This window comes from Silurus meridionalis, chromosome 17 (assembly GCF_014805685.1).
Source record: "Silurus meridionalis isolate SWU-2019-XX chromosome 17, ASM1480568v1, whole genome shotgun sequence".
Lineage (NCBI taxonomy): Eukaryota > Metazoa > Chordata > Actinopteri > Siluriformes > Siluridae > Silurus > Silurus meridionalis.
In genome coordinates this window covers 14,596,929-14,741,107 of record NC_060900.1, presented here as the reverse complement: position 1 = coordinate 14,741,107, position 144,179 = coordinate 14,596,929, and the positions used below count along the sequence as shown (strand labels likewise).

The 144,179-nt window shown below is 38.5% G+C and overlaps 3 protein-coding genes across 10 annotated transcripts in view; all 3 read right to left on the bottom strand.

Annotated features, from left to right (window-relative positions):
- grid2 (glutamate receptor, ionotropic, delta 2) overlaps nt 1-12,290 on the bottom strand; it is a 464,217-nt gene extending 451,927 nt beyond the window's left edge. For 2 of the 4 annotated variants that reach the window (XR_006928288.1, XR_006928287.1), the window contains exon 1: nt 11,542-12,289. Coding sequence is in view for 2 of the 4 variants with exons in the window: in XM_046871162.1 (XP_046727118.1) it covers nt 11,542-11,629 (88 nt within the window). In the remaining 2 variants the exon portion in view is untranslated. Of the gene's footprint in view, nt 1-11,541 lie in introns of all 4 variants that reach the window. The other 2 variants (XM_046871162.1, XM_046871161.1) reach the window with 2 other exon arrangements.
- A 20,682-nt stretch (nt 12,291-32,972) lies between these two features.
- On the bottom strand, nt 32,973-118,622 carry ccser1 (coiled-coil serine-rich protein 1). Its single transcript, XM_046872376.1, is given in 11 exon segments — nt 32,973-33,696; nt 65,858-65,935; nt 67,350-67,433; nt 73,935-74,012; nt 79,633-79,774; nt 89,886-89,997; nt 90,523-90,613; nt 110,158-110,342; nt 116,483-117,121; nt 117,124-117,636; nt 118,443-118,622. Coding segments are annotated over 10 exon segments (2,325 nt in total). The 5' UTR covers nt 117,611-117,636; nt 118,443-118,622; the 3' UTR covers nt 32,973-33,267.
- Nucleotides 118,623-121,861: 3,239 nt separating this feature from the next.
- Nucleotides 121,862-141,589, bottom strand: trim36 (tripartite motif containing 36). Of its 5 annotated transcripts, none has more exons than XM_046870765.1 (11): nt 141,254-141,589; nt 138,330-138,570; nt 137,110-137,139; nt 134,373-134,722; nt 132,006-132,152; nt 131,466-131,561; nt 130,503-130,756; nt 130,015-130,136; nt 127,437-127,736; nt 125,349-125,646; nt 121,862-124,325 (listed from the first exon to the last, which is right to left on the bottom strand). In XM_046870765.1, the coding sequence occupies exons 1-11, from the start codon at nt 141,314-141,316 to the stop codon at nt 123,974-123,976; spliced, it is 2,253 nt and encodes a 750-aa protein (XP_046726721.1). In that variant the 5' UTR covers nt 141,317-141,589; the 3' UTR covers nt 121,862-123,973. The 5 variants fall into 5 exon arrangements, with proteins under 5 accessions (XP_046726721.1, XP_046726723.1, XP_046726722.1 ...); XM_046870767.1 differs by lacking the exon at nt 141,254-141,589 and adding an exon at nt 139,034-139,255; XM_046870766.1 differs by lacking the exon at nt 137,110-137,139 and having other exon boundaries at nt 141,254-141,588.
- Between the last annotated feature and the right edge of the window lie 2,590 nt (nt 141,590-144,179).

Here is a 144,179-nt window from a genome sequence, read left to right as displayed (position 1 = left end):
ATAATTCAGTCTTGGACTTCTAAACTATGCTTTATAATTTAATATTAAATGAGTAGTGATATAGTGAGTGTTGGAACACTGGAAAGCACCCTTTTTTTTTTATTCGTACCTTTTTAATTTTGTCCTTCCTAGAGGGTTTAACTTTTTTTTTTATAAGGAAACCTTTGCCTGAAATGTTCTACATAAAACCTTTATGCATTCCCCAGGAAAATCTTTATCTATTTTTAATCTTAAATGTGCATTCAAAACATATCACTTGATGATATGATATATGATATGATATGATATGATATGATATGATATGATATGATATGATATGATATGATATGATATGATTATGATATGATATGATATGATATGATATGATATGATATGATATGATATGATATGGCAAAATAATGGGATAAAATAACACATAAAAAATCCAACCTATAATAGCTACATTTCTGGTTTCTGAACTTATCTGTTTTCTAATTTAGAATACCTTACAAAGTTTTCTGCAGATTTTTTGCTTAAGAACCTGATATTGCATTTATCATTTGAGCATAGCTGTGCAGAATAAATGTTAAAGTGCTAAGCACATATTACTATAAAAGTTTAGCTGTGACCAAATTTATGCAAAATCATTTATTATATACATTGCAGATAACCATGCACAGACTTTGAATGTAACCACTTCACACAAAAATCTTACTAATATAAAAAAAAAAAAAAAGGATTAGGCTATATTTGGTTCATCTGGTATACATATTATGCCAATCTACCCACCTTGTGGGGTTCATATTATATAGATACAGTGGTGTGAAAAGGTTTTGAAAAGTCCTGATTTCTTTCTTTTTTTGCATGTTTGTTCAAATATTAGTAAAAGATAACACAAGTGAACATAACATGCAGTTTTTAAATGAAGGTTTTTATTATTGAGGGAAACAAAATCCAAAACTCATGGCCTTGTGTGAAAAGTGTTTGCCCCCTAAACTTAATAACTGCTTGGGCCACCCTTAGCAGCAACAACTGCACTCAAGCGTTTGTGATATCTTGCATTGAGTCTGTTACAGCGCTGTGGAGGAATTTTGGTCCACTTTTCTATACAGAATTTTTGTAATTCAGCCACATTGGAGGGTTTTTCAAGCATAAACCACCTTTTTAAGGTCATGCCACAGCATCTCAATAGGATTCAGGTCAGGACTTTGACTAGGCCACTCCAAAGTCTTCATTTTGTTTTTCTTCAGCCTTTCAGAGGTGGACTTGCTGGTGTGTTTTGGATCATTGTCCTGCTGCAGAACCCAAGTTCACTTCAGGTTAAGGTCAAGAACAGATGGCCGGATATTCTCCTTCAGGATTTTTTGTAAACAGCAAAAATCATGGTTCCATTTATCAAGGCAAGTCTTCCAGGTCCTGAAGCAGCAAAACAGCCCCAGACCATCACACTACCACCACCATATTTTACTGTTGGTATGATGTTCATTTTCTGAAATGCGGTGTTACTTTTACGCCAGACATAATGGGACACACACCTTCCAAAAAGTTTTGTCTCGTCAGTCCACAGAGTATTTTCCCAAAAGTCTTGGGGATCATCAAGATGTTTTCTGGCAAAACTGAGAAGAGCCAACCGTTGCGCAGTCAGCTCGCCTTGTGACATAGTGATGGATTCAATTAAACCGGTGCGAACAAACACTAAATCTAAAAGCAGCAAATAACAGCAGCAGTAAACCATCAGATCTTTAGTCACTGTTGTGGTTTTCAGTGAATGCTTATTCATTTGTACACCAATGCATATTTTTTATTCTTTTTTAAGCTTGTTAGCTTGCTGAGTTTCTCCATTTTATTCTCTTTTAATAGCATTTTTACTACAACAGTTAACTTCTGTTTTCCAACACGATTTATAAGCTTTAAAATGTCTAAATTAAAAATAGTTAAACTCAGTATCTGGATTTTGCATTGCATTGCATTAAGTACACGTTTATTCATAAATACCCTCAATTTAGGGTTTTATATAGTTTTAATAAGCAAAAAAGCTTAGTTGAAAAATAATAATAATAGTAATGATTTAATTAGATTAATCGAATAATAAAAAAAAACGTCTGATAAATTGATTATGAAAAGAATAACTTTTAGGCTATATTACCCTTTTTTTTTAATAACTTTGATAACTTATTGCACAAAAACTAAGAAACAGAACATAATTTTACATTATGACTATAAATATTAGGTGCCATACTGAGATTTTAATTATACTGGAACACTTTGTAGAGTGGGTTTTTCGATGCCAAAATATTAATGAAGACATATGTGCTGTCACAAGCTGGGCTTACAATTAGTGTATAAACCCTACATATAAATAATTACCAGACTGCAATTATTTCCAGTGCCTTATATAAGTATTTCACCCCCTTGAACTTTTACATACTAAGTGGGGACCATTGGATCTTTTTACTATTTTATTTACACTATGTTTACTAGGTGCAAGATTTTTGCTTCTTTGTTTTTTATTTAATTCAACTAAATTAAAAAGCAAAACCGTTTGTTTGCAGTAATACTCATCCACCTGGGTCAATACTTGGAAGAGCCACCTTTGGCTGCAATTAGAGCTGCTGAGATACGTCTCTATCAGCTGTGAGAATCTCAATCCTATTTTTTGTTGGCAAAATTGCTCAAGCTCAGCCAGATTGCATGGAGACAACTGGTGAACAGCAATGTTCAAGATTAACCTTAGATTCACGATAGGTCTGGGCTTTGACTCACAATCAGGTTTAGTATTATGTACACCTTTGGCTGCATATGCTAGCTATAAGCACAACAAAGCATTTTTTCGACAGTTACTTAAATAATAATAGTAATGAGTGTTAATGTTAAACATATTATGCTTTAGGTGGTAGTAGTGTTATCATTTTTGGCGTTTTAGCGTTCTGAATCCTGTATTTTCTCAGTCCTTATTTTTTTTTAATCATGCATGCATGATAGACCACCTCAGACCATTGCCCCATTGTCTGTAAAGCAAGACGGTCTGCAGAGGTGCACACTTGGTCTGGATTCACCTGGATTTTACAAATCTGCCAATAGTGTTAATGCTCAAACAAACTGCTTCTTTGCCTGTTGTACAATGCCACATTCTCAGACAGTACTTAAATCAAAAAATTGTGTTGCCATGGCAATGCTGTCAGTACTGTTGCCTGTGGCTTTGAATATGCGAAAATCAAATTTCGACCTTCAAGATTGTTAACCAGAAGGGTGTACAAACAATATCAGACACCCATTGACCAATTTGAGGATGAGACTGCACGACAACCTACACTTGTAGCAAGAGTAGCATTGAACACCAATTTGAATATGAAGTGCCACTGCTTAAGAAATGTGGTGTTACTTCACAACTATAGCTGGGTTCTCTAAAGCTCATGTATTCATGTCTTCTGAAACAAAGCCCTATCATTCAGTCTCAGCCTTTTAGTCTTCTGCAGACAGTATTCTACAGCCACTGTGTTCAGTGGTAAGCACAGCATACAGATCTACGATAGTGTAAACAAACGACAGAAAGAGTTTAGCAGTCCTTCTACACCCAATTAACCCAAAGCTATTCCATCTGCTGAATCCACCATTCTCCCTATAAAACATATCTTTCTTTGTCCAATTAAACCATAAAGCTAACAGCCTGCTAGCAGGGTCAGGGTTTTTTTTTTAGTTTTAAACAAATTGTCCTTAATGTATTATATATTATTGGTTGAGGGCGCAAGGATGATGAGACAAGGATTTACGCAGACACAAATCAGGATGTGACCTCCCATGATATTAACAGGGTCAGAGACAATCAAAGGAATTTGTGAGGATGGGACAATATCCACACGATTAAAGCAGGCTTCTTCCAAAGAGGATTTACAGCTTAACTTTTAAGATTTACCAGACTTATATTTATGCCAGAAAGTAACTGAATACAGCATTTGCAGAAGGATTACACCATAAATAATTCACTTTTATTTCTTAAGTCAACTATCCAGTGAGGCATGTACAGATTCAATCAGTGCTACTCATATAAGGGCAGGTAGATAAGCAGAACTTTTTGAAATAAGAGTATTTTCTCTTATTTCAAGTTCTAAAAGATATCATATATTTTTAAAACACCATGATCTCAGCACCTGTTTCTCTATTTTGAGTTAATTAGCACAGGTATATAAATCATCCTGTACCTTACTTATTGTCTATCATTTGTCTTTCAATGGTTGTCGCTATTTACACTCAGGTTAATATTTTCTAACGATTTCTTTGGTTTTGTTCATGTCTTTTTTTTGTACATCGGTGCTACTAAATATAATATTGGCTTTATTATTTGACACTTTCTTTTTTTTTTTTGCTTAGTAAATAAAGGCAGATGACCACGTTGTTCTGTGTAATGACTTGCAAACTAAGCCAAACCAAGAATATTGCACATATCACACTCTAAGGAGTGTGAAATAACTTTTTAATGCAAAAAAAGAGGCACTGAACAGAGCAAAACTTTTGAAGCTCATACTGTAGCACTTGTGCAGTAAAGCACACAGAAGTTCATCAGAGCTGCTAGACAGAACAGAGAGAGCAGGTAGGAGGAATGAGAGAGGGGGAGTGAGGAAGGCAGGAGTCAAAGAACGGGGCCCAAGGCTCCATGTGCAAAAGACAGAGCTGATCAGAGCCACCACTTCTCAAAGGGAACCTGCTTCCTTCAGAGGATTATGCTGTGTTGCAAGAGCTTGTTTGTAAGGAGCTTGAAGTGTGACTCTGTTTGCAAGTTCTCAGTGAGATTTGCTATGCAGAGTTAAATCCTGAGCGCCAAGCCACGAAGATGCATGCTCGCTGGCTTGACCTCTGGGCGTTTCATCTATCCACCTGACACGATTAACATACAGTCCTAACATTCCACAGCTATAGTGGATCACAGAACAGTCGTCACTACAGCAAAATGTTTTCTTTCCAGCTCAGCGTATTGTAATTACGACACCGCATTGCTCCCCTTAACCCCCGTAGTGAGGCTTGACTGATGTGCTCAGTGTAGCGCTGCGTTACAGTTCACCGGGAGCATGTTTACTCAATACATAGGAAAAAACTCAAGTTCTCTGCATCAGCAACCCAAAAATAAAACGCAAGGAAACAAAGTCAAGCAGAGTCAAGTGTAAAATGTCAAATGTACATTGATCTTTGTAAGAGCGAGAGAGCAGGCATTCAAGCAGACTGATAATGGTTGAAAGCTTTTTTAAGGACCAGACAACATAAAGCAGTTTAATGCAAAAAACGATTACGTCATTTTATTTGTAATGGAAAAAAAAAACTTTTAATCGTTTACTCTCTTGCATAATAAAACCTGTTTAAAACCTTATGTAAAATAAAACTATTTTTAAAAAGCAGCTATATTTTGATATCTTTTAGTTATATCTCTGTAAAGCTTTTTACACAATTTCCACTAATTTTATTGTTAGTCTTACAAGGATTTATCCAAATGGCTCAGACAAAAGCTTTTATTTGTATAATACCCTATTGTAGTAGGACATGTAGAGGAATTTTAGGGAAAATGGCTTAACTGTACGACAGAGATCATCCCGACACATGCTCACATCCCAAATTTGCAGCCCCTGACTCCACTACCCTAGAGATTAGTCTAAAGTGCAGAAGTGAACACTCAAAAGGCCTCAGGTGAGCCTGCTACAAAATCCCTTTGTAAGAAATAAAAATGGAGAAAGAGTAAACCCAAGAGAAATGTCTGAGCTGTCACACCATTGTTGGAAAGGATCTTTCAACACGTGAACATTGTACGTGCTCGTTCTTTTAATCAAATGAGGAAGGCAACCGAAAAAGATCAGACGGTGACACATGTAAGACTTAATTATTCCTATGCGCTTTTATTTTTATGCCCTTGACTCTGAGATCCTTGCATATTGCATTCTTAATACAGGGATATATTGGTATGCACTATGCCAAACACTAAAAAAAAACACAGTCATGTCTGACTCACTTCACTCTATAGTCATCCAGATAAGCATATAATGCAAGAGACAGCTTTTATGGAAATAGCAAAACTCTAAATGCCACATGAAGTGACAGAGACAGTGGAAAGCTTTGTTTTTCAAGTGCCATAATGTGTGGCGAAGTGCGCTTTAACAAATGCCAGCATAAACCCTAAAAGGGAGGATGTAAAAATCATAGGATGTTCAAAACCTGGCATAACACGTAAGTGCAAAGCAAATAACACAGCAATATCATTTGTTGACCTTAAACTTCCAATTTAAATGTTTGCGTTTGTCGCACCTAATTCAGCACTTTAAGATCGCACGGTTTAATATACTGTCCAGAATCGACATTTCTTTTTTTCTTAAGCACCATAGAAAACAAAACTTAAAACTACTACCACAACACATCTTTATACCTCTATATTCTACACTACATGTCACTACAAGAACAATACTGTAAGGCGTTTCAGCGTTCAACAAGAACGGCTTATTTTTACACTATAAGCAAATATTTGAATGTTTCTGAAGCACATTTCCTCACGACTTGAACTGACTGGTCTGCTTTTAAGTTAGTCCATTACGGTGCCATTTCGAAGCAGATGTAAGCAGCAGCTGTGTTGTTATTTGGAATTAAAATTTAAAGGCGTTGTTATTGTCATCTTTTGAGTCTGGTTCATCTTATTTGTTTTTTTTCTTTCTCTATGCCAGCACTTGCTCTTCAGCAATAAGTGCATACTTTTTAACATCCAGAATTTATACAGTGGTTGTCAGAAGTTTTGAAACGCTTCGTCTTTTATTGTTTTTAGAGACACACATTTTTCTTTGTTTATATGCAACAAACTCTGTAATTTAACAGTATGACGATTTACAAACAAATATATAAATGCACAGAAGTTAAACTTATTGTAAAATTCTTCCTTAGCATGAACAACAGCTTTACACCCTATTGGCATCCAGGCACTTCGTTTCTCAACACATTCAGCTGAAATACTTTGAAATACTTTGAAATAAAACATTCAGTTAGATATTTCTTTCTGAACTTGCAATCCAGTTGATCCCTGAGCAGTTCGATAGGATTTAGGTGTGGTGACTAGGCAGGCAGTTGCATAATAGATAACACTCCAGCTCACTATTTGCTCTCTAAATAACACTTACAGGGCTTTGATGCATGCTTTGGTTTATTGTCTTTTTGCATGGTGAAGTTGGTTCCAATTAGCTGCAGCCCAATTCCAGATAGAATCACATGGTGTTGTAGCACTATTGTTTTAGTATTCCTTTCAACCAGAATAAGTCTCCAACACCAAACCATTAAGCTTCCACCTACATGTTTGACTTTGGGTGTGAGGCAGTCTGGTAGCATTATCTCTCATGTTCTGTCTAGATTTATCTGTCAATATAGCTTTCTTCCAGTCATTGTCACTGTCCAACTCTTGTGTTTGTTGTTGTTGTTGTTGTTGTTTAACCTAGATAGCTACATATAAACAAAAGGAACATGCATGTGTCTCACGGTCAAACAATGACTAGGTGTTTCCAAACTTTTGACATGCATTTCAGATTTTTGTAAAGCTGCTTTGACAACCTCCAAAGATAAAACACTACACAAATTATTTAATAAAATTGAATAAAACTGAATTCCTGCCTCATAGGAATCCCAGGATAGCATTCAGATCCATATTGGCAGTTACCAGAATAAAGTGGTTATAGAAGATGAATGAATGGAGAAATGTAACGTTTCTATTTCGTCCCTATAGTAGTACAGGAAGCATTTATCTTTGTCACTTTTTTGCTATCTTCTTGTTAGCCAGTGTTGACCTTGTGTAGCCTAATGTTGGAGGGTCTGGAGAATTACTGTGAAAAAAACATTTGAGTTCCTTTTAGATAAAAAGTGAAAAAATATATGGATGTAAACTATCTTTCAAATGGCATGACATCAAATACACCACTTACTCGACCTCTGCACCACTCACTTAGCCTCTGCTCTCTCACATTAAGACCCTGATGCTACTCATACTTGCCCTGATTCACTTTATCGTATACTGTTGTAGCAAAGTAATGATTTACTGAATAATCTTCCTGGTCGTTGTCACCTTCTCTCAAGGTTTCTTCCGTATGTCAAGTTTTTCCTTGCCTGATGAGCTGGTTTCTCCTTTCCCCCTACACACATTCTAGTTTCCACTTGGATCTCGTCATGTCTGGCAGATATATCATCATGGATGTCATCTTATCAGCTGAAGCCTAATCCCAGCAAAACTGAACTGCTGTTCATTCTAGGTGATTTTTCTCTATGTCAAGTTCCTGTGATCTCTATAGACAACATACTGCTCTCACCTTCGGTCACTGCATGCAACCTCGGGGTAACCATGGACAATCAAATGTCCTTTTTAACTCACGATGCTAATCTAACATGCGAATGTCAAATTCTCCAGATGTTGTAAAGGAGAATTTGTTTCTGTCCACCCAGGCCACTCAGGTGTTGTTCAGTCCCTTGTCATCTCAAATCTGGACTACTGCAACTCACTCCTGGCATTTCTGGCTCTGACCTTCCATCTCAACCTTCCTAGGTTCTCCCACACCACTCTACTGCTTTCTTTAAAACAATAATGCTTGTCAAGAAAGCCAAAAAGGACCAGCATCCATTTACCTCACAGCATTTATCCCACCCCACACTGCATCACGTTCTCACTGATCATCAACCACTGCTCAACTGGTCCCACCATCTCTTAGTGTACAAGGAAGACACGCTTCGGGTTTCGTTCTGTTCTGGCACCTAAGTGATGGAGCAAACTTCCAACTGACATCCAAACATCCGAATCTCTAGCAGTTTTTAAACAATTAAAGCTGTATCTCTTTGAAAGATCCTTAAATTAGAACGTTTAGTTCAGAGTTTTAGACTGATGGTAAAATTAGTCTGTGTCCTAGTTAACCAGCATTAGATTGCATTTATTGATGGAGACTTCAAAGGATATGTTATAAGTAATTGGTGAGACATTGGTACCTCTGGTTTGTTAATCAAGGACTTTGACCTTAATCTGTTTTTAGGGTTTTTTGTTTTGTTTTTTTATAAATCTGAATTTTTATAAAGCTGCCTTGCTATGATGTTTAATGATTAAAAGTTCTATATAAATAAAGCTGAATTTAATTGAACTGAGATGTGTTGTATTATAAGGTTGCCAGATATTTAACAATGGGATAAATGTTATGTTATAATTTCAATACATCTTTCGCTTCAAAGTTGCCCACTTGGATGGCACGCTACCCCGGCTGGCAACAATCAAAGACAGTAGAGATTTTTTGAAAGCTTTGACCTGTGAGATTTCTTCGGTTCCGGGCAAACCATTAAATCGCAAAACAAATAAAGGAGCCTAGGGACAAGTCAGTTTGTTTACTGCTGCTTTTGTCAGGTGTCACGCTTACAAAATGAGGAGAATTAATCTAATTTGGGAAAGAAGGACTTCATATCATAAGTCATTGAAATGAAAGACAGAAAGCTGAAGTGCCCCGAAGATGAAGGGTCTGAGATGAAGTACTGTATATTTAATACTGGCATGAGATGTAGCCTGCAGGCTAACACAACACATTACCACTGTGTTCTTGTGAGAGGCGCCAAGAAAGATGTCCAAAAATAGATTGCTGAAATGGGACTACCCATCTGGCCCACCTGCTAGGCAGTGCCGAAGATTATTATCCACAGTACCCTTTGGCTTTGGACTAAACCATGTAACACACCGTGACAGTGCAAGAGATGGTGATGAGATTATCATACCGTTATATCATTCTATTCTAGTTTGTATGCTTATTTACTCTGTAATGTAGTTTAATTTGCAACTGTGGAACAATGAATAGCAAACAGGATGACACATACAGATACCTGTACATCAGCAGAGATCATCAGAAACCTGTCTAAATTCATACATTTTACTTTGCATTATAACATTAACTTATTTTATTTATTGTACAAAATTTAGTTACATAGGGAAATGTGGTTTAAGCCTGACCCTAAGGAAAATAATAGTATACATTATTTAACCGGCTATTATCTATATGAATGATTTATCGGACAACGGCTATTTTGTACATTGTTTTAATCAGTTATTGTCCTAGACAGCCTACATTTTAAAATTCTCTCAAAAAATATACATTGCAAGAGAAAGACTGCATAATGCAAAATCTTGTGCAAATCATCTAACCTGGTCACGTACAGCCGAAATAAATATAAGAGAGAGCGTAGCGGCCACTAGGGGGAGCGACTTGACTGGTTTTAGCGCACTCTCTGCCAAACCAAACGTTTGCGAATTGCCCTTCAAGAGTCACTCCAAACTGCTTAAGTCTACTTCGAAGGAATGATTGCGCACTTGTCGTTGCTGTAGCTGCAGGACAGCCAGAAGACCCCGGGTTTTGGCCATGGATATTGTGGCTTTTCGGTAACAGAAATAAATGCCTGTGGCTTTGGGACTGAAGCTCATTGAAGCAGTGCGCCACCGAGAGATGGCACAAAGCATCAGGAGAGCTTCAGCTCCTCAGCAGTCCAGCAATGAAACGATGAAACGTGTCATGTCTGAAGTTCTGAAATGCATGTGTCTGCATGTGTTCATTATCTGTTTACTAAAAAACTTTTCCAACAGCAGAGAATTATTTCTAGAAAAATGAGAAACTCTAGAAAACTTGATAAGAGATAAGAGTATGACCAGTGTGAGTGACAGGAGAGTTCACTGTTAAACCACCTGCTGGTTGAAGATCATGGTCTCCATTGTTTGTAAAAGATGATCGAGCTCAAAGTGCACTTCAAAAGCAACGCATTCTTGCTCTTAGTTATGTGATTTGTTGTTTGTTGTTGTTTTTTCCACTTTGTTGTTGAAAACTGACGCATGAATCAGGCCGAAAGTTTGCACGTCATACGGATGTGCATGCACCCACTGCCTAATAGCGCTCAACACCCCTCCCCATCGCTGTCTCTCTCTCTCTCTCACACACACACACACGCACGCGCGCGCGCTCTCGTTCACGGAGCAGGATTTCGGAGGCGTCCGCTCTGATAGAACATCATTCCGAGCGCGTGCACTCGGTGCACAGTTTAATCCAAACGGGCACGCGCGCTTCCACACTCCCGTAAATCTCTTTCACACTTCCGTGCCCCCTCTCCTTATCTCTTTCTCTCTCTCTGTGCATACACAAGTACACGCGCACTCGTTAATCCCTTACTGATATTCGATATGTTGATCTATCCAAGTCGATAATCGATGCACCACCGATAAGCGTGCATTGTCACGACAGAACTATTACTTCCGGTCAAACCGAACCACCTGTTCTCGACCACCATAGCGAATATAATGGGCGCATTGTTGGGAAAATTCCAGCTCCTGTCAAACTGCGTCTTTCTGCAACCAGATCCCTGGTAGTCTAAACGGGTGAACAGCTATTAGATTGAAAAGCCGCAGAGATCTGCATTGAGTTAATTGCATAATAACGGAGCAGCGGCTATAATCTCACCCATGCAGAGATTAAAATGAATGCATCTCGGATTAACACCGGAGGAATCCCGAAACTGACGTGGCTTCAACCCGATGGTTAAACTCACCGATGTGAATAATGGAATCGGAAAGCACGGGCTCGCACTCCAGACCCCAGAATGCAAGCAGGAGCATCACGGTCGTAAAAACTTTCATGTCTCCAGCGGGGAAATCAATTCTCCTACTGCGGGACGACTGCCTTTAAATCCCGAAGCCACCCGAAGATCCAGTCCAGAGATGAAGCAGTATGGACGGATGCGCGTGCTGCCTCCTTCGAAGCCCTCTCCGGCTCGGATTGCAGCAGCTGAGAGCAAAGAAATCCCCAAAAAATAATATAGAGATTAAAAAACGATTTTTCGGGGAATTTTCTCGAGACCAAGTCAAAACATCCAGATGGTCAAGGCTGGAATATCCTCCGTGCGCTCAGTCCGCGTCCGAATCCCGATCGCGAGCAGAGAAAGTCAGAGGGAAATGCGACGCCTGTGATGGTTTTGCACGACGACGCGCGCGCCACAGCATCAAACGGCGCACAAGTTCCACTTAAGCGCACTGTTCAGGCTGGATGATGCAGATTGAGCTTTGAGCCCTTATTCCCAAATGAAGCGCTGCTTGAGTCAAGAGGCTGGACTTCTCCCTTTCCCCTCCTTTCTTTCTTTCCTTCCTACGACGGAGAATGAAGTAGGAGTTCACATACGACCTGTGTTTAGTATGCGATGAGAGGAGACACGAAAAGATACGCAGCATCCGTTACGGATCCCGCGCTGAACAGAACTGGATTACCTCAGAGAGAGAGAGAGAGAGAGAGAGAGAGAGAGGTGGGCGGAGTCATGATCATGCAGAAGTAATCTATGGTTATGGCTCCTCCCCTCTCCATCTATGAAGATATTCATCAACTTCTTTCCAAAAGAAAAAATGTTTTTTCTCAATGGTTCTTCAGACAGTCAAAGGTTCTCAGTTCTCTGAAAGTGAATTCTACTTAAAAAGACCCTCTGAATTGAAGACCTTTTCTTATTGTGACCTTTTAAGGCTTCCCCAGGAGGGACAAACCATTTAAAGTGGTTTTCAATAATGTATGTAATGTTCAAATCAGCTACTGTCATAACTTGAACTCTATTAAGTCAATGTTGAGCAGTTATCAGACCAACCATAAAAAAAGACATTTTGATGGCTTTCTAATGATGTAAGAGGAAAAGTGTTAGTTATGTGGCTCTTCGTTGGATTTGTAAAGGTTTTGGTTTTGTACTGCGATACAGATGTGTTTGAGCATGCATACAACTCATCCAAATATTGTCTTATATACAGTGTATGGACAAAAGTTTAGAGACACCTGACCATGATTTGTATGTGCTTTAAAACATCCCATTCCACATTTAGTCAAGTCAAGTTTCTTCCTATAGCGCTTTTCACAGAACTTAAGTATAAAAGTGAAAATCTCCCTTAGATGTTATGAGGAGGAAACCTTGAACCCATCCTCATTTCTGTGATACTGAGAGTGTGATTATGAATCTTAATACAAAACACCAGAGAGTGAGAACTACCATGAGTACCAGAGTGTGAGATCATGAGTAATGTCCTTTCTATGTTCTTATACAGTCAGTTGACGTTATGGAATTTATGGACGTTATGGAATTTAGTACCCACTTGCTGTTATAATAACCTCCAATCTTCTAGGAAGATGTTCCATTCACATTTGTGCTTGTGGAGTTGGTTTTCAGTAAGGTCAATGTCAGATTTCTATACACGCTTGCTCATTATGGATAAACATATAAGGGTTAAACTTATAGGCACTAAGATATAAATTCATATTTTATTACCTATTTATCTTTTTAAAGTTGCTTTGGGATAATATCCATTGTTTAAAGTGCTATACAAATAAAAATGAATTGAAAATCAAATTGCAGTTTTTCACTAGGGACAAACTGAAAAAGCTTTAGAATGCTAGAGGAGATTATGTTTACTGTCAAACATAAAGCTAAAGTTCTAATAATGGCTCCAGATTTATAAAAAAATGGTTAAAATATTAATTATTGCACACTCTTAGAAAGTGGAATCCTTCCGATAATTAAGAGATCGAAGCTTCTTTAATATGGTTTTATTTATAAGCTCTGATGAAAAGTAAAAGCATTTTGGTAGGGTTATTCAAAGCGTGCAGGTTCTCTGGAAGAAGCCCAAACCTAATACAGTCTCTTCCATAGCCCAAAGAGATAAATTCAGGTGCAAAATTCCTTTTGTGTTTACACTGACAATGTGGATTATAGGGCAGGTAAATCATTTGGCTGTGAGAGATGAGAACACACCACCCTTGTGATGATATTCAGAGGAAAGAAAGCAGGGGCATGACGGCTCATTAACTGCTGTGATTGGATAAGGCACAAGTGAAAATAGTGCTGCAACATATCAGGGTATAGCACGGTAAACACCTTGAGAGCCATCAATAGCAGGGCATGAATACAAAACATATTGGGAAAAAAAATAAGGTATAAACACTTCACCTCGTTATCTGTGTATAGGTTACACTGTTCCACACAAAGCTGTGGAGTCATTACATAATCTTTTCTGTTTATTGATGCACAAATATCTCAGGAGTTATCAAGGATTTTATCACCGTGACCACAAAGTATGTTGATCCTAATAAGATAAATAATATGCAGACCAATGTGCAGTATGTCACCTCAAGGACATGGTGTTATGGCAAGACAGGCAACTGGCAATTCAGAGTGGTTAAGTGTCAGTGTCAAACTTTGATCAGTCAAAGATCAGTTCTTTTATTCTGAAAGTCAAAATGAACACTGTTCTCTCACTTTTGCACTCCCCCTTCAAATAGTGGCACACAAACACGTAGAGCACTGCAAATCAAGGGCCACCTTCACAGTGATTTGGAGGGGGTGAATTATTTATCAGCAAACAAAAAGAATGAAGGAGCTTCAGCTAAGAATGTCGGCGTTTAAGCACCGATGGAGGTGTGTGGGTTGAGAGACAAATAAGCATGACTTTGGAGGACCTGCTTTTGGCAATTGCAGTTGTTCTGAGAAATATTTATAGCCTCTCAACATCTAAGGCTGCATTTTTTAGTTCAGTGGAGGACCTCTGTCATAAATAATCCAACAACTATAAAACTGGGTTATATCGGCTATACACCAATCAGTCATGACATTAAAACCACCAGCCCAACATCGTGTATGTTCCCTGTGCCACCAAAATAGCTCTGATGCATTGAGGCATGGAGTCCACAAAAGCTTGGAAGGTAACCATTGCATAATAAATGTCCATCAGTCAGCAGATGATAACCTCAAAAATGATGGAAATATAATGAATGGACATTCGGTGCCACCCAGATTAGGATGGATCCCATTTTGAGCCTGGTTCTTCTTCAAGTTTTTTCCTCAGAATTTTTTAGGGTATTTTTAATGTCTTTATTGACACTGGCATTCCCACTATGGATAAACTTCTAGGCAAATTTATTGTTAAAATTTATATTAATAATCTTTTTTATTTTATTTCCATTAATCTGCTTTGGGATAATGTCTATTGTTAACAGCATTATACAAATGAGTATGAATTGAATTGAATTGAATTGAATTGAATTGAATTGAATTGAATTGAATTGAATTGAATAAAATTGAATTGAATTGAATTGAATTGAATTATCAGAAACACCCGTCAGATCATGCTGCTTTAGACCCTAATCCAGTGGTCTAGCCATCGCAATATAGCCATCGCCCAGATCTATACTCGTTCCCATTTTTCCTGTTTCCAACAAATCAACTTCGCGAATGAGCTATTCTTTTGCTGCCTCATTTATCCCCCCTGAACTCAGGTGTACGCACTGTAGCGAAATAATGAATGCTGTTCACTTCACCTATCAGTGGTTAAATGTTATCGCTGATCTGTGTATAGATTGCTAAGCAATGTGACCACTCTAGTCAGACATTATATCATGTAGAAACATCGATTGGAAAATGGTCCGTATTAACCGGGTCAGACTATTTCTCATTCTGACTGAAAAGCAGCAAAGAAATAGAGTCAGGAAATGATATAAAACAGGACACTGACATGTTTTACAGCACACACCATGGTGCATTACTCATACGTGCAGTGCGTTAGCATGGCAATTTGCAGCCATTGTGTATAATTTGCTGCCTTAGCACAAGAGTTGTTGGACCATTTATACAGCCCTTTGCTTCCACAGTAAATAGGAATGTGCTCATCATAACCTACAGGTCAGAGCCTCTGCTCTGCTTAAACAAAATGAAAAGCGATTCAAGAGACATGGGAGCTGTCCACTTTCCAGTGCTGAAACACAACTGCCTCATATAACCAGTGTAATGTGAAGTAAAGAACAGCTAAACACACCAAACCCCTCTGTGCTTAAAATGCGTTAGTGTGGATTTAAATGGATTACATAAATTAAAAGAACTTAAATGAAGGAATCTTTAGCATAATTAAAGGAAAACAATACAACATATTTAACAAATAACTCGTAACTCATGAATAAAATTAATATAAATCATTCATTTAAATGTAAGTTTCCTTCATTATCATGTTTGTAATACTGCCGTGGGAGGTTCCTATTAGCCAAATTGACACTATGAAGTACTTTCCAGCAAACAGCAGAGGTCTCCCTTCTATTTGAGCTGCTTAGCAGTGGGCTTTAATGCAGCTCTGCGTTGTTTTTTAATAGAACAACAAAGTGTATTTATTACATTGTTGTTGTTTTTGTAATCTCTTGTTCAAAATAATAATTAATTATCATATAACTAAATACATTTAAGACTTACAGTATACATGTCATTGAATCACTCACTATTTTTCTGTCATCCTGCCTTAGTGACAGTTCTAAAGATTTCTGAGCCATGACTCCATATAGACATGAGATGAAAAAATACATGTATGCTTTTGTGCAGAGAGTTTGGGACAGTACGCTGAGGGTGGTTTTGCATAAAAAATGAGCTGTGGGTTATTTTCAGTTTCACGTTTTGGGAATCAGACACTCAAGGAATCAATCATACTCCATTCTTTGGAGACATGAAAAGAGAAACCTGGGCAGCACAATGAAAAGCCATGCACACAAACACACACACACACACACACACACACACACACACACACACACACACACACACACACACACACACACACACACACACATTGTTGTGCACCCTGGAGTCATGTTTGTCTTCAGCCAACACTCTATAGATCATTTTTAAAGCCTTGGAACATTTCAATCTGGTCTTTTAAATAACTAGCACCATTGCCGCTATTGCTCTTCTCAGTATTAAAACAATAATGTCCTGGGATGAAGTTTTTACTATTTTTCCAAGGGCACTAAGTCACATACCGTAGTTTAATGCTGAGGTAGGGTGGCCTTCTGTGTCAGCCTCATCCCCCACTGGGCAGAAGGCACAACAGATGCCTTGCATTGCCCTTCGCTCCCTTTTTATTATTGTTATTATTTTTTCTTTCTATGAGTAATGGAGCACCTTGTACATGGGAGACACGGTAATTGCTTATTTTGTCTAAAAACATACATTGGCAGATAAGGAGGACTGACTGAACCCTCCTCTTTTGGGCAGCTGAAGTCTGTGGGTCCAGAATATCTCTCTACTCACAACCAGCCAAAGTATGTCACTTTACTGTGCTTTTGTGACTAACATTCGTGTGATCCATTTTCCTTTTTTTATGAGTGTAATGCAATATGTTAGTATTACATTTTTTACAAGACAATAAATCCTTTACTGATCATATTGTGTGCCCTGCCATTCACACTTAACACATTTGCACTTAACAACACTAGTTTCTTGATGAGTTATTGTTTCTTGAGGACGTTATCCTCCTTAAGCGACAAGCAAGTACAGGAAGTGAGCCTGGGCACATTATGTGTTGCACATGAAATTACGGATTGGCAGAGTCAGGATTTGTGTGCCTAGCATGTATCACTGCCACTTTCAACACGCCTCACTTTCATTCAGGTGATAAAAGAACCCTGACTAATTGCTTTTCTGGCTCACTGACCTTGAAAACACAAAGAGAAGAGGCCTGAAATGAAGTGCACCGTCTGGGGGCACACGGCTTGAAAGACGGATGCCACCGCTATGATAAGAGTCTTCTGCATGGACAAAATGCCCATTGAGGTTTGGTGAGGGAGAGATCAAGAGACAGAAGGAAATAGGCATTCCTAGCGCTGAGACCACAGATCCACTCAACCATGCAGTTATGCTAAAGAGTGAATGAATGACTGACAGAGAGAGAGAGAGAGAGAGAGAGAGAGAGAGAGAGAGAGAGAAACAGAAAGAGTGATTTTGTTTGCTCAGCTAATGAAAGAAAACAAGGTTATGGGAGCTACTTGCAGGAAATGAATAGCAGCAGGATCTTAATTGAAGTAGGTAGGAAGCAAGCTGGCATGACTGTTTCTGCAGTGCTATGCTGTCAGAGTGACATGGGCTTTAATGCAGAGTCCAGTGGTTGTCATTATCACTCAAACGCACATGGGTTTTTACTGCAGTGTAACTCAGGTGTTAACACAGCCATTTCTAATAAAACACAAAGAGAATTACTGTATCACTTAAAAAAAAAAAAAAAAAAAAAATACATCTGAAAACATATGTTCGTGACCCTGAATAGGATAAAGCAGCTACTGATAATGAATGAATGTGTTTAATTCATGCTGAAATCTTAAAATTAAAAATAATAATAAAAACTAATATGTTTACAACCCACACTGATTTATCTTTAAGGACAAATAGTAATCTGTGAACAATGTTCTGTAATAGGTAGCAAAATACTGTATGTGTGTTTGATAGAGTCTAAACTAGATGATAAATGTTTGCTTGTAAATAGTTATAAACCAGTGTAAGTGTGATTTATCAACAGATTGGTCCCATTGTGCATAAATCATGTACACGCCTATTTGTACACATAATGTGTAATTTATTTGTCCTTTCATTAATCTTCGTTAAGCATTTTATCCTGGTCAGGGCTGCAGTGGATCCGGAGCATATCCGAGGGTGCAAGAATTCACACGCTCATTCACACCATGGCCACCTACTGGTATGTTTTGTGGAAATGAGATGAGAAAAAAACACATGGGCATTGGAAGAGCATGCAAATCTTCCTACAGCAAGTAAGCAAGATTAAGCTGGGGAGCCTGGGGCAGTCAGGGAGCTACATTACTAATGTACATCATGCTGCCCAGAATATGATTTATCAGGTTATTCTTGTGTGTGCAGATCTGCGTATATTTAGACCTACTCCTGACAATGCATAAGCAGAAACCCCTCATGGTGGAAAATTGTAGGCATGGGTAAACTGATAATAAGGCACTTTTAACATCCCATTAATTGTCAGTCATGTCAGCATAATTGACAGGATTTGTTGGCTGTGGTGCTCAGAACAAAGTGGCAACAAATGACTCTTGATGTGTAATGTAACAGCATATAAAGGGGAAATATAGAAGTTGACCTTGACTTACTTGAATATTTGGCACATGCCGCTTTCCACAGGGAGGGTGCTTTTAAGGAGCGCAGGAATCTCTTTGCTCAGAGTGGCTCATCAGTCAGTTTTGTTTGTCCGTTGCGATTTTAATTGATCTCAAGCAAAGCAAAACACACTTTTTTTAGAGAACAAAAATTGCGAAACTGCATCCTCATGCACACGCAAATGAACAGATAAAAAAATATAAATTGTGAGTCAGATCTGGTATTTTCTAACCAACCCTGAGCAAAAAAACAAGGCACATACGGCTTATGCCATGATGCATCAACATTTGCAAATGCGGCTGCAAAAAAAACCAAAAACGCATCAATAACGAGCAATTGATCGCACACACATAGTGGAAGTTGTTTACCATATATGGTGGAATCAGGGGCATTCCTTTATGTAAATGAGCGTGGCCATGCACAAGCAGAGCAATTTAGAACACGTGGGATTTATCGGCATCTATTGCTTACAGCTGTGCATACATTTGTGTGACAATTACTAATTTTCTAGTGCAGGTGTGGTGGTGAGGTAGTGAAGTTCGTACATACAGAATTAGAACTTGCTCTATGTATGCTTCAATAAATAAGACCCCTGGGTTTTGCAGTCTGCATGAATTAATAAAAAGATCTTTTTTGTCTATTTGCTTATTTGCGATTTAAATGTTTTGCAGTTAGCAGCGAGCTGTTAGAGCATGTCTGCAAGAGCTATGGTAGATACCTGAATAATAAGCAAGTTCCAACACAAAGGCTGCTGATATAAATAATAAATTAGGCTGTGCAAAAAACATAAATCGACGAAATTATTCATACAAAAAGGTAGTTTTCCTTGTCAAAATAGAAGAAGTTGGATTGCAGAAACAACACTGAATGTCACAGAGGACCGAGTGCATGTGAAAGCATTTGGCGGAATTGATATGGGCAGTGAAGTGTTGGCACACAGCACACTGCCTGGCAAAGACTTATCAGAGAACATCTATTACAGGTTCATCAACTTGCCCAAGGGCCTGCAGATTTCCATAACAAGGTAATACAGTTTTGCAGGTGTTACGGATGTTTATACCTCATTGTCCCTGGCTTGCTGCAGGAAACAGTTTTACAAGTACTTGATGTGACTAATATCTATTGCAAAAATTGCACTTCTCTAATAAAAGATGTAAATAAATCCCATTTCTATGGGTAGATGTAGTGCGGCTTTACTATTATGCAAAGCAGGAATCTTTGAGTAAGAATGTGCTTGAGAATGACAGTGTCCTGGAACATTTAAACTGAGAAACAGGAGGATGTGGGAGAGTGAGAGACAGTGTTAGATAGTGTAAATACATACAAAATAAAAGAATGGACAATAACTCTTTCTTATTGTTAATTATCATTAAGTGTAAAGTGTCCTATGTGACAGAACTGGATCTGCTGCTACTGCTGTTAGTCCTGTGGTATTTTAGATTGTTACATTTTAAAGCAAAAAAAGGTATCCGTGCTTGTGAATAATGTACATCAAAACTTCATTAGGCATTTGTGTTAGTGAAAGTCAGTGCACTTTCTCTGCCACCATCGTGAGAAAAATAACAACCAAACATATTTGCCTTCTTGCTTTTGTTTTGTTGGTGCAGAGTGCTGTTGAATGTGAAGCAGAGATATAAGGATATTAGAGCTCTGAAGCCAGCGGAAGCCTTAAGCTCCCTGGGATACAGCATTTGAGGAAACATAGAGACAGATATGCTCAGTTGATGAGCAATGGATATGGATATACATGTCTTTCAATAAAAGCTCCACAAATGTCCACTAATAGGTTTAGTTCTACTGCCCACCGTTGGTGTCATGTCATAAATCATTGTATATTGCAATGAGTCTCAGTAAAAATTAAGATTATATATGAATAATTAGATTGAATATTTATTTACTTATTCAACTTTTCATTAGCAGGATGCTGTGTGGTAAATATACCTGGTAAAAGAAATTTAAAAAATAAGGCAAACCTAAAAAATAGTATATATAATATATAATATAATAATACATCATTACCTTTTTTCCCCACACATTACATAAGTTAGAAATAGCAGAAATGTAAAAACACTTCTACAGAGGTTGAAAATACAGTAGATGTCAATATATTACAAATTCTTTATTGTGTGTAACAGTGGTGTGTGTGTGTGTGTGTGTGTGTGTGTTTAACATTGAGGGACCCTCATGACCCCAAAAACAATGATAGAGAAATGATATATAAGAATTACTGGAAAATAATAATATTTCAATATATAATATAATATATATTTCAGTAGTACAGTATATAAAAATAATGCCATACAAAATAGGGGAGAAAAAGAAATGAGGAAGGAAAAGGAAAAATTTGAATCTAAGAAAAACTCCAAAATACTCTATATTACTTAATTGCCCACAAGTTTTTTTCACTTGTTAAATATCCTGAATGGCATTTTTAAATTCAATTAAATTGTTAATTGACAATTTAAAATTGTTGTTTAAACTAATGATAAAATAAAATGGTCTGAATTTGAATACTAAGACATGATAACTGTGTGTTTCTGTGATGCACTTACACATTTTATACACTGATTCAGACGCTTGAATTATATATTTAGCTTTTCTTACCTTTTCAAACCTGCTGTACTGACCATTTACAAACTTTGACCATTCTTCCCACTCAAATACACTGCCATGAAAGAAGTAAAGGTTCAATAGAGGAGGAATAGGAGTGGTAGTGTGGAGCATGTTCATTGTAAATAAAATATACATTATATCCTTTATTTAAAAAGTACCACCTACTCCTCCCTTTTTGCTTTTGTAAAATAAAATGTACACAAGAGAGCCAAAAAATATGCAAATATGACAATAAATCATTGGTCAGGATATTTGCAGGAATTAAACAATTAGATTGAGGAACATTAAGGTTTAAATCTTTAATGCTTGTGGACAGCTTTTTACAGAAACAAGAGTGAATGTGGTTCTATTCAGTTTAGGAGATTATCATGAGTTCACCTTTGTGTACAATAAGAGAAGTGAATTTTTAGTTTTTCCCCACACAGTTCACAGCAACAAAAAGATTTTTAATTCTTGCTAATTGTCTGACCAATGATTTGTTGTTTGGGCGTAATCAATTTTTGTGCCCAGCTGTCAAACACACCTAGCATCTGACTTTGAACTCCAGTTTTTATGTGTTTCACAGTAAATAGGTTTTACACATAAAATGTTCACACATTTCCTTGACTTACACCATTTCGCATTTTATGTTATGATTCCGTGTTATAAAAATGTCAAATGGTATCTATGAGAGACTTACTGACCTTGACAACTCCTGATGGTCTTCAAGCATCTTCTTTCCAATATATTTCCTGTCACTGTTTCATATATATATATATATATATATATATATATATATATATATATATATATATATATATATATATATATATATATATATATATAAAACAATAAAATGTCTCTTTGCCCCACATTCTCTATAGTTTACAAACTGCCAAGTGCATTCTGGGTTATTCTAAATGTTACATTATTTTAGGTATGAACCTGTTGTGATGAATTGCATGAATGTAATGCAGTTTAAATCATATGGACTCAAAAACTCACTTTTGCCCAGTTATTAAGACTTTAATAATTTACTGAAGTAAAACTGCTTTACAACTCTTATTTACAAAATATTACACTAAACTTTAGAGTATTGAAAAACATTACCTCTGACTGTGACAAAGCTTTGACACTGGAGACTTTAATAAATGGTAAATAAACATCTTATTATAGTAAGATTCAGCATATAGACAAATAAAGCTGTATTTTGTTTATAGTTAGTTTATATAAAGTGTTGTGAGCTTTCAGTAAAGAGTGCAGTACGCTGCGGTTACATTATCAATAGTGAATTGGTAGCAACTATTTTTATTACTGGGACCCCTAAATTTTCAGCCATATTTGGTTCTTCCCCAAACTGATGCCACAAACATGGATCCACACAATTGTATAGAACGTCTTCAAATGTGGTAGCATTAAATTTTTCTATCAATTAATCTACGACACCCAAACCTGTTCCAACATGACAATGCCCCTGTGCACAAAGCCAGCTCCATTAAGATAAGTTCATATAAATTGAAGTAGTAGATATTTAGTGGCCTGCTATAGAGCTCTGACCTCAACCCTATTAAACAGCTTAGGAATAAAATGGAACACTGACTACACCACAGTCCTCCTCTTCCTACATCAGTACCTGACTCTACTAATGTCTTTTGCCTGAATAAGTTTACAAACACACTTCAAAAAGTAGTGGAACATCTCAGAAGTGTTGAGATTATTATAACAGCAAATGAAGATTAAATATGGAATGGGATGTTCAAAAAGCACATCTGCATCAGAATTCTGGATGTTTACAGATTTGGCGTCTTTCAGTTAAATCATTATTTGTATTTTACCCACTAATTTTCAATAATGTGCGATTCTGAACTGACTGAACGTACTGGTTTCTTTAGGGTTTTGTGGTTCTGTATAAACGTTGTGAATGAGATACTGCTGTAAATGTGTATGAAGCTGACTCGGGAAAGCAAAGTACATACCCACGCTTACCCTTCACTTTATACAGAAGGGAAGTATATAGTTTATTAGAGAGAAGTGACATTTTATGATTATTGTTTTTTTTCCCCCCTCAGTAAGAGTATATAAGGGAAGGGTCACCATCTACTGATTTCTTTCATAAACAAAGATTTTATTGAATATAAACTGGTAAAGCGTATAAGAGAATAGAATGTACATCTTTGGTGCATATGCATCACAATCTTAATTAAATATGTGTGATAAATTATGCAAGCATTTAATGAGGCATGATGGAGACGATTTACAAAGAAGAAGCGTTTAAAAGATGCCGCAATATTTAATGCGTGCGTGTGTTCAATTGTTTATGAGAGCAGTGATGAGTTTAAGAGCTCAAAGGAAAACTGAAACACATATCTAAATAATTTCTATTCAAGAATGTAAGAAATAAAACATGACAAGGCCTGTTGTTATTAGAAAATAAATTAACCACATGAAGCAGAGTTACAGACACCATTCAAAAATCGATTACTTTTCTAAAATAGATATGCAAAAAGGATTTATTCTTGCAGTAAATTGGCAAGAATTTTTACTAAAGGAAAAAAAAAACATTTTCATCCCTATATATTTGCATTTGATGATGAAGGGCTGTGAGTTCCTGTTGTGATGTATCTAATGTATCTCATTTCTAAATTTGTTTCCCCTCTACCACATTATTTGGGCTGCAGCCAGTTTGTGGTTTTTCGCCCAAATCCTAAGTGGATAAATGATATTTCCTGCATACACAAATCACCAGCCATTTGTTATGGATGTGTTATCCAACCTTCTTCTCTTTCCATCCTAAAAATTTGTAATACAAAAGTTTTGTTGCGTGTGTAATATTCTATCTGAGTCTAAAAGACAGGAGGTGGAGCTGGAGGTAGCAGAGCTGAAGATGTTGAGGTTTTCGTTGGGAGTGACGAGAATGGACAGGATTAGAAATGAGTTTATTAGAGGGACCGCGCGTGTAGGACATTTTGAAGACAAGGTGAGGGAAGCGAGATTGAGATGGTTTGGACATGTGCAGAAGAGGGACATGGGGTACACTGGTCAGAGAATGCTGAGGATGGAGCCACCAGGAAGGAGAAAAAGAGGAAGACCAAGGAGGCAGTTTATGGATGTGGTGAGGGAAGATATGCAGGTAGTTGGTTTGAAAGAGGCAGATGTAGAGGACAGGGGGGTGTGGAGACAAATGATCCGCTGTGGCGACCTCTAATGGGAGCAGCTGAAAGCAGAAAAAGAAGATATTGTATATGAGTCTTATTTAATTCTTCCCCAAGATGTTATCACAATTATATAGGATGTCTTTGGATGCAGTAGAATTAAATTCCCCTTCACTTAAACTAGGAGACAAAAAACCTGTTGCAGCATCACAACGCTCCTGTACACAAAGAGTACCAACTCTATTACGATATGGTTTACATGGTTGGAGTGGAAGATCTTGTGTGGCCTGCTACAGAGCTCTGACCTCAACCCTGTTGAACACCTTTGGGATAGAATTAGACCTGCGCTTACATCAGTACCTGGTTTTACTAACATTATTATAACAGCAAATGTGAACTAAATGTGGAATGGAATGTACAAAAAGCATAACACAACTTCATACAGTGGATATAAAAAGTCTACACATCCATAGTAAATAAAATAAAAATTTAAACATAAAGACACAAAAATCCTGAAGTAAAAAAATTATATTTAATATTTGGGAACAGATATTTAATATAAACAACCTGATTGTATAAGTCTGCTCACCCTTTCAAAACACGGAGCTGTAACTTTCCTCAGAGTTAAATAAAAAAATTAGGCCTGTAGAACAATGACATACACTTGCCATCAATTAAAAAGACTTTAATTAAAACCAGATAAAAGTCAGCTGTTTGCTGTAGTATTTGCTTGAATGTTTGCGGTTGCATTTTAACAAAGGTCATGGACCATAAAAAGTTGCCAAAGACACTGCAAGACTTAATTGTTGAAAGATACCAATCAGGAGAGGGTTATAAAAGAATATTAAATGTAGCTGTAAACACTGTCAAAACCATTATCAGTAAATGTGGCACCACAGAGACATTGCAATGATTAGGGCAGCCCTGCAAACTTGATGAGAGGTCAAGAAACCAACTTATCAGTCCAACAGCAACACTAAAGGAACTATAGGAATCATCACTCCCTGATGTGATTGCCATCTCCTGTAATATGCACATGTCTGGTCTATTCTTATAAAAATATAAATTCAGTCACCTCAAACCATGTGAAAGAAATGTGTTATAGTCTAATGAGACAAAGGTTGAATTTTTTTACCAGAATTCTGAAAGGTACTTTAGGCACAAACCCAATGCAGAGCGTCATCCAAGGATCACCACACCGACAGTGAAGCATGGTGGGGGTAGCATTATGCTTTGGGGCTGCTTCCCTTTAGATGGGTCTGGGGCACTTGTCAAGATGGATGGGAAAATGAATGTATTTAAATATCAAGATATTTTGGCACAAAACCCTCTGTCCTCTGTCAAAAAGCTGAAAATGAATCAACAAAGACATGGATTCAGAAAAGAATAACCAAAGTCCTGAATGGCTCAGCCAGAGTCCAGACCTTAATCCCATTAAAAACCTATGCAATTAACCTAAAAAGCACTGTACACAGGCGATCTCCTCACAAGTTGAAGGAACTTGAACTTTTTTGCCAAGGAGAGAGGACAGGAGGACAAAAGAGGACAAAATTCCAAAGTCCAGATGTGTGAAATTAATAGAGACTTACTCACTGTAATAAAGGGGAAAAAAGTGCTTCCACAAAGTATTAGTTAGGAGGGTGTTCAAACTTATGCAATCATGGTTATGCAATCAGGTTTTTTTTTTTATATTTGTTTATTTAAAATGTTATTTTAAATTAAAAAAATTATTCAAATTATTCCTTTTTTTATCCCCAGTATTTTTTTAATTACAAAAATGAAAGATTACAAAAAGCATGAAAAATCTGCAATTTTATAGATGGCTGGATGGTTGGATGGCTGGATGGAATGTATATATGATTCTTAGATTCTAGGTGTCTTCTTTAATAATTCACAGCATTGGTCATTGTCCTGATCACTGCTTTTAATCAAGTCAGTATGTTTCAAACTCTTTCCACCACTTTCTACAACCACTATATAATCATCTCACCAGTTTTGCTCACCAATGTTTCTACTCACCAATATTAGCATCAACACTCACCAGCTTCAGGCATTATGTTCCTGTATGGGATGTCTATCACAGAAACCCCCTCACAGGAACATGCTTTCGGAGGATTGCCAGAATGTCTGTCACTCAACCTAAGTGGGTGGTATCAGGATTTAGCATTGGTGGTGTCTGGTTGTTCAGTGTTCCTCCGTAATATATGCGTTCCACGAAGGAACAGTAACAGTAAAAGAGATTACAGTAATAAAACATAAGCTCAATAAGGGACAATGTGAGATATGAACAAAAATACCTGTAATCAATAACAAATTGCTGTAGTATAAAAGGAATTTATATTTCAGGAAGTGCTGTTATAGAAAAAGAACTGTAAGAATAATTTGTTGTGCCTGCTGGCATCATACCACAATGTCCTTTTTTATTTTCCTATAACAGCATGCCCTGAAGAAAGTAGTGTAAAATTATACAACAATATATGGCCAGATATCTGCGCAAGCATGACCTTCAAATTATAAATACTTGTTCAACATTCAATTCCAGATTCTAGTCCCCTGTTTGCTGTTATAATTACCACTCTGATGATGTGATTGTTGTGATTTAGATACAACATTCAGACACAAGAACATTAATAAGGTCTTTATTCTTTCTTTTATATATTTGCATTTCTTTTTCTTTGCTGCTGTAACAGAGATATTTCCCCATTGTGTGGCGAATAAAGTCGTCAAGTTGTCGGGTCTCGTCGTGTCTCGTCTCGTCTTGTGGTCAGGCACTGGAGAACTGAAGCTCAGTCAGCTTTCCAGTTAATTCCAAAAGTGTTCAGTGGGTTTTCGGTAAGGGCTGTGTGCAGGCCAGCAAAGATCTTCCACACAGACCTTGGCAAACCATGTGGTTTTCATTAAACTGGAATTGTGCACAGGGGCATTGTCATGATCGAATGGATTTGGGGGCTTCAAGTTCCAAAGAAGGGAATTGTAATGCTACAAACACAAATACAATGTTGTAGATGACTGTACAAGTGTGAAGAAGACTCCTATGGGTATGATAAAAACTAGTGTATCAGATAAATGCGTCAAACATATTGCTAAATCTGGCTTGAAACTATAGGGTGAAAAAAATAAACAACCTGAATGCGTTCTGTGAAATCAACTTTACACTGCAAGTTTATTTATTCAATAACTTGTCAGGGTCATTTCGGGTCTGGAGCCTCTACCGGGACCACAGAGTGTGAGGATGGTGTACACCCTGGAATGACACCAGTCTATCTAAGTTTGTGTTTTTTACTGATTAGTTAATTAATAAGCAACATGAACACTCTTTCCTACAGTTAGACTTGGCACCGATGATCGATCCACCTAGCATCCAAGACCCGATGCCTTCATTATCGGTTCATATTCGGAAGCGGCTCCATTCCCTGCAGAGCGCTACCACAGTGATTTCCTCTCTACGGCTTGCTCAAAGCTGCCTCTGGCCCCCTTTTAGTCTGCAAACTCGTTAAAAGGATGAATAAGAGAGAACCCGAACTGCTGAAGGGCAGAAGAATGGATACTGAGAGGGAAAAACGTTGCTCTGAGCCATAAAACCGAATGCAATAAATTATCAGCAACGCAATAAGTGAATGCCGGGAGACATTTAAAAGAAAAGGAAAAAAAGCGTACAACCATCTTTTTCAGCAGCAAGAAAAAAAAATGCTAAAGCAAACTGGGAAAAAGGATCCAATTTCGGCAGGTTCAAGCTATCGACCGAAATGTCATGTTTTTTCCGTATGGTCCTTATACAGTTTACTTACAAGGAAGAGGACTCAGAGTAATATTTAGCAAACGGCTGCAGGGAAAGCAGGTGAAACATTACCACTCTGTATTTCTACACTTCTATAAAATAAATTTAGAAGGAAATACAGGGATCACTTTTTTGTGTTATTTGGCATCAACTTTCTCACATTCCGCCAGAGGACAAATAAAAATATCTGCTCAGGGATCAGAAGCTCTGATCTTTGTGCCATCAACGATTCTGTGAAAGAGAAAAGCAAAGTTTGTGGCCCATTACCAGCTAATCAACCAGCACAAGACGCATTTCTATTTGCCTGGCAAATTTTAAGGAAGTTCTTCCTTTTGCTTTCAGAAATCTGGCATTGAGAGTTCCTAGCCTAGACTGCGTGTACCCAAGTGCTTGCGCATAAGGGTGGAACTGAAGGTAAGACATTTGTGTGGATTCTGAATTTAAATATCTGTAGTTTTCTGCAATCGTCTGATAATTCTCAGGGCAGCATGGTGGTAAGATCATTGTTCAATGCTGAGCTCAGGTTACTGTCAATGCAGAGTCATATCTTTACATCTTCTCCTGATGTCCATGTGGGTTTCTTCAAAATCTTTTCAGTTTCCAAAAACACACCAGTACGTGGCTTGGCTACTAGTGAATGCAGCTCATTGATGGACAATTTATTCCAGTTGTATTCCCACCATGTGCCAAGTGTTTTTTGAATGATCGTGACCTTCACCAGAATATACAGAAATTTTACTCTGAATTTGCTGATGGTTGAAGGTTATTAAAATCAAAGGAGTGCCAATTAGCTCAATGCAAATAGCAGGTAGATACAGTATGATCACATATTTCCCTAAAAAAAACTCTCCAAAAACAGCAATGGAAAGCAAATAGGCAATTAAATAACTTGACATTGACAAATTATCCAAAAAATATTATTTACATTTGTAAATATCAGACAGCTCAACAAGAAGAAGGGAAGAAGGGGCTTAGTCAGGGAGGTGACCAAGAACCCAATGGTTACTCTGAAAGCGCTCCAGCTCCTGGCCAAAACCATCACTACAGTGAAGCATGGTGGTGGCAGCATCATGCTGTGGGTATGTTTTTCATTGGGAGACTACTACGTACATGTGATTTTTTTTCTTTTTAATACATTTGCAAAGACTTCAAACAAACTTCTTTTACGTCACCATTAAAGGGTTTTGTTTGTAGAATTAACAAAATGTGGAAAAAGTGAATTGAAAGTGAAATACCTTCCGGATGCATTGCACCAATTCCAGAATGAATAGACTGCACACAGAAAACTATAACATTATTCAATTTCTATGTGAAGTAAACCTGATTGAGATTGAAGCAAATATACCTTGAAACAAACATACGTTTAATAATGTTATATTTGGTTTACTTACTACCACTCTATAATAATTCCTTAGTATCTATCTCTGTGTGTAAGTTTATAACTTTTATATTTAGCATTTTTATAACATGTTTTATATCCTTTGGTCAGTGTAATAAGTCTTAATGTGCTATTCATTTAACTCTACTATCTAACTTAATTGCATAATAGAGAATATTATATAGCTTTGACTAGATGCAAGATATTTTTTGCTATGTTAAGTCAATGTTAAGCTGTTTATTTGATTGATATTAATCTATTAAAAAAAGAACCATTTTTAAATTGTGGTTGCTGTGAGTTTGAATTAAGTTCGCCTACATCCGAGTGAATAAATGCACATTTGTCTTCCCTTTAAGAAATTAACAGATTGTATTATCACTCAGTACCTTTTGCTGCACGTGTGTAATGATTCCTGCAGAAAAATAATTAGTGGTAATAAAACTCCATTTACATCCATGTCCACTGAAGAACATTCAAATAATAATAAGGCAAATTGTAAAGTGTTCACTGAAATGCATTTATTCTTACTGAAATTTATATATATATATATATATATATATATATATATATATATATATATATATATATATATATATATATATATATATATATATATAGTACAGACCAAAAGTTTGGACACACCTTTTCATTCAAAGAGTTTTCTTTATTTTCATGACTATGAAAATTGTAGAGTCACACTGAAGGCATCAAGGGCTATTTGACCAAGAAGGAGAGTGATGGGGTGCTGCGCCAGATGACCTGGCCTCCACAGTCACCGGACCCGAACCCAGTCGAGATGGTTTAGGGGTGAGCTGGACCGCAGAGTGAAGGCAAAAGGGCCAACAAGTGCCAAGCATCTCTCGGGGAACTCCTTCAAGACTGTTGGAAGACCATTTCAGGTGACTACCTCTTGAAGCTCATCAAGAGAATGCCAAGAGTGTGCAAAGCAGTAATCAAAGCAAAAGGTGGCTACTTTGAAGAACCTAGAATATGACATTTTTCAGTTGTTTCACACTTTTTTGTTATGTATATAATACAATATATAATTCCACATGTGTTAATTCATAGTTTTGATGCCTTCAGTGTGAATCTACAATTTTCATAGTCATGAAAATACAGAAAACTCTTTGAATGAGAAGGTGTGTCCAAACTTTTGGTCTGTACTGTATATATATATATATATATATATATATATATATATATATATATATATATATATATATATACACACATACACACAATCAGTATATCATAACATTATTGTGAAAATCAGGAAGTACAGGAAGATATTCTATGAAATTCTCAGCGCTTGATCATGGTTTAAAATCACTTCTTCAGTGTTTTTTTTTTTTTTTTAATGAACCCTGTACATCTTGGAAAATACATAATTTACAGATCATTTCTGATCATGAATCATAATAAATTTGAGAGCATCCTTTATGAGGATACCAGTTCTCAAAGTTCCACATATAAAATAAGACCTTCGAGTGATAGATCACAACAATGCACATAATAAATAAGGCGCAAAATAAATACCTAAGCTAGTTGTCTTAGTGTCCGTTCAGATGTGTTTCGTACGTACAGTCTCATGAACGATTTTCTTTCCATCGACGGTTTATCAAGTGCCATTTATTCTGCTCATCTCCCTCGTACTCGCTGATTAATTACCCGTGCGTTTGACTTCGTGGCATTTACCTTGAAATGTTTTATGCTGATTAACAGCTGAAGGGAAAACCGTTGAGTAACAGGTAGATGAAAGCTGCTTCACTCTTCAAACATGTACTGAGTTCGAGTTCTGTCGTTGCAGCGTCGCTGAAATCGACCGTTCAAAAGCGATGCAGGGCTCATTCTTGCAAGGTCATTCTTAAATCATGTAAAGAGCATGTTTCAGTTTCACAGGGGGACAATATTGAGATCACAGCAAGGTGATGGTGAGAGTATGTTAAACCTCGTTTTCTCTCTCAGAGCTGTACAAGTAGGGCTGAGAGAGAGAGGGAGAGAGGGAGAGAGATAGAGAACGCTGGCGCTCCCAGTAGAATGCTGTAAGTGGAGCAGCAGACCTCCGGGAGCAGACCTGCTGGATAAAGAGAAGTGAGTTTCTTCAGGGTTTCCTTCCCCTCTGAATGCCCTTCGATGCTCATTGGTCTGAAGTGCAAAGTTGTCCCAACATCGGACAAAAAAATTATATTATATATATATATATATATATATATATATATATATATATATATATATATATATATATATATATATAGTTAAAAACCAAGCTCCATGTACCGATATAATTATATATATATATATATATATATATATATATATATATATATATATATATATATATATATATATATATATATTTTTTTTTTTTACATTATCCAAGTCAATAAAAAAAAAATAAAAAATCAAACAGCTCTTATGCACCATTTTCTGAAGTTTAGTGTGCTTCGAATATTATAAATAGGACGATTGCTCGTTTAGGAGTTGACTGTTTTCAAATGCTGGGCAAGACAGTTGTGTCTGAGTGTCATGTGAGTCGAGCGTAAAAAGGAGCTCACCTGGAGTCTATTTATAGAGAGGCAGTGGTGATCACAAGAAGCTGTCACTGCTTCCTATTCAAATACTGCAAGAGCTATTTCTATGTACAAAAAGGCTCGGGTTGGATTTATGTAAATAAAAAAAATAAAAAAATAAAAATAGCAAAGGAGCATGCAATTAGTAAAGGTTAATGAGTGTTAGAATAATTCCCAGCTAGCAGCTTCAAATCCCTCATAGGATGAGTTTGCAACATGTGCATGGGCCACATTCGTTGGTGCAAAACAATGCTGGTGGGGTAAATTACTACTGTGTACATTCCATACACACAACAGACATTAAGCACAGCTGCATGTGATATAAGACACAAGTGCTTGTCTTTCACTTCTACTGAGTCTGCTTTGTTCATTTAAACGCTCACCCTTCATTTCTCTTTCCTGATCAGCCGAGGTAAATGGAGATGCCAAGCTAAAATACACAGAGAGAGATTATCACTGGTACCACTATTACACAGATAAAAAAAAAAACTAAAAAAAACCAACAAAAAACTAATTACAAATATAAAATTGAAGAAATGCAGAACTGCTCTGCCTTGTCAGTTTTTTCAATATATTTTTTTTTGCAGTAAGCAGTGGGTGAATGAACTGATATCAGACCCACTCCTCTGCCATACTGGCCTTGTCACACAGCTGCGTAATGGACTCTACTAGTGGAGATCAAGCAGGGTCACCAGAGGATTGATGGCATTTTTAAGATAGCTGCAGAAGCTAGATTGGGGCTCCATCCAAACCATACAGAGGTCAAACAGCTGCTGAGGCAGAAGGATTGATGATTAGTGCAGAAGTCTAATTTAAAGTGTGTGTTTGTAGGTGTGGGTGTGTGTGTTTTCAAGCATCCTGCTGGCCCAGTGCCTGCAACTCGGTTGTATAGAGCGAGTGCTGGAGGAAGACATTCTTGCGGCTGTACATGTGCAGAGAGAGCGGCCCGCGTGGTGGTTGGCCCAGACGCCCGCTGAATGATGAGTGTGGCCTTGGCATGGCGAGTCTCTCGCTGTCTGAGGAGAGGCTGCAAGAGCTTCCACTCACAACGGCACGAGGTATCTGAGAGGGACCCAAATGCTCGAGCTTCCGTGGTGTAGTCGCCTCAGAAGACGACGAGTATATTTGTTCAGCTCTCCTCTGGACTGCAGCAGGATCTCGAGCACTCATCCCTCCACTATAGCGCTCTTCTCCCCAGCTGGACAGTCGTGCTGATCTTCGCTCCCTTGGAAGACTGCTGCTACAGCTGTTACCTATGGCTCGACTCAGATGGACAGGCTGTTCACAGAGAGGGAGAAAAAGAAATCAGGATCAGTTTTGTTTTTTATTCGTTCTTCAAACAACATTTAAAAAGTCAAAGAAAAAACTACAATGACGATGCATGTGGCTTGTAGATGCTAGCAAAACATTATGCTTCCTAACTAATTAGAAAAGGGTGTCAAAGTTGTGAACGGGAAGTGTTTTTTTGCTCATGGTTTGATTTGAACGAACAGCCCAACGAAACAGAGGGAAAAAAGAGACAGAGAGAGAGAGAGAGAGAGAGAGAGAGAGAGAGAGAGAGAGAGAGAGAGAGAGAGCGCAAATTAGACCATTAATTCAATGTCATCTCGATCAAACTCGCTCAGGCTCTGGAGGCTCTTCAGTTGTTTTCTGACTAACCAGAGCCTCTTTGTGGAAGAGCTAGCTAGTGTGTGTGCCGTGGATGTAGCACAATAAAAAAAAAAATGCCACCTGTTCATTTTTTCCCCTACAAAAGCAAAGCCTTGCTTGCATATCCACAGCCCATTACTTATGATGCTAATGAGTATAGCACCTATAAACGAAGCCATTAGCTTAAGGCTTCAATGTTTTGACTAAATACCACTCACAACTCGGAGTGTAATCCCAGCTGAGTTTACGGTGCAAACGCAATGAAATAAACTGTGATGAGTGCAAATTTGACTGTTCCCCTGGGTCGAGAGAGCACTGATTAAACGTGATGTTACTTAACTAATGTGAAAATCAGAAAGTTGTCAAGTGAAAGGCAAGGGTGCAAAAAAAAAAAAAAAAAAAAAAGGAAATGTCTACAGTTTGCTAGAAATCTGGACAGCTTTTATGCACAGCATGAAAAGAAGACGCAGGTGTGTGTACGGGCCAAGACATGCGTTTTGTCAAATATCAGAAGGAAAGGCAGAGGTCAACAGAGTGGTGTGGATGTGGACTGAGTTTCAGTTTACTCCTTTTCATCTCCTTCTCAAGTACATGCCTCCACAAGCATTCAGTCTCTGAAAAGCAGGGACATAAAAGCATCTGAGATAGTGACAGAACAGTTCGGTGCTTTGGAAGTAGGCCAGAAACCTGCACACACACCCACCCCCACCCCCACCCCCACACATGCACCTCCTCAGTACACCTGCAGAGTCATGATGTTCAAACCAGGAGACTGGAGTAAATCACTGCGATTTAACAGCCTAATCCATTTGTGTCTTTATTAGCCTGTAATAAAAACCAGTCTGGTGATAATTGTGCGCTTCTGCTAAAAGCTCCTCAGGCTGATTACACCCACTGGACAGGCAGAAGAACAGAAGTTGTTCATCACACTATAAAGTGCATATACACATGCTTATAAAATGCAGCGCTCGACACACAAACCAGCGCTTACAGCAGCGAAAAAGGAACAAACCGTTTCCAGGCGAATGGATGATTATCGACCTCTCTTGTAAACTGGGATTAATACATGATCAGTAACTGGACACTGGATATCAATCCTTTGTGTTATTCCTATAAATGCTAATTCAGTGAATACACTATATTGCCAAAAGTATTGGGTCACCTGACCTTTTCTGCTATATGTGGTTCTTTTCCAAACTGTTACCACAAAGCTGGAGGCACTCAATTTTACAGGACATCTTTATATGCGCAATAATAAAGTTTAAAATGTTTTAACTTGGAAATCCAAACCTGTTCCAGCATGTTGATGCCCCTGTGCACAAAGTGAGCTTATAAGTTAACCTGCTTTGATGTGGACGGTCTTCAGGTGCCTGCTATAGAGCTCTGATCTCATCCCTACTGAACACCTTTGGGATATATTGGAACGCTGACTGCACCCCAGGCCTCCTCACCTACATCAGTACCTGCCCTTTGTAATATCCTTGTGGCTGATGAACATAAATATCCATGAACACCCTCCAAAATCACATACCGTACTTATGACCAGGTGACCCAATACTTTTGACAATAAAGTGTATATCAGAACACAGGGCCAGCAATACAACTACCTTTTACTGCCATGTTAAAAAAACTAAAAAAAATCTAAGATTATGAGAATAAAAGTCATAGCAATACGAAAAAAAAAAGTAATATTTTGATGATAAAATCTGAATTACAAGAATATAGTTGCAATATTTTAAGAATAGTCAAAATTTGAAGAGAATAAAGTCAGAATTACAAGAATAAAATCGTAGCAATACGAGAATAAATTCAGAAGATTTTGAGAATCAAGTCAAATTGCTGACAATTAAGTTGCAATTTTTTGAGAATAAGGTCAAAATTACGAAAAAAAAGTAAGAAGATTTAATCAGAAGTACACAGAGCTCAAATATGCTGCCACTTTGGGGAGCACTCGTCTTTACAAACAGCCAGTGAACAGATTTAAATTTGTCTTTTGCTGCACCATGAATTTCTGTCAAAGAGAATATCAGAACTCCACAAACACCACTTTATGTGGATCCCCAGATCCATTTAATGCATTTTCTTAAAATATTACTATTTTAATCTTATACTGCTACTACTTTATTCTCAAAATATTTCGAGTTTATTCTCGTAATTTTGACTTTATTTACAAAATGTTTTAATTTTATTTTTGTACTGCCACGACATTATGTATATATATACACATACACAGTGGAACCTCGATACTTGCAACCTCGATAGTTCTCGACTTCTCATTTGGAACCGGACTAAGTGTAACTCGCGGAAAATCTGATAGGTACTAAGAAGCTGGTGTTGGATCTGTGAGGACCGCAAATGTTGAGCTATTTTATGAGTTGCTCAGTAGCTCCTAGTTTTATAATAACATATAGACTGTAGAAGACTGTAGAAAGAACATTACTTATAATCACACACTCCAGTGCTCATGTTAGTTCTCTCTCTCCAGTGTTCTGTATTGTTTAAAGATTTATAATCACACTCTTGATATCATCCAAATGAGGATGAGTTCCTCTTTTGAGTCTGGTTCCTCTCAAGGTTTCTTCCTCATAACATCTAAGGAGTTTTTCCATGTCGCCGGGAGTTGCCATGGCTGCTCATCAGGAATAAATGCACACCATTCACCTTGACTGTTGATTTCTGTAAAGCTGCTTTGAGACAATGTCTGTTGTGAAAAGCGCTACAGAAATAAACTTGACTTGACGTGACTAGTTCACGAGAAGCTGCGAGTGGCTCAAAAGTTCGGAGTAACATTTCAAGTTTGTTCGTACTAATAAATTACATAAAAATGTTAAAACAGTATTTTATTATTGCATTATTAATGTAAAGTTGTAAATAAAACATTCATGACAAGTAATTCACAATTTTTGTAGAGTTTACAGTATGAAAAATTCCCCTTGAAAAAAGAACCATCAAAAGTAAAGTGTCAAAACCTCACGATTTTTTGTTACTCACGAGGGGTCATAGAATGTAACCCTGCGAATATCGAGGTTGCACTGTGTGTGTGTGTATATACACACACACACATATATACATACATATTTTATATATATCTAAAATATATATATATATATATATATATATATATATATATATATATATATATATATATATATATATATATATATACACACACACACACACACACATTAGTACAGTGAGTACTAATTGATGCTGGGATGCTTAACCTTCTAAGTAGTAACCTAGAGCATATCCAATGAGCCATCACTGCTTCAAAGAGGCTGCAGAAGCAGAACGAGAAACCTCCCACTGTCAGGTCTTAGTGACGACAGTCACACAGAAGAGTGTGCTATTTTCTGGCCCTCCTGGAATAAGGCAGTGCTTAAAATGATAAATGCTCTTTCATCAGTGTTTTCACTGAGACAAGTAGGAAATAAAGCCATTAGCTCCTGTTTGGAGCACAGTAGCCACCTATCTTTTATCACTGTCCCCAAATGTCAGGGGCAGAATAGACGTGCGCTCAGGCAGCATGGAGGGAAGAGACACGGTGTGCCTGAGGCTGCCGCAGAGCTAGACGTCTAACGCTGTGAACGCGGCGGCATCTTCAGATGATAGAAGAGCTGACAGAGAGAAGGAGAGAGTACGGAAAATCCCCACAGGCTAAGTTGTGCACTCAAAGACCTTACAATCATATGCTCAGGCCAAAGGCCGCTTTTTAACCTGCCACTGCACACAAGGACAAATAGACTGTGTCTGCCACAGGGACACCGTTTGTATTGGGTGGAAGTCAAGATTTCAGTTACTCTTTATGATTCTTTCTGCTTTAAACCAGTGTCAGTGACTGAAAACACGTTTGCCTTGTTAGCCTCTTGAGGACTTCTGAGTGGTGTAATTAATAACCCAGCTAATCAATGCTTTTGGCTACAGACAATCGGCCAAATGTTCCATCGCTTTAACAAGTAGCTGAGTCACTGTAACCTTCTTGTCAACTTGAACTAGTTCGGCCAATCTCCTCTTATTTCTCTCATTAGCAAGGGTAAAGGGTTTTTGCTTGTAAAACTACCACTTGCTGAAGGTTTTCTTGTTCCCGGAGATCAGGGATAAGAGTTTCTAAAATACTCTTTAAAAAAAAAAAAAAAATACATGCCTGGAAAACACAACCTTTCCACGATCACTGAGATCAAATTTGTCCTAGCATTGATTTATTCTGGTCAGCCTCTCAGTTCCCTATCCAAGAAACGATGGGAGTAAAGTGGAAATACCTGGATACACATACACACAATTGCACCGTCACACCCTGAGCACACTTACCAGCCTGTTTTATGAGGTTTCTAGAAACGAAAAAAAAGGCATATAACACTGACGTTAACTCAAGCACATGACTGAACCAGAGATGCTGAAGCTGAGAGGTAACCACGTTATCAGCTGCACCATCGTGCCAGATAGGAGAACAGATGCTCTTTTATTTTTTTTTCAGTGCATATCAGACTAATGCAGTGCAGTCGTGTGTGTGTTAGATTGCTATTTCCAACCCTTTTTTACTGCCTTTTTCCAAATATCTAAAAGCAGCTATTAATATATAAATCTCAAGATCTGTATGTGTTACACAGTTGATCTTACATAAAAAAATACAAGCAGGCTAAATAAGGATGTACATGAATATATATGAATTTCCCATTTTAGCTTCTCCCCAAACACGTAACTGCAGCAAAACCTGTAACTCAGGTTTGTTGATTAGTGGTGTGTCTTTTATCCCAGAGATCCCTCACGTCTGTTACCTTTTGGCTTTCCATCTTAGTTATGTTGCTAGAGCTTGTCTTGCCCTACTTGCACAGTGTCCTTAAACAATTGAATATGCATAACAATCCTTATTTCTCCCTCTCCCCCTTTTCTTCTCTTCAGATCTGCCTGATTCAACCAGACAACTACCGCTGGATAGAGTTCTCTTTAAAAAGAGACACTCTGTGCAGCTAAGGATGGTTCCACATCAACAAACTAAAGATCCTTGAAGTTACTGAGCAACTCATTTGGACTGTAATTAACATCAACAGTCTACTACAATGGCTCAGCACCACAGTTTGCATGAAGAGTTCTGCGTTTAAGCTCCTATCACCAAACAGCACACCTCAACAATCATTTAAATGGAATGAATGGATATTCTGTGTCATTCAGATGAGGATGAGTTCCCTTTTGAGTCTGGTTCCTCTCAAAACTTCATCATCATACCATCTCAGGGAGTTTTTTCCTTGCCACAGTCGGCAATGGCTCGCTCAATAGGGATACACTTACAATTATAAGAAACAAACTTCATAAACACCCTTTTATACAACTGTATAACCGTTTTATCTCTGTTAAGCTGCTTTGAGACAACGTCCATCGCTTTGAGACAATGTCCATTGTTAAAAGTGCTTGACAAATCCAAATAAATTGAATTGAATTGAATTAAATGTGCAAAAGGTGGCCCAGAAGATCTCAGGAGTGCATTTGATTCAATTCTTGCTAATATTCGGACTAATGATTTGCTATTCAGACCATTTAAAGCTTGATATTTTGCCATTTTGGGCTTGCCCTATTTTTATTTTTGGCCCCACGAGTGTGTGATTGTATTCTAGCACTTAAATTAGCACTTTCCAACACTTAAATTACCACTTTCCAAGTTTGCTGTGTAAAAAAATCAAGAGTTGTAGTCTGATAGATCTTAAGTTTGTAATCTAGCACACTAGTGTAGAGACTCGAAGCAATTTTGTACGTCGCTCTAGACAAGGGCATCTGCTAAAAGGCGCAAAAGTAAATGTAAATTGTGTGTTGAGATAAACAGTCTTGATATCACTTTGGTAACAAGCAGCTATTTTTGTGCCCTCTGAAATTAGACCTCTGCTTTGTGGTATTTTAAATAGGCACTGCCAACGGAAAACAATATAAATATTCTTGTTTTATTTCGAAAGGACACGTAACGATAGCTCAAATCGGCCTAACCTTTTCACGGAGGCCCTGCATAAACAGTTGCCTTTATTAGTCATACCTTGAATTATATCTCATTTCAACGCCGGGGTCACTGCAGGTCTCTGCCAATGCAATTTTCACTCTTTCTGGAGCATCTAAATGTATCTCACCAGGTATATCTCACCAGTTTTTTTTTTTTTTTGTGTGTGTGTGTAGAATGTTCATGAACCTTCTGGTAAAGTCAGTGGTGCATCTGAAAATGAACAACATCCCGACACATTACGACACTGTGCTACAGCGCAGGAAGAGTACAAAGAGCTGTGAGGGTGGGAAGCAAGTTAAATGGCAAAGAGATCAAAGAGACACTCGAGTGTTAAAACTCAAAGAAGCATAAAAGTAAAGCAATGGGAGAATAACAATAGGACGACAACAATGTGTGTATGTGTGTGTCAGAGGCGTTACACCCGTCACAGTATGTTGCATAATAAATGTGTATTTAGACACTTAAAGTAAAGTTCTTCGGGGACTCTTTTAATGATACATCGGATAATTGAAAGGTTTTAAAAATGTATTATGCTTGGAACAGTTTTATGATGAAGAATCTGGTACAAAAAAAAGCTACAATTCCATAAACATCAGCTTTCAGGCTTTCGGTGAGCTCCGTTTCAATAGTATGTACCAATATGGTGCAGATCCATGGCATGATCATCAAAATCCCAATTCATATCCATGTTGTATTAGTACTAAATGTAAAAAGGTGCAAGAGCAGGGGTGATGGTGCGAGTACTTCTACAAGGCACTGTATAAGGATGGAATGACAAAAAATGAATTTCTGCCAGGCTTGTTGTTCCTTGTGACCTGATGGTGCTTTGATTTAAAAATGCAGCGTAGAAGAGTGAACATCAAAGCCCTTCCTCCTCCTACTGCCTTCCTCAAATAGCCATCAGCTTTGTGTGGAAGATAAGGTGCTTTACAGTGTTCTCTCTGACAGGACAGGCGCTGGATAGACAATAGGGGATATGTATATCAAAAAGAAAAAGGAGAGAGATGCAGATAAAAGCACTAGAAATTGAGTTTCTATCACACATCGTGGCAGATGTCTTCCTGGGCTGATGAAGGCTGTTTTAGAGACTGTCAGCTCCACCATGGTTGAGGAAAGTGTGTTCTAAGGATCATGTCACGAAAAAATGGATTTTACAAGCAGAAATGACAAAAGAAACGGCAGCACCCTAAATAAACAATTGCTGTGTTTTTGTTTTTTTTTTAAATGCCAACAGGCATAGCTATTGCAGATGGAGCTTTTTCTGTGACAAGTGCAGCAACACAAAATAAGCCAAGCTGCTGGACAGCATTCAGAGATGCACGTGCTATCAGCAACCTGGCACACCTGATAATTTGCCGGCAGAGGTAGAACATGAAACACAGAGCCAAATGCTTGAGTGCCCTCAGGCTGTGATGTTCATGTAGCTCGGTTCAGCTCGCTTCCATTTACTTGGGTACGGAGAGCAGAGAAGAGCAGGCCCCCTCTCACAGCTGTTAATTATTGCACCAGGCTGAAATTAGCGTGATGACCAGGCTACAGGCGTTTGCGTCAGGTGGGAAAAAAAAATAAAATAAATAAAAGATTTACCGGCCTGCATATCTTTCTCTGTGACCCGCTGTGCGGTGTCAAATGCCCTTCCAGACCAGGCCTAGTGTCAACAACTGGAGCAGCACTCGTTTACTGAGTCAACACCACGAAGGAGGCAATGCATTTCTAAGAGCGGCCTGGCGCTAAGCTGCAAAGAAACGTTTTCCTAAAGTCAAGGTTTGCAGAAGAGATTTCTGCAATGAATTTTTAATAGGGCAATTAAGCACTTGAATTATTAAAGCGTTCACGGACACAAAACATCAACTGTTCATAGTCTTACGTTTATTAAGTTGGGATTGACACAGTGCTGCAGCGAATACAGTGGCCACCTCACAACTCCTGTGTGGCTGGTTGGATCCTGAGCTCAAGCTACTGTCTATGCAGACCTTTACGTTATGTCCTCCTGGTGTCCATTTGGGTTTCTTTTGGGTTCTCCGGTTTCTCACCACCTCTTGAAAATATGAGAATAGGTCGATTGTTTCACACCTAGTATTTCCAAAATAGGCTCCAGATCAATCAAGGTGATTATTTTTTTATTTCATATTGTGGCTTTAGACTAGGTTTAAAATCACAGCTGTGCATCTGTCCTTTGGATGGTCAAGTCATAGGAGAGGCTCTGCTGTCAGAATCTCAGCCAAGCTTTTCTTTCTTTTTTTTTTAGAGCACTGGAGGGCTTGCCTAGTTTATCGCAACTCATTTTTCATACCAGTGCAACCTCAAGAGAGACCTTCTTTCTTTAGCACTTGCTACCAGGCCATTTGGGCCAATACAATACGTGTAGTGATGTGTTTTTTTTGTTTTGTTTTTTAATCCAAGCATATGCTCATTTCAGTGTCTATGGACACAGCAAACGTCTTATTTTTAGAATGTTTCAATAACGAGGTGACAACTGGTTAAGGTCTTCTATTAGTCAGAATTAGCGTGTATTATTCAGCAAGCTTCTGCAGTGATTCTCATTCTGCACTTGTTGACCATGCAATAAAGCACAAGGAAACACAAAAGGAGGATGAGGTGAACGGTGTGTCCATCACTAGGCCCTTGAGTGTAGTTGTTACGTGTCATGTGGCTGTGAGCAATGGTGCGAGTGAAAAGAAAAAAAAAAAAGGTCGGCTGTACTGATGCCTAGCGCACATCTTCCTCACTTTAGGGAATTTCAAGCCAGAGTCTGCCTCTGGTACACACGTCAATCTCCGTCCACATAAGCCCATATTAATTACAAGTACTTTAGATAGTGACAGCCCTATTGAGAAGCGTGGAAAAAGTGAAGGCAAAAATAAAAAGAAGGCAGCAAGAGATTGGTTGCTCATAATCCGGTCGTGGGCGAAGATATGGGACACTTTACCTGCCAGATGAAAGCATTGCTTATATAGATATTAACCATTTCATGTAAACTATGTAACCAAAGCAACACCATTTTAACACTGATATCTACTTTTAAAATTGTTCCTGTTCCTGATTAATAGTAGAACACTGAGTATGTGAATATTTCTTACTAATACTGTCTAAACTATTGTAGCATATAATACTAATTATTATAATGGGCACAGAAAGCACTCCAAATCTAGTGCTTTCCTAAATTTCCCAACTTAGTGACTAGCTGGAAAAAGTAAGACACTATAAGACTTGCTTTTTTATAGCATAGAAACAAAGGTACTCTAAAACCAAACCATCCATACAGAAATCAATCCATTCTTATAATAATTATTATTTCAAAAGTTTTGAAACGGTGTGTCGTTAGATTAATCTTCAAAAATTTCATAAATAATTTAAGGAATAACGCTAAGCAGTAATGGGACAGATTAGTAAACACAATGAATTGAAACAGAGAGCAATACAGAATAAATCAAACCCAAAGTAATTAAGGATATCAACTGATTTGGCATTACTCAACAAGTCATAAACACATAAATAAATAATTACATATTCATATATAGATACATTTGACCTTCGGGCGTGTGTGTGTGTGTGTGTGTGTGTGTGTGTGTGTGTGTGAGTATTGTCAATGCTTCCTGCTGTGAATGAAATCGGAATTTGTCTGTGATGCACATCGCATGAAACCTTTGTGGGTGGTCCGCTCCATCTTGAAAATCTACAGAAAGCCCGAGCTTATCAGATTTCTCGTGCCAAAATTATTCCTGCTTTAAGCCTCAAGGCTATTCAAAATTCGTGGACTTGACAGGAATATTTAATTCATATTCATGCTGTTGCGTTTTCTCCCATTTATGCTGGGATAAAGTGTGTTCGATCAGGTTCCGACTGGCTCTTAGCATCCACAAGATGAAAAATCCAACGTTTTGAAATGTTGTGCAAAAAAAGGAAACGCAGAAGCCAATGTATTGACATGGCATCCGTCTCAGTCTGAATGCGAGCGTACATAGGCGGGCCAAAAATTTACATTTTACCCATGTGCTGCAGCTGCTGCTGCTACAGGTCCCTCTGTAAATTCAGGACTAGAAAAGGGAGGCGAGGAGGATGCTCAGACTGCATCTGTCCTACTTTTGCTTGAGTAATGAACTAAAAATGTCCTGAATCTGTCCACTACTGGGTGAGGAGGGCAGCAGTAAACAGGAGCAAGTCCCTTGGCTGCCACTGCCCATGTGCCACTAAACAGTGATGGATACGCAATCTCATCCCTGAACACTGGTGCACTGAGATATGATGAAATCAACATATACCTATATTTACACGCAGTGGTTAAATGTATTGATTTAACATATTTATGTAACAGCATTATGCACTTTCTGAGTCATCTCATCATAAAGCAAACAAAAGAATCAAATTCTTTTGTTGATTTCGTCAGATAACTGCCCACACTGACCATGAGCAGAAAATGAGTTGTCTGGTTAAAGATGTTTTCTAATCAATTGTTGCATGTTCTATTAATGATTCATTACATTCCCTAATTTAGGATTAAAACCTACTTTAGCCCTTACATTTACTTATTCAATTAAATAAAACAAATGTTCTTTAGTTATAAAACTACTAAACGGTACAAGCGCTTTAACAAAGTCTTTCCGTATCAATTTCAATCTAGAACTCAAGAAAGCTAAGAAACCTTTAACAAATTGGGTTGCCAACAATCCACCTATGCTTATACAGTGCATCCGGAAAGTATTCACAGTGCTTTCCACATTTTGTTATGTAACAGCCTTACTGTATTCCCAAATGGATTCAATCTATTATTTTTCTCAAAATTCTACAAACAATACCCCATAATGACAACATAAAAGAAGTTTTTTGAAATCTTTGCAAATCACATGTACATAAGTAAGTAATTACAGCCTTTGTCATGACGTGCAAAATGGAACTCAGGTGCATCCTGTTTTCACTGATCATCCTTGAGGTGTAATACTTTCCAGATTCACTGTAATTTTTATTCAAATGTACATTTTTAAAAATGAGTATAAGGGCTAAAAGATTTTTATAAGGTTTTTGAAAATCCCATTCTACATAAAGTCCCCCTTTGCTGTTATAGTATCCTTCACACTTCTGGGAAGATGTTCCACTAGATTTTGGAGCGTGCTAGTGGAGATTTATGCTCATTCAACACAAGGGTGTTAGTAAAGTCAGGTACTGATGTAGGGAGAGGAGGCCGATGATCCTAAGAAAGGTGAGAAATCAGCCCAGAACTACACGGGAGGAGCTGGTCAATGACCTGAAAAGAGCTGGGACCACCGTTTCGAAGGTTACTGTTGGTAATACACTAAGAGGTCATGGTTTGAAATCATGCATGGCACGGAAGGTTCCCCTGCTTAAACCAGCACATGTCCAGGCACGTCTTAAGTTTGCCAATGACCATTTGGATGATGCAGAGGAGTCACGGGAGAAAGTCATGTGGTCAGATGAGAGCAAAATAGAACTTTTGGGTCATAATTCCACTAAACGTGTTTGGAGGAAGAAGAATGATGAGTACCATCCCAAGAACACCATCCCTACTGTGAAGCATCGGGGTGGTAGCATTATGCTTTGGGGGTGTTTTTCTGCACATGGGACAGGGCGACTGCACTGTATTAAGGAGAGGATGACCGGGGCCATGTATTGCGAGAATTTGGGGAACAACCTCCTTCCCTCAGTTAGAGCATTGAAGATGGGTCGAGGCTGGGTCTTCCAACATGACAATGACCCGAAGCACACAGCCAGGATAACCAAGGAGTGGCTCTGTAAGAAGCATATCAAGGTTCTGGCATGGCCTAGCCAGTCTCCAGACCTAAACCCAATAGAGAATCTTTGGAGGGGGCTCAAACTCCGTGTTTTTCAGCGACAGGCCAGAAACCTGACTGATCTAGAGAAGATCTGTGTGGAGGAGTGGGCCAAAATCCCTCCTGCAGTGTGTGCAAACCTGGTGAAAAACTACAGGAAACGTTTGACCTCTGTAATTGCAAACAAAGGCTACTGTACCAAATATTAACGTTGACTTTCTCAGGTTCAAATACTTATTTGCAAATAAATAGTTTAAAAATCATACATTGTGATTTCTGAATTTTTTTTTTAGATTATGTCTCTCAGTGGACATGCACCTACGATGACAATTTCAGACCCCTCCATGATTTCTAAGTGGGAACTTGCAAAATAGCAGGGTGTTTAAATACTTATTTTCCTCACTGTATACACTTTTCCAAACGCTGTGTAAACTCTCAATGTGCTACAGAACCTCTATAAATCAACCATGTCTATAAAAGTCCAGTCTTTCAGATTTTTTAAATGCCTTCTGGACAAATCTGAACAAACCTAAGTGCTTTAAACCCAAACACATTTTTGCCAGCCATCCGTTTTATTTAACGGTGCATGATTGAAGTTGCTAAGGTGAATAAAACGGCTTAATTTTTTTATGTACAGCAAAGTCCACTAGCATATTAATCACTTTAGTTTCTCCTGAAAAGTTCTATATGTGATGCACTACATTGATAACATAAGGGTTTAGACACCCACATGCCGCTGCCTCACATATATAATACGTGTTCGATTATTAAAGAACTGGCTGACTGAGTCACTGGTACATGATGTTTCAGAAAGTAGCAACTCTGAACTGACCCTGTCAGGGGGGGAAAAAAGATGTCTAAGAGTGCTGTGATCTCTGTCACACCCCTCAGTGCCCCAAGCTTGTCTTTTTCTTTCTCTCTTTCACACACACACACACACACACACACACACACACACACACACACACTTATGCAGCACTCCTCTTCCCCTATCACAATCTTGCTGCAATCTGCAGTCCAGAGGATAATGGAGCTCTAATTAATTTCTAAATCCAGCCTATTCTCAAAGACGAACAACGCTCAAATCTCTCGTTTGATGAATATGCTGATTGCGGCGGTATTCAATTAAGATGTCCCAAAAAAAAAAAAGAACGTCAATATATTCTAGTCAGTAAATCATCGGATGAGCTTTGTTCCAGATCCCCCATATAACCCTAACCCCGCCCCCCAACCCACCTAATGTCAGTCAGACCTAATGAGTTCATGATTTGTATGATGCTATAAATACCTTGATGTAATTGAAGAACTCGAAAAGTAAAGAAATCCAATTATTTTCTGCAATTGTTAGCGTGGACAAAACAAACCAGGAAATAACCCAGGGCCCTTAATGGAACCAATTTAAATTGATTGTTCAGGGTTTCAGGTACAGTCATAGCTGTAAGTAAAAGGAATCTTTGGCACAAGGGCCCTTTTCAGAACACTAGATAAAATGGACTTTACTCCATCCAACCTGAACAGGGAGAGACAACTACATTTATCTCAATCAAAATAAACACCTGCCTCTATGGATGGCGTGCTTTCAACTCTGCAATGGTGTACACTATTTGAACAATTTCTAGCCTTCTCTCTCCCAACCTAACAAATCCACAACACCACAGTCTGGTCAAAATATAAAATGGGGAAGATTGAGTAAGTGTGTATCTTTGTGACAACTGCCTTGTAAAAGACAGGGATCACAGCATCCTAGCAAAAAAAAAAAAGAGAAAAGTGTGGTCTATAAGTCACTGCCAGTTTGGATTGTGAATTTGGAAATGCACATTCTTTACTGTAGTAATTCTCAAATTATTACAAGGTGAAAGGGAAAATAATGGCTTTTTATTACCATAGACAAAAATAATTAAGAATGAATAAAGGAATTCGTTTGAAGATTTAAAGCGCCATAAACGAAATCACGATCGTGTTTAATGACCGGCGTTAAGTGGAAGTGTATGCACGTCACAGCTCGCTGTACAGTAGTTAAGTAAAAATGGAATCGGGGCAGATTGTTGAGTGTGACTGTCCAACTGGCACAGAGTGTGTGAGATATGGGTCTGAGATCTCAGCTTGATCATGGCTGTGGGGTTTAAACCAGTATCTAGCACATGCATTCACGCATGTCTCAGGTTGTTTGCAGCATCACTGAGCACTGATTCTGTGTCAGTGCTGGCGCATCAATGCAATGAGGTTTCATTTGAGTTCAAAGCAAATGAAGACAGGGTTATGATTGATAACATTTAACTTTGGGTGTTTTCACAGTACGACTTTTTCAGGAGGCTTTTCAGAAATCTTTACAGATTTGGTACAATTTGCACCATTCAACATGGCTGCTTACTGCAAAAGGGCAAAGAGGCAAAAAGCAACAATGTGCACACAAAGACATCTAAAAGCCCATTATTGCTTAAGTAGCTCAAAAAAGTTTTTTCAGGACAGAACAGTGTAAACGTAAGGAGATCTGGGTCCTTTTTCAATGGGTTCACCTCTTGGTTTACTTCAAGGAGGTCCGAGTTTGGTTCCTCTGGGCTCAAATGTTAAAAAAAAATTAATAAATAAACTCTAAGAAAATAAGTGAAGTGAACAGACTTCTTTTGCTGCAGTATGTTGTTTGAGCTTCTTTCGAACTGATTTTAACAAATGTGTAAAGAGCAACTGCTGAAAGTTTGTCAAATGACATAGCTTCCTTATCAAGACTAATGTTTGCATTCTAGCCAGGGTGCGTTTCTGCTTTGCGCACAGCGCTCCTGGGATATGGATTTTCGATTACCTTGACCGGGATAAAACGAATCATTCAGGGTCAATGAATGAATGTTTTTATTTTGTTTTTACTTAGAGCACAGGTGTCACACACTAGTGAAATGCCACTTATAATTCGACATGCACGAAATTGTAAAAAAAAGAAAGGTTGAAATGATTTTTTTTCCCAGACCATCCAGACCTGTAGTCTCCTTTTCACCTGTTCTGGAACGTGTCCAGCATGCATGAGATCACATCTCACAGGACTGAACAAGCCAGGTAGAATCAATGCCTATCTGCTGCATTGAAATGTATGTCAGACCAGCTTCTAGAAATAATTCACAAACGGGTTCAATATTGGCTTTTAGTGTGATTCAGTGACTGATTCCAAATCCCAAAATGCATCGCCCAGTGTAAGGACACTTTAGAAAATCGCCCAGTGTAAGTCGATGGAGTGCAAAGAAATGAGCTACGGGAGAATAAGAACGTGCTCTTAGCAGAGATGAGGTCATATGAGTTCTTCTTAAATCATTTGTTTTAGCGCTTCTTTTTCCCCACAAACCTCCTATTAAGCCAATTCATGATATCAAGTAATGAACAGCAGCATGTATGGTTGCCAATTTTAGTTACAGTACATACAAACTAAAAAGCATAGATGGCAAAAGTACACACATCCTTCACTCAAGTAGAAGTAGAGATACTCATGTTTTAAAAGACTCTGGTAAAAGTACTGACTACACTTTTTCACTCAAGATAAAGTAAAGAATTATGGCTGACTTGTACTTATGTAAAAAGTAGCCATTACTACTAACTGATTTAGTGTCACTTTGGTAACTGGATCTCACGTCATATTAATATAAAACATAAAATGCTGTTACCTAATGAATGTGTCCAGGCTGAACAACCACCATATAGAACACAAGCAGAGAAAATATGATGATGATGATCAGGAATGTTTACAAAGCTGACTCCCTCTGTCTCATCCACGTTAACCCCATACTTCTTGTTGCCTTCTGCCTGCTCATTGTTTGCTTAGTAGGCTAACTTACGTCTGTGGTGCGTGAGAGCCAGGAAATGATACACCAGTGGTAGATTGAAAAAGCAGCGCAATGAAAAGAAATAGGATGATGGGCTGAAAACGGAGAGCAATAAAAAGAAGAAATATTGATCGTGTCACCAAATAGATCAAAACTAAAGTAACGAGCCTGGTTTGAATATGTAAGAAGTAGAATGTACAGATATTTGTGTACAAAATGTAACGAGTGAAAGTAAAAAGTTGTTAGAAAAATAAATAGTAAAGTAAAGTACTGAGACCAGAAAAATCTACTTATGTACAGCACTTAAGTACTTCCCATCTCCGCTAATAAGGGTATTTCAGGGTTACACATAGTAAATAGCAGTAAATAGGTTCACAAAGCCACCTAGTTTATTAAAGTCAATTACCTGCTGAAGCAAGCTAATAATCTAGCTAGCTATCATTAACAATGTGTTACATTGTGAGGAATCAAATCGATATCGGAGCACACTGCATCGTATTAGCGGTAAATCGCATCGCATTGCCTCGGTAGCTGCTTCGCATGAATCTTTATTGTATTGTAACGTTGGCTATTCATCAAGATGCGAATCGTATCGGACTCAGTTTTGGAGATGCACATCCCTAATATATACACACATACGGCCAAGAAGCACATGGATACCTGACCTACAAGGGCACAGCATTGTCAGCTTGCCAGTGCTTAGTTTTGAACTCATGACCTTCCAATCAGTAGTCCAATGTTTTAACCACTAGGCTGCCACTATAATGACACCCCTGTGAACAAAGCAATCTCCATAAAGACTTGCTGTGTCATGGTTTTAATGGAATAACTTCAATAAACACCTATGGTTGACACCAATTGAGTACCACACCTACTCACAGGACCTCACTAATGCTCTTGTGAAAAGCCTTTCTAGACTACTCCAGGCTGTTATAGCAGTAAAAAGAACGAGATGTTCAACTAAAAAGATGGTCGGGTGTCCGCAGTCTGTATAGCGAACAAATATTCACTTATCTGCAGAAGAAACTGCTATATAACTTTGGCCCTACAGACTGCTGGCTTTCTCGAGTTTGTGTAAAACATTTCAGTAGACAAAATATGTTTGATCTGTCCATTCGAAATCCAGAGGGTAGAGTCCCATGCTTTTAACATTTACAGCTAGTGGTTTTCAAGTAGTCAGATTCTTTGAAATGCTGGCTACAGGCATTTGTGCTGCTGCTCCTCCTCGTCCTAGTCGAAGAGCTCAAAGCCATTTCTAACTCAAAAGCGTATCGGTGGGAAATGAGCGAATGCCAAGGATGCTCGCTTGAATTATATGTGCATTTAGGGATGCTGCGATGATTGTGAGCTGTATTTGCTGCCCCATTGGAAGTTATGAAACGTTACGACTTATACTTCGACATTCATAAACAGGAAAGTGTGGAAAAAAAGGTGCACTGGTGGAATTGATAGAAAGGCTAATGTTAAACATGAATAGCGTTCCATCATTGCACTTCAAGGGCTCACAAAATGATGATATGGCCTGCAGCAGACTTAATACTGTAAGGACACTTAACAGAAACTGAATAAAAATGTTAATAAACAAATAAACAAACAGCTGGAGCATTTTTTTTTTATGATAAGAAATATAAAAAAAAAACTGCTTTAACATAAACAATATTCAATGAAAAGAAGTGGAGCAGATTATTAATAAAAGATGCAAGTCCTGCAATAACACAAAGTGTTAGAAAGACCATCTGTTTACTTCAAACGGGATATTGACCTTAGGAATCTTTGGATTATGTGAAAGCACAGTGTTGCGTTAATGTCTGCGAGAGAGTGGCGTGCTGTTCAGATGTCCAGAATCGTGAAGTGATATTGGAGAGTGATTTATTAATCATTACAATGAATCTTTTTCACATCTATAATTAATCAGTGCTCGCAACACATGATATCCAACAGACCTGATTAAATGCTGCAAATTAGGCATAATTACCAAACAACCCCATTCCATAATGACAACCGTAATTATTACTTATTTAAATGCAAGTACCTTTTACGCTGTACAAATTATAGGTATTTTTTCACACTGTGGCCAAACAGTTATTTCAATTTATTGAATCAAATCAAGACAAAAAAAAAAATAGTGGTTTCACGTCAACTGCTACAGCTGATAAAACTGGCGAGGTCTATAAAAGAATAAGAAAGTTTAATAAAAGGCAAGAAGTGGAAAAATAAAAAGGAAGAGATTTTCATGACTTGCACACAGAGGGCAGTGTATCTGACTGCGGTTCAAGCTGTTCTAAAACAAACTATATGAAACCAATTATTCCTGTCAGAATCTGCTAAAATATTTATACGGCTACTATTTTCCCCCTGTTGTGGAATAAACCACAACGTCTTATCCCACAACAAAAGTACACATCCTCTCTGACTGTTACAAGCTTGAACTAACAACTCCAATAATAGAGAGTGGCCTGGAGGCTGCTTAATAATACATCAATCGCTCTGTCTTTTCCTGAGATTTAATTCATCAGACAGACAGACTCTTCTTTTCCACCTGTAGTCAACTGTAGCTGAGAAACCAGAGACAGAAACATCTGCTACAGGCTCTGAAGAAAAACATGTGCTAAATAATGGTGCAACCATTAATTGAAAAAAAAAGAAAAAAAAAAAAAGCTAATTTGTATCCCTGAACTTGTGATCCCTAACGCTACACAGTTACGATAGTCATTAAAATGACAAAACTAATGTCAATTCGATCCTACACTATATGGACAAAAGATTCGGGACCCCTGACTTTTCCAGTCATATGAGGCTCTTTCATTACCACAAAATTAAACACGCACAATTGTATAGAATGAATGAGGTAGCATTCAATTTTGCCTTCACTTGAACCTGTTCCAGCATGACACTAAACCTGTACACAAAGCCATCACCATGAAGATATTCTTTACATAAGTTGGAGTGGAAGATCTTGAGTGGCCTGCTTTAGAGCTCCACGATATTGAACACTTTTGGGTTGAACTGGAACGCTGACAGCACATCAGGCCTCCTCACCTACATCAATAGCTGACTTTACTAAAGCCCTTAAGGCTCAATGAGCACAAATCTCCACAAAATGTAGTGGATCATCTTCCCAGGAGAGTGGGAGTTATTGTAACAACACAGAAATGGAACAGAATGTTAAAAAAGCAGATAGAAATCTTAAGGTCAGGTGTCCACACACTTTTGTCCATATAGTGTACGTACTCTAATGAACTCCAATTTAATATTCAGGGGGAAATCTGAAATAATCAATAAGTGTGAACTCATTAAAAAAATACAGATATTTATAGCTTCCTGAGAAACTTAATATTTGAAGTTGGCATAAAATAAAGCCCTGCCCAATTAGAGTACTCTTTAGACACTGAACATGTACAGTCATGGCCAAAAATATCCGCACCCTTGCAATTCTGTCAGGAAATGCAACACTTCTCTCAGAAAATTGTTTCAATTGCAAATGTTTCGGTATTCACAGTTTGCACTGAAAAAGGAAAAAAATACAGAGAAGAAAAGTCAAACTTGATGAGATTTCACACAGAACTCAAAAATGGACTGGACAGAATTATTGGCACCTTGTCAAAATTGTAAGAAATAATTGCTTTTCAAGCATGGGATGCTGTAATTTGTATTTAGACACAGCTGTGGAAAGTAACAGGTGTGGACAATATAGTAATCACACTTGCAACCACTTAAAATGAAGAAAAGCTGACTCAACCTTTGTGTTGTGTGTCACACTGAGCATGGAGAAAAGAAAGAAGTGTAAAGAGTTGTCGGTGAGAGAAAAACTTGTGGAAAAACATGGACAATCTCAAGGAAACACAGTTCGTCTCCAGAGATCTTAATGTTCCTGTGTCCACTGTGCGCAATATCAAGAGGTTTACAGCCCATGGCAGTGTAGCGGACCTCCCCGGACGTGGACGGAAGACAAAATTTAAAAAATTACAACGAAGGCTTGTTCGAATGATGGATAAAGAACCCCGATTAACTTCCAAACAAATTCAAGCTGATCTGCAGACACAGGGAACGACAGTGTCAGCTCGCTCTATCTGTCGCCATCTAAATGAAAAGGAACGCTATTGTAGGAGACCCAGGAGGACACCAATGCTGACACAAAGGCATTAAAAAAAGCAAAACTGGAGTTTGCCAAAACTTGTGACAAAACAACAATCCTTCTGGGAGAACATACTGTGGAAAGATGAGGCAAAAGTAGAGCTTTTTGGTAAAGAGGCATCATGGCACTGTTTACAGAAAATAAAATGAGGCCTTCAAAGAAAAGAAAAGAGAAACACAGCCCCTACAGTCAAACATGGTGGGGGGTTAAAGATGTTTTGGGGTTGCTTTGCTGCTTCTGGCACTGGATGCCTTGGCTGTGTGAACGGTATCATGAAATATGTTGATTACCAAAGAATTTTGGGGCGCAACCTAGTGGCCAGTGTCAGAAAGCTGCGTCTCCACCAGAGGTCATGGGTCTTCCAGCAGGACAATGAACTGAAACAAACTTCAAAAAGCACTCAGAAATGGTTACAAACAAAACGCTTAAGAGTTCTAAAATGGCCAGCAATGAGTCCAGATCTGAATCCCATAGAACACCTATGGAGAGATCTCAAAACGGCAGTTGGGAGAAGGTATCCTTCAAATCTGAATGACCCGGAGCAGTTTGCAAAAGAAGAGTATTCCAAAATTCCAGTAGAGAGGTGTAAGAAACTTATTCATGGTTACAGGAAACGATTAATTCAAGTTATTTTTTTCCAAAGGGGGTGTCACCAAATAATAGGTTACGGGTGTCAAAAATGTTGTCCAGTGCATTCTTTGGGTTCTGTGAAATCTTATAAAGTTTGACTTTTCTTCTCTAGTTTTTTTGTGTTTACATTTACATTACATTTATTAAAAAATAAACATGTGAGTACCAAACCATTTGCAACTGCAACCATTTTCTGAGAGATGGGTTGCATTTTTTTGCAGAATTGCAAGGGTGCCGATATTTTTGGACATGACTGTACAATGTCGCTCTGTTCTCTATTGTAAATTCGCACTTCTGTAAATTCAATGTGATTTTAGAATTCTTATAAGAGCAAAACAAACACTTAGAACATTTGAGCCGTCTGGTTATTTCTCATTGTGAGAACCCGATTTTTTTTCCCAAGCAAAGACCTACGAGTGCCTTGGCTTCCTGATGTCAATAACATATTTCCATTATATGTGCCCTTGAGCTTTGCAAGTGGGAGTATGTCCAGAGATTGTAAAGTACTCTCGGCAGTGCACTAAGACTTTTGTAGTGTACATGCAATGGATCAACAGAGTCCAAATCTTGGCAGCGCTCTATAAAGTACACACCTGCAAGGCTCTCTAACCTCTTTTTCGAATTAATGAAACAGATGTCGGTCTGTAGCTTTTGGTACATAAACATGGATTACCTTACATGCCCTTCCAAATAATAAAACATCAGGCTATAAGCGAAATGGCACAAAAAAAATAAAAAAGAGGATTCACGGGACACTGTAGTACACTAAAGACAATACGCCAGTATTCAACTCAACCTACTGCAGATACAGAATGTTAACAAATGACAGACTTTCACACCACCATCCAAAATCTAACACGGAGCTATGGCACGGAAAAAGGCAGAGCAGCAGGGCTTTCATTTTTACTCACATTAAAACACCTACTCTGCACCCACAGAGCTAATGGGGGTGACTGGTGTGATTTGCAGCCCATCTACATTTTCGACTTTTTATTGGGTTGCTTCACTTTGCGTGGCTTTTTTTTATAATTCCTCCACATTACTAACAAACTGGGAATTGAAATAACGGCCTGCGTGTGTTTTCTGCTACAAATCCGCTTCCATTTCCACTCGTTGTGATTGTTTACTTTCCCGTTAAGTGCATGGCTTGATTTAGACTTGTGTAATAAGTTGTATGATGAACATCTACATGCAACCTGTAGGTAAAAGGCATTAAAGGCAGTGCCACATAGGAAGACATAAACAAAAGAAAACACAACTAGACATGATTTCAAGCGAAATTGGAAAGCAATCGATAAAAACACACCGCATAAGCAACAAGCGCCCCGATTATGATTACTGATAAGGTGACAACCCAACAATCATTTTCATTTCATCAGAAGCACCGCGGCAATTAGGCCGATTTTATTATTTGATGATGCAATTGTGAAAAGCGCTGCTCTTCCCCTTAATTAGCCAAGCAGAAGATTGGAGGGGGGAAAAAAAGCGACCTGACTTTGATCAGAGTCAGACAGGGCTGCTTCATACAGAGATACCCCCTACCTGCGTTCTGCCTCCATCACAGGCTCGGGTTGCTCACTGCGCCCACAAGGATGGATCAAGGGAGGGACGAGAGAACACAACAATAAACAGACAGATGAACATGATGCATGCAACACACAAATAAAAACCTGAATATAAAATGAAGTGAAAGAACAAATGTATACATGGTGAGACGAGTTTGGAACGGTGTGTCGTTATGCAGATATAAGGACACCTTCGAATTCAAATATAATGACTTTTTTTTATTGTATTATTTATAAACTCTTCTTACAGTAATCCGTTTTTACTACTTGAGCAATCATCAGAGCATGTGGCATGGTTATGTCTTATTTTATACTTTTATTAAATGAATAGGTCAGGAGCAGTCAGAGGAGAACTGCAACATGCCACATGGCTTGAAGATGAATGGTCAAATGCTACTAAAGAATCAATTAGTGTCTGAGTAAAGCTTTATCATGAAGGCATAGTTAAATTCCGCACGAAGACATTGGGAAAAGTGTTTAAGCTATGTGATGGGTGAGTGAACCTGCAGATGCTTAAGAAAACAGTAGGTGGGAGAGTGAGTCACGCTGCAACATGTATTTAGAGGTACTGAGTGGAAAAGGGAAAAAAGAAACACAGGGAAGCAAATGACACTGGTATATTCCCCCCTGCCAAGTGGACTTGAAACTGAAAATGGTCATCGGTGGCATTTATTAAAAGTGGGGAATGTAATTATTTCCTCTTATTTTGTGATTATAAATCCACTTCAGTAAACGGACGTTATCACTGGCATTTGGAGTGCACGCAGTGACATGGAGACACATTGACATGACTACGGAGTCGCAATCTGGTCTTATGACAGCCTTCGGAGAAATTCATAAGGAGGAAAAAAGACTTCAGACAGAAAAGCATTTGCTCTATTGTGGCAAGTTTGATTCGCTACAACGACGCAGCCGTCTATAACTAAGAGGGCAAAATCTGGCTGTGAGGAAATACACTCTCCTCTCTGCTGTCAATCATACAGACATTAGCCAATCATGTGTGTCTATTAGCTGATGCATGTAGAAGTGCGCATAGTGCACTTAATGTGTGCCTTGTGACGCAGCGTGATGTAATGTAGTAGCTTCATGTGTTTCGAGGCAAAGAACCATCAGGTGAAGTAGATGTGAGTGGTGACTCCCTGGTAACCAAATTAGGAATAAATAGAGAACAATAACAAAATCCTAAATGCTCAGTAATATCAGTTTTAGATATCAGATAAGTTATGCATAAATACTGAAAAAATATAAACTTCTGTGCAACGTGTAGATTAAAAGACACGAAGAAAAGAAATATCGCTCTTCTATTGATACTGGACATAAAAAAAAAAATGCAAACCATCAAACAAGAACAAGACTTGAGGCCACTAGGATTGGTGTCATTGATGATATAATTCTTTATTAAATTCTGGCCACAGTGTTCTTGCCTTCCCCAGCCATCTGTCCCCGGTGAGGTGTCGCCTGTGCATTCTGTCACACATTGGCCCTTGAGGGGAAAGTATTGAGGGACGTGGGCAGACACCAAGTAGCACGTACCTTCTTCTAATATCCAAATTCCACCAAAAAGAGCCCGGAGCGAGCCTAGTGTACCAGCACTTAATAATTCTGTCGCGCATTTTGGGCGGCAGTCATTACACCGACTGAGTTAATAAAAGTTAAGCCAGGGTACAGTGCGAGCGTTACAATACAAGAGATATCGCGTGATTACACAAAAGATGACATTTTCAAATGACAGCATATATTAAGGGGCTCGGAAAAATGCACTTAACGTTCATCCCTGAAGAACTACTTAATCAACTGGCATGCCGCTTCATTAAAAAAACGCAAGTGTTCTCCGACCTGCCTGCCGCTTAATGTTTTCACACAAGCACCCACACACGTTTGGCGTCACACCTGATGATGCTTTAGCACTAAGCCCAGATGGAGCACTGTGTTAATGACAGGCCTACCAGTGCACACTTTTTGCACTTAAAAAGCCATCCATCTTGCATTAAACACAGCTTGACGCTTCAATAATATTTCAGGCCGCATTACTATTATAACACACGCCCGCATCCGCCTTTTAATGATGTAGCCATCTCCCTAGTAAGTCCATAAACATTTCAAAATCCACATCTCTTTAGTAATCGCCTCTTATCACCAAGTGTGCTCTCTCTCCCCCACTCCAAGCTTCTTCCTCTTCCAAGACACTCACCTTCCCACTCTCCTGCCTGATAAAAAAAAAAGTCAAAGGCAAAACTGAGAAAAAGACCGAGACAGACAGATCCTCTCCAGCTGATGGCGTGTTGGATGAGACACGATGCATGCAGTCATGGGGCCAAAGCTATGGGACCTAAGGAACAGCAGTGGCTGCTGGGAGCCCACGCACCTTCCTGAGATATGCTGTCTCATTAGCTGCTCCCGCCTGCCTGCTATCTGGCCATACTCCAATGCACTTATCCAAATCATAGTGGCGCAGATCAGCACTTCATTATTGCATGAGACGCACTTGAAAACGTTTGCGCGCTTGCCAACAGCCGCGCGCACAAACTCCCAGGAATGGCGGTCGTGAAGAGCACCAAAAGAGAACAGGAAAACAGAAACGCAATCCTGCGACACGGCGCATTTGCAAATCGATTCGGCAGATTTGTAATGTAATATTGTGTCTTCTGTAATTCCTACCTTGCAAAGTGAGTAGATTAGGTACCACATTAGAGCTCGACTAAACCACGCTATGAAGCTTGAAAGGAGAGAATTTTTTTTAAAAAGAAACAATTTCCATGAGACACCTTGAATTTAAGATAAATTGCACTAAATTAGCAACAACCCGCATTCCTGGGAACAATCTCACACGATATATTATATAATAAAACACGGTATATTAGATAATAAAAGATTATTTTAGAGTTTACTTTCCTTTGTTTGCAATTTTTGATTCCTTTCAGTGTACAGTACACATGTTACATACATTAAATAAAATCATTTCAAAGCACATGTGGCCTTCTGCCTTCCTGCAGCCAACTCCTCCTCCTGAATAAACGTGCCACTTTCATCTTCCCGATCCAGCCGCTTTGGGCAGAGAGCTGGCATTCTCATGCCTCTGTCTGCGTGGATTATCATTCAATATACTTACGCCCACACAAGGGCAGTATATGTACGCTTCTCTGAGTTTTTGCCTTCATCTTTAAAGCGGTGCTTTTAGGGTATTAAATACAAAATAAATGTGAAGGTGGCTTTAAAGCAGTTAAACTGGAGATGACTATTTTGTGAAGGACAGATCAAGAACACCATCTAATGTCAGGAGATATGGCATAAAAAGGCCACATTTGGCACTATTATGTCTTAAGCACCGTTTCTTTATAGAAAACCTGGCCTGCACACATACATGCAAGAACAGCAGGATGATAGATATATATAGAGAGAAAGACAGACAGATACAGATAAAACTTGGCAGGCAGGAATTGAATTGGCTGAGTTAAAAAAAAAAAAAAAAAAAAAAAGACAAGATGTGGAGGTCTTGAAAAAGCAGGCAAGAATCCAGAGGCATCAGTAAGGGAGTAACAGTGTCTAGCTCTCTGAGCCATGGTTGTATGCCATGCTTTGTATGAACCACCACATGGTTGTGGGAAGAACACGCACAGCTTGCAAGCTTGGACCTGGAAGTGAAAGCACACACTATGTATATTTGGAGCAGGATTGGTAAACAGCCTACTCACATATCCACGATATGATCGTGGTCAGGGTAGAGCATTTCTTGAACCCACTAAACAAACCCAGTGATGTACAATTCTTACCTTGGAATTTAGCTCATTTTTCTCGTGCCATATTATCTCAGGTGAGAAGCAGTTTCATAAAACCATATGACTAATGCACGATAAAACGGCCTACCATGTGCATATTTGTGCATTTTTACTCAAGTATTTCTATTTGGGGAGACTTTTTACTTAAACACATTTAGCAAAATCCACCAATCAGGTTAGAGATCAGCGCTCTGTTTTGATCGCCGTTTGGTGGTTTCTACTTAGCACCAACATATAGTTCAGCGTAAGTTTAACAGCAAGCAGAACATTTGGAGACGAATGAATGATGGTACAATACTTCTGACTCTGAGTTGATTAAGAGAGTCTTGCGACAAAAATGATAATAGGAACATTATAGCCATAATACATCATAATACTTTGGATACTTAAGTACATTCAAAGGCAAATACTTTTGTATTTTTACTCAAGTGAAAGTTTGAAGAGAACACTTTAATGTACTAGAGTAAATTTTACCTACTGTATCTCTACTTTAACTCAACTTTGCTTTGATGACACCGATTCTGCATTATCAAGTGCTATTTCTTAAACTACATCCATATGCATAAGCTACATATAAATTAAATCTCGGGCCTCTAATATACTGGCAACTTCTTCAGCCTGCGTTTTCTATCCCATTTCTGGGCATTGTCTTTAAGGGATTATGCTCTAGAGCAGTGGTCCCCAACCCCCGGGCTGCAGACCAGCACCAGTCTGTGGGTCAATTGGTACCAGGCTGCACAGAAAGAATACATAACTTACATTATTTCCTTTTTATTTATTATCTGATTCTGAACGATGTTTTATTTTGGAAAATTACCGGATTTTCTCCACCACATCTGTCTATGACTCACTGTTGATGCATGTCATGATGCCTCGGTCACGTCTTACCAACATCCACTACCTTCTTAAAGGGGCTGCTCTGGCCGCTAACACACAATACATTACCGCTAAATTGAAACCCCCAAGCGAGCAAAATGAACAAAAAACAACACAGTGGATTCACGTTTATTATTATATTTAGAAAATACCATGTTTTTATGCCGGTCGTATCATTTTATTTTGTTGTATTTATCCGCCACACCTTAAAGGCCGATCCGTAAAATAATTGTCTGACATTAAACCGGTCCTTGGCGCAAAAAAGGTTGGGGACCACTGCTCTAGAAGTAGATCACACAGATCATTTGCAAAAAAATACCATTTTACAACAATACACATCTTAATATTAAGTCTGTTGATTATTTCTTTCTGACTTTTCTGCACTGTCATGTCCATGGCTTCACATTATAATAATGTAATTTTCAGCAGTCAATAATTATGCTTTATTAAAGTTCAGGCTGGGTCTAGCGACAAAATCTTTCACCACGGCTTACTCCTAAGCTGTGAGTAATTAAGTCTATTGGCAAGCATCTTGAATAACTTTATATAAAACTTGGGCTCAGTTTTATATCCCCAAGTGTGTTTAAGTATGGCTTGCTTTTGCTAATCATAATCACAGCTCCAGGTCCAGCTCTACTATTTATGGCCATTAACAATCCCATCAAGCCCACAGCATCTGCGATACCATTGACTGCTGATCACTTGTCAAGCGTTTCTATAGTTTTTATGATCTTTTTTGAAGATAAATTCAGCAATATCCTCGTCCACTTCCCTTCTTCTCCCCTCCACTGTCTTAGAGCAATTTGTTTGCCAGCTTCAGTGCTGAACATTCAATCTCTGTCTCAGAACTCTGTACTAAATCTACTGTAGCTCTTCACTCTGTTCTTACCTTTAATCTTAAAGCTTGTGCTTCTGTCTTCTCTGCTCCTGCTGTTCGACTGATAAGTGAATGTCTGCTGTTACACCTGTCCTGAAGAAATCTGGCCTTCACACAACTTCTCTTGCCAAATGGGAGTGATGGAAAAAGTGCTCATACTGTCCTGTTGACACTGGTCCACTGAACATTTTTTGTTCTCCTTGAGCACATGATGGATTTTTAATACGGTAATTACAATTTCGTTACTTATAATGTTATAAATCGTCTACCACTGCTGTCAATCACGGGATGCCTCAAGGCTCGGTTCTCGGTCACCTCCTACAGAACATAATACCTTGATGATGACGTGTAAATGCTCAAACTCAAATACATTCTGTACGTTTCCACAGTCATTCCAATACAGGTAAAACTGTGGATGAATATGAACTTAGCTTAAACAAACAAAATAAATAAATAAATATTTAACTGAATAAATAAAATCAATAAAAAATAATAATAATAATATATATATATATATATATATATATATATATATATATATATATATATATATATATATATATATATATATATATATATAGGCCCCAACATAAGTTAAAGTCTATCTACTTACATAATTGGTATACCTTAAATTTAAACGAGTTGTTCTTGCCTCCACTTTCACATTATATTATACTACATTATATCAAATATATAATATTTGATTATATTCTATAATTATTATGACTACATTTGAATTCCCACGGTATATTTCTCAGCAAATCTGCCTATTCTAAAATATCAATGGTACTCAACAGTTGTTCATCAGCTGCTATACTGATCACTGAACTACACTGGTTTATTGGTACCTCAGCTAAAACTTTGAACATGGTTAACTGCTAGAGCAGTGCTACACACCAGACAGGAAGCTCATATCACACCCTTGTGCCATTTCACATCGGTTACCTTTATCTTCCCGTATTCAACACAATCTACTTTTTAATACTTTCAAAGCCCTTCACCGTCTTGCTTCAGCCTCTATCTTTCTTTTACATCCCATCTCACTCCCTCAGGTCCTCTGGCAGCAGACTGCAGTTTCCCACACCAGGCTTTCATCAGTGGCTGGAAGGTCATTTAGTGCCATGGCTTACACTAATCGCTCTGTGACTGCATTCTATAACTTTCGAATTGCGGGCTGAAAATATTTCTCTTCACAAATTATGCTTCTTTTTTCCTCCATTGTTACTTCGTGTTACCCCCTTTGTAAAGCGCCCATGAGAAGAAGAAAGCTGCTAGATAAACTTAACACCTGAATAATCCAAAAAATAGCATCCTATGAGATGCTTCACACTGAGACAATTAAAACTCCAAAAAGTTCACAATAGAGTCAGAATAAAACATGACCCTATTTGTTCTGGAGAGCAAAAATAATCACTGTTCCCCGTGTGAACACAAGCATGCAGATGGGCACAGCTGGAGGACAGTGAAGATGCCAGAGATCAGACAGGTGGGGTTCAAGTTGAGATCTCTGCCACCGCCATTCTGCACATAATACAGAGGGTTACGAAACACGATCCTGCTAATTGAAATTCCATACATATACCAGATTTGATACGGAGTAAACTCTTCTGCACTTTAAAAGCACTCCGAGCACAATCTTAGATCAGATAGGCCTCATTTTCAGTCTCTCAGAGCAGAGCTTTAGTGCACATGGTGGTTAAAAAAAAAATGCTAAGCTTTAAAATATTTACGCAGCAGGTCGAAACAAAACGTGATGAAAAATTTCTCAGCAGTGTGGACAAAAGGTCTGAAACACGACCTAGCCGAGCATGTCCCCTGCTATTCCATCAACAGGTTACTTGAAGCAACAAAGATGATCATCGATCGATTGCCTCCCACCACCCCCAGCTAGTATAGATTGAACTGTCGAGGAGATAATCAGAACAATTCGTTTTTGGCTGTAGGGGGCGTTTCATACGGGATAAATATTCAAACATTTAATGAGCTGTCACGTCTCTAAATAAGATTTATGGCTAGGAGGGGAGGTTTGTGAAAAATTGAAAGTAATCCATAAAAAAATTCATATGTGTCATAGAGTGAGGACTGATGAAGTAAATGGGCTCTTAAGCGTTTATCATTTTAAACAGAGGCCCACAGGCTTGAGCCACCAAACACAACACAAAATGGCCACAAGCAGGGAGGAATGCAAGCAGCAGGTAGAGTTTTCCATTTAGATTTACTAAAGGTCTCTCAGCATGGTCAATTCATCATTTCCTCTTCACTGACCAATTCTGTTTTGACTGATTTTTCTTCCCAGTTACGACAAAGAGATCTTGTGATTGTTCCTGTTCTTTGAAACTTGATTTAATGAGGGCGTTTATGAGTGTGGGGCATTAAGATGTGAAATGTTTGCTTCATAACAAACCATTGTTAACCAAGTCAGGATGGCTTAAATTGCCATGCTTGTTATGGATTTAATCACTACCGTTTTTTAGCATAGTGCTCATGTATAGACTGCTTGTACTGGGCATGCCGATAAACAATGTTAACATTTCTAATTGGCTCGAATTCAAAAAGCAAAGATAATTAAGGTCAGCATGGTGTTCCATTAAACAAGTGATCCCTCCGTTATCAATTCATCTGGGTTTTAACATCATGACACAATCGTTGCTGTGGTCTGAGCATCCAAAGTTTAATTCATGATCAGTTTATGATTCGAAGGGGACATCTTGCACAGAGCAATGTCATGCTACAAGTAAACTGTGCACAAGAAGGAAATAAACAGGCAGGCCTGAGCGGCTCGAATTGGAGCTTACCCGCATGGGCCAGCGCACTCTGACACATTAAGAGGATGTTACTGCGGCTGACGCCTACTACGTAAACGGTCCGCTATCTTTGCTGCTCTGTGGCTCAAGCGAGGACATGGAAGCCTTGGTTCGTTCCTGCTGCAGCAAATTAGCTCAGTAGGAAAGAGGCGGGGTGCTCCAGAAAAAAAAAAAGGAAAAAAAAAAAAGAGCGAGAGAACTAAGGATACAGAGGAAAAATAGTGATGACCTCTTCAAGTCAAAGCAGCCTTAGAAATAGCTGACCTACTTGTAGACACACTTTCCTATGTCTGTGTGTCCTCAATGAAGTAACCTATATAGCAGTGCAGTCTACATAGCAAGTGCAACTCCTCTCTTGCTAAGCATGAGAAGCGATGAGGGTGTGGATAGCGGATAGGTTGCATGAGGGTCGTGCGAGATGCACGGTTCGTTTTTTTTTTTTTTGCCAGCCACCTCTGGTTCATCTGAGACGAGAAGATGATGATCCACATTTTAATCCGCCCACTCCACTTCCACATTCCTCCTTGACACCGCAGCGAAAAAAAGGTGTTAGCTCACGGATAAAAAAAAAAAAGGCTGTTTATCCATTGCATAACGGGGCGCTACTTATAATATCTTGTCTTTCTCTGGCTCTTTAATGAGATAGCAGAGCTAAAAGCCTGATGACTCGGTGAGCCATTTACGTTGTGTTAACAGTAAACCAATTAGAAAAAAGTCGTTTGAATTCACATCAGAGAGGCACATTATCTCTAATACAAAGCTACAAAGTCTGGAGAGAGTGGAAATATTTGGGGGAGAGGCACACAGAGGGGGTCACGATGCATCTCCATAGGAGCATGTCTAAAAGCCATTCTAAATGAAAGGAGAAGAGCCAAAAAAAAAGATAATATTGCCAGTTCTATTCGCTCTGCATTACAATGCTGGAGGTAAAATGTGACATGAATATAAAGCGAAGGAAGACGAAAACTACTGCTTATGTAAGTTCTATTGCATGTCACACTTTTTATAAACAAGAGTCACACAAACACTCAAAGACGTTTACGAGTGGCTGCGCCTCGCTCAGATAGTCGCAGTCAATTGAAATTATGCTAAAGTTATGAAACAAAGTTCTACACCGTTCGTAGGCTACTTGAAGCAAAGTTTAAAAACTGTTTGATCTCCAAATCTTAATATCTCTCTGTAAATTATACAGCTTTGTGTTTCTCCGAATGCTGCTTGACGACTTTGCGCAAAAAAAAAAAAAAAAAAAAAGCAATTTTGGGGAAAGAACGCCTACAAAAACGCTGCGTCAGAGCTTCACGATTAAAATGACTTAAAGCTTTCTGCTGAGAAAGTGTTCGATTCGGCAGCGCTATCAGAACCCAAACACGCGCTGCATGGATTACAGTGTTATTGCTGCGTTTCAGCACGAGCAAATAAAAAATAAATTAATAAAACAGGACAAGCTGACCTGAATTCAATTAAAAAAAAAAAAAAAGACAGTGTTCAATGAAGCACAGATTTTAAAGGAGCCATTAAGAGTTCGATTATAGTTGGGTAATGGGTACTCACCTCTGGGGCTGGAGGATCTGTCTGGGTTGTTTTGTCAGTTTTTTGGCAAAAAGGTTTTTGTGCAGAACGGGCAGCTTCCTATAAAACATACACACAGTAAAAAATAAATAAATAAATAAATAAATAAATAAATAAATAAATACAGTGTGTATACATACTATATACACACACACACACACACACACACACACATTATATATATATAATATATAACTTAAGAGGTCTATTAGCACTCATATTACAGTGCTAATTGGCTATTGGTTCTACATGAAACATCTAATTACTTGCTTAATTTCTTTCTTCTTAAAATATAAAACTCCAAAAAAAATTGCTAATGATCAAAAAAGTATAAAATAAATATAGACTACCATATATATATATATATATATATATATATATATATATATATATATATATATATATATATAAACTGTTTTGTCATGAGGGATTTGACAGATCGCGTTGTTCTTGTTAGAGATGTTTAAACAGAACAGGGCATAATACTATGCATTTCCACTGACACTTGTTTCAATGAGAAGGTGACCTTTCAAGACAGAAAAGTAAAAAAGTACATACGCACCTTCTCAAAAAAGTGTCTATGAAAGAACACGAACCACATGAAAACTTGATGTAATCTCATGCCGTTATTGTCAGATGGGCTCAGACTAATGACTATGCAACTAATACAAAAACATATAAATAATAGCTTTCGAAACTTGAGTAAGCAATCAATCTAATGGCAATATTACAATGACGGAGTAATAAAGATTCCGCCCTGTGATTCAACTAACTATCAGTCACTTTTACCCCAGACGGCAGCGACAGAACAGAACTACGGCATTTAAAATTTGATGTGCTTTTAAGGGGTTCTTTTCGATCACCGCCACAAATCAGTCCAACAAATATCAATTTAGCAGGTAGAAAACCATTATGACGGCCTTTCACATTATAGCTGGAGTATTAGTCTTCATTCGCGCGCTCGCGTTTCTAGCCTCTTGACTGCCCTCTACAGTTTTTACTTAAGCCCTCTTTCTTTCCGTAGCACATCTTTTCATTTGCCCTCCACCCTCCTGGCCTATAAATTTGAGCAGGAGCTGTCATATTTCTCCTTCTGGCATCTATCTTTTTTGCGTTTAGGAGAATAGTGCTGGTTCGCCATAGTGAGTGGTAGTGATTAGGCATATGGCACCTGGTACTGAGTGAGTACTGAGTGAGTACTGAGTGAGGCCCGTAAAAAAATATTTCCAGTGCAACACTGGAGTGCTCTCATGCATCTGCATAACTTATGACTACAAGGTCTGGGGAAAAGAGGAAAAAAAGACACTGACTATTTTATAGTGCCACCTAATTGTGTAGCGTCAACAAAAAAAGGAATTAAATAAAGCAAGCATGAAGCTGTAGCATGTTGATCTGGGCCTGCCTTTGAGAAGACTATAGGCATCTTGGATGAGAAAACGGTGGTGATGTGTATGAGGGGTTTGACTTATCTCACCAGCTCAGTCTGCAGAAGCAGGATCAACTCATCTCTCTCTTTCAGCTGCTGCTGTAGGGAGTGGCTCTCATCTCGCCCTGTATCCTACACACACACACAAAACAAACCTTAAAAAAAGGACTACTTTATTCAGGCCATCTTTTCTGGTTAAAACTAGCTCTTCGAGTGAGAGAACAGAAAGTGAAGAGGAAGTGAAGGTTTCACACTGAAGTTTCATCTGATGCGAACTCGCTCTCCATTTCCAGCCAAGTCTCGTCAAAATCCATTATACGTGTACGGAGGAACCGGGAGCTTCAAAGGCACCAATACTAAACCACCGAAAGCTCCTAAAGCAGGTCAGGAACTGAAAAAAATGGAAATTCAGTCTATCGCTAAAATTCCTCATCCACATGCATATAGAGCATAGATCTGGCAACTAATGCAGCAGTAATAAAGAGCCTTAGATACACCACAGCTGCTTTCCAGAGAGGGTTTAATTTAAGACAGTAACGGGATTAGTCACACTAGGGAAATACAGTAAGGGTACATGAAAGTCTTGCACATTTAGGTGCATAATGTTGGGATAATCAGACTAATAATCCTGCTATGAAAGCCTATAATACGTCTGAGCTTGTATATTGGAAAGAAAAAAAAAATCAAGGGGGGGAGAGGGGGGCTTAAGACGGAAACGTGATTCCTCCCCCCCCCCAATTCCCTAAAAGAAAATTGAAGTGCTGCTTCTGTAGTTTTTGGAGCACAGCCAAAGGCTACATTTTGGCAGAAGGGCATGGGGGAATGGAGACCCTATCATATTTGGATTAAAAATAAATAAATAAACAAACAAACAAACAAACAGTACGACCGTTTGATGGATATGTTTAAAAAGCCCAATGTTTCCTCATTAAAGCAGTATAAAGGGACTTATTATGCTAGTTTAAATGCTGTACTATATGTTTACCAGTAAATATTCCAATTATCCCACAACAGATAACCAAACAATACAGAAAATTGAAGGTCCTGAAATAATTATCCGACACTATTCCTGATTTTATCACATTTCATCCCAGTCATATTAATATATGTTTTCCACTAGATTTTACAGTGTGGTTTTATGTTGGTCTGTGATGCATTCGGTGTTCCAGTTTATTTTAAAGGTGTTCAATGGGGTTGAGGTCAGAGCTATGTGCAGGCTAGTAAAGTTCTTCCACAGCAAACCATGTCTTCATGGAGCTTGCTTTGTGCACAGGGGCACTGACATGCTGGAACAGGTTTGGGATTCGTAACTCAAGTAAAGAAAATTAAATGCTAGAGAATATAATGCCTTATGCACTTGTGTCCTAACTTATGGGAACTATTTGAGTAAAGACACAATCAGATGACCACACATGCTCGGACATATGGTGTATATTGACCAGGAACAATCTTCACCCTGAAATTGTTCATTTTCCAATATGAAAATCATCAATGAATTGTTAGCCTCATGATTTTTTCACTGTTTATTTTGTTATTGCAGATATAATTGACTTTAGTCACTATACCTCATTGCAATTTTATGAAGAACTTAAACTTTAAAGGTAATTCATCTCCCACATTCACATAAAGGTCAAAAAATGGTTTTCTTGACTGTTTGTCATTCTAAACAATTTGTGTTCATTAATCAAGGTGCAAAAAAATACAAACAAGTCAAGGGCTAGGCTTAATCCTGTTTGGTACGGCGTACAGAGTCCTTCATGAGAGCTCAGTCAAAAGGATTACGTGCTTCAATGTCATATGCTAAACTGTTTCTGGCAATGTGAAAACATTGTAAAAACAAGGATCTCAAGAGCAGCCGATGTACCTCTGATGGGAAAAAAAAAAAAAAAAAAAAAAAAGGTAATAAATAATAAATGAATATATGAATATCTTCCGTCTTTATACCTCAAATTAGAGAACTTCTTTTTAAATCGCATCCGTCCCATGCATACGAAAGGTCGCATCCAAATCCAAGCTTGTGGGAGCATTTAATTAAACCATAATTATAGATCCCAGCTTTACCAAGAGGCATTTTATCTCTGCAGAGGCATGGTGGACCGCCAAAGAGAAAATTGGCCATAGTTACACTGACACACACTCGTACACAAGTACATAGACAAACAGACGAATGCCTTCAGCATGACAAGACCCACACAGTGTCTCTTTGGAACCATGCTGTAAAGCTCCACTCGAGTAGTATTTCAGTTTATCTGGCCTAGTTAGATACTTCAGTAGTGGGAAAGGGTCAAGCTCAACAAACTGAGATCACTACGGTTAGAGAAAACCTAAATGCTGGAATATGCTGAATGTTGAACTCTTCAGACAGATGAGTAAATAAACGAAATGTCTACTGTTCCTTTTTTAAAGTAAAAACACTATTTTTAAATATCATGCCACTGCATCACATACAGGAATGCTACTGTAATGGAAATCACAACATGGGTTGAGGAATACTTTCAGAAAACATTGTCGGTGAACACAATCCACCGTTCCATTCGCCGTTGCCGGCTAAAACTCTATAGATCAAAAAAGAAGCCATATCTAAACATGATCCAGAAGTGCAGGCATTTTCTCTGGGCTAAGGCTCATTTCAAATGGACTGTGGCAAAGTGGAAAACTGTTCTGTGGTCAGACGAATCAAAATTTTAAGTTCTTTTTGGAAAACTGGGACGCCATGTCATCCGGACTAAAGAGGATAAGAACAACCCAAGTTGTTATCAGTGCTCAGTTCACAAGCCTGCATCTCTGATGGTATGGGGTTGCATGAGTGCCTGTGGCATGGGCAGCTTACACATCTGGAAAGGCACCATAAATGCTGAAAGGTATATCCAAGTTCCAGAACAACATGTGCTCCCATCCTTTCCTTCTCTTTCAGGGAAGACCTTGCATTTTCCAACATGACAATGCCAGACCACATACTGCATCAATTACAACATCATGGCCAAGGATCCAGGTACTGAAATGGCAGCCCGCAGTCCTGATCTTACACCCATAGAAAACATTTGGCGCATCATAAAGAGGAAGATGCGACAAAGAAGACCTAAGACAGTTGAGCAACTAGAAGCCTGTATTAGACAAGAATGGGACAACATTCCTATTCCTAAACTTGAGCAACTTGTCTCCTCCATCCCCAGACATTTGCAGACTGTTATAAAAAGAAGAGGGGATGCCAACTTGGCCTTGTACCAACTTTTTTGAGATGTGTTGATGCCATGAAATTCAAAATCAACTTATTTTTTCTTTTAAAATGATACATTTTCTTAGTTTAAACATTTGATGTGTCATCTATGTTGTATTCTGAAAAAATAATGAAATTTGAAACATCCACATCATCGCATTGTTTTTATTCACAATTTATACTTTAACTTTTTTGGAATCGGGTTTGTATGTGTGTGTATATACAGTATATATATATATATATAGATATATAGATATATAGATAGATATATAGATAGATAGATAGATAGATAGATAGATAGATAGATAGATAGATAGATAGATAGATAGATAGATAGATAGATAGATAGATAGATAGATAGATAGATAGATAGATAGATCGATCGATAGATCGATCGATAGATCGATCGATCGATCTAAAGTGCTTACACCAGAAAACCAAAGAGACAATATTTTAACACCAATATTATTTGTCCTTATCATCTTCAAGAAGTTTAAAAAGAATGCATTTATCAGCATAAGCTAAATCCAAAATAGTGCACATCAACTGTTCTAAATAAGTATGATCACCGTGAAACGAAACTATTTAACGTTTCTTTTGTGCGAGAGCGAAAAAAAAAAAAGAAAGAAAAAGAATTCACTGAAACTTTGAATTATGGGGAAATAATCTCATTTTCAAGATAAAAAGTCCTGCCGTATGGCTGTCCTAGAGAGGCATGTAGCCAATCTTTCCATTTAGACCTAATTACCATACTTCAGTGATTTGCTGTGCTCTGCATAATTCGTATTTCCTGGTGTGAGCAGTAATTTTAAACATACTTTTATGCTAGTCAGAGCGGGTGAATGTACAGGCCGCCTGAAAAGACAGGAACTAAAGAGAATTCAACTACACACATTTCATTTTCATTTATTATTTACAGCATTTAGGTATGTGTGCAATAGTTAAACCTTACGATGTGAGCATTTTCTCACCATATTCTATCCCTTTTTTAGGGGGATTTTATTAAAACATATTTGTTTGAAAACAAAAAAACAAACAAAAATAAAGAATTTCCTCATTCTTCTTTACAGTATCTAGTAATCTAAAATTTCTTATAACATTTTATTGTTGTTATTAAAAAACAAAAACAAAAAATTAGCTTACTGCATTTGTCTGTATTACTATGTAAATACAGTCTAGGACCTTGGATACTTTTTGCTTCGTAGCTATGGATTCGTTTCGAAACCCGTTGGATCTCACCTTGGATCGGTTTGAGCCGAGAATCTTCTTGAGATTCAGCTTTTATGAATGTTACAATAATATTGCTGCTGATACAGCAGGCACAATGTCGGACGTTAATATCAGAAAAGAGCATTGTGTTGGTGGTTTTACATTTATTGAAATAGATTGCTTTTTGTCCATCATAAAGAAACGCTGTGATTTTATTGAAAAAAGAAGGTGAGCTGAGGTGAGCTGAAACAATTGCGCAAAGTCACTGAAAAGAGCTTTACGACACATTCGTTGCCTCCCTTTTTCCACCGGAACTTTTCTCGGTGAGCATTGGTCGATTTCCGCCACCTCTCAGCTCTGGACTATTGCTCATGCTGCGTCATAGGGCAGAGTGAAACAATTGGAGAAACGTGTAATCTGCCCACTTCTGCATGCATGAGCTCACAGATGCCTCTGATTGTCACCTATTGTCTATTGTCACCATAACTGATAGAGGAGGTACACTATGCCACTTAGCCCACCCTTTTTTCTCTTGTGCTTTTCTGATGCACAACTCATTTATTCACTTTCACTAAGCTCTTTATCCTGGTAAGGGTTGTGATAGATCTAGAGCTTGTCCTGGGGCAATTGTCTAAGGACAATTTAGCCTAGCTAATCCACCTACGAGCAAGGTTTCAGAAGGCAGGAGGACTGACAGGAAACTCAAACAGACACAAGCAAAGCATTAGGAAACAATCAGTCTAACTTGAGCGAAAGATCAAAACGGGGACTCTGATCCTAAAAGGCATTATTGCTACCTTTATTAATTGTCCTACAAATATTATCTAGTGTTATTATAATGCCCTTTACAGCAGCTGCGTGGTAAACAGACCCTGTTCAACAAAAAACATTCCAACTAGTTAATTAACGCAGAACAACACTACATCTTCTAATGTTTGTATGCAATGTGTAAACACAAAGCCGCAAACCAACTGAAGCATGTCATGCTCATTATTGAATTGTATAAGCAGGATGGAATAAAAAAATCCGACAAAATTTGCATGATAAAACGATTCTTTCCTCATTTGACCATGATAAAGTACATGCTATGGGAAACGTTGGCCATAAATACATGTTTTGAGTTTGACACTGTATGGGAAACCCATTCCTTTATCACTATGAAATATAGTATGAACTAGAACAATGGATCCTGCTCAGCAGCCTGAAACTGGAACTGTGCATTATGTACCTAAATCCAATTTCCTGAATCACACTTAAACCCGGTTATGCCTGTTGCACTAGAAATATATAGCGGAGCTTAATGACTGATGGCGGTTACATGCATTATTATCGGGTAACAAGTGTGACGAGTCTACATTCTCCCTGCAAGTTTCTCATTCTCGCCACACGAGAGCGCTTTCCTCAGGCTCCAATTACAAAAGCGACGGGGATAACAAATGTTCGATACACAAAGTTTTCTGCTCAAAGTAGGACAGAAAGTGACACGGTTCCGTCTCAGGTGGGATCGTGGGTTTTATTTTTAAAAACAGGGAAGTTTTACATTTTCTAGAACAAGCCAGGACAAGTCCCACCCTCCCCCTGTCATCCGAGCACGGTGTGAGAATGCATGGCGTCCTATTCTAAGCTTTCCTCTCGCTGGCTACGGACAAGCTGCGACATCACATGGCCCGTCGGTGTGAATGCTGCTCCTGCATGTGCTCCATGTAGGTCAGGAAGGAGGACAGAGAGAGACCTCGTTTCCAACTTTGCTCAGCTCGACGGGATTTCCGAGTTAAAAAAAAAAAAATTATTATAAATCCTGATGAAAAACAAAATCCGCTTCCCTCCTCAGAAAAAAAAAGTTCCACAGGCAAAAGTATAAACCTTTCTCTTGTGACAACGATGGCTCGGCTCCAACGGATTACCGAACATAATAAAATAATCTCATCAACTTTATTTTATTGATAGTAAAAAAATAATGTAAAAAAAAATCATTCATATTCAGATAAACTGAAGTTGAATTGCAGAGAGGATTTTATTGTTTTTTGTTGATTTTTTTGTTGAAAGATGCACAATGGAAAGGAAATTCATTCTCTGTGACTGTACTTTTAAAATCCTGACAGTTAAACTGTACATTTTAACAAACTACAAAAACCTTATGCTTGATTACATAAACTTTACCATTCTGAAAGGCTTAGAAAATAAGTATCTATAATGCAAGGAATTACCTTGAAAGCTGGTGACTTCTCACTGCAGGGGCTTATAGGTAAAGAGTGAAGGCTGCTGGCAGGGCTGGGCTCAGTGCTCTACAAAAAAAACAGGAGAAAAATCAACAACAACAACAAAGACATCAGTTTGAATACGGGCAGTTTTTGTTAACTCAAATGATCAACAGATTCCAATACACCAAAAGGTTCCACTTCCAAAAAAAAAAAAGAAAATGTATCTTTTTTTTTTGACAAAATACATTCAAATCAAAACAAAAAAGATCTCTTCTTTATCTCAATTGTTAGACTCCACTTTGAACTCGAACTGGAGTCCAATTTACTAAATTTCGTTGACTGGACATGATTTTAGAAAGGCACTCGACTATGTGTATAGAGTCCCACAATACAGAGTGCAGATCCGACCAAAACCAAGCCATGTAGCCTAGGGATCTGTCCACAGATTTCCAAAATCAAATTGAGTAGAGATACATAAACCTAGGCTAGGTTCTAAACCATTTCTAAATCGTTAAATTGTTTAAGAAGCAACATGAACACCACAGATGTGAAATGGAAGAGAAGTCTGGAACCACTAGGAGTCCTACCCAACAGTTATTTTTTAACAAAGCTACAGAAGTCCTTCACAGAAAACTTCTCTTTGCAAACCTCAATCTAAGAAATACCGCATCAATCAGGCATTTATAGTAGAGTGGCTAGACACAAGTAACTCCTGATTAAATGTCACATGGAGGGTGTTTAAAAGAATCAAAGAGCATGAGGAAAAAGTTCCTATGGTCTTATGAGACATAAATTGAATACATTTGTGTCTGAGCACAACATCTGGCAACAACCAGATACTGCTCATCAAGTCACTAAAACCGTTCTGCGATGAAAGATAGTGGTGACGGCGGCATTAGAATATTGTGAGCATCGTGATATGCTTCTAAGCTGCAGGGATTCAGAAGGGGACTGGTCAGAATTAAGGGAAGGATAAAGACAAAGTTCTTCAAGGTCCAAGCTCCAAAGTTCCCACAACCTTTTTAAATGAATACAGATAGATACAGTGTCTCCCAAAAGTGAGTACACCCCTCTCATTTCAACAACCATTTCAGCAGATCTTCTCAAGGAACAATACTATAGAAACTTCAATATATTTTAGTGTAGTCAATGTGCAGTTTGTATAGCAGTATAGATTTACTGTCCTCTAAAAATAACAGCCATTATTGTCTAAATAACTGACAACAAAAGTAAGTACACCCTAAGTGATAACAGCTGTACGTCACTTACGGATGCAAAGCCACATGTCCTGTTGTCATGTTCATGTTTTTGTCTGCTTGACAGAACCATACATATTAGTGTATCGTGTATTAGAGCAATTCAAATGTGATGCTTTGAGTAAAATTCCCTCATACTGACCTCTGGATGTTCAACATGGCACCTCATGGCACAGACTCTCACAGTAAACACATAACTTGATATATATCAGTTTTTCTCTGCACTTCACTTCTATCTGGTAAAAAAGCTTTTCATTGTTACTTACACTCTGTGCCATGTAAAAAGTTAAATATAATCAACCCTAATAACCCTAGTGAGCATCGGATGTGATAAGAATTAAGTGCAAGGACTTATATATTTCTTTTCTTTTCTTTTTTTTCCTTCTTCTCTGTTTTGAGTCATTCTAAAACAGAGGATTCAGCTACAGCTGTTCAGCTGGTCTAAATGTTTGTACATGATAAGTGGTTGTGTTCCTGATATTTTCAGCAGCACACTCGGTTGTAATGCCCTAATGGATCTTGAGTGCTTAATGGTCCACTGAGTGTTTCACTGAAAGCATCTTTTGTGAGGTGTGCTATAATTTGGTAGCATAGACATGCCAACTTAGTTGACCTTTAGGGCAAAATGACACCCATAAGTAAGAAACCATTTTTGAACAATCTGTAAGAAATTGCCATTGGTATATTATATGTCAGGTTAGCTGTAGCTACCTAACTAGCCCAATGGCAAGCTGTGTCTTGCGATAGTGAAGTGATAATCGACTGAACGAGCGAATAATTAAATTATTCCAGAGTTATCTGCACCTTTGGGAAAGATGGCCTTAAAAAAATTGAAGGAGAAAAAGAATGATAACAGTTCATTCATTTAATCTCACAATCTGAAAATGACCAACATTTAGCCTTAATGCTTAATTCTTGCACCTTTTTCGTAAAGAGACTGGAAAATACAATGCACAGAATTCGAGACCTGACCGCAATTACAGGATCTCTGTAGATCCTCAATTTTCCTATTAAATAATGTCCATAATGAAATCTAAAATAACATGACTCAATAGAGTAAAGGAAGCTCCACTGAATCAACTGAATGATCTTGTATTTAGTCAAAAGCTCAGAGGGACTACAGTTTTGCCAAATAATAAAAAAAAAAATCTATATTTTTGTTTCATTCAGTGACATTTGCAGGTTGAACTTCAGGCTCTGCTTACTCTGACTCCAGCTTTAGTCATAAATGTTCAATTTCACATAGTCAGCAACACTGACAAAGTTGTGTGTTGGATATTTTTGGCCTAGCCAAGACAAAGCTGTGCTCAAGGTAAAGATAAAAAAGTTTTTTTCTAAGGAAAGATGACATTCCTAGGCTACTGTAATGTATAGGTTTTATGACTAATCTTTAGGTGAGGACCCATAGTTTCTTAGCAGAACATTGCCTAGAGCATTACCCTGCCTCTGTCAACTTGCCGTTTTCACCTCACTTGATTCTAAATCTTTTTTATTTCTTAAAAAAAAAAATTCGCTAAACTGAAAGAAAAAATTCATACTATCAAAGACCTGGCTTGTAAACTACATCAATTAGATGGCCATGTACAAGTTTACAGTTGTTGATTCTTAATTGAGGCAACCAGATCTTCTAAAACTTTATGGAGCCCTTATAAAAAAAAACAAAAACCAAACATTATTTCATTACAGATCCTCTACCAAAGTGGTCCCCAACATTTTTTGCGCCACGGACTGGTTTAATGTCAAACTAATATTTTCACGGACCGGCCTTTAAGGTGTGGCGAATAAATACAACAAAATAAAATGATACGACCGCCATGAAAACATGGTATTTTCTAAATCTAATAATAAACGTGAATCCACTGTGTTGTTTTTTTGTTCATTTTGCTCGCTTGGGGGTTTCAATTTAGCGGTTATGTATTATGTGTTAGCGGCCAGAGCAGCCCCTTTAAGAAGGTAGCGGATGGAGGTAAGACATGTGACCGAGGCATCATGAGTGAGTCATAAACAGATGTGGTGGAGAGAATCTTGTAATTTTCCAAAATAAAATAACGTTCAGAATCGGATAATAAATAAAACGGAAATAATGTTATGTATTGTTTCTGTGCGGCCCGGTACCAATTGACCCACGGACTGGTGCCGGTCCACGTCCTGGGGTTGGTCTACCACTGTTCTACCATACTTAGCATTAAAGATTCTTTCTTGTAAAATCATACTTAGAAAAATAAAACTTTTGATTAATCTGACCAAAAAACCACATAACACTCAACTTTCCAAGAGCATTTACTAAATTCCATGCACACACACTTGAAAAATGAAGCAGCTTTGGTCTGACCTTCCAAATAGTTTGTTAGCATGGAGGTCTAATTTCACATTTGAAGACTTAATAAATCCAAAATGATGTTTATCTTCTGCAAATCTCCAGCTGTGACCCTTGGAGAAATGTTGTCCCTGTAACCATCCTCCTCTCTATGTGGGGGCATAGAGGTTTATTACAGCTCTGGCTACTTTCTTAGAATCTTAATGATTCTAAGGGTTTCTGGAATCGGTTTATTGATGAAAGTAAACACAGTTCAGTCTTAGTTAATTTGCGAGTTCTTCTCGTTTCCTCGTGTTGACGAAAATGGGAACATGCTGGTACTTTGTTCGTAAGAATCTTTATTGCACTTTACTAAGGCTGCCAGTAATTCTGGATGACTGCATAAAATAAGAAACCATTGGGAAAATGAACAAACGTCTTCATCTGTGCTCAATATCACAGGGTCACACAATCATAAACAAAGCAGAAAAGCACAAGTCATTGCAATTCTTTTCACTGAGCCGTTTACATATGGAGATGGAAGATGGCACATTTGCAAGTTAATGAGAGGACAGAGTTGGCGAGGAGGGCAAACAATTTCCTCTTTAATATTCATGTTTCTTCTGTTCTGTGCACTTTCTTGGACCTTCTTTTGTCTCATAACATTATTTTTTTTTATGCCTTCACAAAATAGTTTTTACGACTCTAATGTTGCTAGTGTGTAAAATAAAGTGTCTGGACACTTGTCCAGTGTCGCGGATATATGTGTCTATAGAGAGAGTCGATAATGAAATCTAAAATAACACGAGAGTAAAAGGGACCTTCACTGAAAAAAATGAGCTTGTATTTAGTCAAAAGATCAAAATGCCTACAGTTTTGCAAAACAATAAAAAAACAATCTATATTTTTGTTTGATTCGGTGGCATTTGCAGGGTGAACTTCAAGCTCTGTTTGCTCCGACTCCAGCTTCAATAAAGTTTGTAATGTTTTTTGCATAGTCAGTAACATTGACACAGTTGTGCTTCAGAAATTACAGCCTAGTAAATAAAGATTCTAAACTTTTTATTAATGGCCATTATTTGTCACATATTCATTACAGCACAGTGAAAGGCTTTCTTCGCACATTCCAGCTTAATTGGAAGCTGTGGTCAGAGCGAAGGATCGGCCATGATACGGAGCCCCTGGAGCACAGAAGGTTAAAGGCCTCGCTCAAGGGCCCAAGAGCGGCAGCTTGGCGATACCGGGGCTTGAAACCCCTGACCTTCTGTTCAGTAACCCAGCACCTTAACCACTGAAAATTAGGCTACTGTAATGTACAGTTAATATGTGGCTTTAAATAGGTGGCGTGTTACAAAGGACCCATGTTTTCTCAGCAGAGCATCACACTACTCATGTTGACTTAAGTTCTTCCCCTAGTACATCCTGGTGCAATCTCTTCCCCAGGTAAGTTACACATATACACCCCTGGCCATCCATATGATGTCAAGGAAAACAGGATTTATATAATTTACCCTCTTCTTCTTGGTCCAGTTCTAATGCCCACGTGCTTAACTTTTTTTTAGCAATTTGTACTACTGAAGCTCCTCTGTGAGCCTGGACCAGATGGACTAACTCCCTACACGCATCAGTGAATCTGTGGCGCTCGTGACTCTGCCTTTGGTTCACTGGTTGTCCTTCCTTGTACCACTTTTAGAAGGTAACGACCACAGCATATACAGAACACCCCAAATGACCCTGCTGTTTTGGAGGCCCACTGACCCGATCGTCTAGTCATCAAAAATTTTACCCTTCTCAAAGTTGCTTAGATCCTTAAGCTTGTCTATTGTTTCCGCTTCCAACAAATCAACATCAAGAACTTCAAAATTGCTGCCTGATATATCCCACCCCATTGACAGGTACCACTGTAACGAGATAATCAATGTTATAAACTTGTCACTTGTCAGTGCTTCTAATGATCAGATTATGTGTGCTTGAGGCAAAACTGTCATAGCTGTTCTCCAAGGAAATTTAATGAAGATGTCCAAGCAGGCATGGACCATACAGCCCTGTTTATACCTCTGATAATTTAAAATAAAATAAAAAAATTAAAACAACAACAACAACAACAAAAAAACAGCAGCTCCAGAATTCAGCTGCAAGCATGAAGCCTTACCTCTTGCAAAACCCTGCGAAGTCGAAGCAGAAGCGTTTTCATGGACGTGCAGTCCTGTTGCATCAGTCTGAAGGGTAAAGTCTCAAGGCCAGAAAACAACTCATCATCACAGGACACACAGAGTGACACAGGCCGTGGCTCTCTAAGAAAAAAAGAAAAACAAAAAGAAAAACAAAAAGAGAGCGATGAAACAGGTTAATGTATTTCTAGCAGTTGTATCACGAAACTAGCTAAATTCATTAGCAATTAAAAAAAAGAAAAGCAAACAAATAAATAAAACTTTGCCAATCAATATAAAATATGTAAAGGACACATGATATAAACATAACTTGTTTAAAAATGCTTAACATTGTAGAACTCTGTAGTAACCTTTCACATCTAATCAGACGTTTTGTACTTTCTTTCACTGGAATACAATAATATCCACATGGCAAATATCTATGCTGTATTCTGTAGGAAGATATCTGGGGTCTTGGTCACGAGGTCATTTAACTGCTTGGCCTAATAGAAAGCCATACTGTGAATATACCGTGTCAATAATGTTACATTATTCATGAACCCTACAATATGTACAATACATTTACTTGAACGTTTTGCAAGCACCAGAGAGCAGAACGCAAACAGTTAAATACAGTATAAAGGAGGTGTAACTGGAATATTAGATGTCCAGACCAAACCGTAAGCAGAATCTTTAAAAAAGAAACAATGATAACTATGTACGGTAGAAGAGAGAGAACGAGAGAACGAACGACAGAACGAACAAACGAACGAAAGAAAGAAAGAAAGAAAGAAAGAAAGAACGAACAGACGAACGAGACTAATTCCAGAATGTGTCTGTATTACATGTAGCTACAGTCCTGTTGAAAAGAAAGCACACCCTCTTTTAATTCTATGGTTTTGCTATACAGGACAGAATAAAAATCATCTCGTACTTAACAGATTTTAGACACACCTTAGGAAATGCAGCCGTGAATGAAAAACACACAACATGTTACACAATATCAGTGATTATTTTTGACAAGAAAAAAATCTAACCAGAAGTCATGTCTGAAAAACGTATTACACCTTCAGATTCACTAGTTTGTAGATCCATCTTAATCAGCAATATCTTAAAGCACTCTTGTTCTGTATGACTTTATCAGTCTCTTATCGCTGTAGAGGAATTTTGGCTCGCTCTACTTTACAACGTTGCTTCAGTTCATTGAGGTTAGCATGCGTTTTATTTGTTTATGCACAGCTCTCTTAAGGTCCTGCCACAGCACTTCAGTCGGGTTGGAGTCTGGACTTTGACTGGCCATTGCAACACCTTGATTGTGTTCTTTTTCAGCCATTCTGTGGTAGATTTGCTGGTGTGCATGTGATGATTGTCCTGTTGCATGGAGAGAATACTCCAGAATTCTTTGGCAAAAAGAGTTCAAGTCCACACTACAAAATGATGAGCTTCACATTTGCTTGGAAATGGCTTTAGAACCCTTCCCAGAATGATCCCAACTGCTTCTCTGAGATCATCGCTGATGTGGTTAACACACAGACCAGCAAAGCACTAAAACTTCTGCTTTTACAGATGTGGTCACACTTGCTGATGATCAATGAATCGAGGGCATCGGATTTGTAGTGCCTGGCTGCTACTTAGCCTGTTAATTTATATAGAAGTAAACCTTATGTAAATGTGTACTTAGTTTTTCGCGAATGGTGTCTCCATGTCGGCTGGATTTTTGTAAAAATAAATTGACATGATGTGTTGTTTTTCATTTGAGGTTGTATTTACCTCATTTTAAGACCTTTTAAGGACCAGATCATATATTATGTCCTGATACTGTACATAAAACCATACAATTCTTGGTTTGCATCTTCTGTGCAGTAAACTAGTAGCCAAATACACACTATGTGACCCGGTCATCAAAGATCGACAATCTCTCGGGCGAATATCACAGTAATGATTTGTTATGATGCCCTGACCACTCACAAACCTTTCTGATGACTTTCTCTCAAAGCATGTGCCTGAGGGAGGGAAGACAAAATATGTACACTCTAAACGTCTTAACCAATACAGATATTAAAAATTCAACAGTGAGCATTGACGATGTTAAATGTCGTTTCCTCAGCTAAACGTGTTCAGCGGTGCGATTGCTACATGTGTTACAGGGTCATAATTTACATCATGGATTAGAGAAGAGTGAAACTGTTGTTATTCAGATTCCAACGACACCATCACTGATCTTTCATCAACCCCTGGATTGTCCCCTGATATTTACTACAGAGAGAGCATGGCATCTAAGGGCTTTTTATCCAGTCAAACAAAAAAAGGATAAAAGCGATGACATCTTAGCATTATAGCCACAGCAGTAAAAAATAAATAAATAAATGGCACTCTGGCAGAGTTAGCTTTGTCTAGTAACACTTATGATCACATGAATGCGGTTTTTTTTTTTCCCTGACTATGTAATTTTCCTTACTGAAGCACTTTTTCAGCCTCTGCTGGCACAAGCTGGATTTCTGTCCCTTCGAACACTATAAATCCAAAATATGCTTCGCATTAGTGCCTCTATCTTTCCCTGACTGTAATATGGCCCTGTGTAGAAGATCTAAAAGTGGTGCCCATTAGCTTTGACAACATTCCAGTCACCTCTAATATCCCATTACAATATCATTACAGCCATCACAGCTTCCCCCCAGGACTCTCTGGGTTCATGCCTTCAGTCTGCAATGCGAATACTAATAATGTCATCCAGTCGGGGCGATCTGTGAAGGCATGTCTCTTTGCTCGTCTTTGATGGCCCCCCTCAGTGCGCTCACCTGGACCCCTCGTGTTATAGGACACGGGGAGCCAGTGTCCCTTTGCTCTCCTCGAGCATCTGTCACACGCAATGGACTTCCCCCAACTGGACTTCTTTATAGCTCATATTCCATGTTTGGGTTATTAGCGCAGCATTCCCATTAGGGCCTTCAGCATCATGCTACGCAGTGCCTTTGATTTCTAATTACACATTAATTTCACGCTACAGAAGCAGTGCTGCATCTGGGCACCGTGAAGCCATTCATGCTGCTATATTCATTACAGGGTAGCAGGGAAAAAATTTGGATCTTTGCTTGAATGGCTTCTAAAACACAATCTGATCTTCATCTAGGTCATAGTTAAAAAAAAAAAATACAGTTGTAATAAGCTGCACGCTTATTCAATAAAGATATGGAAATATTGTGTTGAGCAAAACGCTAGTCACGGAAGATTACAATAGGTTTCAATCAGTCATAAAATAAGCCCAAAAACAAAGCCGTAGCTTACAAATCTAATAAACACATCGAGTTGTAATATAATAAGCACTTCAAGCAAAGTGGAGTACTTAAGGAAGAAAAAAAAAAAATCTGCATTCGAGTGGTTTTTGTATCCTGGCAAGAGCCACAAAGACAAATATGTGTACACCTTAGTTAGCAAGCTGTTAAGCTGTACAGCACATTTGGTGGCTGTAGATAACCGTGTGAGTGGGAGGAGATTTAAGAAACGCAGTGCAATAGAAACAGAAAATAGAAGCAGTTGGAAAACTGATGGTGCTGTATGAAGGTGTTCCAAGGAAAGAAACCCCATAAAGAACAACAAAAATCAAAGGCAGGCCTGAGGAGATGCAAACACCCAGAGGAGCTCTATCAGATTTGATGGACTATTAAGAATGTTTATGTGTAAATACCTGAAACCGATACAGCACAATAGTTATGAGAATGCACAGCATAGCAAGACAGTAATACGATTACTAGTGAAAGGTGTGAAAATGTGTGTGAAATGGCTTGAGTGGGCAACCGGCACAGAAAGATTTGTTTACATGTAGTTTAGCATATTGCATGCGAAGCTCTGTGGCACGTGCTTTAATTACACTGATGGTATACTTTGAGCGATTAAAAAAAATGAAAGAACGGAAGCTGAAAAACAGTTCATGTGAAAAGAAGAAAACAGGAACTGAAGGTGCTTTTTCTTTCTTTGCTTAATATAAGCACTATGCTGATTCGAAGTTGCTAAGTTAATAGCATGCTTCCATTTTATTTCTACTGCTGCTTCCAATTAGCCACAGTACAGATGGAACAGCATGGTGCTGAAAAATGGAATGGTAGCCATGTTGGTTCAGGATTCCTTTCACCCCGAATAAGTCTTCATATTGAGTAATCAATTAAATTGGCACAAATGAAATTGATTATATAAAATTAAATAAATGGGAAAATTACTTTAGATAATTAACATATGTTAGACCCAATTAGACTGCAGGCCAACTGAGGCCACACCCCCTACATGCACTATGCATTCCTCCATAACACATTTCTTGAATCCTGCACACAAAATAATGTCACAAAATTATGTAAATGACATGAATATTACATACATTTATGTTTAAAACTTCCATGTAATCTGTTGTGCAACAAAATGATACTAACAATTAAATCAAAGACAAAACTATCATTTTTTAAAAGCTGCATTAGTTTGCATGCATGTCAGCTTATGACTCCAACTTGGAAAATTTCCAAAATCGAAATACCTTTGCAACCCTAGTTATAGATACTGCCTTAAGCTTCAAGGAGTGAGAAGGACCCTAACAAACACAAAACTAGAGACAAATCAGTCAGGAAGGATAAGGACAGAGCAATTGTCTGTGACCATCACCTGCGAAACCAATCCATTTTTGGACGCTGTCATGTTGTTCCCTCTCCAGTGCACCTGTTGTCACTTTCATTTGCACCAAAGCAGGTGAAATTGATTCAATTGTTCACTTACGTGTCCTGAACAGACTGATATATCCCTGAAATTGACTTCTTGTTATGATTATGTTTTTTGAGCGGTGTATGCATACAGTTTGTTGAAATGATAATTTCGCCCTTATTGACTAAATTAAATCTTAAAAGTCGTTAGGAATTTAGAGAAATTAATTAATGAGAGGTCAGATGAGAAAGCCAGGTTATATAAGCTATATGATAAGCCTTAGATTTAAGTGTATAATCAGGGGGAAAAAAATACAATAAATAACTGTATAGGCATCATGAACCATCTGAACAAGCCAATACGGTGATTGTGCCATGTAATGAAAAAACCTTACACGATTCTTTCCTGTGAGTGACATCCAAATGACAAGCGTGACTCGTTTCAATTGAAATATTGCTTAGCCTAGACATACACGTGGTGGCTGAGGGGATGGATTAGGCAGTCTCAATCTGAAGTACTTCTCAGTTTGTCATGGCTCATATGTGTGTTTTGGAGCCTCACTCTCTAAATCACCTTGAAAGATAAAGAGACGGGGAAAGTAGCACAAGGCCAGACGCACGGCCTTCTGTTGACGAGGACCACAGCTTGCAAGAACCTATGCAGTCTGGCCCCCCGCTGCAGCAAACCTGTTCCTGAAGGACATGTGAGATGAACAGCATTTTGTGGCCGAGAATTTGAGCACCTGACCACCTGGGCTCAGTCCAGAGACTTTATTCTTTGTTATTGTTGGGGGGTGAGCCAAATTGTTACATGGAAAAGTGTAAAGTCATGAATGGGATCACGTATGGGTAAGACTTCCTGCAAAATATCAGGCATTGCTACATTGCTAGTTAATGAAATTTCTACATATTGCCTTGTACAAGTGACTCAGGCTTAGTGCTGCTATAAAACCGTTCTGTTCTGTTCTCTCTCTCTCTCTCTCTCTCTCTCTCTCTCTCTCTCTCTTTCTCTCTATCTGCCTCTCACTCCCGCCCCCTCTCCCTCGCTCAGTTTAGCTCTGCCTCAATCCTCAGAGCTGTGTTTGAGAGAGGGAGGGCTCTGGGACTCAGATTCAGTTTCGTCAACTGTTGATGTCTCATCCGTGTTATAAAAAAAAGGCATGATTTTGCTTTCGTCGAACAGTGGACCGCGTCCTCGCTACAACTAGCCAGGATTTTTAGATATATCAGTGCTGAGTCAAATAAAAAAAGGATCTACACTTTGTTACACATTAAAACCTGCTCATTGCAAAGTTGTGAAAAAAATTCTGTCATGCATCTTTTACAAACAGTTTTATAATCCAATGTACATCATGAGATGATCTCGTTGTTATATCATAGCAACAACGAACCTACATGCAGGTATATAATGTGGTCCGTTTTATTATTAGCATTGTAGAAGTTTAAAAAGACAGAATGCTTTCACCGCTCATGTGATTAAATATAGAAATATTCATTGCATACCTCTAAATAGTCACAGCTTGAGAAACAAGATGGCCATAATGTCCTTTTATGACAAAACACACACACAAAAAAAAAAAAAAAATATTCAACAAAGCTTGGCATGTAAAATCTATTTTTATAAATTCTTCCCACACTGATCTCTTCATGATTAATTACACTGTGGCCATGACTTTTTCCTACTTATTTTAATTAAACAAAACTGTATTTTACTGTAGATTTAGATACAGTAAAGTGACACGCCGGGGGGGGCGGGGGGGTTAGGGTTAGGGTTAGGGTTAGGGTTAGGGTTAGGGTTAGGTTTACAGGCAAGTGGCCGGCCGACCAAAATTACCCCAAAAGCACAGTAATGACTCATCCAAGAGGTCACAAAAGACCCCACTACAACATCTAAAGAACTGCAGGCCCCACTTACCTTAGTTAAGGTCAGTGTTCATGACTCTACCATAAGAAAGCGACTGGGCAAAAATGGTCCAAGTACCAAGACGAAAACCGCTGCTGAGCAAAAAAATATATAAAGGCTCGTCTCAGTTTTGCCAGAAAACATCTTGATAATTGGGAAAAATACTTCCAAACATCTTTTGGGAAAATACTCTGTGGACTGACGAGACAAAAGTTGAACTTTTTGGAAGGTGTGTGTCCCATTACGTCTGGCGTAAAAGTAACGACGCATTTCAGAAAAAGAACATCATACCAACAGTAAAATATGGTGGTGGTAGTGTGATGGTCTGGGGTTGTTTTGCTGTAGGACCTGGAAGACTTGCTGTGATAAATGGAACCATGAATTCTGCTGTTCTACCAAAAAATCCTGAAGGAGAATATCCGACCATCTGTTCTTAACCTCAAGCTGAAGCGAAATTAGGTTCTGCAGCAGGACAATAATCCAAAACACACCAGCAAGTCCACCTCTGAATGGCTGAAGATAAACAAAATAAAGACTTTGGAGTGGCCTAGTCAAAGTCCTGACCTGAATCCTATTGAGATGCTGTGGCATGACCTTAAAAAGGCGGTTCATGCTCGAAAAACTCTCCAATGTGGCTGAATTACAACAATTCTGCACAGATGAGTGACCAAAATTCCTCCACAGCGCTGTAACAGACTCAATGCAAGTTATCGCAAACGCTAGATTGCAGTTGTTGCTGCTAAGGGTGGCCCAACCAGTTATTAGGTTTAGGGGGCAAACACTTTTTCCTACCAGGCTATGTAGTTTTGGATTTAGTTTTCCCTCAATAATAAAAACCTTCATTTAAAAACTGCATGCTGTGTTCACTTGTGTTATCTTTTACTTATATTTAAATTGGTTTTGCTGATCTGAAACGTTAAAGTGGAACAAACATGCAAAAAAATAAGACCACTGTAAAAAATAATATGAAATATGCGAGATGATATTCTGGTCCTATCACCCAATCCTAGCTGTCACAAAACCCACTGCACAAAAAAAAAAAAAGAATGCTGATAAGAAACAAGGAAAGGAAACAGAAATTGACTCGCAAACTGCTGGCCAGATGTGAGAGATGCCGAGAAGGTACGTCAGGCTGCATAACGCTAATCATAAAACACTTTGGGAAGATATACAGTGGACGTGTAATTCAAAGCAGTTTTAAAGATAGAAAGCAAGGTCATTCATACGTCTTGCTGACGAGGTAAAACCACCTGCTCCAGAGGGAGCTTAATAGCTTTTTTGTGTAGTTACTCAAAAGTAGATTAAAAAAAACGTCTTCAAGTTGGGGTTCTAACAAAAATCGTTTTTCTAAGATTTTTATTTTTTTTTTTTTAGGAATGAACATATTTTTATCTCTAAAGCGTTTTCCTCGGAAAATGTCCAAATCTGTTCCGCACACAAAATCTCATATGGGGAAAAACCTAAAAGATTTCAATATAAGATATTAGACAGACACAATATTTAACTGTTGTTGTCTCTCTGGTGGCAAAAAAAAACAAACAAAAAAAAACATGGAAACTGAAACTGAATGCAAGAGCGATCACCTGACACCCGGGATGAAATATGAAGGTGGATCAGTGATGCTTTGGGGCTGTTGGTTCAAGTGCTCTCGTGAGTCCTGATGGCATCATTAATTCTGCCATGGACCAAGACATTTTAGCAGAAAAGCCTCTGCAAGGAGGTTAATATTTGCCTGAAAATTGATCTTTTAGATAATGACACCGAAATAAAGACAATGACCTCAAAACTGAAAAAGTGGAAGGACAGATAATTGATCTCCGTCATCTCGGTACTGAAATCCTGTAGATCATTTTGTATCTATACAGACTTCATTCATCAACAGGAAGAGCCTATCAACAAATGAAACAAATGGTGCTGGTACAAATGTATTAATGGTGATGAGGTGTTTGCAAACACTTTGTAGTTAACTGTCCACACACCTCCTGCCATGACAGTCTTCATTAATGATGTTACAAAAGAATACTCTATTTTCCAAGCATATGTTGCATTATTTATTAAGCCTTCATCAGGGGCAGGGAAGATTCTGATCACAGCACTGCTGCTAAATGGGACGCTTTAAATCTGGACTCTGGTCAATATCTCAATCATATCCAAACACATCTCTTTCTGTCTTGTTTTATAGAACATAATTATACTTTATAGTTATACATGTATTTATTCTTGTTATTCATGTATATATATATTTATTTAGATTTTTTTCTATTTAACATTCTATTTCTGACTTCTGATTGTTTATTACTATCATATAGCTCATAATGCCGACTTCGTTCTCTTTTTTTGAACATGTGCTATGGTAAAAAATCAGCTAGTCACACTATAAACCAGAACCGTAGTAGGACAGCTTCTAAAAATTGTACAAATAATTAAAAGGTCAGGAAAAGATAGAGAATTTTCTAGGCTAATTTCCATGGCGATATAATTTCCGGGACGTCCACAGGGGACACGGCTGGCGTCATTACGAGGAAAAGCCGGCTGTCAGGAATGAGACCCAGTTCTGTAAGGACTCAGCATTCGAGAACGTATTTATTAACACGCTTAACTAATACTGTATTAATGTGGGAAAACTGAATAAAAAAAAAACAGCACATAACCGTACAAATAATGATAATTAGCTGTCAACAATCATTTTATTTATGACAGTTTTCATCAGGAAACTGAAGTGGATTTAACAATCTCGGAGGCTTATTCAATTAAGTTGATTACAATCTGCTCCAATGGGTTGGAAACTCAACCTAAAAATTCATCATCAGGAACACCGGGGTACAACTCCACAGTGACACTTGAGACTCAATCTGCTGCAAGTCGAATCAGACTTCACCGCTATAGCATATGTTTACACTCTGTTTTGGATCCAATATACACACAATAATTCCAAAAGTATTGGGTCACCTGACCTTTCCTGCTATATGTGGTTCTTTTCCAAACTGTTACCACAAAGCTGAAAGCACTCAATTGTACTGGACGTCTTTAGATGCACAATAATAACATTTTGCCTTCACTCCAGCATGATGATGCCCCTGTGCACAAAGTGAGCTCCTTGAAGATCTGGTTTAAATGCTTTGGATAGAAAGATCTTGAGTGGCCTGCTATAGAGCTCTGATCTCATCCTTACTGAACACATTTGGGATGAATTGGAACGCTGAATGCACCCCAGGCCTCCTCACCTACATCAGTACCTGCCTTTTGTCGCATGCTTGTGGCAGAAGAACACAAATATCCATAAGCACATTCTAAAATCTAGTGGAACATCGAAGAGTGGAGGGAATTTAAAGAGAAAATTAGGACTAAATATGAAATATTTCAGATCCCAGTGTATTAAAATTCAATGCGTGTGAAGCCTAACACGAAAATAAGCAGTATTTGTGTTCCTTGATAGAGGCCTTCTCTTGCGAATTCGTTAAACCATCTCTGTGATCAGTGCACGGGGGTTAAACTGTTATTGCGATATTTTATAGAAGTGATCACATCTAATTCTTTCCCCCAAACTGACGGCGAGGAGAACGGAGGGGAGGAGACGAGAGAAGAAAAAGAAATGAACAGAGGGTAAAGCAGGTTGAGAGGAGAGGAGAATATTAACAAGAGGTGAGACAGAGGAGGAGGAGAAAAGCACCTGTTGTTCTCTCTCCGCTCCTTGGCAGTGTTCGGGTCTAAAGGCAGATCCATGGGGGACGGCAACAGGTTCAGACAGGAGGCAAGAGATTGGCTGGAGTCTTCCTGAGAAGCTGGAAAAAAAAAAAAAAAAAAACAGCAATTGTTGACTATGAAAGAGATTAAACATGACAACCCCTTTATATAATGTAATGAATAGCTGAAGCTTTGCATATTTACTTAAATGAGAAATCGGCAAGAAAAATAATTGCCAATTGGGTTTCTAATGAATTCTGTTGATTTTTCTTTTCTTTTTTTTTTCTTTTTTATTAGAATTATTTGGATGCAAATCTACACCAAAACTTTAGTATACACCAAAATACTAAAAAAAAAAAACTACCCAAAATTAAGATACATTTTCTACATTAGGTTTGATGATGACAATAAATGGATTATATCCTTTGACAAATATTAAAATGCTGTCTTATTCATTCTTATGAATTTGAAACAATAGAAGCGACTCGTAAAATAAAAATGGTACCTGCAAGCAATTCAACCACTAGAGTATCATGTACATGACTTACATAATTACTTTTAGGAGATGAAGGGTAATCATCAGATACTTCAGTATGAAGCTTAAAAGTGCTAAAACGACGTACCATGTCGATGTCTCTGGTCATCCGAGAGTTCCAGGTCGAGCATTAGGTCATCCTCGTCCAGCTCGGAAGAACCAAGATTGTTTAAAAAGTCCTGTGAGGAAGAGAAGCCATTGCATCAGTGTGTATAATGAATGCATACTTCAAAGTTCGGGGAGGTTTTGTTGATTACATTTCAAAATAGTTTGTACTTGTTTGGTTACGCTTCTCTATGCCTTAACAGCAGCGCCAATCCTGTCATGTAAGCGTGCCACCAGTGTGCTGAGATAGTTCCTGCGAATTTGAATGCCCGTGGGTGTGCAATGCAGATAGAGTTTACTGGATAGCGAGTTTGGATGGAGCTCTGGTGATTTCGCAAGCATTTTTTTTTCGCATGCATTCACATAAAGAGTTGATTTATTTATGTCCAACTGAGTTCCATCCTCAAATTTAGAAGTGTTAAGGTTGTGTTTAACATCAAGGTCTGATCAATCTGTATATATTTTACAGGACACAGCGATGTACTGTTATTAGTAGATGCAGCTCCACTCCACTCCACTCCACTCCACGTTTATCCTCCAAACTGATTTACAAGCTCAGTTTCTAAATTTCAAGCAGTGTGCCAGTGGGATTTCACTAAAGACTACTCATCAAGAGGATTTATCAGTTCTATTATGATAACATAAGTCATCATCCCGGAACAGATGAAGGACGAGTAGAGACATGTCTTCAGGAAAATCAAATCCTACTAGTGAATCAAAAGGACCCGAAATCGTTTAAAGCTTTAACAAAAAGCACGTCTTTTCTTCTGTCAGCTCACGGTGGTACAATACACTGAAACAACATTGTACTGCCTGATCAATTTATTCCAATTAAAACTAGACATGACGAAGCCTTTGCACAGAGGCACACTGCCATCTTGTGGCCAGTATCAAGAACATATGAAAACAGAGAACCGCATTCTAAGAGATAAAAGCACCTGAAAAAAGAAAAAAAGACAAGCCAAGTTCATGTAAAGCAAACGATTACAACAGTACAAAGAATAACTAGGTGAACACATCCAGCGCCACTCTATCACCCATGAAATAATGCATCACATCAAGGTGAGGCGATAAACTGTAAGGAATTGGAAAAAAACTCATTTGAAAAATGTCAACGTTCTCTTCGAATGGCACAGGTTTTATTTATATTATCCCGAGACATAATTAACAATGTTTAACACCCACACAGGAATACATCTGCCTCTGATTCATCTACAGCAGCAAGCATCCTGTCTCAACACTCTCATGTTAACATTGATCTCTGAGAAGCATTTAAGGGGTGACGGAGATGTGACATTTGGTGTGACTCACTCTTCCTTTCACACACACACACACGCGCACACGCACACGCACACACGCACACGCACACACGCACACGCACACACGCACACACGCACACACAGATTGATTTTCCCATCCTCTCATGCCACTGCCAGGAGAAAACTTTGTTTACTCGTTAAGGCTGACTCCTGCAGCTCTCGGTAAAGACGCTCAAAGGGTCCGACAGCAACTGAAACAATTTTCTGCTTCCTTGATGTTTCGACACAGCCCTGTGAGAAAGTAAAATGTGAACATCAACATCTGGCTGTAAAAAAATTAAATAAAACGACACCCAATCGTGGGCCAATGGAAGACGCCACGCGAAAAGCTGTCGAAGGACGTCAGGGACAAGATTGTAGACCCGCACAAGGCTTGAAAGTTCAGATCAGAGAAAGCTTGGGAGAATGACATGTGGTCAGATGAAACCCAAATTGAGCTCTTTGGCATCAACTCGACTCGCCGTGTGTGGAGGCAGAGAAATGCTGAATATGACCCCATGAACATCATCCGCACTGTCAAACATGGAGGAGGAAACATTGTGTTTTGGGGCTGTTTGCTAAGGGTACAGAAAGACTTTACCACATGAACAGGGTCATGCACTGTAGAATCTTGGATGAGAAGCTCCTGGCCTCAGCCAGAACACTGAAGATGGGTCGTGGACGTGTCTTCCAGCATAACAATGATCAAAAACACACGGCCAAGGCAACAATCTGATGGTCTTGTAGCCCATTCCAGCCTTGTGCAGGTCTACAATCTTGTCCCTGACGTCCTTTAAAAGCTCTTTGGTCTTGTCAATGGTGGTGGAGAGGTTTTAATGGAAGAGGTTGATTCTGTGACGTGTTCTTTCCTAAAGGGACAGAACTAATATGAGTGTGTGGGAGTTAGAATTCTTGCTGGTTGGCACGGGATCAAATACTTATTTCACTTGTTCAAATACAAATTAATTTATAACCTTTCTTTCTTCTTTTTTTATATTCTTTCTCTCTCGGTTAAAATAAACCTACCATAAAACTAACTGTTAATTTCTTTGTAAGGGAGTAAACTCACAAAATCAGCAGGGGATCAAATTATTATTCCCCCGCTGTAGCAGTGATACATATTGGAGTCAAGCTGCTTCGTATCAAAACAACTTTACAGCTCAGACAACACTATAACCATGGCAGCAAAGCCATGACCAGATACAGTAGGTTTTTATTCCATGGTCCAGGAAAAACTTATTACTGATCGGACTGATCTTGGCTTGTCCTAGGCCAGGCAGATGTTGGACACTCTATCCAATCCGAGTGCATTTTACTCTAAAATAAAGGGGAGTCTCGTGACTCATAATGGGTGAGCAATGATTAGTGTTACACTGGCTTGGTATAAGGGTGTCCATATTGAGCAAACAGATGGGCTGGCCAGGATAGATGCTACTTTTGCTCATTTCGAAGATTCATTAGACCCTGAAGAGGCGGGCAATCTGCATCATCACGATCTATCAAAAAGCGAAATGTGGGCGAAGTGTTTTCTACACACTTTTGAGCAGTCTAATGATGACATTATAGCTAATAATACATTTGAACTTAAATAAAGCTGCATTGTGTAGCGGCTAAAGCTACAAAAAACACGCTAGTACTATAAACTCACTTTTGAACAGAACAAATTTCTAGCAAATCAGCTAATGAAAATCTGTACGAATGGCTTTCGTCTTGGGTAGTGCAATCAAGCTGATGCAGCAAGGTTTTCGAAAATCTTAATAAAAAACAAACCAGCAAGAAAAGCGGGAGATCCATAAAGCAAATCTTCAGGAATCTAAGCATGGATCAACCATTTAGTCTAGAGAAAACCGAAAATGCATCATTCTATGATTTGTTCATTACATCTTGGTAATACCAACCCTGCTCTGTCGACAAACCTCATTAAAAAAAAAACCTCAAAGCTGCTGAATACAATAATATCTCTGCAGTTGTGCAGAAAAAATCGGACATACTGCTAATCTCTGTTGCTTAACACCAAAATTAAAAGGTGTTAACTCTCTTTCGAGAATACTTTATTTATCCTATAGAGAAATTGATTAATTGAATGAATTCAATGTAATTTTACGCTATATATTATTGTATAACCGCTAACCATATACTTGCAGATAATAAATGTTTTATGACTTTGTCTAAGTTTAGAAGCTTAAACTCTTCAGGGTGCAAGTTTAGTAATTAAATCCAGTCGACAGGACTGCATAATGCGCTGTCTCAGGATTAGGCTGAAGCTGGGCTGTCACAAGCTATTAAGAAAAAACACAATTCAGTGGAAAGGCTTATTTATAATCGACCAGGGGGTGATTCTACAAAGCAAGCGCACAATATCCGGCCTTATTTGAAGTAGCCGGACAGGTCACTCCATCCTCAGCGTGTTCCAGGAACAAAAGCAGGAATGTCATGTTCCCACTAATTCAAGTGTAGTTGTAGTAATTAAGGCTCACATGCATACCTGTGACATTTATGCATCTCTGACAGTCGCTTGCAGAAACAGCAAAATGTCATTTCAATTGTAATGAAAGCTTTTTTTTTCTTTTCTCTTGACGGAAATTATTTATTAAAATGTGTGGGCCACAATATAGCCAGAGAAGCTGCCTGGTACAAACTAGTCTACCGAATGTGTGCATACATATTGAGTATAGACTTAAATATTCACTCTATTTTGGAGTATGCAAATCTACTCTGATGTACAGGACAAAAATATCTTTACATTTACACAACATTACATTACACCGATCAGGCATAACATTATAATGGGCACAGGCACACTGACTGGTCTGTGGCTACGCAGCCTCATACGCAACAAACTCAAAACCAGCTTTAACATATTCAGCAATTTGAGCTTCAGTAGCTTCAGAGAACAGCCCACAAGAGCTGCAGATTTGGGGACCCAGTCGTCTAGCCATCACAATTTGTGTCAGTGATCATGGGTGTGACTGGTTGGGTGAGAGGAAGGACACCAATGCAGGATGCACACAGGGGTACAGAGAAAACAGGCTTTAATTAAAAGGCAACTGAGCGATGGGGCAAGGCAAAAGACACAGTCCAAAAACAGTCCATGGTCAGAAACACAGGCAAACAGAGTGATGCAGGGAAGACAAAACCAAAAACATTTCAAGATTCAGAGAGGGGTCAGGAACAAGATCAGAAACAGGATCAGGATCCAGAGCAGGCAGGGTGGCAAGAATAATCTCAGAGGCTAGAGAGCTGTTAAAATATTCTGGCCCCAAGATAAAGTCTTGGGTGTCCTTAAATACCGGGAGGCGTGGGAAAAACGGCAAGATGGCCGCCGACCCGGAAGTGCGCAGCGCTGAACCGGAAGATCCGGACAACTTGGCTCTTTCGCTCAAATCCTTACGCTTGCCCATTTTTTCTGCTTCGAACACGTCAACTTTGAGAACAAAATGTTCACTTGCTGCCTAATAGATCCCACCCACTAACAGGTGCCAAGATGAACAGATAATCAGTGTGATTCAGGTCACCTGTCAGTGGTCATAATGTTATGCGTGCACGACAAACATAAACGACATGCATACCGTCTATATATACTGCATGCCGAAGACATTTCCTATACAATAATCTGTGCAAAGATTGTGCATAGATGTCAGGAGATACTTTCTCAAATGACATGATTTAGTTATGTACAAGCATGAATGTTGCATGATACAGTATATACAGTATAAATATGGGTTGAATATACAGTAATGCGGTGATTGCGATTATGGATGGTGGAAAAATGCATTGTGGATAAGCAGTGCAAAGATTTTAAGAATAATGAAATATCCGCTAAATACAACTATTCTAGATCATAGGTTCTGGTTTAATTCCTTATATTTCTCATCGACAAAGAATAAAACACGTACCCCACAGAACCAAGGAATAGCATATGCAATAGTTTGGCAGCGCTTTGTTGCCATGAGAACGTTCACAAGTACGTTTTGTTTGTTTGTTCAGGATATAGTCAGATATGAGAAACCGATAGCTATGGATGTTTTCACCCAGTGAATGTCGTGCGGGCGGTTCGATAGAATTGATCGAGTTAAGCTAAGCGTAGCTGAGCAAAGAACAGGTCTGCTCAAAACTAATTAACCACAGAAGCAGAGTGAGCTTAGAGGAATTCGAATGAAAGGAATCAAGCCAGGCCTAATGAAATACAGTGTCTGGTTGTCATTGTTGCATTTTCTCTCTACTTTTGTTTAAACTATCACCAAATCCTTAGCTGCTTGTGTTTATTGACATCTCATCCATTCCACTAAAAAAAAGGCATGTTCAAGTATAAAAATGTTCAGCATGATTAGCAATAAAAAGCCTTTTGTGGCGATAAACATTCAGCTCAGGAAGCCAATAATGAGGACATGGATAAAACCTTAATAGCACAATAAAACTTGCTCATTTTCCAAGTGGAAAATAAACACTTAATAAAACCTCACAGTTATAAAACATGCTAATCCTGTTTTGCTAATGGACGCAGGCAAATGTGCCGCAACTGAAGCTGCTTAATGATGTCCAAATGATCAAATTTAACCCAGCAGCAAGAGGGAAAAGTATGGTTGTGTTCTCCTCCGGTCTTTACAAGCCAGAGCTTTGCAACTTTCTCAATTCTCCTTTTACATTTCCTAAATTCGGTTATTGCACCAATGCCAGACTGTAATAAAAAAAATTAAAATAAAAAATAGCAAATTCAGTTTCTGTTAATTTGGTATGAGGCACATTTTGATGAATACACAAACAATTAAATACTTATACAATTTAATGTAGGGCAACGGACAAATAAAAAACATCATATCAAAGGAGTGGAAGAGGATCCCAGCAACAACCTGTGCAGCTCTGGTGAATTCCATGCACAGGAGGATTAAGGCATAATTAATATTGTAAGGCAGGATTAATATGTCTATAGAAGCAGAAGCATTAAAGTTTTCTTTTACTTGAAATAGGAGACCCAAACATGTTCCAGCATGACAATACCCCTGTGCACAAATCCAGCTCCATGAAGATATGCTTTACATGGATTGGACACTTTTGGGATGAATCACTGATTGCAGTCCAGGCCTCCTCACCTCACCTACATCAGTACTGACTTTACTAACACCCTTGTGGCTGAATGTGTACAAATATTCACAATCAAGTGTAGCATCAAGTGTAGCATCTTTCCAGAAGGGTGAAGGTTATTATAACAGCAAAAGAGGAATAAATGTAAAATGGGATCTTCAAAAAGAAACATACAACTTTTGTGGTCAGTTGACTGTTTTTTCCCTACAGACAGACAGACAGACAGACAGACAGACAGACAGACAGACAGACAGACAGACAGACAGACAGATAATGTCATGAGTATGATATTAGGCACTTTTGCTCATACAGTTTGGGTTGATTTGTCCACTTGAAGAAAAGGGTCACTGCAAATCAATACAACGACATTCTGACTGATCACCTTGATGCTATTAGGAAACATTTCTATCCCAAAGGGAGTGCTCTGTTCTAGGAATGTCAGAGCATACATCCACAAGTAATGAGAGCTCAGTGAGCAGGTTGATGAATCTCAATTCAACTAAACATCAATGGAGGCTCTGGGGTTGGTGTGTCAGCCAACGATCTCCACCACCTTCACCATCATCATCGTCGTCATCATCATCATCGTCGTTGTCCAAACACCAATAAAGATATGACCTTATGGAAGAATGGTGCGCAACACTAAACTTTATCGCACATAAGGATTTTGTGACTGAGAATTTTAAAATCTTGGTCAAACTAAATTATTGTTACAATGAGTAATATGAAGAAAAAAATTGAATACAATAACAAACACATGGTTCATAGCACAAAAAGGAAAACAAGCAGAATGATACAGTGGGAATGCCTCGACCAACAGGCAGCCGCCTTTGTTAGGACTAATTTATATGCTCTAAAAATGTACTTTAAACAAGAAGCTGGTAAAAAAAAACTTCATATAAATCGTACAAACATTTAATTCATTCTTGAAACAGACAGACAACCCTGTTCCAGGTCGCATAGTGAGTTTGCTTCAGAAATTCCTCAGAGCATTTCCAATTATTCATTTCCCCATTTAATACCGATCACCTTGTGACCCGAATCCCACATGGGTAGCTTAAAAACACCCTCGTTAGGCAAATCACATCTTCTTTCCCATTATTATTATTATTATTATTATTATTATTATTATAATTATTGTTTAGTGACAGAGTTGATAACGTGGTATAACTTCTTGCTCGTTTTAGAACAAACACATGTACTAACTAAATAACTAATTTAATGTTTTGTTGAACTTTTCGAGCCTCTTTTAGTATTTAAGTGCAGGAAAATGAATTGTTTGTTCTGCCAGGCCCCAACAGAGTTGGATGATAGACAATGATAATTTTCCAGATAATCTTAACCATGCACTTACAGAGCCTTTCCTCAACTGCAAAAAGTGGCAGTGGTGTAAAGCTTGCAGCTACATAAACACTGCTGTTTATACATTTGTGTGCCTCTTTGATGCTGCTAGTTCGCTGAAGGGTGGAAAGCAAATAGCTCCGGCTGAAGAGTCCACTGAAGAGATTCCAAAATGATCATTGCAGCGACAGACATGGGAACAGACGTGTTACCATTTAGTTCCCTATAATAGTGGTCATTTTTTTCACCCAATTTCTCCAGAGTTTAATCAATTGTGCTTTGGTTAATTTACTTTGTGGTACACTTGCCCTGAATCAGAGCGTCTAAAAAGATAAGTGTTAATCGCCATGATCAGGAGACACAATTGAGCAAATTCTGACATATTCCCAATGGCTGCTTCTTATTCTCTAAACTTGATTAATGAGCCCACCAACATGGAGCACGCTGATAGGCTGCCATCAGAGCATTCAGATAATCAGATTGTTATGCAGGAATGCAGGTCATCAGCAGTAGCACTGAAAACACTGCAGGCTGATTTTAAAGCTACCTTTGCAAAGATGAGATTTTTAGACATGTTGATTGATGCCTGTATCATCCAAGCATCATTCAAAAGCAGTGGGCAAGCAGCACAGAGTGTAGAGAACTCCTACATGCAGCATTGAACAAAGCGATACAAAACACAGTAGTAAAGTGGGGTATATCAGTGGTTAAAATAGAATAACATGAAACCTGGTAGGAAAACACTGCTGCTAGTACCTAGACAAACCTATTGCACCTATTGCATCCCTTTTGCATGGTTTGCCCAAATGTCCAGCCTAATCATCCAATCCAAATCCAGAGTTTGTGCATACGCTTATCTCTATGTTTGGCCCCCAATAATTAATGTTACAGACGAGTTCATGTGCTTGATCCCTAACAGGACCTTTAATGCCAGGACCTGCTTTTACAGGATACTGTGGCACAGCAGACCACAGACTTTGAAAGTATGAAAAGGCTCAGACTCACTTGTGTGAGATGGGGTCAAAAAGTTTCAAGACTAGCTTTGTAAATGTACAATCACAGGGAGCACCGACCTTCATAAGTCAGCGTGCCAAAAGACATCATCCTGTGTACATCAGGAGCTGTGCAACTGGTGCTATTCTGACCACGTGTGTTACCGAGTCTGCTATTCTGACCATATGTGCGCTTTGTCACTGACCTCTCCTCACAGATTCAGCTCAAAGGTTGGCGTTTTGACACCACGGCGGAGATCCAGTTCGAATCGCAAAAGGTGCTTGACACGCTTTGAAAAGAAGAATTCCAGGATACATTGCTGAAGTGGCAGGAATGCTGGGAGCACTGTATTGGGGACTATTTTCATGGTGACAGCGTGTAAACGTAGATAAATATAGCACTTTCTTGTAAACAGAGCGAGTCTAGAAACATTTTGATTCCACCTCATAGGTACATCAGTCCCCTGCTGATTTTGTATATTTACCCCCTTAAAAAGAAATGAACTGTCTGGAATGTTTATGGTAGGTTTATTTTAACAAAGAGAGAAAGAATATCAAGAAAATCCCCAAAAAAAAAATAATTAATATTATATACAAATTAATTTGTATTTGAACAAGTGAAATAAGTATTTGATCCACTACAAACCAGCAAGAATTATGACTCCCACACACCCAAATTAGTCCTGTACTATGGAGCTTGTTAATGATCTCAATAGAGCTTAGACCACAGTCACCAAGAAAACCATTGTAAAACAAGATCTTGCTCAAGAATGCACATGAAGAGGCACGTCAGAAGTTTGCCAACAAACACCTGAATGATCAGAGAAGGCTTGGGAGAATGACATGTGGTCAGATGAGACCAAAATTGAGCTCTTTGGCATCAACTCGAATCGCCGTATTTGTAGGCAGATAAATACTGAATATGACCCCAAGAACACCATCCACACCGTCAAACATTGTGCTTTGGGGCTGTTTCTTTGCTAAGGGTACAGGAAGACTTCACCGCATGAACGGGGTCATACACTGTTAAATCTTGGATGAGAACCTCCTGGCCTCAGCCAGAACACTGAAGATGGGTCCTGGACATGTCTTTAAGCATGACAATGATCAAAACACACGGCCAAGACAACAATCTGATGGTCTTGTAGCCCATTCCAGCCTTGTGCAGGTCTACAGTCTTGTCCCTGATGTCCTTTCAAAACTCTTTGGTCTTGCCATTGGTGGTGGAGAGGTTTTAATGGAAGAAGTTGATTCTGCAACTGGTGTCTTTTGTGCACATAAGTTGATATTAGGAGTTCTTTCCTAAAAAGACAGGACTAATTTTGGGTGTTTGAGAGTCAGAATTCTTGCTAATGTGGTCGAGGATCAAATACTTATATCACTTGATTAAATACAAATTAATTTATAACCTTTCTTTTATATATATATATATATATATATATATATATATATATATATATATATATATATATATATATATATATATATATATATATATATTTGTTTCTCTCTCTGTTAAAATAAACCTACCATAAAAATTCTAGACTACAAAACAATAAGAAATGCTTCCTCACTACGCAGAAATGTATTACACAACACTTGACTAACAATTTGGGAGGTGACTCAGCTGAAAGAGCTTTCTTCTGGGTATATCCTAAAAGTGTACACAGGAGCATTGTCTGAGCAACAGGGCAACAAATTGAATTAATTGCTGGATTTGCATAAAGTAGTAAAACTTGAAAAAGTGCCGAACACACACCTTACAACATTCTCACATACATAGTGCTAAAACAGAGTGCTAAGCAGTTTATAGAACTGGCCATTTGAACCAAAGGCCACAAATTGGCGTTTGCTTAAGACAGCTTTTTTCCCTACAACCAGGAGAGTCTGTGCATTGTTGTAATTGCTGATCAGTTGGCACACAGTGTCTGCATTAGGGACCAAAGTCCAGGCATTTCACATTCATATCTTGATAATCCTATCAACCTAACCGTTTCTGCAGATGAGGTCAGCCTTGTGTATAGTAAGTAACTTCATTTATCAAAATGCCCCAAAATATCCAAAAATAACTAACTGTCTTTTTACAGCTTTCACTAAGTTGAACTTTTGGCTGAGTGCTGAATGTGTAACAGGTTTAAACTGGACAAAGCAGGATTTTCCGACAAAACCTTTTTTTTTTTTTAGTGGTTAAATTAAAATGTAGGCACAACATTCTTATCCGCATCAAGCATAACCTCGGGAATAACATTAAGTGCACCGCTGCTCACAAAATACCCGAACATTTTTATTAGGTTTTGGGCTAAACCTTCTTAGATGGCTTATTCCGATGACTGATATTTGAGTCAAAATTGCTAATACAGCACAAGTTTCAAGTTTTTTTCTTTTTTTTTTCTATAATGTCAAATAAACCCTGGTGCACAACCAATTAAGAAGACAGACTGACTTGAAGTCTAAAACCAAGAATGATTTTTTTCCTGCTGCCTGCACGCTCTTCCAAGTTTACCTTTCCGAAACCAGTCCAAATCTACACAAAACTATCACTGCTATATATAATATTAAATAGGAGAGAGTCAAAAAGCTAAACAAAGCTAAACACATTGCCATGCTAATCTTGAAATCACAAATGTGGCAGGACTTTGAACATACTGTAATATGTAAAAGAACAGAATATCAATGAATTTTCATATATAACCTCAGGACAAACATGCCAAAAAAGCCGTCAGAGCAACAATAAAGAAACTGTAGGAATATCTGACAAGAACTGATTGCTCTCTGCATGTGAAAATCTGTCATTCTTAACATGTCCATGCTGTGCGGTAAGTCGCTAGATTTCTAACAACAAGCCCAACTAAATCACTCCAAACCATGTGTCTGATGAGACCATACAATAATTTTATAAAACTAAAAGGTGATTTAAAAAAGGCCCTCCACCCACCAGAACACCATCACATCCATAGTCAAGCATGGTGGTGGCAGCATCATGCTCTAAGGCTGCTTTTCTTCAGCCATTTTCAAAACTGGAGTTTTTATCAAAGTGGAAGGAATCATGACCTCCTAAAATGCCAGTCAATTACAGTTTAAAACTTTCAGATAGCTGCTATTAAGCATAAAGAGGAAACAAAGACACATTTAAGCACATCAATGACCCAAAAATACATCCAAATGAATGAAGGAATGGCTTAACTAAAAGATCAAAGTTTTGAATGTATTATCCCTAAATCCAAAAAACCTGTGGGGTGACCTGAAGCAGGCTACGCATATGAGATGCCCTTACAAATAGATATGCCTAGAATGTTTTTGCAAGAAAGAGTGGGTACATATGGCCAGCTGTAAAAAGCTGATAGACATTTTACCTAAAAAAAAAAAAGTATTAAACTTATGCAGTTAGGTTACTGTATGTTTTTATTTTTTGTATGTTTCCTGATTGTTCTGCACATCATTTGTAAGGTACCTAGTGAGGGTGGAAAAAATTCTGACATGATTCATCTTGGTTCAAAACAAACATCTGCCATTTTAATAGAAGTGCATAGACTTTGCATATCCATTGTACCAATGCGGTGCTACCAGGGTTCTACACCCAGAAGCAGGTTCTTTTTTGCTGTGACACACACACACACACACACATCAATATCATAGTCTATTGTTATCGTCCCCAGATTGGTCTATGAAATTTAATTTTAATGTTTTAAAAATACCTTTGAAGATATTTTAATATGTACAACTAAACCTTTATCAAAACTATTCTAGTCAAAAATAAGGTTAAATACTGCAAAACTGCAATTTAGAACAAAAAAAACTTTCAAATAAAGAACTGCTGGGAATTTCAATGGCTTATTGTTTTTTTGTTTGTTTGTTTGTTTGTTATGAGTAACACGAGCAATTCCAATACAAAAATGCATTGAGGCAAATCATTTTGTCTTTTAGTCTCTTAAACTACACACGGAGCACTGTTTCCTCACGGACCATTATTACTGACGGACCACCCGCTAAACTCTGGAACAATCTGTACAGGTAAACAGAAGATGCTGCGGAATGAAAAATGGAGGAATTGGGAAAAAACAGCGAGGGCCGAGGAAAAGATTCAGGGCAAGAAAAAAAAAAAAAAGTTTATCATTTAGTTACTGTTTAGTTTAGTTTGGTTACTGTTTTTAAAGTAATCCGAAATGTTTTCTTTATATATATTTGTTTTTGCATTTTGATGCAATATGGCTAGTAAATGCACTAAATGAGTTTAGTTTTCACAGATATTCTTGTATGCAATATCAGCTAAAAAATTTGAATTTTTTTTAAGAAGGAAACAAATGACTTGTTCATTTTAAGAAACCCGTCTTATTTTCTCTTGTATATTTAGAATTGCTTTTAACAAAATAAAAATGTATTGATTAATCGATGGAATAATAGAATTCTCGATTAATAAAACAATCGATAGCTGCAGCACTACAGCTGACCATAAGATTCATATGTGCTAACTGAATATCCTATTCCACATTTAGTCCTCTGTGTCAGTGGCGTGTGACTGAGCAGTGGGTTGTGAATAGAGGGCGGAGCCGTAGAAAGAGAGCATTAAGGATCATACACCTGTGTGTGGTTTAACTCATGGATATCCTCTGTTGTAGTGAGCAAGAGCTAGAATAGAAAAAAGAGAGAATATAGAGAGAAAGAGAGAGAGAGAAAGAGAGAGACAGAGAGAGAGACCAAGCTATATGTGTGTACGCATGTGTGTGAGTGGGTGGGTGTGTGAAACGTGAAAATATGACTGAGGAAATATAAACCAATTTTTGTCTGTGAAACTGTCTGATGTGTTCCATTTCTTTCTTCCTGAGTCAGCAAAAGCTCTTTATATTCCATTTGCTGGGAAGATGTGCCACGAGATTTTGAAGTGGGCTTTAAAGATTTAGCCATAAGGGTGTTAGTAAATTGATATAGGGTGAGATGTTCACCTTAGGTGTTCAGTAGGGTTGAGGTCAGAGCTCTAAAGCAGACCACTGAAGAACTCCCACTCTATCCCGTGTAAACCATATCTGCATGGAGCTGTATTTGAGCACTGGGGCATTGTCAATATGTTAACCTACATAGGCACGTTAACCGCAGAATACAGACATTTTCATTTACATTAAACAGATGAGTGTGCTTTCCTTTTTTTTTTTTTTTGTGGAACGAACAACATAATAAAAACCAAAAACTAAATAATATACATTATGTAATAAATGAGACTGTGCAAGATAGACACGTTCTGCTCCCTTTAAAACGACTGGCATTAATAACAGGCAAGTCAAAATAAATATTACACACAACAATGCACATTTTGCACTTAAACAACTGGACAAACTGTTTGTTCTAAAATAAATAAGTTATTCTTAATGGGCTACAAGCTTTATGGTTCTTTAAAAGATGTACCGTACTTTTAAATATATGGTATCAAAACTATTTTACAAAACAAAATGCATATAAACTGTCTATCTTGGGGCTTAAATATGAGGTTCTACACACTTTAAAATTCTCTCATATCTATTAACTTCAACTTTAAAAACTCTTAAATTACATTAAGGTATATAACAAACACCACACACATAAAAATATGCTTTTTGAAAACTTTGAAACAGTATCTCACACCATTCAACAGCAGAATTTCACCAATCATCACTAGTACTACAATGTGTGTGTGTGTGTGTGTGTGTGTGTGTGTGTGTGTGTGTGTGTGTGTGTGTGTGTGTGTGTGCGGGGGGGTTATAACAAAAGGAGATGAACTACAATCAATCAAAAGCACCAGATAAACACATTACAGGTAAATTTGTGTTGCTTTGAAGCTCTTTTGTGGTTTGTGGTTCAGATCTCCTTTGAAGACTAATGGTATCTGTAATGTACCAGGAATAATTCAGCCCCAAAACTGGTTGCCTCTGCCAGAAGGATCAGACTTGACCATGAGCCAAACATACTTCAAAATAACATAGGAATGTTCTAGAAAGGCAAAATCAATACTTTAAATAGATTTTGGTATCTACAGGTGAGTCCTGCTGACAAGCCCTAGACAAAGCTGAAAAGAAACGTCCACATTTATATAACGAAGAACACTAAAGGAGGTTAAAATATTCTACATGAAGGAGAAGTCTCTACAATATCCCCCTAAAGGCATCTCAAACTTCATTAGATTATACAGGAAAAGTCTCTTTCTTTCTCTCTCTCTTTCTGATGAAAGCACAACATAAAATATCAACCAATGATTTGTATAAAGGGATTGCAGGACAGCTTTTTGCTTTTAGTACCCTACATTATATACCCTTTGAGCACACAAAGCATCACTAATAGTAACTGATACTGTAAGTTCCTACTGTTGTTCATTTGCAGGAAATGTGCCATGCAAGGTTTGGAGCCATTACGCGAAAGAAGAATAAAAAAAAACTATGAAAGTCATTAACACCACAGCAACAAATATCAAACATCTTAATTACCCAGTGAATACGTTTCCTGCTTTAGTCAGGTGTCTGTTCTGCCTAAAAACCACTAGACATGAATCAGAAGTAGCACTTCCTCTTATGCTTCGGAAACTAAATCCAAACAATAGAACAGGATACACAATAGGGCCAAGTTCTCTTTGAGAATTAAACTGGATGTGGAACTGCTTTAATGTTCATGCTCACGTTGAATAATCTGCCTACACACAAAAGATTTATAAAGAATTTGATACAGGAATCTACGTAAAATGATTATAAAATTCGACTAAAAAACTTTAAAAGATTAATAGTAATACTTCCTAAAAGAACAGAAGCATATTATATATATATATATATATACATACATATATACACACACACACACACACACACACACACACATTATTATTATCATTATTATTATTATTGTATAATAACGTTTGTGGACACCATACCATGAGATTCATATGCACTTTTTAACATTTCGATGCACATTTAGTCTGCTTTTGCTGTTATAATATCCTCCTTCTTAAAGGAACATGTTCCATTAGATTTTGGAATGTGCTTGTAGAGATTTCTGTTTATTCAACCATAAAAGCTTTAAAAAAAAAACTCAGCAGTGAGGAGGCCTGGAGTGCGATCAGCGTTCCAATTAATCCCAAAGGTGTTCGAGCAAGATATTTCACTCCAACCCATGTAAACCGTATTTTCATAAAGCTTGCTTTGTGCACAGGAGCACTGTCATTTTATTTTAGGTTTATTTGAGGTTTAGGATGCCCTGGTGTGTTTTTTTTCTGATTTTTTTTTTTTATTTTTAAATCCTGTCTTGATGATGAGTTCTGAAAGATATAACCTCATGAAACGGCTCTTCATACTGAGGTACTGCTTTCAGTTCTGCACTGCCGTGGCGACTGTATCGATTGCATTCCACGCCTGCTAATTAACATAACCAGCAGTAATAAAACGGACTGCAAAGCCAGACCATAATGTCTCACCTGCTGCCTGCTCTTGCACACCCTTTTGTAATGAATATGGCTAATAATAGTCTCGGAGTTAATACATACTGAAGCACTAGTGAGTGTTCAAGGGGCCTGGAGAGCTATTTATTATGCTTTCTGAAGTAAAGTTTCTCAGGGGAAAAGACACATCCGTATTTACCCACAGTAAAAAAAGAAATCTGTGCATTCCTGGTAGACATCCATCTGAAAACCAGAATGTTAGTCACTGTGTAATGAGGCTCAGTATGCTTTATTAGCTTACAAAATCCGAAAGCCTCGGCTTCAGGGATCATTTTTATTTTTTTGTTATACAGGGAGGTTTGAATTTTTTTTTATTGTGTACACGATCACCAAACGTTTGGCACGCTTTCAGGGACTTTGCATTTTGCTTTTGTTGTTTTCTGCCGTTTTCTGCATATGTATGCGATGCCATGCTTTCAAGTGCCATATCAAACCCATAGTGGACAAGTCCTTGGGCATTGTACCCCCTCTCCATAATTGGCATAAACAGTGACTGCAAATCCCTTGCAGAAACGATGAAACGTTTACACAGGGTCGAGATTTTCACTGTTGAGCTCCTGCTGCTCAAACCGAACACTAACACCTGCATGGACTGGTGCAGAACAGGAAAAGAAACAAACAGCATTTAAAATCGTGTTCCACTTTTCAATACTGTAAGATTTGACACTTGGACACAGACATATTTCATCTTTTTTTCCCCCCCAAATATAACAAAAAGGATGTAACTGAAGACGCCACTTTTGATATCCATGGGATATAAAGTCTACATCCCCTGTTACAGTTTTTCTCAGTTGCTTTGGAGCGTTTCTCGATCAAAAATGTAATTCTCAAAAAGTACTTGTTCAACCTCCACATCGTGTAGTCAATTGTGCACATCGTAAAAGCAATTTCTCGTCACTTTGAACAAATTGCCAATGCTTCGGTACATTCATTTAACCGATCGTGTGCAATTGTCTGCTGTCTCCTACATTATCAGATGTCTATATTATACTGATTTTCAACTGATTAGTTTTGACCCCCAAAACATCTCAGCATCAGTTCATTGCATAAGTAATTCATCTGTCAAGCTTAAACTCCTATTAAACTGATGAATTGTGCAGATGAATCTTAAAAGTCACCGATGAAGGCGAGTGCTTGGCATCAGATCGACCAATGATCAACCGGTTCTCTAAAATAAGTCAAAGGTGAATCTAGTGTACCTTCAATTGGCGAGTGTATACAGACAGAGCAAAACACAATTACAATTTTCTAAAAATGGATGAATAACAGTACAGTAAAAGTGTGAAATCCGGTCTGGTCTCTTGCAATCAATATCCCACATACAGTAATGTGTACATTTGTGCTGTTGAAATCCATAGATGACATACAGAAGAAATTCAGCCTTGTGCATTTTCAATCATTGTGACCCAAAGCATAGTTTACATCAGGAAATATTGAAGCTGTGCGCCGTCATACCTACGACACGACTGAACATTTTGACGATCTTGTTTGTGAACAATGACAAAATGACTTGTTATTCTGAAGACAATCAGATGTTCATTGACAAATACTTACTTCTGAGAGCTGAACTAATGATTTTGAGGAAAGTACAGGCTTTGGCAAGAAATCCAATGAGTTGTGCTCAAAACTAATTGTTTCAAGAATGCACTTACTGCAAATATTAAGAATGATTCAAGAAATGCTCCAAAGCAATTGAGGAACAACTGTACAATGGCAGATTTTGGTATATAATAATAGATATGTTTTGAATCAGGTGCGGCACATCTTTTGCTTTGGCAAAAACATGGTAGATGTGCCAAACTGTAAGGGCATCTTACAACAGAAATAAAGCAGCAATAAAAAATGATGCTGCCACCACCATGTTTCCCTGTGGGATGGTGGTGTTTTGGTTACGTTGTCTTTTGCACCAACAACTACCTTTTGAAATGATGAATTTATTGTCTGTTTCGCCAGTTGATTTGGGGTAATTTAGTTGAGTGATGATGCTCTTTACAGTGTTCCATGGAAAATATACAGATTTGGAAATTTTATACCCATCTCCAGATCGATATCTTTCAATAAGTTGGACACTATGCATGCCTTGTAAGCTCTTTCCAGCTTACAGATGATCTTTAAGTGGGATTGATCTGATTTCATCGATGCCAGCTGTACAGTAATTACTTTTCAATGAAGATAGAATGTGATTGGTGCATTCTAAACACAGTCACGTCCCCAATTATTTAAGATGTGTTCACCTTTATTCAACCAGGCTACAAAAAACTTTTTTTTTTACCCATATACACAAAAAAAACCTGCCATTTTTACTAAGTATGTGCAGCCTTTTTTAACCACTGTACCAAACTTAGTGTGTTTGTTTTAGCGGAGAAGTTCAACGGTCGTGTTCCAAAGCAATAATTCCCATGTAATTACAGTACAGCCGTGGACAAGCAAAAAGTAGATGGTCAAGCCCATGTTCTTCATTAGAGGTTCACGATAAATTGAAGTTATATATACAGATTTGGTAAACACCTAACTTAAATCGCTCATAAAAGCCCACAGGAATATGACTTGTAAATCTAGGCAAGTTTTTAGAACTAGTGCTCCAAAAAAAACTCACAAATCTCTTGCTTCTGTTGCCTGTGTTTAGCCAGCCAAGGTGCTGAAGCAGGAAGCACAAAAAGCCAGAAGGCAGGACCTTTGTGACTCTGGAAGCACACAGATAGTGCTGAGCATGCCTAAGTAAACAGATCTGCCTCTTCAGTTTAGATGTGTGTTTTTTCCCCCTTGGGGTGAAAAGTTAATCTTTTTTTAAAGAACGGAGGCAATGACTAGGTAAGATGGTGTGTACTCCAGATATGGCACCTTGCCTTCTAAAAGAGCTGGATTGTTTGTTTAGCACCAGAAAAAAAAGATAGATGTGTGTGAAGGTGAACCTAGGTCAATTGTGAAAGATTTAAACTGTTCTTCAATGAGAGTCAGAGGCCAGTTGAAAAATAATGAGTAAGGAAAATGTTTGCAAGCATGCATGATAAATGAGCGTGCATAAAACTCCCTAGAAGGGACGAGCAAAATCTCTGGATACCACAGTAAATTTGATGGAGCATATTATATTCTAGATTTTAGACTTTTTGCCTAAGCACAAGGGAAATCTGTGTGGGAGATGAACGAATCCAACTCTCATTTTAAAACACAGAGCTACCAACTTTACGATACTCATGATATCTAGTTAGTATACTTTTTACCCCCCTCCAGTGTACTACCTTCGTAAGTGTTTGATTAGATGTGGAATGGATCATTTAACACTGCGTTATTAAGGTTGGGGTACCGAGTGTTCCTTCCTTCAAATCCCTACCAGATTTAAACCGAAAATTATTGGCAATCAGCACCATCTATTTTTCTAATGGTTCGAAATGAATATATACAGCAGAACGTGCCACCTTCCCCGATGCTGTAATGATCTTGATGACCCTGCTTACCAGGCTGCCCAGTTTGGAGGATGAGGAGTTGGTTCTGTGTTTAACCAGCATGCTGGTTTCCATGCAGGTATGCTCTTTAAGGTTGAGGTGGAGTCTTGGTCCTCCGGCTCCCTCTGAAGCTGAGCGCAGCCTCCGCTCTAAACGGATCACCTCACGTCGTGGACTCATACTGCTGGACATGGACACTGTGGTGAATGAAAACACATGAGATGTGGTGAGATTCCAAAAACAAGAAATCTTTTTTTTTTTTGTAAGTCGCACTGGTGAGGAAAACGCACAAACAAACACAAACAACAAACAGCCTTCCATTAAAGTGTATTTACATCCAGCTGCAATAGAACCAAGATCTCAGAAGTAGAATCCGAATACTTTATTGATCCCATAGGGAAACTGTTGGGTTGCAGTTGCTCTTAGTAAAAAATAAAGTAAAGTTTAAAGTAAAACAAAATAATAAAATGTACATATTAATTTATATATTAAATGAAATGGAACTAAATGTGCAGTAGTAGTAAAAAAGATGGCAGAAAGGTCAGACTACAATGAGAGTTCCACAAGTTTTTGCACATGCAACAATTATTGTTATTATAATTATTATTATTATACTGAAATTTTTGCAAAAATGTATTTTCTATATAAATAAATCTTAATTTTTATACCTAATTAATTATTATATTCTATATAAATCCAGGCATTGTACATAAAATACATTATTTTAATTTATTTATTTTTATATTTAGAGATTACTTTACATGCCCCTGTCTCAGAACCTAGTAAGAAGAGGCTTAAGTTCCAGAACTATTATAATGTCCCAGCCCCTGTGATGAGGACGTGGGATTGCGGGATAGCAAAAGGCCACTACAGTTTCAGGTTCAAATTCTTGCATTGAACAGAAGCTGGTTCTACACATACTGTGTTCTGCCATACAGTAGGCCAGCATTCTCAATGTCCCGACCTTCATGCTGAAAACTTGTATGGCCTAATCTTCGTTAGCAGGGAGCTTTTTAATGAGAACAAACTATAGGATGGATGTTAGGATCCAATCCGATTGGAGTGATTGAGGCTGGCTCCAAGGCCTGTCTGTGTTATTAATCTGTACAACAAAAATATACTTTAACTATATTAACTAGTGCTGCGGATCAGCAAATGCGTACCACGATACAGGGGTCGCGTTTCGGTATGTTGCCAGAAGCGAGGCGATATATTGGGATATTTCTTAGTTTAGGAAAAGGATATAATTTGAGTAAATCTGTCATTAAGAGCACACCAATATATGCAAACCTTAAAGTAATTCAAAGAGAACACAGTGGGATCTGGACCCGTATCACCCCTCAGTGTCATCAAGTGTTTTGCAATACACAATATACTTCTCTTTTTTTTAAACATATGCACATAGTCGTTACACATCTAATATGAAGTGGGATTGATGATGATGATGATGATGATGATTGTATTTTATTATTAGTATTACTATTTGCATTGGGCTAGTAGTAAAAAGCTAAAAGCTACACTCCTAGAAAAGCAAGAAAATAAAGAGCAAGAAAGACTTTTATTTCTTCTATAAAGGTAGAGAATCCAGTCGGACAAAGCAGGACAAGCATGTCACATGCTCTCGCAAGTGCATTCCGCACTAAATTTAGGTTTTTGTATATAGCAATTAAGCCTCGTCTGGTTATGTGAGCGAACACTAACAGCACGTGTAGTTTCTGAGCTTTTTAATGACATTTTCACATTTTCCCATCTTTAAAACAAACCACACATAAACAGAACATGTGCCTTCGGCGCAAGACGGTCAACGTCGCTACTACTTCCGGGGGCAAAGGGAAAAGTTACCTATAATAGTTTTTACAGCTGTTTACGTTTAGAGATAAATGACTGCTATCTATCTAGTGGTCGGTATATAAACTGAAAACGAAACAATGGCATGAATCTTTTTTTATTTCGATATTGAGAATCGATACAGTATCTCTGAGCAAAATATCGTGATACTCACGTGTCTCGATATTTTCTTACACCCTAATATTAAGTTTTAAATAAATTCTAAAATTTGCTAGTTACAATGATAATTCAATGTAAATAAAAAAAAACGCCTGCTTCAGTGCAAGTAAATGAAATAATGAAACTCTCTGATCTTTTGCGGTTTAACCTCGGTCTGTTTTCATTTGTGTGCCACCACTGTGCCAAGTTTCTACATTTAAATCGATAAAATAATTGAATACGCTATCTGAGAGCTTTTATGTCCTAACACGTTGCTTTAGTTACATAGCGTTTGAAATATATTTACATATAGTGCACATAATTTGATCTGCCCGGTGGTTTACAAGGTTTTCAGATTCATTTGCACCTCAACATTAGTTCAACAAAACCTGCAGCACAATTACCTGTGCTTATACCTACTGTACATACTGGAGCAGCCAGGAATTAGTGAGCAATAGCAAATTATATGGTGTCAAAATGTACAAATTGACAACATGAAGACACAACGGCGTTCGTCAACATGCCTGTGACGACGGCCAAATCCACATGGCAAAAGCACATTCAGGAATTATCTTTCAATTAACAGCTACAACGAGTACAGTTTACTTTCTCCAGCATAAGCTTTAAAAAAAACTAGAGAGAGACCCTGAGAGCAGCCTGTACAGGAAGAAATTCAATACAGTTGAACAACAAAGTCTGCCTTCTACAAAACCTCTTAACCACCAGAATTTTGGAGAAGCAGAAATGTTTTTTTAGATCTGTTATTAAACAACAGCGAGATGTTAAAGTTTCAGCGAGTCGATCATTTCACAGCCATTATTCGAACTTCCTTCCAAATGTAAGAAAAACATTTTTAAATAATAATACAGTCATGGGGAAAGAAAAGCAAACCCTTTTTCTATTCTGTATTCCCTTTTTCTACTCAATAGGAACTAAACAACTATTGTCCTCACCAATTTCTATAAACAAACACACCTCAGGTGACAAAAAAAAAAAAAAAACACAATAAATTTCAATACGAAACTATATTTCCCCCCAAAAAGAAACAATATTCAGAAACCAGATGGGATCTAAGTTGAGTACATTACTTTACTTCCTTCCTTTTTCCAGTCTTATTAATATTTAGTAATCATCAGTCAGGTGTCACCAATGAAATACTCAAAATAAATCCAGACTGCATTTGTAAAAGTGACATTTGGTGCAGTTCGGTGTTCTGAAGCAATCAGATGTGTCCACATTATGTCATGAAGAAAGAATTTCAGCAATAACCTCAGAGAAGCAGCTGATTATCTCTCTGAGAAGGGTCATAAGGCCACCAAATTATTAGCCATTTAACATTCTATAGACAGACACTGTTTAAAATTGCCTCATTAGGCGTGTTATATGGTTATATTAATGACATTACAATCAAAAAAAGACTAGCAAAAGAAGTTCTGTTTGATAGGTGGATAAGAAAAAGCCTTTTCTTTCCAATAAGGATAGAACTCATTTTCTGAGCAAACCACAAAAGCTCTAAAACAATATCTTCTGAAGTGATAAGACCAGCCTCGAGAAGCTACACAGAGTTATGTTTTGTGGAAAGCAACACAGCATATTACCACAAAAACTTCACACCCACTACGAAGCACAGGATCAGAGAGGCAAAGACTAGGATTTGTTTTATATCAACAGAAGCTGTTAAAAGCGACAATCTTCACTATATATAGGAATGTCCTTAAGACGAATTTCCAGGAGCTTAAGATGGGCCAAAAACGGGGCATGCGAAGGACTTGGAACACACCAGAAAATCAACATTTGAACAGCAAACCAAAAAAAAAAAATTACAAAAGTGCTAGAACGGCCAAGTTAAGGTCCAGATGTCAAACCCATTGAGATCTTAAAGAAAGCTGTCATAAAGAAAAACCCGTACATATCAATAAACTGCAGCATTGTTGTACATAAAAAAAAAAAAAGACTAGGCCAAAAGTTCTGCATAAGGATAAGAGACTAAAAAACTCAAAGAAAACACGTCTTTCACGTTACCGTTGCTAAATGCGATTCTACATTTTATTTTATTTTACTAACTGATGATCTGAATCTGAATATTAGAAGTTTTTAAGCCTGATAAATAAATACAAACTGAATTTATCTATTAAAAACCTTAGATTATTAAAAAGGGGTTCCTACCTGTCTAAAGTACAGTACAGACCAAAAGTTTGGACACACCTTCTCATTCAAAGAGTTTTCTTTATTTTCATGACTATGAAAATTGTAGAGTCACACTGAAGGCATCAAGGGCTATTTGACCAAGAAGGAGAGTGATGGGGTGCTGCGCCAGATGACCTGGCCTCCACAGTCACCGGACCCAAACCCAATCGAGATGGTTTAGGGGTGAGCTGGACCGCAGAGTGAAGGCAAAAGGGCCAACAAGTGCCAAGCATCTCTCGGGGAACTGCTTCAAGACTGTTGGAAGACCATTTCAGGTGACTACCTCTTGAAGCTCATCAAGAGAATGCCAAGAATGTGCAAAGCAGTAATCAAAGCAAAAGGTGGCTACTTTGAAGAACCTAGAATATGACATTTTTCAGTTGTTTCACACTTTTTTGTTATGTATATAATTCCATATATAATTCCACATGTGTTAATTCATAGTTTTGATGCCTTCAGTGTGAATTTACAATTTTCATAGTCATGAAAATAAAGAAAACTCTTTGAATGAGAAGGTGTCCACATTTTTGGTCTGTACTGTATAAATAAAGCTTGGCATAATGATATTTATCTGTTTCCTACCTTGATAATTAATTGTTGATAATTATTGTGAGAAATCATTAACATGATCAGTGTCTTCACATCATTAATTATTAATATGAACATATAGTTAAAAGGAAAAAACAGCAAATTTGTTATTTCAGAAGTGTGTATCAAACTGGTAGCCCTTCACATTAATCAGTACCCAAGAAGTAGCTCTCAGTTTCAAAAAGGTTGGTGACCCCTGATCTAGTGGAACATAAGGAGTCCACAAACTTTTTTCCATATAGTGTAACAGGGAACAAAATTAATGACTGAATTGAGCAACTTAAGTGAAGTCAATATTTACTCTGTATGCAGACTCGTCCTATGCCGGCACCCCACCTGAATTTCTGGGAGGCACATTCAGATTATTAAAATGCCCCTCGTGTAGTTCAGCTCAACCTGTATTGACTTGAGCTCCTGAGACAGCCGTTTTTTAGTTGTGTCTAGACTAGCGCCTTTAAAGACAAGCGCTTGTCATCATTAAAAAACGATCTACATGCCATATACGAGGAGCGAGATAAGAACAGCGCTGGCCTTTTGCGTATTTCCGAAGTCAAAGCATGATATATTGTGGGTACGGCAAACTGGCAGACAGCGGAGCTTGATCTAATACTACTTGAGTCGATATTGTGGAAGATAAATGGGCTTAATTTCAAAATCTGAATCGCTTGTAAAGGAAACACTTCTAGTTTTGACAAAAGGATAAAAAAATAATAAATAAATAAAAGTCATGGACTACTTTGTTGCTCTGTAAAAGATTAAGATGCTAAGTTTGAAATACTGCTCTGTACAAGCTTTAGTTAGACATTTCTACTACTTTTTCTGAAAGATTTTATTTACCATAGCCTGATCATTTACTATAAAATGTAAATAAACCGTACGCGCGACTAACGCTGGCAATGCAGGTAACGGTTCTGTCTTCAGTCAAATTCTGAGAGCCGAATGAGTAAGAAAACCAAATGGGATTACTTAACAGCGGTCACATTATAATCCCTTTGTGAGTTAACGCTTTGTGAGCTTTAAGGGTTTCTGGTTTGTACACAATGAAGGAGCACAAACAAACACAGATTCGGTTTATTTTGGCTCGGAAGAGGGTTTGAAAAAAAAAAAAATGATGCCATACTACATACCTCATGGAACCCTACTTCAATTACAGTACGCTGTGGTATATAATGTTTCCTTCTAAGCGTAGCCTCGGGTCACCGACATTCCATTTCAACACCGACGTAGTGTTGAAAAACATTAACGAATGTGTTTGCAATTAAACTGTAACTGAACCCAGTTTAAAGCTCATGCGTTAAAATCTGATAAACAGCAAATGATCTTTTGCGATCAAGAAAAGCAAACAAGGAACTAGATGAAACAATGAGTGACTTTTATAAGGGATCCTGAGCTCCAACTGAAATCTTTGCTTTTCTAACTCGTGCACTCCTATTTATAGCCTTACGGTATTTTTAGTCCTGTTTGTACTGAGAAATGTTTTTCTCTTCCATGTTATTTATGCTGTAAATGTAAACGAGTGCTGGTTATTGTGTGAACATTACTCAGAGTACTCCCCTGAATTCTCTCTTCATCATACCTGTGTGAGGTTTCCTCAGATAGCTTGGTCTGCTCTCCAGTTTGCCATGGCCTGCTGCTTTTCCTAGATGCTGGACCAGCACAGTATTTCGGTGCATTCTTTCTCTGGGCTCTGCGTTGGAGCTGCTCTCCTCACTCAGCTCCGGGTTCGGCTTGTTTTCGCTCGCCTCGATGTGATCCTGGTCCTGATGCTGCACTTCTGCTGTATTCAGTGTTTCTGGCTCGGTTTGGACGGTGGTACTATCGCACTGCGTGTTGGCAGTTTGGCTAATGTCTGGCAGTACAGGCTTCTCCAGAGTACACTGCTCGGGTTTGGCACACGTCTGTGTGGTAGATACACATTGGTCGATATTCTCAGGAGGGACGACTTCAGCTGGACTCGGGACAGGTAAAGCATCCACTTCAGAGACGGTGTCCTCGGTGACATGGACGAAGTCTGAGGGTGTAATGGCTGTTGTGCGGTCTTCGGAAACGATTGGGGATTGAAGCGAGCTCTCGGCAAGCTCGCCAGGCCAGGACCCTGGAGTTCCTGTCTTTGGAGCATCGTCCTTGCCTTGATTATGTTCAACCTGGTTGGAGGAGTTCTTGGAAAAGCGATGGTGAGCTGAAAAGGACTTGGGGAGAAGCTTTTTTGGTTTGGAAGACTCTTGCTGCTGACATCATCCATGAAACCTGAATCGTCACCCTCATTCGTCCCTGAGCTGATGCAGTTGATGAAAACATTGCGGCTGTTTGGAGCTTTCTCAAAATCCTCCGTCTGGGAGCGACTGAGCTTCTTCTTGTGTCCTCCAAATCCGAACGAGTGGCGCGTCTTGTGATTGCAACCGTCGTTGAAGCTCGGCTCGGACAGCCGGCTGCGATTGTCTGCACTGAGTTGGCTGGAATCAGCACGCGGCTCGCTGTTCCTCTTGCTGTGAAAGCTGATCGACGGGGTTCGGAAAAGACTTCGCCGTTTTCCCGTGCTGCTGGAGCTCGAGTTGGTGCTTGAAGGAGAGGACGTGTGCACGCCGTTACCTACGCCACCGGAGGACGGAGATGATGGCAGAGAGTCCTGCCTCTTCCTTACACTGCGCCTGAAGATGGGCAACCTGGAGACCAGGGTGGAGCGGCGTGGCCCTGATTCACCCATCAGGGATGAGCACCCAAGCTGTCGATCTGATCAAACGAAAAAAAGAATATAACCGTTATAATCAATTAAATGTTACGCATGCTAAAACAATCCCATCTGCCTTGCGCCTTGTTTGTTAAACAAAGGAGTGTGAAAGTGACTGAGAAACTATAGGTGCTTTGAAACTAAACTGAACAGAGAACACCCATTTTTACACGCCTATTGTTGGAATGCAGGTTTCATTCCAGTCTGGAAACAAAACAAAAGTGCATTCACGCATGCAATACTCAGAAAAGAATCTAACAAGGTTACTGTTTGTTTTTTGTTTTGAACACATGAACACCTGCACAGTGCACAGCATCCAGGCTGACATCATCACACTGAGTGTTTACGTTGATGTGACACACACCTGACAGCCTGCAGCGCCTGAACGCACGGAGGCAAAGCAGATCCGAGATTATTTAGCAAATAAAAAACGTTTATATTTTTTACGCAGTATCCTGATGACTCTGTACGCATTTTACACTCGTTACTACAAACCGCATGACGTCATCGCCATTAATCCGAGCTGGACCGGGCAGAGACCGGGGCTGGATTCTGACACCTCTGGCCATTATTAATAAAAGCAAGCAAAAATGCATGAAAATAACCTCTACTGTAGAGGAAACGAATAGCTCAGGTTGTGTGTACTGAGGTGAAGAGAGAAATAAGGGCTCTGCCTGTCTATTCCGAGAAACAGGCTACTGTGTATGTTAGCGTCGCTCGCGCGCCCGCGCGCTACAATAACGAGCCCTGCCACGCTAGTCACATCCATGCTAGGTCAGAAGTGTCCGAGTTCATATACAAATCATACCTGAACAAAACCCAACTGATCGCTGCTCTGTTTACCGGCGACTCCAATCACTATTCTGTGGCTGTTGGGTTCCGTCGCATGTCAGTTTCCTCCCAGTAAAAGCCCCGGTAGCACCAGTGCACCTAAAATGACGTGGAGCCTGGCCGTCCGCTTCCGCGTTGCTGCCGCGGTGACGTGAGCACCTTGTCGTCACTCACCGTCAGCGCACAGGTAAGAAATGGCTCAATCCCAAATAGTCTCTTTTCTCTTTCTCTCTCTCTATAAGGAGGCAGCGTGTGAAGGAATGATTCTTCCAACCTATTTAGTGCGATTCATGCACTATTTGGGACTCGGCTGGAAGCTGAAGCATGAAGGACGCCGGTGTCTGGTGTGAGGTTTCATCAGCATCCATAATATTACACAGAAACTGTCACACGCATCTGTAGGTTTCAGCTGTCACGTGTTTCCCTGTGCAAAGGCAGGACGAGGTTATTTGGAAGGGATCATGATGTGATGTGATTTCATTTATTTATTCTGTCAGTCAATTAGTCGTTTGGTGATTCATGCAGTTCACTTATTTATTTATTCATTCTGATATTTATTTATTGAGTCACTCAGCCATTCATACATTCATTCATTCATTCATTCATTCATTCATATATTCAGTCAGTCAGCCATCGATTCGTTCATTCATCCATTCATTCATTCATTCATTAATATATTCAGTCAGTCATCCATTCATTCATTTATCAGTCTATCCATCCATTTATTCATTCATTCGTTCATTCATTCATTCATTAATATATATATATAGTCAGTCAGTCAGTCAGTCAGTCAGTTGTTCATTCATCCATCCATTCATCCATCCATTCATCCATCCATTCATCCATTCATTCATATATTTATTCATTCATTTATTCATTAATATATTCAGTCAGTCATCCATTCATTCATTTATCAGTCTATCCATCCATTTATTCATTCATTCGTTCATTAATTCATTCATTAATATATATAGTCAGTCAGTCAGTCAGTCAGTCGTTCATTCATCCATCCATTCATCCATCCATTCATCCATTCATTCATATATTTATTCATTCATTCATTCACTAATATATTCAGTCAGTCATCCATCCATCCATTAATTCATTCATCCATCCATCCATTCATTGATTCATTCATTTATATATTCAGTCAGTCAGTCATCCATTAAATAATTTATCAATTCATCCATTCATTCATTAATATATTAGTCAGTCAGTCATCCATTCATTCATCCATCCATCCATCCATCTATTCATCCATTGATTCATCCATCCATTCATTCATATATTCAGTCAGTCAGTCATTCAGGTATTCATTCATTTATTCAGTCATGTGTTCATTTCATTTTCATTTTATTTGTATAGCACTTTTAACATAATCATTGTCCCAAAGCAGCTTTACAGAAATAAATGTTTAGAGTATACATTTCTAATTTTGCATTTAAAATTCATTCTATATAAGTTTAGCCCTAATGAGGAAGACAGTGGCCAGGTGACAGGAAAAAACTCCCTGAGAAGTCATGAGGAAGAAACCTTGAGAGGAACCAAATTTCTCATCTGGGTGAAACAAAATATCCATTCCTTATAGTTCCATCATTGTTGAGGTTGTCACTGTTCACTGATGGACAATTGAATGCAAAACTGTTCATGGTAACTGTCGTCCTAAATCATTGTTGCAGACCATTTATATTTTTTACAATCCAAATTTATCTTCATAGTTCTTAAATCTAACCCTACTTCTTTTTCTTCTTCTTTTGGCTGATCCTATTAGGGGTTACCACAGCGGATCATTTGTCTCCACACCCCTCTGTCCTTTACATGTGCCTCTTTCAAACCAACTACCTGCATGTCTTCACTCACCACATCCACTCCGTGGTCTTCCTCTTTTCCTCCTTCCTGGTGGCTCCATTCTCAGCATTCCTCTACAGATTTCCCTCCTCTACACATGTCCAAACCATCTCAATCGCTGTCCCTCTAATAAATTTTTTTTAATCCTGTCCATCCTCGTCACTCCTAATGAAAATCTTAAGTCTATATACCCTGACTATTTTTATGTGATTCATTTATTTATTCATTCCCAGGTTCACTATTAAGGAACATTTCGACCCAGAATTACTACAAATTTGGGAAAATGAATCAATGATATGGTGTTGTGATTATCGGAGATAGGGCTGTGTGATGAGTTTTTACATTTTTATTAGTCATTTAAGGATCAGAGATATATTTCCCCCTTAATCTCAGCTAATTAGACACAAAGCTTTACATGGCTATTATCGTTTTATTTTAATGGATTGTTCTACATGGATGCTTACCTCGTTTAATTAAACGTCGTTTGCATTTTCCTCACTTGGGTGGATTATAGGCTTCACATGAACGTTTTTTTATTATTATTATCTGATTGAGCTATCAGTCACATGGACCAGTTAATGGACCACAAGTCTGCAATACGCTCGATACAGCCGGTATTATCACTGTTAAATAAAACATTTAAAGGAAAGTTTCATGTCACATGCTGAATAATATAATTTTTTTATAACACGTTTATAATCCGTGTATTATCAGGCTTAGTATCTGCCACACCATGTGATGGAGTTGTTGCCATGGAAACCAGACCATTAATACATAACTGGGATTTGCTTTGCAGTGAGGAAACTACTGTTGTTTATAGAATGAATGGACCCTTGAGTAACCAGAATCCAGAAATAAACTGATATATGTTTCATGCTGGTATAATGACTGGGAAATACACAATAAGTACAGTACCAGGTATTGACCGCCACGCCTACATCCAGTATATATATATTCATATGTTGCAGTGTGTTGTGTCGCATTATATTTGAGGGTGTTATTATTTTGGAGACCACACGGTGTCGTTGTTGCCTTACAATAGTAGAGTGCTACATAGATATTTTAGATAGAGCATACACTCATATTTCCAAAGATATTTATTCAAACCATTTTGCTAAATCTGCGTTTAAGTGTCCATCATTGAACAGTACACCTCAACTATAATGGAGCTATAATAAATAAATATTTTGTGTCCTCCGGATGAAGACAGGTGTCCTTTAGACAGGGAGATTTTCTTTGCAACAGTCATCAATGGCCCGCTCTTTACGGATAACCTTATTATGGAACGCACTCATAGACACTAAACTTTCATAAAAAGTTACTTATCTCTGTAAAGCTGCTTTGGGACAACGTCCATTGTTAAAAGTGCTACACAAATAAAACTGAATTGACATGCAAGTAAAAAAAGATAAATGAGGAGCTTAGAGTTATTAAAGGACAGTAACACAAACACCACACAAGTTTTACCTGTGTGTACATTCAGAAAAGACCCCCTTCCCCTCTTCCTCCCCTTCAGGAGTGGTAGTAATAATAATAATAAAAACAATCCCAATTCCAACACTTTTATTTCATATCAAAACCCCACAATGGTAAATCAAAAAAAAAAATAAAACAAATGTAAATACAAGTGACTGACAGCTTTTCATTACCATTAAAGCATCAAAAGCACAAAAAGCAAACGTCACAACCCGCCAGCTCATTTTAACTGTACAGTACGTCCTGTGGGGGGTGGGGTTTAATATTGCACACTACTTCACACACACCTGCACCAAGCCAGGAGATTTGCTAGAACATGCTATAAAGTGCTAGCTTTAAGATGAGTTGAAATGACCACTAAAATACATCGTGTCCTGTTTAATATGCAAGTACAGCTCACGTAAATCTCGATACACTTACGCTAAAATCTACGTCAAAAGTGATTAGTGAAAACAGAACTGTCCCCTGTTCCCCCACCGCAGCTTAATACCGAACATCTTAACGTGCACAAGGAGAAAAGAAAAGAAAAAAGTTACTTGGTTACTATTACACTCTGCGAAACTGTAAACTAGTGTGCATAGATTCTCCATTGAATCCGCCGTGGAAAGAAATGTGACAAACAGTGATTAGTGTCTAGAAAAACAAACAAACAAACAAGAAACTACTGGAAGATCAAAACCATGATTTCACTACTTCCTGATGTGACACTACCATCATCCACATGATTATTAAATGATCACAAACTGGTTTCTACTCACAAATTCTCAGGACAAAACACGTAAAATATATTATTAGTATCAGTAAAACAATATATATTTAAAAAAAATTTAAAATAAAAAGAGAGAGAGAGAGAAAGAATTGTGGCCATAATATGAGATGCTTTCTTTAAAAACAAAAAGTTCTTTTCATAAAGGTTTTATGCTACAAAAGAAACAACAGAAGTGTAAACCAGCAAGTAGGAAAGAATTGAAAAACATTGCAATTTGAAAAAAAAGCATCTTTATAATTTAAAAAAATTGCAATGAAATGAAAGAAATTCTTTAAAACTTTAAAAAGACTAAAAATGTAGGAATAAAATGCTTCGATTTGGTAACTCATCGGGTCCCAGCCTTAGAGGCGAACAAACCCTTTGAGGTTTAGTGAATAGGCACGTGTTTATACCACCGCCTCGAAATCATCCAAGCGTAAAACCAGTGCCGATTCTCATTTCAGGATGAAGAGGTAGGTATCAGAAAGCCCATAGGGTGAGTACCTGAGGAATCACATAGCAATCCCACTCCATCCACTGCTACTCCAGGTAAGTCCCTTTATAGCCAGTAATCCTGTTGCAGAAAAAACATTATGCTTATTCACTAAAGCAGTCAGTTTTTTCCCCCCCTCTCGTTTTTTTTGTACTGGTGCATATTAACCCAATCGCCTTCTGTATCAGCGTAGATACTCATACCCTGGTTACAACCGAGCAGCACAGCTGTGATTCAGATGCTACTTTGCATTAAATAAAGATACATTCAAAATCCAAAGCTATTCAATTCAGCATTCAGATACACACCGGTCGCTACGAGGTTTCCTTACGTGTAGGTTACAATCCACTGCGAGCGAGCGGTTTTTATACGCAGACTGTTTAGAATAGATGCAATTTCACTGCAAATTAGTTTCGCATTATTTATTAATGATCGCACTTGATCGGTCGAACAACTCCTTTTTTCCTTAATAGAAATTAAAAAAAAAGAAATGCTTGCCCATACGCCATTTCTACAACCAGGAATGGTTTACAAAGCCGGTATTTATTAGTGCACAGGTATTAGTGTCGATTAACGTACTCTTCTGCAACATCAGACAGGCGATCTTTACGTTGCTCACAAGAACGCCAAACAGGTGACATCGGTAAAACGTTGCATTGTGTTTTAAGGTATAGTGCGAGTGTGTTCTTTTGCATTATTGTGACTTGTTAAACCCTGAAGTGTGTAAGTGTTGACGTTATAATCGCCTGCCTAGTCGATCTCCTGAAAGGCACTGAACCAAGGGTTATTCAGGTTACTTGTGGCTCGCAAACTAAAATAGTGCACCGAAATAGTGTTTTTCGAAGATACAGCTACATGTCGTGACTTGTGAGAATCCAGGACAAAAAAAAAATAAGCCAATGGGATCAGGTAGTTAGTGTTCAGCAGATCAACTCGGACACTTTCACATGTAAGAGAGGCGCTTGGCTGTGATGAACTCCTCCAGGTGGATGCCTCCACCTCCCATGAGACCGAACGCAGGGTACATGGTTCCAGAACACTCCACCTGTCGCTCGTAAAGGCAGCGCATCGAGTCAGCGTCGTAGAAGAAGACGCGGCCGGCGTCATAGTCGAGGAGGATGCCTATTCGTTGAGGCAGAGGGAGAACGCGGCTGGCATGGTCTCCCGAGGCTGCGTTGTGGGACGCTTTGGGAATGAAGAGCTTGCCCATGCCTGCTGTGAGCAGAAGAAAGGGCTGCGAGAGCTCATAGCACGTGTCCTCACTGCCACTGTCATGCCCGCTGTCATGATCATACCTAGAAAGAAATGAGGGGGAAACGGCGTGAACAAGATTTGCAGAACAGGAACCAGTTGGTTGGATGAGATGCAAGTATTTGAAACAAAGTATCAGATGCATCCATTATATCAAATGCATCAAAACCCCCTCCTTTCTTAAAGATTTAGCTTCTATTTCTTTTGAGGGGTTCATTTTCAAGTCAGGACTGGATGGTGAAGCTTTTCTGACATCATAAGAGTTGCTAATAAACCCAAGCCCTGGAATTCATCACCATTTATTCAGTCATTTATTTATGTATATTTAACTGCTTTATTCTGGTCACGGTTATAAGAACAGTGAGTACAAGGCAGTACAGCATCCTACATACCCTTAATACACATATAAACATATAGGGAGCTTAACAACACTGGTAAAACTCAGAGAACCTGGAAGACCCCGCAAAGAAAAAACGACAAGTCGCTATACAGACTGTAACTTGAGCTCAAGTTCCACGTACCACCCTGTATCAAATCAAACCATAGATTTAGTTTGAAATAATATATTGTTACACATTATATGATTTAAATGATTTCTCCCACTTGTAAACATGCAAACAACTTTATCCACCATTCTTGAAAAAGACACTGCATCGAATCATAATGGTTTAAACTATATATGCTGTTGAAGTCTCTCTTACATTTTCTCATTATGTCAGTTCTCCTAGGGTTTAACTAATAACCTTCAAATCAGCTGACAGACATGAAACAGCCCTTGATGTTGAAACAAAGTGCATCAGGGAGAAATGGCAAGAAAAACATTGGGGGAAGTGCTTGAGTGTTGAAATCTGGGATAAAGCTTTAATGGCCAGAACCACTGGGAAACAAGCATGGAGTGGCATTTAATACCACCTTTAATGTCTATTCTTTTATCAACTAAACAAAATGCTCCAAAAAAACAAACAAAAACCAACTTTGTACAGTAGGGTACTTTAAAAAGCCCTCAAATTCCCCAGTTAATTTACGGACATAACATTGAAAGTTTGTACACATATTGTTGAACTCACCTTGGGCTGCTGGTGTCACGAGGGTTGTGGAACCACTCACTCATTTTGGAATCTGACACCACTCCCACTTTCACCATGTAAGAGCTTGGCTCTACACGGAAAGCCCAGTAGTGGCGGCCATGTGAAATGCCCGTGTCACCGATGATGTAGTCAAGGCATATGTAACTTCCAGTCTGTACCCGCTCAGCAGCCAACAGGTAGGCCATGCCAGCCATGCTCTCCACAGTGTCCTTTCTCTTGCTCAGCTGCAGACGCTCTTCACTGTAGCCGCATTTCTCATTAAACAGGAAGCCGAACACTGTGGAACAACCAGCAGCTTCTTAAAAAGTGATTTTAGGGCTTAAAAACTATTGTTACCATAATTGAATAGCATAAAATAGAATAGCCTTTATCTGTCACATATACATTACAGCACAGCGAGATCCTTTACTTACATATCCCAGCTTGTTCAGAAACTGGAGTCAGACACGATACCACCACTGAAGCACTACTTCGCTTGCTTTAGGCATGACACTAAATATTCCAAAGCGGTGCAGTGACCCAAATATCCACCTCATTAATGATGCACTCAATGCTCATTTGGAATGGACCATCACCCAGATCAATAACATCCAGAATACCAAAAATAAAAAAAATAAAAAATTCTAGCCAGCTGACATTAATCTCAATAAAGAAGCAGTATCATTAAAACGTTTTTTTTGACACCAGATTAAATCAGTTAAATCTACACCATCACTGACTGGCAGACGACTGAAGGCCCTTGCCTTGGTAATCATGACAGGAGGTCCACGAACATGCTTCAATGCCAAGAAGCATCTGTCTGCTTAGTAATCTTGTTCAAATATGTGCGTTACATACATACATAAAGCGCCCCAGAAGCTTACACATGCCACATACCATATGTTCGGTCATTAATCAACATGGGTTATATGGTGTGGTGATGATGCATAGTCAGGGTTTTGTTTGAGCGAGATACCGAGTCAGCACGTTTCTCCGAGTGGATGTGATCCGGGCCAGCAGTTTTATAGAGACAGTAGTGCTGCAGCTATCGATTATTTTAGTAATTGAGCATTCTACCAATTAGTCCATTGATTAATTGAGTAATCGGATTACTTTTTTCATTAAAGAGCAATAATACAAATATGCAAGAGAAAATAAGGCGGGTCTTATAAAATGAACAAGTAATTTGATTCCTTTTTTAGAAAAATGTAAATTTTTATTGCTGAAATTGCAACCTGTAAAACTAAACCCATTTAGTGCATTTAATGCAAATACAAATATATTTGCATTATTAAAAAACAAACAAATAAAAATCCATAAATCACATCAAATAACTAAATAGCGGGTGGTGCATCAGTAATAATTATCCGTGTGTGCATTATGGGGGGGCCTGTATCACATCCTGATACATTTCTACAATTAATGCTATGCATGTGTTGTTAACAATAAACCCTGCAAATGAATAACGGAACACTGAAATTGTTTTTTTTTCTTTTACAAGCCATAGATTATCTCCATTATATTGTTATATGTCCCAATCCTAGTGTGTAACAGTCACGTGTCTCTCTTACAGATAAACTATTAACCATAGAGCAACTTGTGCTCTATGGAGAAGACAAAGTGAAGCTATGTGAAATTCAGTCTAACTTCAAGATATGAAAATGTATGTTAACTGTAAAAAATACACCAGATTTTTTACTGTAAGAAACACTGGCGGTCGCTACACTGTGACTTTAGACTGCTGTGTCAGTAGAGAAGCGAGTCATTCATAGATTAATCCAAGATTGTGTAATTGCGCTTGACTAATCGATGGTGCGCACTATTTTTAGAATTCCCTGCAGGTTCGAACTGGCATGGTCCATTGGGAAGAGGTGTAACAAGATTTATCATGAAATTAGCACCATCACATGGGATGCAATTCATTTTCCAAGCCATGCTGCACCACCCAGTGGAAAAGAATTATTATAGTAATGAGGATTTTTACAGCACTGATTTATACAGGACAGTCATTGTCACTGGTTATGTGTTCCATTTAGAACTGACTATCGTAAAGGAATCAAAGTAATACCCATGATAAATTTTCTTTACCTGGTGCAGGAGGAGTGTGAAAGGACACCTCAGGGCTGTAGGGGCTGGGAATGCTATTGCGGAAGCTCCGCACCCTGAATGCGTAGCTGCAATCGCTATCCAAATCGCACACCACTGTGCTGGCGTTGTGCACACGCTCAGTCAGGTGCCAGGGATTCTCCTCCTCGTTGTTGGCAGGCACTTTTCTATACTCGAGGACATGGTGGTCAGTGGGCAGAGAGTCCTCGGGCAGCCTCCAGTGAATCAGGCCTTCATTATACACCCGACTCTGTGACAGGTCGATCATGGGAGGATCTGGAACTGGAGAAATGGATGGTAAAACTGTGTTGTTTCTGAAGAACATGAAGTAAGCAAGACAGGAAGACGGAATGCAAGGTAAATAAATCATCTAATGGGTGTCTGTCCCCGCCATTATTCCTAGTTTTTTAATTCAGCTACGTTTTTAGGAGCGCAAGTTTTAATAAACTAACCTTTAATAAAATAATCAAAAGGTGAACCCTGCAACATCGGCAAAGCGAGGACGAAGAGGGGACTGTCAAACAAGGCGAAGAAGCCTGCCAAGCCTTCAGGCATGAAGCCCAAAGCACTTCTCCCTGAATAACAAGCTATTGATCAGAACAGGGGCTGCATTAAACCCTGCAAAGAATTAAAACTGCAAAGAAACCCCATCTCACTCACTAGTCATGAATCTGCTACAGCAGAATGTATGGCAGAGGAAAAGGAAAACAGATTTAAAGGGCTAGGGATCCAGATGTTGAGCCACACTCCAGGCTTTTAAGGCTTCCGTCAGCACTACACCCTTAAACACCATTAAAGTCCACTCTAATCAGAGATGCGGTGTTGAAATGGATGAGCCAGATTGGTATCAGCCTCGTCGGCTGTTTCCTTTCAATTTCATTTGCTATACGCAGGGCTTTTCTCTATTACTAGCCATTAGGAGCATTAGCAAAAATCAGATACTGAAATCCCAGAATTCATTGTTTTAATTGTAGTATTTTGTACATCATGACTTATTCCCTGAAAGCTAGCATGCATTGTTGTACACTTTGTGTTTTAAATGGACATAATTGCCATTTTTACCCAACCATAAATCGTGCTTTGGCTGGGCCATTGAAGAACATTCAGAGACACTTCAGTACAGTTTTGGTTGCATGCTCAGAGTCATTGTCATGGTGAAAGATGAACCGTCACTTTAGTCTGATTCCTTTTATTCAGGAATGCTCCTATATTTGCCTGGTCCTCGTCACTGAGAAGCATTTCAAATCATTATGCAACCATCACCATGTTTCACCCCAGAGATGATATTAGCTTATTGTTTTGAAAGGGCATTTTCACGTTATTAGGTTAGAGTTCTTTATGCAGCCGCAAGTCATTTTTTCTCAACAATGGATTCTGTTTTGCCACACTACCACAAAGGCCTGATTTATATAGTTCTGAAGAGATAGTTGTCTATACAGCAGGTACTCCCATCTCTCAATTTTGGAACTATTGCATTTATTTCTTAACTCCCTGACCAAGATTTGGATTGGGAACACAAAAAGGCTTAGAAACTGTTGTACATTATTGCCTTGTTGTAATTTGATTACAGAGATTCTTTGACTTTATGGCTTGGTTTTTCTTAACAATGTAGTATAATTGATAGGTCATTATAAACCCTAGTGTCTATCATTGTGAAACAATTAAAGGTAACCTGGTATGTAAAAATGCTATTTTTCCTTTCAAAATCTGATACAAAATACAAAACAGTGTACAACAAGTAAAAGGGGTTCGTTGACTTTCTGAATCACTGTATATATGAATATTGTTCCAAAGAAAATTTAAAAAAATTTCAAGCATGATGAAAGCAGGGTTCTGACCATGTGCAACACTGATCTGGCCAGTCTAAAACAGAATTACACCATTTTGGTTCACTGGACAGTCACTAGTCAGCCGTTGCTCAATAGTTGTCAGACTCCAATCTTCAAGCAGATACATTGGTGTTATTTCTCAGAAGTGCAGATCTACACAATTTATTGGCAAAGCTTCTCGATTGCGGTCATGTTAGTTGTTAATCAGAATCTTTGTAAACAAGCAATTTTATGTAACTGGACCAGGAGCTGAATAACTCCCACATAGAACAAATTTTAAAAAACAAGTCACATATTGTTTTATTCCCCATAGATTTAGAAAAAAAACGGATCCGTTTTTTCTGCATGTTTTTGGCTGAGCAGTACAAAACGTGCTCCTTGTTTGCATAGCTGATGAGAGACTTCTGACTAAATAAATAGCTTTGTAGCAGACTTTTGTATACTGCCTTGCAATTTAGCATCTATATTTGCCTCTGTCGTGCTCCAGTTTCTCTCTGTATTTTTCTTTATCTACATACAAATGCTTGCATTCTGTTCTCAATGGGGAAAAAAAAAGGTTCAGCTAGAAAAGGGTCATGAGTCGTTGTGAAAGGAATTAGAGTAAAAGCTGCCAATCCTCCTTGTGCCAAAATCCTAGGATATATTAGGACTCCAACCAGCTTATTTAATTAGACTGCCACTGGAAGTAGACACAACACCTACCGCCACCACCCCACAGAAATAACGCTTACCTCCACCAAATGAAAGGTCTTTCAGCAAGGACTCTTCTTTCGAGGTGTCCAGGACAAACTCATCAAATGAGGGGTTAGCGGCAGCCTGAAAGGTCTTCAGTGACTCTGTGGCTTTCTGAACCCTGAACCCAAGAAGACAGTGAGATACAGCAGCAGGTCTACAGCAGACATGTTTAATAATTCTATTCACAGTTCTTAGACAGTAACCTGCATAAAGCTGCCTAATGGAGATCAATTATCAGGATTAGACTGAGGACACCAAATATTACTAGACTTTAAGCCACCCACACGGATCTTGCAAAGGTCACAAGCACATGGCCAGTTTTAACTAATCAGAACCTTAAGCTAGACCACTAGCCATTAATAAGTAGCGTGTGTTAGTTCATATAAGGAGCATCAGTTAATCCTCATTAGAATTACAGAGTGGTTTGAAAAACACTATAATTAAAATGGAGAAGAATAAAGAATAAGGTGGACACTGGTGTAACCTGATGTGGAGCTGCTTAGCCGTCTGGACGAAGCAGGACTGGTCGCTTTCTTTGAGGACTTCCTGGGCATATCCCACCAAACCGCTGTTCTCCAGCATGCCCTGGTACTCTTCCACCTGGCCCCTAAGCTTGTCCAGACGCCTGTTCCTGGACAGCTCAATGGACCGCAACAATTCACTTTTCCTTTCCTGTAGAGTCTCAAACAGACGCTCAAAGTGCTCGTGCGCCTGTCTCTCTGCCAGCTGCCCATTTTCCTATGTCGATGAGATACAACCAATGATTATAGAAAGCACAACTAGACCAGTTTCATTTTTCAATATAATAATAAAGAGTTGCAATCGTTTGCCCAATACCAAGTAATGATTTAATTGCATTTATTTCCATTAGCTAATGATGTGCTTAAGAGAAGCTAATCTGCCTGCACAGGAAAGAAAAGTATCTGACATTGCTCAATCTGTCTCAAAATCAATCAGATGTTTCAGGCCAATTTCGGTCCATCGGTTAAGTGCATCGCTATACATAATGTACCACACCAGTCTTTCCAGAACAATTCTCATGAACCACTAGAAGGTGTTTACTCTTTACCAGCAGCCAAACTGCCAGAACAAAGCAAAGGAGAACACAATACACTGGTCCTTTATTTGGGAGTTGGCAGAAAACAGATATGTGGACCATTTTGAGTCTCTAGGAAACTAAAACCCCATTCTGCTCACTGAAACCCTGGCAGTGAGATTGCTTTTCTTGAGATCAGCGTTTCAGTAATCTACAGTACAATCAACTTTATATTTTAGAATTCTTTATGATAAACCCAAAATCACAATACCCTAGACATTCCAATTTAGAGCTCAATATATTAATGTTCATTATACTTCGATATAATATTCCACAGCTTGACACATTAAAGCTGATCCTGTCTTGCAGTGAGCACTGAAAAGGCTCAAGAATTCTTTTCAGACCACTTACCTCAGTCTGCCGAATCAAGACCTCGAGATCGGAAATCTGAGTCCTCACTTGTTCCTCTTTGCTAATCAAGTAATGGATACTTTTTGATAGCTTATCCTGTTGGAATAACAAAATCCATTAGGCTTTGAATGCACACAATGGGAAAACTGAACAGCACTTTTTAGGCAGTTCAGAGCATCTAATACCACATTGACAGAAGACAGTGCTCTGTGATGGCTTTAACATTATTAGGCACAGGTGATTGCATTAAAGATGCATAGCCCAAGTCTGCTGGGTCGAATCTAATGTTACACAGCTTCAGCTAAAGACAAGAAAAAAAACTGAGGTGGGTGTTTTCTGGATTCTAAAGGACATATGGCCAAAAGTAAAGCATGATTTCTGACTGACACACACACATTATATTTATATATATATATATATATATATATATATATATATATATATATATATATATATATATATATATACACACACACACACACACACACACACACACACACACACACACACACACACATACAAAATTAGAGTTCTGCATACCTTAAGGACCTTGTAGGCACTGCTCATTGACGTCACTTTATGGTTAGCATGGGAACCTCCAAGTTTGCAGAGGTGACACACTGGCCGGCGACACACCTCACAGTACATGTTAACTTTCTCCATCTCATGCTCAGGACACATCAACACCTGCAGGCAGAATTACTGAAACTCTTACAGGAATAAAAACTAACAAACAATTAACTCTCAAAATTCACCCTAATTCAAAATCCAACCCTAAAAGAGGCACTGACAACAGCATTAATGATACAAATCAAAATTCAAACATATCAGCACACACCTACAAAGAATTTAGCTGGGGGTTTCAGTGAAACCTACACTGGATAATTAATCTTGTATAATAGCACAGGTTGAAGTTCTGGTACAGAGAGATAAAGAAGGCAAGTGCATTTATGAAAATGTTTATTACATCATGTAGTTTAATACATGCAGGTACAAGATTGTGTATTTGCTTCATTCTCCTCTGATTAGGTGTAGAGAGAACATTTTTCCTAAAATTAACTTTCCGAAAACTCCCAAAAGGAACATAATTTTTTTTTAGGAACGGTTAAAGCTAAATGTACATAAAATAAACTGCTGGTCACACGTCTGCTTTGCAGGTCATATTCTGACCATATACCAGGCCATTATATTTCAGCTCATTAGGCATTTATTTTATGTATAAAAATTATTTTTAGATAGACAAGAGACAAGTTATTAATGACTATTTTTGTCTTCATGCTTTATGTTGAGTTTGGTTTCATTAATAATAAATATACATTTGCTTAAAGCATCCATATTTGAAAAAAATGGACAATTCTATAGAAATGAAACTTAGATATATTATAATGTAGTCAATGTGCAGCTTGTATAGCAGTATAGATTTACTCTCCTCTAAAAATAACTCGACATACAGCCATTATTGTCAAAATAGATGGCAACAAAAGTGAGTACACCCAAAGTAATAACAACTGTACATCGCTTAACAAAGCAAAGCCACATCTCCTATTCATCATATGCATGACAAAGATGGCCGAGGCTATGAGAAGAGCACCCTGAAACCGAGTTACAGTACAGTGGCCAGGATCATACAGAGGTTTTCCAAGACGGGTTCCACTTGGAACAGGCCTCGCAAGTTTTCAATCAAAGTCCTCATGCTGTGCGTCAGGTGCAGAAGCTGCTTCAAAAAAACGCACAAGTCCTGTAGCATTGCTTTAAAGGTTGCAGAAGTGGAGGGTTCACTTGTCAGTGCTCAGACCATACGTTGCATACTGCAACAAGTCGGTGTGTGGCGTATGGTCTGAGCACTAACAAGTGAACCTTCCACTTTAGCAACCTCTAAAGCAATGCTGCAGTACTCATGCATTTTTTAAAGAAAAAAAACCTGTCCAAGAGCGTGAATGACTGGAACCATGTCCTGTGGTCTGATGAGACTAAGATGAACTTGTTTGGTTTAGATGGTGTCCAGCATGTGTGGTGACACTCTGGTGAGGAGAACCAAGAAAATTGTGTCTTGCCTACTGTAAAGCATGGTGGTGGTAGCATCATGGTCTGGGGCTGCATGGGTGCTGGTGGTACTGGGGAGCTGCGGTTCATTGAGAGAAACATGGATTCCAAGATGTACCGTGTCATTCTGAAGCAGAATATGATGGTCTTCCTTCAGAAACTGAGCTGAAAAGCAATTTACCAACATAATAACGACCACAAGCACACTGCCAAGATGACAACTGCCTTGTGAGGAAGCTGGAGCTGATAAAGTGGCCAAGTACGTCTTCAGACCTGAACTCTATTGAGCACCTGTGGGGATACTCAAGCAGAAGGTGGAGAAGCGTCATGTGTCTAACATCCAGCAGCTCCGTGATATCATTATCACAGCAACAACCTGTGCAGCTGCTCATACAAAATACTGACACTTTGGACACAGATTTGACATGTTTAATTAGGGTGTACTCACTTTTGTTGCCAGTTATGTAGACAATAAATGCTGTATGTTGAGTTTTTTTTCCACAGGACAGTAAATCTGTACTGCTATACAACCTGCACATTGACTACACTAAAATATATCCGAGGGTCATTTCTATAGTATTCTCCCCTTGAAAAATTATACTAAAATGGTTGCTAAAATTGTTGCTGAAATATAATATATATATATATATATATATATATATATATATATATATATATATATATATATATATATATATCACTCCAATATTTATACCATGTTCAGAGTTTATTATATTGGATGTTAAGGCAATCTGTACTTATTTAAAGTAGCAGTCTGACTTAAATGAACATCAAATGATAACCGCAGAAGAGAATTATAGGATCAGACAGCAGTAATTTAGCTGCTTGGCCAGTCGTTTGTACCTTTGGTCTGAAGTTAGTAGTAGGTCCGACGTACTCATGCTGGGCCTTGGGCGTCCCCCATGGGTGATTCAGCTTGAAGCACTCGTTGCAGTAGCTGGCCTTGCAGTCCATGCAGCTCTTGGTGGCCTCCTGTACAGTAGGTGGCTTGCACGCGTTGCACATGATGGCGACAGCGGCGCGGGCCGCCTGCCTGTAACGCTCCACGATACTCTCCAACGTGAAGTTGCGGAAAAGCATGCTGATGCCCCGCTCACCCAGCTCTATGTCGCGCTGGCAACCTGGGCATGGGAAGCTGGTGACGCGGGGGGTGACCGAGGAGCGCCTCCAGCCGGGGGAGGAGGACACGGACCCTGATTTTAAACAGACATTCCTCAGTCAGTTAAACAGCTGAGTGAAGTCAGTTAAAATTAAAGTGAAAGCACTGCTGGCCTAAAAAGGATTGAACTCAAGTCAGTTAACTCAAGTTTCAGAAAGCTCAGCAACAAACAGAAAAAAAAAAAAAAGCCACAAGCTGAACAATGATCTGGACAACAAAAAGGTCAAACTCAAAAAAATAAAAAACTAATAAAAACAAATGCGATGTGAGTGATTTACAGACCAATTTCCTGATAGACACAGTGAATAGACAGATGATGACGCAAATGCACAATTAATCACAAAATAAATACTTGGATATGATGTAAGTTTCTGTTTCTTTTGACAATGTTTCATCAACACCAAGAAAACTAGAGGCCTTAGGGAAAGCTTTATCCTGTTCCTTGTCCAGTTCAATGTACTTCACACACACATACAGTACATTTACAGAGACAGACAGATGAAGGAAAATCTCAGCTAAAAGAGAAAGTTAGCACAATTCAACATTCACTACATCCAGGACAGAAGCAGGCAGGAAACGGACAGCCAGCTAAAAAAAAGGATTAAACTTAGACAAGACAGTGACATCACACTCTCAGGGCACACTGATGACCAATGGATGCAACATTTGTGAAACAGACATGCAGAGAGATGTACGGAGATGTAACGGAGTCATAACGGCTTGGTTGTTGACGTGGCGGGAAGATTATGGTGACGGAATGACTATGGGCATCATTTTTGGATGGAACAACATGGCAAAATATAAGCGATGAGTGAGGGCGTGTTAGAAGAAGAAGCGTGTACTTAGGCCGTGGTTGCGCTGTGCTGCACGGGAAGGGGAGGAGCAGGCAGCATCTGCAGCGCGGCTTGCTGGGGCCTGCTGCTGCTGCCGCAATGACACTCAGGGCAGAGGAAGGGAAAGAAAATAAAACGCTCAGACCAGTAAGTCATCGTAAGGCCATTCTGGCAGAGCAAAAGGTGCCTGGCCCTACAAAAACCACAAATCAACGGCAAAGGCCCTCTTATTCAAGATGATGGCGCTACTCCAAAACGGAAAAGTGATGCACATATATGCATTCACTGCCTTCAGACCAGTCGGTCAATTTATAGGTAAATATGATAGAACGAACGTGGGTTGCACATCAGATGCAAACCGATGTGTGCTCTTATCACATGAGGTCGGTGGGGAAAGTATAACGCTTTGAAACCCAAAAAAATGTTTAATACTGAGCATATTTACTGACAGGAGTAACACTGAATAAAGTCTGTCTGAGGTTTGTATTGAGGCATCTACAGTGACATAATATTAGAAAAGATTAGGTTAAGGCTAAGTGAAGGTGTACCGACTGATCAGACAGAAAACGACACATGCCATTAGGTACAAATAATGCCTGCAGAATAAACAATACACGTTCCAGTGAATAAACACAAGTCGAACACAGACACGTGTCTAGTTATCGGGTTTAAAGGAGTATTTGGAAATTCCAGTGCCATCTGCTGGCTGTGCAGCAAATAGCATTTTGATCAAATAAACCAGCCTCTGACCTATTTATCACTTCCTGTTAGGAATGCGCACAGGTACTCAAATACCTATTACCCATTTAATGCACTGGAACTTAAATAAATATTAAAATCTATTCGGCAGTTTATTATGCCATACGTCCGAATAAAGTCACTGTGAAAAGCGTCTGCAGTGTTGTTTTCTGCTGCGATTTTTTTTTTGCCCTTCAGGTTTTTACTTAACAGGTTTAATAAACGTAACATGAAACATAAATATGTTCACCTGAATATGATCACATATCAATGGCTGAAATATTTAGCAGACATTCAAAACTATTTTCTCTCGATATTTCGGTGAATCATGTCAAACACAAACACCAGCACTGACAAGAACAATTTACTAGCAGTGGGTAATGATACTTGATTAGTCCAAATAAATAAACCTTTCATAATGATTAACTGCTCATTAACCCTTTAAATATTAAAACAGCAAGAGGTGTACGCCTAGTTAAAACTGCTGCTTTGTTTCGAGGAAATTTCATCTCAGCTCCATGTGGGGACAGAGTTAAATATGACCGTGTGACCAAAAGAAAATTACAGCATTTACTGAAATGACACTATTGTGAAATGAAAGCGTTCCCTTCTAAAAATGATGTAAACGTGTGCCTTCAGTGCCGCACCACATTTTCCAGTGAATATGCTCAGTGGGCTTTTAGGAAGCGTTGCGAAAAAACGTCACAACGTTTCCGTTATTCCATTACACCGTCTCGCACAAGGAACTGCTTGTATCTACAGAGAAATAGTGTGTGTGTGTGTGTGTTCACAGGGGTTCTACAAACACTGTACTCACTACAGCTATTCAAATTATGTAACCCACATCTACCTCTCCCTCCAAATGACCTTCTGAGTGAGGCTGCAAGCAACAAACAGAGAAGTGAAATAAAATAAGACCAACACAGAACAAATGTGAACAAATGTGGCATGAGACCTGGCGGCTTACAGCCCAGGATTGCACAAACAACACATCATATTACACGTCACACGTTTCAATGCAAAGCTGACGCCGTAGATGAAGACAACACGGAACGTATTTGTTAGTTCACACGAGCTCGATGCATGTGTTTCGCTCACAGCCTAAAATAAAGCAGAATTATTTTCTTAAGCGGGTGTTTGGAAGATCTAAAAGAAGCCTGGAGGTTCCTGGCGCGAGGTTTGGTCAGTTCGATTTAATCCTCCACATGCCGGACCGCCTCGCCATGACAACCTCTTTGTAAGAGGTTACGCTAGAAAACATCGGGCGATCCCTCTCCTCTGCTGGGGTCCACACATAAAACCGTGCAATATTTCCAATGTGCAGTACGTCTGATAGAGTAACTACTTGTGGTCTCTTTTTTTCTTCTTTTTGTATTTATACATTGTGTTGTGTATGTACTGTATTATTATATACTGTATCTTTATTCTTTTATATATTGACACATGCCTGTAGTTGACTTTATATAGATATTGCCATTCAATACAATGATCCAGACCACTCAGGACATTTTATGCCCCCCAGTTTGTTTCTATTCAAGTCCTCTGAAGTTCGCTTCAAGTTTCGATTGGACAAGTAATCATTATATCTACAATTCAATAATAATGATTAATGCAAATAGCAATTGAGATGCAGATGAATCTATGCAGAGAAAGAATTTCACTGTGCTATAAAGTACATGTGAGCAGTATAAAGAACCTTTCCTTTCTTTCTTTAAAAGTGAGGAAAATAACTATAGTGAATGTACGCAGTAGGATTTCAGCACTGAAGATCCTTCTACCGTTGACAATCGATTGAACAGTAAATGTCGGTTTGCTCGGGCGCATGTTGACGAGACTCGTTAGAAAGCTAAATATTTGATTTGGCAAGTAGGACGTTCCTTCTTGTGCTTTCTTTCTGCTCGCCCCAGACTTCACGTCTATGAACTAGGCGAGTGTAGAAGAAAAGGTGAACAGCTCGCCAATTTTTTCAAACAATAGGCTGATAGTCCTTCAAAGAACATCGCTGCATATTCAGGTATCACACGTGTGTGTGTGTGTGTGTGTGTGTTGAGACTTCGATCTGGGACGCACCTGATCGGACCAGCCTATCCAGCCTTTCCATGCTGGGAGAAGGAACTCTTGAGCGAGGGCTTCCAGGGTTCGAGCACTCGGATCCGGCGTCTGTGCTGAACGAGTCGTCCTGGTTCATCATAAGCAGCTCTTTGACACATTTGTGACAAACGCTGTGCTGGCAGGGCAGGATGAGAGGGTGTGTAAACAGCTCCTTGCAAATAGGGCAGATCAGCTCACGCTCAATGTTCCTTATAGGGACCTACAAAACATGCAGAAAGAGAGAAATCTCAGGAACGCTGTGTAGAACCTTAAAGAATAAATGAATGATTTGAACTTTTCGTTGAATTTTTAAAAAATTACATTACATTACACACTGAAATTGTGTAAAAAGATCTTTACAAGATTTCTACTTTGTATACCTACATAAGTTGGTGTGAAAAATAAGATATAGACCCCTGCACCCAAACTCGAGGCTGATTTACATATGAAAAGCCATGTGGGGAAATAAAGGAGAAGGGAGCGAGCCATTGTTGAATTTCTCCTCGTTTTCACACATTTTTTATTCCGCTTTTTCGGGTTTAAACAGACCAAGTTGTAGGACATTTAGTCAACGTTCTGCGTTAATTCAATTGTTATTTGTTTATTTTTAGTTTAAAAAACAACAACATGGACATGACTCTGCTCTGAAGACCTCACTCAAATCTCTCTCCTGCATCACTTACCCCCATCGAGCTGCGCCTCGATACCGCAGACATTGTAACCGGATTAAACGCTTAAACAGCAGTAGTGTTTTCGCCTGAGCCGGAGAACCGGAACTTTGTCGAGTCCAAGAAACTGGAAAGTGAGAACAAACGCGAGTCGACGCTACAGATGAAGCGACGCTGTGAATCAGCACACGCACTTCCACACACACATACATAGGAACGTGCACGCGCGCGCGCACCCTGCCGCTACTTTATGGGAAGGAGCGAGCACCGAAAGCCGTCGGATAGGGGCGGGGTCACTGAAAGTTGCCTTAGCAACCTTCCTGGCAGCTGTGCTGTATGCAAATGAGGGGGCGTGAACGACCAGAATAGTCACGCGGCTGCTCGAGGATTGTTCAGAAATATTTTTGAGGGACGCGGAAAAACCTGCGCTAATTTCATTCTGGATATTAAAAATAAAACACGTATTGCAGGGTGAAAACACGTATTGTAGGGGATCCTTTTTGCACGTGCTCCATCAATTGTCTTATGTTCTGCCTGATAAGTCGTACTGAGGAGTTTTGCATTAAGTAGGATTATTAGTTCATTGAGCTCTTTTGGTAATTTGGGAACAGATTTTTGCTATAAATCAACATACAGGAATATACACACATAATGCAAACACCGGTTAGAGTCACTGAAACTGTCTGTTCATGCACACCCCGGTTGGCCCTTAGGGATCAGCAGCCCATCCCCAGAACACCAAAAGCCCAGGAATGAGATAGAGTTCAAGTGCGCGTGCCCTTACACACACACACACACACACACACACACACATACTTGTATATGTTTTTATGTAACTATAAATAAACTGTGTTGGCACTAGCGCTAAGTGTGTTTTATATATATATATGAAGCAATGCGTCATGATATCGGTATATACATACATACACACATGTGTAGACATATTCTGTAGTACTTTGTTGTACTACATATATATATATATATATATATATATATATATATATATATATATATATATATATATAAATTATCTTTAATTTCGTGAATTGTTTGTTACAAAATGCTCACCTTAGACTTTATCAATGAAAGATATTTTAATTAATAATAACGTCACTATAAAAAAAAAAACGTATTGGCTGACGTCTGTCAAATTACGTCACGTGACCGGCATCATTTACCCATTTTGAGCCCCCGATTGTGATCAGTTCTTCGTGCTTTTGTAAAAAAATCAATCTTTAAACTCTGTATGTTGGCACGTTTATTGATAGTGTTTGTGTGGACACTATAGCGCTATGCAGTGGTAGATTATGGGCGTGTCTGTGGGCGGAGACTGATAGTAGGTGATATGTGACTCTTAGGCGGACGCACGTGTAGGTCAAGATGTAGGTTCATATTCAAATGAATGGTGGTGGTGGATGAGTTTGGACGGAAATCGCCTGTGTGTGTGTGACCTACAATAGGTGCAGCAGAGTGTGTGTGCATATAATCATTGACATCTTAATTGCTAGATAGATAGATAGATAGATAGATAGATAGATAGATAGATAGATAGATAGATAGATAGATAGATAGATAGATAGATTTGATTTGAACGTATAGTTTACTTTCCAACTTTGTCATTTGTACATGTATTCATGTATTCATATATATATATATATATATATATATATATATATATATATATATAGAGAGAGAGAGAGAGAGAGAGAGAGAGAGAGAGAGAGAGAGAGAGAATGAATAAATGAATAAACAAATAAATAAATAAATGCTAGAATAATTAGATCATATGGTGCAGTCTATTATTGGATGCTGGATATTATCCAACACTTTATGCCCTTGGTGTTCTACAAGCTTGTTGTAAATCAGTGTGGCCTTTATAACTTTCAGCCCCTACCTGCTCTTCTGAAGGTCTCCACACGACCATGGTAACAGCTAGGGGCCAGGAATTCTGATAATCCTGACATCATATGAAGGTAGCATAATCTCACACACAGACAACCTCGTTTACATGCTACATGTGCGCGTTTTTTATTAAAAAATCCCTGCAAAAAAATCCCTGTCAAATACACCCCATGCACCACTTGCTGCATTTCCATGTCTGAGATTCCAGCTCTTCTGCCTCTCAGAAACAGGGCGGTGTGAGACGCAGCATCCATCACGTTCAAAGCAACGGCAGGTCTCAGAGAACAAAAACACGAGAACATTCATGGACGATGTGTCTCAGTGCGCACTCACCTCTCCCCTTTCAATCCGCTCCACTATGCTCCCGAACTCTGTTATCTCCTCTGAGTCAGACATGGTAAAGATTCCAATCAGTAGAAATGGATGGATTCAAGGCGGAGTGTATTACAGACCAGCAGAGGATCTCTTACTCCTGTAAACGGAATAACAGTCAAAGCCCTCTAAGCAGCTCAGGGGTGCGGTTCAGTCTCCCCGGATACACACTCCATGGAGGAAGAGAGCAGAATATGATGTGCTGAGCCACAGGAACAGCAGCCTGTGTGCCTGATTGGCTTGTGTCCAGAAAGTGCCCTATGAAGTGACATTGATCTCCTGCTCAAGCCGATTTAAATAAACCATTAGGATCGTTTTTTTACAGCGCGAAACCCCGCCCCTCGCAGTCAGTGGTGGGCGTGGCTTCATTTTACATTGCTGTGGATCTGTGCTCAGCCTTCAGCTAGCAACAGCTACAAGTCTTTCACACAGCAATACATGTGCATAACTTACACAAAGGAGAATCCCTCTCATAAAAGACTTCTTTTTTAAAATGTATTCTGTTTGGGAGAAAATGAGTTGTTGGATAACCAAAATAGAAATAGATATCCAATAAACTTTTTTTTATTTTTAATCTTTTGTGAAATGAAATCTCAGACATCAAAAATTCATAATGCAAATCATTGCAACTTTATGAAACACCCAAGTGAAAATCTAATTTACACAATATTCTACCTACATGGACAGTATCTTAATATACATTATATGGAAAGAAATTATTGTCTTTTTCATCCAAATGTATTTTTTTTTGTTACCATAATATTGAAGGCACACAATTGTATAGGATGTGTTTGGATACAGTGTGATGTTCCAGCACGATAATGCACCTGTGCACAAGCTCCATGACGATATGGTTGGAGTGGGAGATCTTGAGGGGTCTGCTATAGATCTCACACCTCAACCATATTAAAAACATTCAGGATGAATTAAAATGCTGATTCCACCCCAGACCTCCACACCCTACAGCAATAACTGACTTTACTAACATTCGTTTGGTTAAATGAGCACAAATCTACACAAGCACACTCCAAAATCTAGTGGAAAACCTTTTCAGAAGAGTGGAGGTTTTTATAACAGCTCATAAGGATTGAATGTGGAATAAGATGCTTAAAAAAACACATACAACTCTTATAGTCAGGTGTCACTAACATTTGTGTGTCAGTGTTTTTTTATTTTTTTACTGCATTGTACTAGCCAATGTATCAAAACATCAGTAGTGGTCTTTCTCATCCACACTAAGCAAATACACCCAGTCTGAACCAGAAATCAGAATATAGATATTGTCCCCATGAGCTGAACTCACAGCATTAGCACACAGTTGAATAAAAGACACTTAAACATATATAAAAAAATAAAAATAAATAAATAAAGCAGAGTTAAACCAGAAAGATTATAAAGTGGATCTTATATGTATTGTTTTATTTACAGATGTAGTTTACTCTTGCTATTTGACCAAATCTCAATAAAACACATCATCATTATATAGTCAAATATAATATGCATTACATTTAAAAGCTGTATCCTGAAAACACATTGAACGAGACCATTTCAGCAATTGTTTTATTGAAAATAATTTAAACATGGCTATCACCTACCTTGGGGAAAATTCCAAATTTAAATCTATTTAATTTTGTGAGATGGTTGATAAAGACCCAAAAGGTTTCTAATACATGCTGTAGGTCTTAAAACATAATTCATTTGGCAATATTACTTTAATTATTGTGAGCCCTTGTGACAGTATAAGGTGGTATTAGGTTTTATAATCCCCCTGACTTCATTACATTTGCTTCCTGATAATAAAATATTCAAACACTATATTGCAACTATATAAACATCAAAATTCAATATTGGATTCTAAAAAAAAAAGGAGGATATATTTTTAGAGATGGCACTACAGCAGTTGATTGTAGCTTCATTTGTTATCATTAAAACCTAAAATATCATTGTACTGCAATTATGGGCAATTTTTTGGTTTGGTTTTTATGTTACTATAAAAAAGTAACAGTGGGTAATATAATGCTTAAACTAACAGTGCACACATTCCAGATTGTTTTAACAGCTTGTAAGTGAGTTACATTGCACTTTGTCTATCTAAGACAAATACGAGCAAGTCCTTTTTGCATATACTGACAAATATATAGTTAGATTTTACTTAGAAACTCCCAAACCTGATATGCCAATGATTATTGAATTCAGTTAAAGCCAGCTGGTCTGTCAGCTGACTTGTATTGTATCAGACGAACATGTTTCAGTTACTGGAAATAGTAGTAAGAGCTATTTCACTTCCTCTGAATCAATAATGCTAGATGTGTCTACTGCCTTGAAGCTGTATAGCTGATCACAGTTGTTCTTCCAGGAACACACAGTGTAAAGAATAATGTACCAGAAATGTCACTTTAATAGCTACATGGGCTGAAGAAGTCTAAGCACAATAGTACTTTTTTTATTTGAATAACTCTATATATAGTTATTTGTTCAAAGATTATAGTAGATCTCTGAATAGAGTTTACATTCATATGTTCTCAATTGTTTAATGAATTTACACAGTATTCACATGTACAATAAGGACCCAGTATGTTTGATATACTATACAATCTGGAATATTAGGAACATCAAACTAAAAAAAAATATTCGATACATTATGGCAGGTGTTGCAGAAATTCCAGATTTTAAGGCTCTTGATTTTAAAGAAGCAACAAACAAGGTTAGAGGGAAAAACACGATGTAAGCGTTCAATACTGATGGAAGTCAGATTGTAACTAGTAATATTCTGAAACTTTCCCCCTGAAATCATTATTATTGATTACTTTTCAAGTGTTACAAAAATATAATGTGATAAACTGACACTCATATATTCACTATATTCTGAATTTATCATATCATGCCA

Excerpts from the sequence above, each read along its gene's own strand:
- trim36 (XM_046870765.1), bottom strand. The coding sequence starts at position 141,316 with ATGTCTGACTCAGAGGAGATAACAGAGTTCGGGAGCATAGTGGAGCGG. Across the intron at positions 127,737-130,014 it reads AGACCTTTCATTTGGTGGAG|TTCCAGATCCTCCCATGATC; the intron begins GTAAGCGTTATT and ends CCATTTCTCCAG. Across the intron at positions 125,647-127,436 it reads TCACACTCCTCCTGCACCAG|TGTTCGGCTTCCTGTTTAAT; the intron begins GTAAAGAAAATT and ends GTTGTTCCACAG.